This window comes from Schistocerca piceifrons, chromosome 3 (genome assembly GCF_021461385.2).
Source record: "Schistocerca piceifrons isolate TAMUIC-IGC-003096 chromosome 3, iqSchPice1.1, whole genome shotgun sequence".
Classification (NCBI taxonomy): Eukaryota; Metazoa; Arthropoda; class Insecta; order Orthoptera; family Acrididae; genus Schistocerca; species Schistocerca piceifrons.
Window position 1 is genome coordinate 163,406,589 of NC_060140.1, and position 144,179 is coordinate 163,550,767.

Genomic DNA, 144,179 nt, shown 5'->3' on the forward strand with positions numbered 1-144,179 from the left:
TGATCTCCGACATAGCGTCCAGATTGTCTGCTCCGTCATTGGCCGAACTTGGGTTCTTATCCTCCTATTCTACATTTTCATGATTTTTATAGCATTTTACACTGAGGCGACAAAATTCATGGTACACCTCCTTAAATCGCGTCGGGCCTCCTTTTGCCTAATAGCGCAGCAGTTCGACGTAGCATGCATTTAATAAGTTAATGTAACTATCCTGCAGAAATATTGGGCCGTGCTGCCTCTATAGCCGTCCATAATTGAGAAAGTTTTGTCGATGTAGCATTTAGTGCATGAACTGACCTCTCGATTATACCTCCAAAATATTCGATGGGATCGATTTCGAGCAAAGTCGGTGACGAGCTCATTCGAACTATCCAGAATGTTCTTCAAACCACTGGCGAAGAGTTGTGAACCAGTGACATTGCACATTGTCACCTATATAAAATCTAACCATTTTTGCAGCAAATAGTCTCGAAGTAGCAGACAATAACGATTTACACTCAATGGTCGGTCCAGTGGGATGAGAAAACCCAGTTCGTCCCATGTAATCATAGCCCGCACCAGTGTGGTGCAGCCACCAGCTTGCACAATGCCTTGTTGACAACTTGGCTCCATGGCTTTGTGCTGTCTTCACCCCACTCGAAACCTGCCATCAGCTCTTGTCAACTGAACTCGTGACTCATCTGACCAGGCGACAGGTTTACACTGGTCTAGGGTCCAACTAGTACGGTCAGGAGCCGAGGAGAGGCGCTGCAGGCGATGTCGTGCTGTTGGCAAAGACACTCACGTCAGTCAACTTCTGTCATAGTCCATTAACGCCAAATATTACCGCACTGTCCTAACGGATACATTCATCGTAGGTCCTGCATTGGTTTCTGCAATTATTTCACGCAGTGTTGCTTTGTCTTTTAGCACAGACAACTCAACACAGACACCGCTGCTGTCTGTCGTCGGCCACTGCCTTGACCATAGTGAGAGGTAAAAAATTTGATATTCTCGGCACGCTCTTGACTCTGTGTGTCGGAATATTGAATTCCCTAACGATTTCCGAAATGGAGTGCCCCATGCATCCACCTCTATCGACCATTTCGTGCTCAAAACCCGTTAATTCCTATCGTGTTGCCATAGTTTAATTCTTAATTTCTTTGCGTGTTTTTGGTACTTGCATTGTTTAAATCATAAATGTCGGGCGTATTATAGTATTTGAGAGTTGTAGCATCGCGTTTTAGTACCTGAATAGTGTAAATTCGCGTCGTCGTTTGTCTTCTGTTTTTGTTTTGAACGGCCAGCGTCGGTTGGTCACAGTCAGTGTGCTCCCTGCCGCCGTTGGATAAGCAGCTGCAGCAGAAAGTCGTATACTCCTAGCTCACTCATTTGTTACATAGTTTAATTCTTAATTTCTTTGCGTGTTTTTGGTACTTGCATTGTTTAAATCATAAACTTTGGGCGTATTATAGTATTTGAGAGTCGAAGCAACGCGTTTTAGTACCTGAATAGTGTAAATTCGCGTAGTCTCCTTCCGCCGCCGAGCAGTGTCAGCAGTGCGCAAGTAGCAGCATTACTGCATTTACTAGGCAATCTTGTATTTTAATAACCGTTTAAATTTTGTCGATTTGTTTGCGCTCTCTGTAGATAAGTTCAGACGTTCTTTGCAAAACAGTTTTTATCGTGGATAGGGACTGCAACTGCTGTGTTCGGATGCAGGCTGAGTTGGCATCCCTTCGCTCCCAGCTTCAGGCAGTGTTGGCTTCGGTCACACAGCTTGAGGCTGTTGCCAATGGGCATCACTGTGGGGGTCCGGATGGGGGTTTGTCGAGGACGGCCAGCTCGTCCCACGCATCCCCTGATCGGACTACGACTGTGGTTGCCCGGGATTCTGCCCGCATTGAGGCTGATCCCTCACCTGTGGTAGAGTGGGAGGTCGTCTCAAGGTGTGGCAGGGGGCGAAAGACATTCCGGAGGGCTGAACGGAAGGTCTCTCCAGTTTGTCTGACGAACCGGTTTCAGGCTCTGTCTCAGGCTGATACTGATCTTCGGCCTGACATGGCTGCTTGTCCTGTTCCAGAGGTTGCCCCTCAGTCTGCAAGATCCGGGCGGTCGCAGAGGGTGGGCTTACTGGTAGTTGGGAGCTCCAACGTCAGGCGCGTAATGGGGCCCCTTAGGGAAATGGCTGCAAGAGAGGGGAAGAAAACCAATGTGCACTCCGTGTGCATACCGGGGTGAGTTATTCCAGATGTGGAAAGGGTCCTTCCGGATGCCATGAAGGGTACAGGGTGCACCCATCTGCAGATGGTCGCTCATGTCGACACCAATGATGTTTGTCGCTATGGATCGGAGGAAATCCTCTCTGGCTTCCGGCGGCTATCTGATTTGGTGAAGACTGCCAGTCTCGCTAGTGGGATGAAAGCAGAGCTCACCATCTGCAGCATCGTCGACAAGACTGACTGCGGACCTTTGGTACACAGCTGAGTGGAGGGTCTGAATCAGAGGCTGAGACGGTTCTGCGACCGTGTGGGCTGCAGATTCCTCGACTTGCGCCATAGGGTGGTGGGGTTTCGGGTTCCGCTGGATAGGTCAGGAGTCCACTACACGCAACAAGCGGCTACACGGGTAGCAGGGGTTGTGTGGCGTGGGCTGGGCGGTTTTTTAGGTTAGATGGCCTTGGGCAAGTACAGAAAGGGCAACAGCCTCAACGGGTGCGGGGCAAAGTCAGGACATGCGGGGACCAAGCAGCAATCGGTATTGTAATTGTCAACTGTCGAAGCTGCGTTGGTAAAGTACCAGAACTTCAAGCGCTAATAGAAAGCACCGAAGCTGAAATCGTTATAGGTACAGAAAGCTGGCTTCAGCCAGAGATAAATTCTGCTGAAATTTTTACAAAGGTACAGACGGTGTTTAGAAAGGATAGATTGCATGCAACCGGTGGTGGAGTGTCCGTCGCTGTTAGTAGTAGTTTATCCTGTAGTGAAGTAGAAGTGGATAGTTCCTGTGAATTATTATGGGTGGAGGTTACACTCAACAACCGAGCTAGGTTAATAATTGGCTCCTTTTACCGACCTCCCGACTCAGCAGCATTAGTGGCAGAACAACTGAGAGAAAATTTGGAATACATTTCACATAAATTTTCTCAGCATGTTATAGTCTTAGGTGGAGATTTCAATTTTTCAGATATAGTCTGGGACACTCAGATGTTTAGGACGGGTGGTAGGGACAGAGCATCGAGTGACATTATACTGACTGCACTATCCGAAAATTACCTCGAGCAATTAAACAGAGAACCGACTCGTGGAGATAACATCTTGGACCTACTGGTAACAAACAGCCCCGAACTTTTCGACTCTGTATGTACAGAACAGGGACTCAGTGATCATAAGGCCGTTGCAGCATCCCTGAATATGGAAGTTAATAGGAATATAAAAAAAGGGAGGAAGGTTTATCTGTTTAGCAAGAGTAATAGAAGGCAGATTTCAGACTACCTAACAGATCAAAATGAAAATTTCTGTTCCGACACTGAAAATGTTGAGTGTTTATGGAAAAAGCTCAAGGCAATCGTAAAATGCGTTTTAGACAGGTACGTGCCGAGTAAAACTGTGAGGGACGGGAAAAACCCACCGTGGTACAACAACGAAGTTAGGAAACTACTGCGAAAGTAAAGAGAGCTTCACTCCAAGTTTAAACGCAGCCCAAACCTCTCAGACAAACAGAAGCCAAACGATGTCAAAGTTAGCGTAAGGAGGGCTATGCGTGAAGCGTTCAGTGAATTCGAAAGTAAAATTTTATGTACCGACTTGACAGAAAATCCTAGGAAGTTCTGGCCTTACGTTAAATCAGTAAGTGGCTCGAAACAGCATATCCAGACACTCCGGGATGATGATGGCATTGAAACAGAGGATGACACGCGTAAAGCTGAAATACTAAACACCTTTTTCCAAAGCTGTTTCACAGAGGAAGACCGCACTGCAGTTCCTTCTCTAAATCCTCGCACAAACGAAAAAATGGCTGACTTCGAAATAAGTGTCCAAGGAATAGAAAAGCAACTGGAATCACTCAATAGAGGTAAGTCCACTAGACCTGACGGGATACCAATTCGATTCTACACAGAGTACGCGAAAGAACTTGCCCCCCTTCTAACAGCCGTGTACCGCAAGTCTCTAGAGGAACGGAGGGTTCCAAATGATTGGAAAAGAGCACAGGTATTCCCGGTCTTCAAGAAGGGTCGTCTAGCATATGCGCAAAACTATAGACCTATATCTCTGACGTCGATCTGTTGTACAATTTTAGAATATGTTTTTAGCTCGAGTATCATGTCGTTTTTGGAAACCCAGAATCTACTATGTAGGAATCAACATGGATTCCGGAAACTGCGATCGTGTGAGACCCAACTCGCTTTATTTGTTCATGAGACCCAGAAAATATTAAATACAGGCTCCCAGGTAGATGCTATTTTTCTTGACTTCCGGAAGGCGTTCGATACAGTTCCGCACTGTCGCCTGATAGACAAAGTAAGAGCCTACGGAATATCAGACCAGCTGTGTGGCTGGATTGAAGAGTTTTTAGCAAACAGAACACAGCATGTTGTTATAAATGGAGAGACGTCTACAGACGTTAAAGTAACCTCTGGCGTGCCACAGGGGAGTGTTATGGGACCATTGCTTTTCACAATATATATAAGTGACCTAGTAGATAGTGTCGGAAGTTACATGCGGCTTTTCGCGGATGATGTTGTAGTATACAGAGAAGATGCAGCATTAGAAAATTGTAGCGAAATGCAGGAAGATCTGCAGCGGATAGGCACTTGGTGCAGGGAGTGGCAACTGTCCCTTAACATAGACAAATGTAATGTATTGCGAATACATAGAAAGAAGGATCCTTTATTGTATGATTATATGATAGCGGAACAAACACTGGTAGCAGTTACTTCTGTAAAATATCTGGGAGTATGAGTGCGGAACGATTTGAAGTGGAATGATCATATAAAATTAATTGTTGGTAAGGCGGGTACCAGGTTGAGATTCATTGGGAGAGTGCTTAGAATATGTAGTCCATCAACAAAGGAGGTGGCTTACAAAACACTCGTTCGACCTATACTTCAGTATTGCTCATCAGTGTGGGATCTGTACCAGATCGGTTTGACGGAGGAGATAGAGAAGATCCAAAGAAGAGCGGCGAGTTTCGTCACAGGGTTATTTGGTAACCGTGATAGCGTTACGGAGATGTTTAATAAACTCAAGTGGCAGACTCTGCAAGAGAGGCTCTCTGCATCGCGGTGTAGCTTGCTCGCTAGGTTTCGAGAGGGTGCGTTTCTGGATGAGGTATCGAATATATTGCTTCCCCCTACATATACCTCCCGAGGAGATCACGAATGTGAAATTAGAGAGATTAGAGCGCGCACGGAGGCTTTCAGACTGTCGTTCTTCCCGCGAACCATACGCGACTGGAACAGGAAAGGGAGGTAATGACAGTGGCACGTAAAGTGCCCTCCGCCACACACCGTTGGGTGGCTTGCGGAATATAAATGTAGATGTAGATGTAGATTACGATGAAAACATTTCCACTTGAGTACAAATAGCACTTCCGTCCATGAACTGGCCTTTTATACCCTCTGTATCTGATCCTACCGCCACATGCATTTGGAGATCAATGGGGAAGATATTTGTCAAATATCAGTTTGTCATGGAGCTGTGCTGAGAGAACTTAATGTACCAGATGAGCAGAATTTTGGCATTCTTGCCGTAACTTTTATTTATCATGTCATATTCACTTGATTTCTGCTTTGTTAGTGCTGCATAACACCTTGCAAATTTATGATTTTCTTTAATTATTTTTCTGCTGTCTCTTTTTTGTTTATGGTTCAAATGGCTCTGAGCACTGTGGGACGTAACATCTATGGTCATCAGTCCCCTAGAACTTAGAACTACTTAAACCAAAATAACCTAAGGACATCACACAACACCCAGTCACCACGAGGCAGAGAAAATCCCTGACCCCGCCGGGAATCGAACCTGGGAACCCGGGCGCGAGAAGCGAGAACGCTACCACACGACCACGAGCTGCGGACTCTTTTTTGTTTATCTCTCTGTCATATATACACTGGCAGAAAATAAATCATAACACCAAAATATAACTACTGTGGAGAATTAAAATTTCGAGAATACATTTGGCAAGGTAACATAAGTCAGTGATTGACACTGAAAGATCGCAAGTTTATGTACATGCCAGATAATCAATTGAAAATGTGAAATTACGTTGGTACATTAATACCAGTTTGAACGCCAAAATATTGAATGGAAGCATGCATCACTAAGTGGGTCAGTGAGTGCACTCGGTTTTTGTGAACCAGTCAGGAGAACAGGACACCAAAATATAATAAAAAATTAATGGCTATAATTTTCCATGCAAGATTTAGTGCTTTGTGTTTATGAATTAAAAAATTAAACTAAAATTACTAGATCATGAAAGTCATTATTATTATTTTTAACTTCATTTATTCTGTAGTATCTCAGCTTAATGTGTAAAATTACAAATAATAGAAAAGCATCTAGGAAAGGCTCCAACTTTTAATAAATTTTCTTATTAAATGTAGACCTCAATCTTATGGTTGATATCTATTTTATTGCAGATATCATATCCCTCAACAAATACTTAGAACAAAAATTCGTACAGAAATACAAATAAACAACAAATAAAATTTAAATCCGTTTTGATGATTCCAACTTTGGAGTCTTTTACAGTTTCTTCTCCTACAAAATAATCTTTATAATACTGATCAATACCGACTTTGCTTTCTTTGTGAGAATTTGAATCAATTTTTAGCTAGTAGCATTTCTTAGTTGCCACAAGAATTGTACTTGTAATTTCCCCTGTGCCTTATTTACTTAAATCTTTCAATTCTACTAATATATCTTCTTTCTTTATCATAAACAGTGGATTTTGGACAAATATTTTTAAGTAAAATTACGTCCAACTGATCTACTTCATGATCTTCATCTAGTAAACTACTTAATTATTCTCTCGAATCTAAGTAGTTCATGTTATTCTTGTGAAATATATCTGTAACTTTAGCGTTTGGGTCTTCTGCCATTTATAGGTACAAATTTTACAACCGATAAAATAATTTTAATTAAAATAAATGCAGGCACTAATTATTGCTAAAGATATTGCATCTTGGGTGAATGATGTATGGGTTTATATAACCAAGGAAGCTTTATAAAAGTAATGATTTCTATTATAATTACTTAAATTTTAGTATAAAGTGTTTACCATTTTTGTTTTGCACAGTATGACACTTTAATTTGTCCATGGTATATGTTTGGAGACTACTACATCCAGTTTGGTTTCATCTACTCTGATATTGATCTTGTAATTTAATTCAATTTCTTTATTAGTACCTCTTCCTTGTACCAGTAATCGAGAAAGAAAAAAATTCTGTTTGTTTCCGAATTTTAAATTATATTTAACCCTTCCCTCTATAATTTTCATTGACAATATGGAGAGTAGTTGTATCTAATCCTTCTTGTAAAGTTTCCATTAGTTTGCTGGTTTCTACTTTTATATTTCTTAGTACTTTTCCCATTTTTATATATTTGATAATTATTTTACCTTTTTATTTATACAATAAATCATTTATGTTTCAGTAAATAGATAGAGTTTTTAAATAAATTATTCTGAGAAATTAGTGTCCATTAAAATGAAACAAGCATCTGATTGTATTTCTGAAAATGGCTCTTCCATGATGTAGTGAAGAATTTCTATATAGAACAGAAATAAATCTTTTATTTTTAAGAACAATTTTATTTCTCTTCATTTTTATAAATATATTTTTACTGGGACCTTGAATAACATACACAGATTTCTTTCCATTTTGGTAAACCAAACACTAACAATAATAAATTAATTTCAGTTTTTTCCAACAAAAGCACAAATTTTATAAACTCCACATGTGCCCTGATCTATCCCTTGTTGCATTAGATAATTTTTTATTTCTTTTTGCATTTCTCTAATTTTTTATTTCTTCACCTAAATAGTTTTGTGCTCTTCCCTTAACAGTGGTATATTATCCAGTTAGTTTAGTCTTCTTTGTTGTAGACTTGGATTTTATAGATCTTGTTCTCACTCCTTAGTAGAACGCAAATATGTCAGTCAGTTTCATTTCTTAAATAGTCTGTGGATAAGGAATATGTGAAATATTAGTTTTTTATGTTGGAGTGAATAGAATTACATTATTGGTTTTTATTAATCCAAATAGTACAATGTTTATATCTTTTGATAATGTAGAAAACATGTTTCTGGATTCAAAAAAAAAATATTTGTATAAAATTATTCTATTAACCATGTTTGTTTTACAGAATTTACATCCTCTGCTTCTTTGATGATTTCTATGCAACTAATAGGCAAAAAAATGAAACTAAATGGAGATAAAATATATTCAATGTCTCTCTTTGTTCTTTAATTTGTATTGCTGAATTTTTTTGTGTTTTTACTGTCGCAAGAGATATACTTCAAAAAATTGTTATAATGAAGGGAACCAATCTGTAGCGAATCTGTTAATTTTTGCCACACATTACCTAATGGAATAGAGTAAAAACGAGCTTTGTCAAAACATCTGCTTCTGTTTTTTATTACTTCTAAACAATATGTTAATGAATATTGCTGTTCTTTTTGGGAATCTGTCTTAATATAATTATAAATTGTTGCTTCCAGTCTCTTTCTTAATGTTATTTACAAGCAAATGTTTCCTTTAATGTTTTGCCTTGACAATTAAAAAAAAAACTTTAATGTGGGCACCGAAAATATGAATTTTAGAAATAAATCTACAGTTAATTTTTACTCTAGAATTGTTGTTGTGGTCTTCATTCCTGAGACTGGTTTGATGCAGCTATTCATGCTACACTATCCTGTGCAAGCTTCTTCAACTGCCAGTACCTACTGCAGCCTACATCCTTCTGAATCTGCTTAGTGTATTCATCTCTTGGTGTCCCTCGACGATTTGTACCCTCCACGATGCCCTCAAATACTAAACTGTTGATCCTTTGATGCCCCAGAACATGTCCTACCAACCGATCCCTTCTTCTTGTCAAGTTGTGCCACAAACTTCTCCCCAATTATATTCAATACCTCCTCATTACTTATGTCATCTACCCATCTAATCCTCAGCATTCTTCTGTAGCACCACATTTCGAAAGCTTCAATTCTCTTCTTGTCCAAACTATATATTGCCCATGTTTCACTTCCATACATGGCGACACTCCATACAAATACTTTCAGAAACGACTTCCTGACACTTAAATCTCTACTCGATGTTAGAAATTTCTCTTCTTCAGAAACGCTTTCCTTGCCATTGCCAGTCTACATTTTATATCCTCTCTACTTCGATAATCATCAGTTATTTTGATCCCCAAGTAGCAAAACTCCTTTACTACTTTCAGTGTCTCATTTCCTAATCTAATTCCCACAGCATCACCCGACGTATTTCGACTACATTCCATTATCCTCTAGAATTAGAATTTAGGAATGTCAATCAGTCTTATTCTACAGTATTATCGTTTTTTACTACTATATTACAATCGTTGTTCATATTCCCTTGCATACAAAAATAAAAATTATTTGTTAAATATTCAGGAACTTTTCTTTGTTAAAAGTATCTGCAAAATCTCATGTTATATGTAAATTTTTAATTTCTTCTAACATTTCTCGTAACTCTCTTAACACTCTATCTAAATTAATGGCAGCTGTTTCTACTATATAAGGAATAGCAACAGGACTCTTATATTTTACTTTAAAATGTTTATATCTTTGTTAATAACAACCTTTGTACCATTAATTGTTTGTATATTGGAATCTAATAAATATGGGATTTTTGTTTTAACTCCATGTCAAGTCAAATTAGATTTAAAAAATCTATTTCTTAAAAAAGGCTGAAAAGTTCGAAACTTTTCTTTTTATGTAAGGAATAGCCTATTTTTCATTTCTCCTTCACAATCTATCGAATGTGTTATTTTTATAATGATAATGTTATCACAAATGATTATGTGATTGGCTTAAATACTTCTAATTGGTTTTCTCCTCTGAGGCACAAGATCATTATTATTTAAATTTTCTGGGTGATACCATAAAACAAATCTTTCATTGGCTTTGATTTATTTCCAAGAGTTTCTGTTACAGACAATTTTTAATTTCTAGCAGACATTTTATTTTTAATTTCTATTTGTGTTAAAATTTTTGTATTAGCTTTGTGCCATAATCGTAGGAATTATAAATACTCAATTGTTATGGTGAGACATAAATATCTTTTTTTTTCAAAAATAGGTTGAAACGGGGTGGTATATAGAAATGTAGTTAAAATAACAGATGCAAAATTATATATGAAATAAAGATTCACAAAATTAATTTTTTTTTCATAGTACTCGAAACTGGGTAATTGAAAGCACTGTTCTGTCAGTTTCTTATCTATGTGAAGTAAAGAAAAATATGCAAAAGTATATAAAATTTTATATATCTATAAAGTGTGGGATTTTAGAAATAAAAGTAACATGTTATTTAATAATTAAGTAAAACGATTTATGGAAATAAAACCACTAAACCAATTACTATGATTTTGAATCCAGGGGTCATATGTCAAAACAGTAAGAGATGGAAAAATGTAAAATAAAAAAATGGAAAAATCAAGGAAAATGAGCTGTTGTTGAGATATGTCTGAATTCATTATTGGAAAAATTTGGACAGTGAAAAAATGTAAGTAAAACAGAATATTCAACAGATTTAAACAATTTTATCAAATAGTATTGGATGATCAACCAGATACTGTAGATGTAAATTTTATTAACGGAAATGTTGTTCAGATGAAGTACCATTTCAAACATCAGTATGTAAAAAATAATTCTGTTACAAATATTTCTATACCAGCATTCACTACATCAAGAGAAAGGCTTAGTTTGTATGATATGTTAGATAAGCAGGGAGAATATGTTATACATTTTGATACAGACAGTATAGCATACATCATTCATGGTAAAACGATTGTGGAAGCAAGTTGTATGCTGGGTTAATGGACGTTTGAGTTAGCAAATATCTACTGAACCTAAAAGCTACAACTTTTAGTAAAATGATAAATATACTGTGATGAAGTTCACAATTTTCTCTTCAAACTATAAGAATATTCAAAAGCTGAATGGCGAATCTACAATAAGATAAACTTAGAATGAAGTGAACCAAAAAAACAGAGATGTTAATACAAAAGCTTTAGTCAGAAAGGAAGCTATGAGACAATTTTCATTTCAGTATGATAAAAGAGAAGTTCCTGAAAACTATTATACAATTTTGTATAGAGATTAAAATTAAAGTAAGTTTAGTGTGTATTCTAAAGTGAAAATAAAATTTTTATTGGAAACATCTTTCAAACAGTTACATAAATACGATATCTGTCTTTTATTGAAATTTCTGTTATGTAAATCTAGAGATTGCGATTCTTTAGTTACTGAGTGAGATATTTTTTAAAATAATATAATATATAGATGGACATATTTTTGAATATTTTTGGAAACTCTGCACTGGTAAATATAATGACATGCTCGTAATTCACTATCTTTTTACAGTTGTAGAAAAGAGAGATTTAGACATATGTATTTCTTCCCATCAGTCTATTTCATTTTCCTCGTAACTATCATCTGTCTTTTCTTCTCCATATGTTCTCTTTAATTTATGAAATCCAAAATTTTCTTTTTTACTTCTCAAATAATCTGTGATTAAAGGTGGTTTAATATTATGGTTGTGAATACTACATAAATGGGGGCTTTACTCAAGAAGCTCAGTTATGCAAACAGCTCTAAATCCTTTAAAAAGGTTAGTGAGAGAGAAGTAATTGAATTATATGTGTGAGATAGAAACAACGTAATTGTATTACTTAATAGGATGTGGATATTTAAATACTAGATGTAAAGAGAAAGTTTGTTTGGATCCTCAATAATAAGTTTAAAACTGTTTGACCAAACAGATACTTAAAACAATAACTGATCGCAATTTTCAATTTTTTGGAGGTGGAAATATTAAGCTGTGATACCAGGAAATGAAGAAGCTTACAAATAATAATAATGAAATTCATTATCTAGAAATTTTAATTTAATTTTTTAATTCACAGATACACAGTGCTAAGTTTTGGATTATGTTACATATATTTTATTTGTTTAAGTGGGTGCTCTGTGGTACAACCAGCTTCACAAAAATTAGGGATGCTATTTTGCAACCTGACAGTTGCTTTAGTCATAATTATATGTCTGAGTGAAGCTAAATGTGATTATCTTTAAACACAGAATGCTATTACCTTCTCAGTAACCTTAAAATCATGTGATACTCACATGGGTTTTCTATATGAATTAGGAAGTTACTTATGACACTTCTGTGCCCTATATATGTAATAATAATCAAATTGACTAATTTGATACTATTGAACCTGAACTTGCCATTGTACTCATGTACCACTACAATAATACAAAAACAGTGTATAGTAGAGGCAGTATGAATGAAAACAGTGGCTTACTTAAATTAAAAAAATAATGACTGGTTCTATTCAGTCTTTAGTAACTACAACTTTCTGAAGAACTAGCGATAAATGTTACAGAAAATAATGGCAAACACAAATCAGTTAAGGGACGGTGTTTGATAGTGAATGCATATGTTAGGGTGGAGGGTGCAAAAATTCTCCCCTGAATCAATCCCTTTCACAAAGCAGTCTGATTTTGTTTACATGAATCTACTGTGAGGCACATTTCAATTAAAATTGAGTGAACTATGATCAAATTTACCACGAACTACGGTCCACCTGAGAACAGGGACCTCTGGTTATCATTTAATGGATTACACCAGTGTAGCAATTGCTTGATTCAGGCGGCAGCAGAAAACGACGCACTGTGAGCAAGGAGCGCTCGTTGCGACACCTGTGATTTTATGATGCTTCCACGAAATTGTGCAAACTATGTGGTTTTGCGTTTTGATTATCGGAACGCCGGAACCTTCCCCAAACAGAGCTCCGAAATCCCACAAGATTTCAATGTAAAAAGCCTCTGTTCATTGGTTTGGCCACACCAATTTGACTCGCAGGCACGACGATATTTGTTGTAACTGTCAATTATCAGACGGCTGCCCCAGGACGAATAGGTTCACACTCATGACTCACAATATGTCCGATATGATATGCAGTTACACTTTCTATTCAGATGGAAAACTGCTACAGCCTCTTAGTGCATCGTAAGACGCACAGCATACCAGAGGAGGGCCAGTAGATGAAGACCTCGAAGAATCACCACCATTTTCCACAAAGCTTCAGTGCAGGAGCCGAATTGGCCAAACGAAGCACCCCCCACAGCTCACAAACCAGTCCAACTACCCTCCACTCATTGAATCTCACCTCTTGACTGATCTTTCAGCTATCTGACAGTACTCTGTGATGGAATGGCGCCTGGCCCAGGTAAAATGTTTTGCAGACATGTATCCTTCTACCTGATACTTGTGCGCTTCAGCCAGAAGATCTTCTGCAGGTAAGGAGTAATGAACACTGTTTCCCCGAATTACTCAAACACTCAGGTTGCTGCCCTCGGTAATTATTGTTTATAGTTCATCTCTTTCCCTGTTCTCAGTCGCCTCAGCTACATGCCCCCAAGTACAAGCTCTAGACAGGTTACACACGCAGTTACAAGAATATTCCGCCCAAGATTTCCTCATGTAGAAAAAATCATGAACCATACTTAATAAATGTAGTAACAGGGAACACGTCCTAAAATATAAATGTTAATCTGACTGACAACCTTGGTAAAATGAGGGAGTGACATGACAACTCTCAGTTTTACCCTCTGTGTATGCTCAAGAGACCCACCTACTAGTGACTCTATTGTACAGTTGTCACATGTCAATTTGTGGAAGTTCCCTGCCTGTTGCACTTTGTCAGTCAGCACACTTATAGCTGGTTGTTGATGATGCTGGAGACATTGTTCGACGATGTCCCACATGTACTCGATTGGAAACAGATTTGGTGATCGAGTAGGCCAAGGCAATATGTGGGCACCCTGCAGAGCATGTTCTTTTACAACAATGATACCTGACCTAGTGTTATCCTTCTGGAAAACGATCCCCTGGGATGTTGGTCATGAATGCCAGCGTATCAGGTTGAATTACCAGATTCATGTACAGATTTGCGATCAGGGTGTTTGGGATAACCATGGGAGTGCTCCCAGTGTCACATGAAATAGCACCCCAGACAGTAAGTGAATGTGTAGGTTCAGTGCACCTAACATGCCGAGAGACTGTTTGCAGGCCCTCAATTAGCCTACTTCTAACCAACTCACAGCTATCACTGGACCAAGGCAGAACCAGCCTTCATCAGAAAGCACAACAGATCTCCATCCCACTTCAATGACCTCTCACTTGACTCCATTGGAGTCGCAAATGGCAGTGGTTTGGGCTGAGTGGAATGCACTGCACTGTGGTGCCACCTGCTACTTAGATTGCTGCTGCAGATGTTGCAAAGTTCCACAAAACCATACACCCAACTCAATGGTCGTCATTCTTGGTGGTGCCACGTGGTTGGCAGGTGCCCGGTATTTTTCCGACCATTACTGCCTGCTATCATGTGCAGTGACTACATACCTGCCAACTCTTTCTGCACTATCACAGAAGGAACATCCAACTACTCATAACCCTACTACACAACTTCGTTCAAACTCAGTGAGGTGTTAATAATAGCGTCTTTGTAGTCCTATAACGGCATTCTTGACTAACATCAACTCACCACGTCCAATATCAAATATAACTAGAGCCTACGATCGTTACAGCGTGTATTTAAAAGAAACTGAATTACATCCTTATAGTTGCGCTAATAGCACTACTCAAATGCGACTGCGCACCAAATTTGAATAGACTCCATCTTTCAGGTGTAGGAACGCGCCTACGAACTTTCGTTTATGTAGCACAACTCCTTCTTGTGGTGGGGTGGTTTTCCCATCACTGAACATACATATAGATATACGTATAATGTATAACTTAAGAGTGGTCAGACAATTTTCTCTATTGTTCCTGCAGTTATAAGCTATTTAGTGTTTTTTAGTGTCTAGCTGGAATCAGCCCAATCAAACGCCAGTTATCACATTGGTCATGCGACTCCTTTTGTCGACAGAAAGCGTCGGCTTGTTTCCCGGAAAAAAAAAAGATATTTAAAGTGGAATTTTACGTGTCCAATTGACAGAGCGGTCCAACATTAGTCTAGTGTGATAGACGTTTCATCGATATATATTAACAGCGACAGTGAAACAATATGAATAACCGGTAATCCAGCAGCTACTGTGTAGTGACACTGCATGGCGATACCAGACAGCGTAACAAAGAGTGGTGCTATTCCTGCTGAATGAACGAAGCTTGTTTGGGATGATTCCAACAACAAACTTCAGAAGGGAAATTGAAGATATTTTCCAAAACAACAATGAATGTGCGTCATACATATCCCCATAGTGACTCTACGGACATGTCCTCCCCATAGTATATCCACCTCCTCCTCCCCTCCACTCAGTCCTTCACTTTCCATCTCCACCTTCAACCATCTCTACCTACCTATCCCTCTCTCTCTGTTGATCTCCATCTCCACCTTCAACCTTCTCCGCCCACCTCTCTCTCTGTCGATCTCCATCTAGCCCCTCTCCGTCCAGGATCTAATCTTCCCTCTTTCCATTTCCTCCCACTCCTTATCCCAACTGATCCCGTCCACTGCCAATCCACTCGTTCCCCTTTCTCAGACCACCTCCTCCTCGTCCCACTCTCTGCCCATCTCTTCCTCACCACCACTCTGCCCATATCTTACCATCTCACTCTCTGCATATCTGTACCTGCTCCTACAATCCTCTGCACCTTTCCCCCCTCTTACCTTCCTGCCTGCCTCCTCTTACCCCTCTCTCTTTCCATCTGTTCCTATGCCCTCTCTCACTGACCACCTTCTCCTCCCCTCTCTTTCCAATTACTCTTCCTCTCTGTCTCTCTATCCAACTCCTCTACCTGTCATCCTCTGCAATTGGCTTTACCCTGACTGACCATGATCATATACTTGTACCCTCCACCCTCTCTTCTTATCACTCTTTCACTCTGGACGCCATAAAGAATATAGGGTGCTACCAACTGCAGGTGGTGGCCCACGTCGGTACCAATGACGTGTGTCGCTTTGGATCAGAGGAGATTCTCTCTGGTTTTGGACCGCTATCGGAAATAGTAAAGACTGCTAATCTTGCTGGCGAGATTAAGGCGGAGTACACCATCTGCAGCATAGTAGACAGGACCGACTGCGGACCTCTTGTACAGAGCCGAGTGGAGGGTCTGAATCAGAGTTTCAGACGGTTCTGCTGCCGTGTAAGCTGCAGATTCCTCGACTTGCACCAAAGGGTTGGTTGGGTTTCTGGCTACGCTGAATATATCCACTATTTGCAGGAAGCGGCTACACGAGTAGCAAGGGCTGTGTGGCGTGGATTGGGCGGTTTTTTAGATTAGATGGTCTCGAGAAAACACAAGAAGGGCTTCAGTCATATAGGATGCAGAACGAACACAGGAAGAACGTACATACGGGAACCATCGGTGTAACAGTGGTAAATTGTTGCAGCTGTGATGAGAAAGCACCAGAGCTCCAAGCTCTAAAAGAAAGCTCTGGCGCTCAAATCGTTATAGCCAATGAAAGCTGGCTACTGCCCGATATAGGGGCACCAGTAATTTTTGCATTGAACCTAACGGTGTTTCGCAAGGATAGGCTAAATACGGTTGGCGGTGGCGTGTTTGTTGCTGTTAGAAGAAGTTTATCGTCGCGAAATTTAAGTAAATAGTTCCTGTGAGTTAGTATGGACAGAGGTCATTGTTGGCAACTGCAATAAATTAATAATTGGATCCTTTTACAGGCCTCCCAATTCAGATGTACAGTTGCTGAAAGGTTCAAAGAAAACTTATCTTTGATTTCAAACACGTACCCGACTCATACGATAATAGTTGGTGGTGACTAATTTACCCTCGCTATGTGGCGAAAATACGTGTTTAGTTTCGGAGGTACGCATAAAATATCATCCGAAATTGTGCTAAAGGCATTCTCTGAAAATCGTTACGAGTACTTAGTTCATGAGCCCACGCGAATATTAATCGCTTGTGAAAACACACTTGACCTCTTAGCAAGAAATAATCCTGAGTTAATAACGAGCATCAAAATCAATACAGGAATTAGTGAACACAGGGATGCAGTAGCGAGACTGAATATTCTAACCCCCAAATACTCCAAAAATAAACGTGAAAAATACCTATTCAAAGAAAGCAGGATAAAATTCACTTCACGCCTTCCTAAGAGACAATAGTGAGTCTACGCACATTAATGATATAAGTGTAGACCAGATGTGGCTTAAATTCAGAGAAATAATATCGGCAGCAATTGAGAGATTTCTACCAAGTAAATTAACAGACCACGGAGTTGATTCTCATTGGTACACAAAACGGGTCAGAACACTGTGCAGAAACTACGAAACAAACATGCCAAATTTAAACACACGCAAAATCCCCAAGATTGGTGATCTTTTACAGAAGCTCGAAATTTAGCGCGGACTTCAAAGCGAGATGCTTATAACAGTTTCCACAACGAAACATTATCTCGAAACCTGGTAGAAATTCCGACGAGATTCTGATCGTACGTGAAGTATGTTAGCGGCAAGAAACAAAGAATGCATTCTCTGCGAGATAGCAGTGGAGACACTGTCGAATAAAGTGCTACCAAAGCAGAGTTACTAAACACAGTCTTCCGAATTGCCTTCACAAAAGAAGACGAAGTAAATATTCCAGAAATTGGATCGAGAACAGCTGCCTACATGAATAACGTAGAGGTAAATATCCTCAGATTAGTGAAACAACTTAAACCACTTAATAAAAGCAAGTCTTCTCGTCCAGACTGTATGCCAATTAGGTTCCTTTCAGGGAATGTTGATGTATTAGCTCCATACTTGACAATCATATGCAACCGTTCGCTCGACAAAAAGATCCGCACCCAAAGAGTGGGAAGCCACAGGTCACACCAATATTCAGAAAGGTAATAGGAGTATTCCACTAAGTTACAGGCCTATATCGTTAACGCCGATACGTAGCAGGATTTTAGAACATATATTGTGTTGGAACATTATGAGTTACCTGGAAGAAGATGGTGTATTGACACACAGTCAACATGGGTTTAGAAATCATCGTTCCTGTGACAAACAACTAGATCTTTATTCGCATAAAGTGTTGAGTGCTACTGACAAAGGATTTCAGATCGATTCCTTATTTATGAATTTCCAGAAGGCTTTTGACACTGTACCACACAAGCGGCTTGTACTGAAATTGCGTGCGTATGGAATATCGTCTCAGTTATGTGACTGGATTAGTGACTTCCTGTCAAAGAAGTCACAGTTCGTAGTATCTGACGGAAAGTCATCGAGTAAAACAGAAGTGATTTCTGGCTATCCCCAAGGTAGTGTTACAGGCCCTTTGCTGTTCCTTATCTGTATAAACGATTTGGGAGACCTTCAGAGCAGCCGTCTTAGGTTGTTTGCAGATGACGCTGTCGTTTATCGACTAGTAAAGTCATCAGAAGATCAAAACAAATTGCAAATCCATTTAGAAATGATATCTCAATGGTGCGGAAGTTGGGAGTTGACCACAAATAACGAAAGGTGTGAGATCATCCACATGAGGACTACAAGTAATCCGTTAAACTTCGGTTACACGAAGAATCAGTTAAATATAAAGGTCGTAAATTCCATTAAATACCCAGGAATTACAAGAACAACAAAAAATTGTTCAAATGGCTCTGAGCACTATGCGACTTAACTTCTGAGGTCATCAGTGGCCTATAACTTAGAACTAATTAAACCTAACTAACCTAAGGACATCACACACATCCATGCCCGAGGCAGGATTCGAACCTGCGACCGCAGCAGTCGCTCGGCTCCAGCATGTAGCGCCTAGAACCGCACGGCCACTCCGGCCGTCTAGGAATTACTATTAGGAGCAACTTAAGTTGGAAGGACCACATAGAAAATGTTGTGAAGGCTAAGCAAAGACTGCGTTTTATTGGGAAGACACTTAGAAAATGTAACAGATCTACTAAGGAGACTCCCTACACTTCGCTTGTCCGTCCTCTTTTAGAATACTGCTGCGCGTTGTGGGATCCTTACCAGATAGGACTGACACAGTGCATCGAAAAAGTTCAAAGGAGGTCATCACCTTTTGTATTATCGCGAAATATGGGAGAGAGTGTGACTGAAATGATACAGGATTGGGGCTAGACAACAGTAAAGGAAAGGCGTTTTTCGTTGCGACGGTATCTTCTCACGAAATTCCAATCACCAACTGTCTCCTCCAAATGCGAAAATATTTTGTTGACACCGACTTACATAGGGAGAAACGATCACTACGATAATGTAAGGGAAATCAGAGCTCGTTCGGAAAGATGCAGGTGTTAGTTTCCTCCGCGCGCTATACGAGACTGGAATAATAGAGAATTGTGAAGGTGGTTCGATGAACCCTCTGCCGGGCACTTAAATGTGATTTGCAGAGTATCCATGTAGATGGAGATGTAGATGTTTGTGGACGATGTGATCCACCAACCACTCTGAAAGATCTATACCAAATCGCTGTTGAGGAGTGGGACAGTCTGGACCAACAGTGCTTTGATGAACTTGTGGATAGTATGCCATGACGAATACAGGCATACAGCAGTGCAAGAGGACATGCTACTTGGTATTATAGGTACCGGTGTGTACAGATATCTGGACTACCACCTCTGAAAGTCTCGCTGTGTGGTGGTACATCATGCAATGTGTGGTTTTCGTTAACAATAAGAAGGGTGAAAATGATGTTTATATTGATCTCCATTCCAATTTTCAGCACAACTTCTGGGACTCTCGGAAGCGAGGTGATGCAAAACTTGTTTCGTGTGTGTATTAAATTCTCCACTGGCAACTGAAAGCCAAATATATCTCACAAATGTACTGTTGAGCGTAAAGTCCATATTTGGCACCAGTGTTTTTCAGTGCAATTGGATAGAGCTAAATTTTTTCGCTTAGTTCTAGCCTAGAGCAAGTGTGCAAGCATACCTGTTAATCATATATACAATCAAAGAAATACATAGAGATAATTGTTGTAAGATAGGCTGTTACATTACAGAATCAGTCAACAGTGCGTAGTTGGAGTTTTACAAATCCTAATGCTAAACAAAAGACATAATCCCATATGCAGTACACAGCAGAATATGTAAGTAATAGCGGAGTCAGTCGTCAATCTGCCAAACTAACATACGCGAAAATATTCGCTACAGTGGCATTTAATCTAAGTATGTACTCCCTGAGAAATATTATCTAAGACGTATCTGATAAATGTACCCCAAATACGTCAGATAGAGGGTAAACACTGAAGAGCTGGTGCACAAGGGTTACTGCTAAACATCATGGAATACACAGAAGTCATGCAAAACAAAATGTTGTTGACGTGCTGCAAAAAATAACTGTAAAATTAGGAACATGAACACAGGTAGAATTTGTCACAGCCAGAGTGAACAAATGGTTATCTATAGGCAAAAAATCTTTTGGAACATCATGATTAATCATACGTAGCATCCTCTCCACAACCCTATCAACAAACTTCTTTGTCAATACACACGGAATACCTTTCTCAGGCAAAAAATAAATGAATAAATAAATAAATAAAGTTGAAAAATTTCAATGTACACAGTGAGCAACTCACAATTCCCCTAAGTGTATTCGCATCTTCAAATACATCATCAATACATCGCTTTACAATATTTCACTGTATCAAAATGAAATCTCCTTAACATCATTTCATAGCTACTTCTCAACTTTCTCCAATACGTTATCATTCTTCTTCAAATCAGTATAAATATATTTAAAATAGTTAGCGACTTTTCCCAGAAATTCTGCCTTTGTTACAAATCGACTCAGTAGCCTTTGTTGAAACAGCGAGTTCTCCCAACACTTTAACAACTCCTTCAAAAAAATTTTACATCATTTGCCCAAGTGTCGAACCTCATTTACCTTTACTTGTAAATTCCTCTTTATAACGCTGGCTCCCTCTAGGAAAAATTATTACCTTGTTCTCGTAGTGTGATATCATTTATAATATGTTCAGCATCTGTTTCAACTCCATTCCATGTCATTTTGTTCTCCTCGTTATGTAATCTAAAAATAAATTGCATGAAGCTTAATTTGTGATATATAATCTGTAGCAGTGAAGTAAACTGTGTCAAGATATGCATGCGAGGCTGAAATACAAGAAATCATTCATTTTGCAACATAAAAAAATCAATAACTACTCTCTACGTTCTTTATAATTGAATGAAATATCTTCCTACAAAAGTATTGTGCGGTTTCACTTTAAATTCGTAAATATTTCCGGAATGTTGCTGTAATTGTTCACTGCTGTGGTCGTATGTGGCTTTGCCAGCATCTACTTTAGTCTGTTTTAACTCTTAAAAGTTTGTTGACGATTCTCCTTCTTCACTCGCATAGGATAAGTCTGTTTTTTAACTGTCTCATGTAACTGTGTCGTGAAGTTAAGAAATGTAGTCTGTTGATGTGCTGCTCTTCTCTCTATAGGTCTTGCTCAGTGTGTGATGAATTCTGAGCATCTTTGATGTACAGCGATATGCAAGAATTGTCGAAATCTTACACTGCTTCGTGTTTGTTCAGAAAGTCGATACCCGGTATTTTTTATGTTCGAAGTAGACGCAAGTTCACGAAGTCTGCGAAAAAGGTGTGACTCTGTACCATGAATTCCAGATGTATTCGTGATTTGAATTCAGTTCTTTTTCCTGCAGCTGTACCTTTTATTTCTATTTTGTGTAAGAGTACAGTTGGACAAGATTCGTCTGAATTACGCTTGTTGAATGCTGAATCGCAGGTAACCGTGACGGGAAAGCCTGTGTCTAACACTACATTTGACGTGTGTTATCCTATTTGTATACGGATGACTGGGTGGAAAAAGTGTTTCTGTGGTTCTTATTTCTCTGGTATTGGTAAATCTTTAATGCCTTCCAAACAGATTGTGTTTTCAATAATGTTGTCTGAATGAGCAGTATCCTGTGTTGTCTCGCCAAAAGCATCTTCTGGAGCCAGCACTTCTAGCTATTGTTGACCTCCGCTGTCGCGCCTCTATGAGTTGGGTGATGAAACTTCTATTATCTTTACTTTTCTTGGTTCTTCCGGATTATTTGGGCTATGTTGGTATGGATGGAAATGACTATGTGGTTCATTTAAGGAAAGATTTTGATGGTTATTAAAGTTTCCTCTTTTGCAGATTTAGTTTCTCCTACTCTCAAAACTGTTATTTTGATTCAGATAGTGTCGTCTGTTGTCGTGCGAGCTCAGATGGTATGGTTGTTGTCTGAGACTGTGTTGACTGCTGTTCCTCAGCACGTAAATATTTCCAGAATTATTATTGTGTGTGTGTGTGTGTGTGTGTGTGATTGTGGCCATAACTGTTGATGTGAGGAAGGGTTCATGTTGCCTCCTGTGTTGAATGTCTGCTGGTTGTCGCGATGAAAATTATGGTTGTGCTGGTAATTGTTCTGATATGATCCATTTAAGTTCCGATTGTTATGATTTTCATCAGATATCGTCTGTCGTTGCCAAAATGGTTTCGTCTGTTGTCATAAAATGACCCTGATTGACCACTCTTGTTCCTGTCCTGATAGTTTCGGTTTTTGTGTGAATTATTCCTGTACTGAGTATATGACTCCTCAAACTCCAGTAATTGTAAAACATCTTGGAATGCGCAAATACTGTCGCTTCGGCACTGTCATAGCGGAATGAGTAATGATCTTCGAAGTTCCTTAATACAAAGTTGGATGAACGCTGCTAGGCTCTAAGGTTATAAGAAATGTTACTTTTGTTCAACCGTGTGTTCAAAAAATTGTGTGAGCTCTTCAAAATGCTAGTTTTCAAAGATCCGTAAGTTTAGAAGTTTGTCCTTGACACCACGCTGTGTTGTCTCAGAGCTGTATGCTGCTAGGAATGCGTTCTGAAATTCTTCAGGTGAAAGACGTAGTTGTGCAATAGGCCTCATTCTCATTTCTGGTTCTCCTTCCAAACAACTGCAAATAAAATTTAATTTGATTGTCCAAGTAAGTGCTAATGAAAAACTTAACTACTCGTCCTATTCTAACGGATGTAACTCGTTAACTTCACTTCTAAAACATTTAAATTTGTTTAGTGATAAGAAGTGTTTGTAGTCAAAGCTGTCGTGTCTCTGTGTATGGTAAAAATTTTGTCTGTTGAGGTAGGTGCGAGAACGTTTGTGTGTTTGTAAAATGACTCTTTCCCTCGATGGTTTGCTTAAATGTTGCTGTTGAATATTTTCAATTTCGCGTACGTTAGAGTATTCTGTGCAGTTTTGAGTACATTCCTGGGAAGTTAAGCTCTTTTCAGATTCTTCAAGATGAGCGCGAATTTTGTTCAATTCTTGCTTCTGCCACCTGCCATCTGCTTAAGTGCCATCAGTGCTTGTTTCAAATATTCTAACGATTAGTATTCCTCTGTTTCTGTAAAGTGTAATGGCTGGGTTCCATCTGAATGAATATCTGCATTTTTGAAGCTAAATCTATTTGCATTTGGCTCCTCTGTTGGAAACAAAATACGCACAAGTCACTGTTCATGAAAATTAAGCCCTTAAGAGGGTAAAATAAATGGTGGAAAGTCTTACGAAAGTATTTAATTGCGGAAGCGTTTTCAAAGGTTTTTCTCGGTAGGTGACGAAAAAAATTGATTTTTCACTGTTTTTGGCTATTCGACCACTAAGGGGGTTAAATAATCCCTGACTGGTACACTGACTCATCGTCTCCCAGTCCAATCCGCTAAGGATAGAAACTTAAGGTTTGGAGAGGGTGTGGACCTTACGCTGTAGGCATCATGTAAGAAGCGATTGTGCAAAATTTCACTCGTAGGGTGGTGAAATAACGGATGAAAGGCTTTTATGAAATATGTCGCTACTAAGGTAATTCTTTAGCTAGAACTGGAATTTGGTTTCTCAGTCAGAAAATAAAAAATACAACCACTTAGGAGGTAAAATAATGGGTACAGTTTGTCGAAAATTAGTAACTGATAAAGAATTACTAAGGGATTTTTAAGACTAAACCTTTGATACTTGATATGACATCTGGGTTAGAAATTAAAAATACGTGTTTCTGTATTTCTGGAACTTCATTAACTATTGCAGTAAAATAGGTGATACTATTTTTAATAAAACACTTCGTTACATTAAAAAAAATTGTAAACTGTGTTCTTGAAAACTAGTATATCACTTCTGGGTTATATATACAGAAATATTTGTTGGGAGGCCAAAGATTCTACGAAAATATCCCCACACGAACGCAAAAGACGTGATTAACAAAAATTTGGACTCCAGCTACTAGAACCCCTTTTTGGTCGGAAGTGTATTCGGGAAAGATTTAGGCTATGTGGCCTTAATTTGCGCGATAAGCTTAGAAGTTATTGCAACTTGTGAACAACCTACAAATTCAATTAAATAAAAAAAAATCTCTGCAGGGCATTCAGTCTATACGAGCGAAGCAGAGGGCGCAGAGCTAGTTTTCTTATATAACCCACATGCATGCTTTGGCCACTTGTTGACAATGCTGCAGCTTAGCGAGCTGTAGCTGTTAAATTTCATATGTTTTTCTGTGTTATATAAATACTTTAATTGAAGTACTTTCTGTTAAGTTGCGTCAGTAGTCCTACAAGATATCAGGAACACTAACATTTTCATGTTTGACCATCCGCTGCTTTTATTTTAAACCTAAATATCAACCGGGTTCAGTCATGGATCATCTTAACAGATAAGAGTTGAAATGGTTTCAGCCACCATATAACATTTATCATTACTTAAATAATGTGTAGAGCGTGTCATGAATATCAGTATACGACACAGGAGTTTTAGAGGGAAACATACTAAGCGTACACAGTGCAGTACAGTCATAGTCCTGATCTCTCCGGTACTGCTCAATGTAGACTTAGTATGTTGGCTTCTAAAAGTCCTGTGTTGTATATTGATATTCATGACTAGCTCTACACATTATTTAAGTAATGACAAATATAATGTGGTAGCTTAAACCATTATAACCCTCATCCGTGAAGATGATCCATGACTGAAACCGGTTCATATTTTGGTTTAAAATAGAAGGAGCTGATTGTTAAATTTGCATTTTATGTGGTACTTGACGGCTGTTGACAGTCACTTTCCAAAAATGTTTACTAACATTTTCCACACGAATTGCTACTAATGACAGTGTGTGGAAGTGTCGCCATATCTAAGGAAAAAAATTAATGAAAATTCTGTTGACCTACCGTGGAACCTTCCCCAATTTCAACCAAGTATCCGATGAGAAATTCTGAGGAAATTTTCCCTTACTCGGAATGCGTAGATATGTATTTGTTTTGAAGAAAATTATTTAACACTCATAATATGGACTACAAACATAATTAAACAAAGATATAAAATGAAATGATGAGTTATAAATATGTTACACACAGATAAATTATAATGTAAAAATGACTAAGATCAACAAGATCTGACCTCGATGTCGATGGGACGTTACGAACTAATCTTCCTACCTCATCTACAAATCAACGAGGAACAGCTTTCAGCAAGAAGACGATAGTCTTTCCTCTTTCGTTTAGATTCAAAATTAAATACGTATCCATTTGATGAAAACAAGGTACGGTTTTGCTGTATGCTAAGGGATGAAACACAGTTTACATAACCTAATGAAGCTTTCCAGTCGCTTACTGAAGAGCACCATAATTGGTGCCATTTGGTAAGAATATGAGCGGTGTCGGCGTCAGTGATTAGGAGCAAGACCGGCAAAGGGTAAATTGGGAGGCAAGAGATAAAGGGGCAAGATCAGCAAACTAGTAGCGTTGAAGCAAAGACGTAAGTGGGGACCTTAATGCTTCTGTTCGGTTTCGGCCGCCTCATATCCCGTAATTTTCCAGTGACTTTACGGCAATGTTTGTTGACTTTAAAGCCTCTATAAAGTCCTGAGGGAGGATTATTACAGTCGTTAGAACGCAAAAGAGAATAAAATGGTCATATGGAATCACCAGCAGCGTAAATCCTCAACTTTTACGGGGGATTACGCACACGGGCAGGTCTGAAAAGCCGCTCTTGGCCAGGTGAGAGAGGTACAATTCAGTTCCACCCTTAGTGCTTTCGACACACACTGTGCTACCTCATAATAAACAGGTTAATTCTGTGAGATCTTGATCCGTTCACTTAAGCTACCTCGAGTGTAAACTCGTTCTCTCTAATAAAGGTAGAGGGTTTTTCGTTTACGCTGTTGGCTACTTACCTAGTTTTCCAAATAAGAAACGATTTACGTGCATTGCTACACCTGTTGCTCTGACATGCTGATGCAATCCATGAGCTTAAATGGAAGGACACCCCATGTATCAAATATAATGAATGCTAATTTTGTGTGACGGGTCTGTAATTTGCAAAAAATGGTTCAAATGACTGAAACACTATGGGATTTAACAAATGGTTCAAATGGCTCTGAGCACTATGCAACTTAACGTCTGAGGTCATCAGTCGCCTACAACTTAGAACTAATTAAACCTAACTAACCTAAGGACATCACACACATCCATGCCCGAGGCAGGATTCGAACCTGCGACCGTAGCGGTCACGCGGTTCCAGACTGAAGCGCCTAGAACCGCACGGCCACACCGGCCGGCCTGGGATTTAACATCTGAGGTCATCAGTCTCCTAGACTTATAACTATTTAAGCCTAACCTAAGGACATCACACACATCCATGCCCGAGGAAGTATTCGAACCTGCGACCGCGCAGCAGCGCGGTTCCAGACTGAAGCGCCTAGAACCGCTCGGCCGCAACAGCCGGCTCTAATTTGCCGCGCGCTCGCATTAAGCGTGCTTAGTTGATGGGGAAGTAACGTCATAATTCATGTAATATCATTCGCCTACGAGTTTCGGTGCGGATCATAATATCTGTACAGCCTACTGCTTCTATCGAAGCTTAAAATGGCTACTTATTATGCAATTGCGGATGCGGTAAACTGGATTTGTAAAAGATATCCATGATCCAGCGGGCGTCCGGGAAAGGAGGCCTAAAGAAGCAGATATTTTTGAGGTGGAACAAATGCTTCAGTTGTAGTCGAGTCAGAGGGTGCGCCTGTCCACAAAGGAGATTGCTGGAAGTGTTTGTGCCTCCTTTATATCGCACCGGCATTTAAGTCGTCTAACAATCACAGACAATGTAGGAATTCAGAAAATAACTGCAGAAAGGGTCAGTCAAATGAGTGCAGCCACTGGTGCTAGTCGCAAGTTGCATTACAACAGTGCACCGAGCCACATCATCTTCGTGGTCAACGACTGCATGGCATCACGACGCTTTATAGCCATTTCGCCCCACCGCCTTGGAGTCCACTACGTAGATCCGACGGAGTACAGCTCTCCATGGATAAGGCCGTCTAATCTTAGCCGTGATCAAAGTGGTGCTACTTGCATAATGTCCTAGAAAGGACTTCCTGAGCCCCTTCCAAGCATGAAAAACTCGGAGTCAGAGACGTGTTGACGCCCTAGTGGCATATTTTAAAGGATTTTGCTTGTAGCGATCTATTCAGTGCACTTCTGTTGTCGACATTTGCACTTATTATTTTTCTACGAATTCTGTTTATTGACTGAGGACTTGAATTCCATATACCGGGTGATTCAAAAACAAACAACGAATTTCACTTCTTCATTACAAACTGTAAAAGGAGAAACACATTGCGTATGTCAGTGTGTAGAAGACAATTCATAGTTTTGACACAGCGGCCCTGTTTTTCGTTTGAAGCGACATGGCGACTACGCCACAAGAGAAATTTTTGTGTGTGCTGGAATTTGCGCGAAGCCGCATGTTCAAGTGGAATGCGCATTCCGCTGTCGATTCAGCAAGAAGTAGCCTCTGCACAAGAAGACTTGCGACTGGCGCACAAAATTCTTGGAAGCTGGTCGCATATGGAAAGAGAAGAGTGTTGGACGGCCATGCACGTCTGATGGAAATGTTGAGTACTTTGAGGTGCGTTCTCCCGGTGCCCTCGGATGTACACAAGACAGGCAGACCATGAACGTCAAATTCCTCAGATACCTGTGTGGCGTATTCTGAAACAGCGGCTGCATATGAAGTCTTACAAGTGCCACTTACTGCTACAATTGCGTCCCGGTGACCATAACAGAAGGTAGGAACTTCGGCATTTCTGTAGTCCAGAACACGGCAGAGGACACTTTTCGCGAACGACTAATCTTTTCAGAAGAATCGACGCTTCATCTATCAGGTAAAGTACACCGTCATAATGTAAGAATTTGGGAGTCACAAATCCTGGAGTGGATGCAGAACGTGAAAGAGACTCGACAAAACAATGTGTTGTAAGCCGTTTCTGTTCACAAAGTGTTTGGGCCTTCCTTTTTTGGGCACGAAACTGTGACAGGAATGTCATATCTCGCCGTGCTGCAAAATTCAATGTTTCCTCAGCTTCAGGAAGATTCCAATGATATCATTGCTATGCAGCTCGGCGCCACGCCTCAATTTCCCCGTGATGTTCGGCGTTATCTTGAGAAGACCATCCCACAACGTTGGACTGAAAGTGGTGGACAACAAGAGTTGTTGATTGCTTTTGGCCTCAAGGATCACCATACTCACAATGTGCTATTTTCTTCTGTAGACGTACCTAAAGGACAGAGTCTTTGTCTCATCTGTAGCAACTGCTTTCAAGAGCTGAGAAATCGAATTGTTGAACCTGTCGATACAAAAAACGGGGACATGTTGATTCCTGTGTGGAATGAAATGCACTGTCGTTTCTGTGTTTCTCGAGCAATGCATGGTGCTCAGATTGAGTTTATGGTATAGTATCTCCACCAACATAAGACCTTGAAACTTCCTCTGTCCATGGGCATGTACAATGTGTTTCTGTCTTTCGTACTTTGTCCGTAATAAAAAATAAATTTGAACGTTTGTGTGTATCCAGAATGAAATTTTCACTCTGCAGAAGAGTGTGCGCTGATTTGAAAATTACTGGCAGATTAAAAATGTTTGCTGGACCGAGACTCGATCTCGGGACCTTTGCCATTCTCGGACAAGTTCGAGTCTCGGTCCGGCACACAGTTTTAATCTGCCACGATGTTTCGTATGTTCGTTGCTTGATACTTTAAGCAGCTTTCCACACCAGGCGTTTGTTGTTTCCTTTAGTAACAAATTACCCTAAAAGCAGTAGGATTTAGCAACATTGGGTGTTCCGTGTTTTGAGTATTCTGTTTAAAGTGGGTGAGTAGACTACATGCAAGTCTCCAGTTTTACGAACGCAACTAACATATTTTTCTTACACGTTTTCCACTTGACTCAGTGGAACTGTCTCTGTATCCAAATCCAGTTGTTATGATCCACTGGGCGAAGCGCTTGTCACGGTGCGTCTGACATATAATAGCCACTCGTCTTCACTTCACTGAATGTGGTTGATGTAGCCTTGCCTTACAAAATTTTTTTCCTCTTATTTGGAACATCTTACAAGGGGACCAAGTCCACTCTTCACCGATTTTGTCCAAACTTATGATATATGCAGGGACTGGTCAGAAATGAAAGTGAGAGGAATTGGAGCACCAGATGCTTAAGCATTTAGAAATATAGCATATTTGCCCCGTGTTGAGCGAGTCATGAGCTATCTACGTCGGGGTGATTTTCGACCAGCAGTGATCATATGGTCGTGGAGTCGACTCCATATGTGTAAACTACTTTATTTCTTTTATTTTCATTACATAGACTGCAAATAAACCGAAGTAGTGCTCAATATATTGTATTTATTATTATTTTCACAAATAGTATGAAAAAGAAAGCCATAAAATGGCATTTAAAATAAATTTCTATGAAGGTATTAAAAGCATACATGAGGTCGTCGTTTAAAAAATAAGATACTACTATTTTTTTACAGTTGATGAATTACACGAGGTGGGTGACCTCATAGTAAAAGCAGGTGAAGCTGATATTTTCTCGGAATCTTTCACATGTTACAAATGTCGCATTTTTTTATAATTGCATGGTTGTTTTAAGATTTCTGCAGGAAAATGAACTTGATTTACCTTCCGTAAAAGTTCTCCCTCATCAAAAACTTTGCGGCAAACCGCGCACGACGTAAGATATCCCTAAAAATTCGAGAGGGTAGCTGGTGATGTGCAATGAAATACATTTAACGCAGTATTCTCGAAAGGCAAAATGTGACCAACTGAATACAAAGTTTTATGCGCTTTAATTACAATCCCTTAAAAATATTATTTACAGAGTCCTCGTCGACGCTGGAAGTAGATTCCGGTCCTGGAAACTTGTTTGCAATCCCAAAATTTTCCCGTTGCCTTCTGTTCTCAATGTCACTTATGAAAACGTTAATAAATGCAATATGGTGAGTATTATTTCGATTTGTTTGGAATGCAAATAACATAAACAATGAAAATTAAAAATTAAGAAATGTTTTTCATAATAACTCGACCCTTCGACAGTATGATTACCGTTCTGCAATCTTCGCACAGCGGCATCGGCTGCATATGCATCGCCCCACCCCCGCCAGAAAACAGTATATTTCTTTAAAGGCTTGGCCATCTAGAGCTCCAATTACGGTCATTTTCATTTCCAGCCAAGCACTGCATATACCACAAGTCTGGGGGAAACTGTGATAACCTGCAGGCGCGTTTCTCTTATTAGTAATCAAAGACTCAATACTTGCAAGACTCCTGTTCGCTTAGAGCTGAGCAAGGTGTTGCAGTATTGCAAGGAGCGAGTCTTTCATTACACCAGGACTATGATAGGACAGTACTTAGTACTGCTCTGTGTACACTTAGTATTAGTATGTATCCCTCTAAAAGTCCTGTGTCGTATATTGATATTCATAACATGCTGTACACATTATTTAAGTAATGACAAATGTAATGTGGTGGCTTAAGCCACTTTAAACGTTATCCGTGAAGCTGGTCCATGACTGAAACCGGTTGATATTTGGGTTTAAAATAAAAACAGCTGATAGTCAAACACGGAAATGTTAGTGTTTCTGACATTCTGTAGGACTACGGACGCAATTGGATAAAAAATACTTCAATTAAAGTGTTTATATAACACAGGAAAGTAGACGAAATTAAACAGCTATAGCTCCTTAAGCTGCAGCATTGTCAACATTTAACAAATATATATCTATGGGTTTTACAAGAAAACTAGCTTATCGCCCTCCGCTTCGTTCGTATAGACTGATGCCCTGCAGAGAATGTTTTTATTTAATTGAATTTGTAGGTTGTTCACAAATAGCAATAGCTTCTAAGCTTTTATCGCAAATTAAGGCCACATATCCATGACCTTTCCCGAATACACTTCTGTGCAAAAGAGGGATTCTAGTAGCTGGAGTCCAAACTTTCGTTAATCACGCATTTCTCGTTCTTGTGGAGATATTTCCATAAGATCTTTCGTCACCTAACAAATATTTCTTTATAGCTAACCGAGAAGTGATATACCAGTTTTCATAAATATAGATTTAAAATTTTTTTAATGTCAGCAAATATTTTCTGAAAGATTTTCATCCCCTAATTTACTCCCTTAGTTGTTGAGTTTTCAGAAATACTGAAAGACGTATTCTTTAATTTCTAACCGAGAAATCAAACAGCAAATGCCACAGATTTAGTCTTAAAAAGCACTTATTAATTCGTTTTAATCATTTATTTTCAAAAAACTTTAACCCATTATATTGCCCCCTTAGTGGTTGAAGTTCCAAAAATGCGAAGACAAGTATTTTTTATTATCTGACTGAGAAACCAAATTCCAGTTTTTATAGTTCTAGTTTCGAAATTACCTTAATTGAGACAAACGTTCATAGAGGATTTGAACTCATGTTTCACTCCCTTACGAGTCAACTTTGGGACCATCCCTTCTTAAACGATTCGTGTAGCGTATGATCCACACCCTCTCCAAACTTTAAGTTTCTATCTTTAGCGGTTTGAGATGGGCGATGATGAGTGAGTGAACCAGTATGGCTATATTTCACCCCCTAAGGGGTTGATTTTCCAAAAACAGTGAAAAGGTATTTTGTCATATCCAACAGAGAAGGCTACCACAAACAGTCGAAGATTTACCTTAAAAATGCTTTTACAATGAAAGCTTTTCATAAAACTGTTCACCCTTGATTTTACCCCCTTAAGAGCTGAATTTCCAAGAACAGTGACGTTGGAATATTTTGTTTCCGATAGAGAAGCTAAATGCAAATTCTCATAGATTTAGCTTCAAACATGCTTGCACAACGACATATTCCCAAAAAAGGTGTTATAGCCCAGGATAATAATTTCATTTTTTGATTAAAATTAGTTGCAAATTCCTTGAATTAATTTCCATTCAGCATCGGAATGTGCTATTCGCTATACATTGATCACTGAATATAGAAATAATACAGGCAGTAGAGAATGAACTGACATTAAAATAAATCAGAACGACAGTAATTTCATTTGTTTGTTAATAATTATTGCAAATTTCCTGGATTAATTTTCTCTCTGCGTCGGAATGAACTGTGATCTGAAAATTTCTGGCAGGTTAGAACTACGTGTAGAACCGAAGTCAGACACGGAACTTTCATCTTTAGTGGGAAAATGCTCTGTAAACTACATGAATGAGACAGGATATACGAGTTGCTCTCGCGGTTTTATTTCCATAGGTACCTCGTCTTTTATCTTCCTAACTTCACAGTTCTCCAGCATAGTATGCTAGAATTATGGATACTGAGGTGAAATGGCATAGCCACAGCCTAGGGGATTGTTCCCAGAACGAATATTCGCTCTGCAGCAGACTATGCGCTAATTTTTAAACTTCCCTGTAGGTTATAACTTCGTTCGGTGCCGGGACTCAAACGCTGGACCGTTGCCTTTCGAGAGAATATTGTTTACCGAACAAGCAATCATACCGCAACACCGTCGCATGCTCACAACTGTATTTCCACCATTACTAGCAGGTAACTGGGTCACATTCATGAATGAGAAATTACACACAGTTCAAACCACAAAACTATCAGGCTATTGCGACAGTGCTATGAAATTAGTGTACAATGAGACATACATGCATTTTGCCAATTCAGATTCGTTAAACTGGCCATTGAAGAACTAAACGAAGAAAATTTAAGGACAACAGATGTCCTACACAGAACAGATATCAAACTTTCAGCAAAGGACTCAAAGCATGAAACTAACGAAGAGCATTAAATAACAGTGTAATGAAAGGGTGGAAGAGGAAATCCAGATCCATGTGACATTCTGGTGAACTTCTATGTCGTTCCACAATTCACAAGAACTCCTATCCATGTAACGATATTGCTACTGTGGCGAAGAGTTGAACATCATACGGTAAGTCTGTCTCGTCACTACCTAGCAGCGGATTTACTTCATTCAGCGGAATAAACCTGAAAGCACAGATGGAAGTGGAATATACGGAAAAGCCACTCACACCGATCTACATATGGTACCTACGTACCTCTCTTATCCACAATAGATCATGGGCTAGATGTGACAAGGGAACCCTATCAATGCAATTGGATCGTCTGGAAAACCTTGCTTCCAAAAGCTATTGGAAACAAGAGATTGAGAGGGCACTGGGCGCATCGATACTTAGGGTTAAGCGCGAAGAAAGGAAACCGACCTTTACCTTTCTGCCATAAGCTGGCACAGCCTCCTTAATAATCACAGAACTGTAGACAAGAAACGATTGAAGCCCTTTATCCTGCCCCCTGTAAAAATAAGAAATCTTTAGACTACAGAGAAAGATAAACTTCACATACGATAGACATTTCAAAAATAATGCACTGGGTCGTAATACTGTGGACTGTTTGATGCAGCACCAATGAAAATTACGTCAGAGATTGTTGGGAACTTGAGGAAGAAGCACATGTTTTTGTTTTTTCGCTGTGTACTCTAACATAAAATTGACGAGAGATAGAAGCGGACACTGACTGTAGAAGAGAAGAGGTCATACATCAACACCGAAACTTTACACAAAAAAAACCCTACAGAAATCCACAGTGCCTTAAGTGAAGTTCTGGTGAGTGTACAGTGGACCGTAGTACATACAGTTTCATGTTGGTTTAATCGTTTTCTTGCTGGTCGAATGAGCATAGAAGATAATTCAAGACCCAGAGGGCCAAAAACGTCGATAGATGAACGAAGCGTGAAACTTGCGGCAGATACTTTTGAAGAAGATCGCAGTGTGACTTGTGGAGGAACTCTCTGAAGACAGAGAAATTCTCCAGCATCTGTATTTCATATTCTGACGAATGATTTGAAGAGGAGAAAAATTTCTGCGCAGTAGGTCGCACACTGACTGTTGAAGAGAAGCGATAAGAAAATGACTCATTAAATTTATAAAAATCACGTACAGGCTAGCAATAATTTACAAAGGTTAAAACATCATTAAACGAATTTGGTGCACTCGCAGAGAATGCAAGAAATTACTGCCACTCGCACACTGAATACAGTTGCGTTGCCAACGGCAAGTAAATTAACCGAGGCACTTTAACAGTAAACTTTAAAAATAATAACATTCACACACTTGTTATATGCATAACTTAGTCCACAATCGAAGCCCAGGGTGCCCGCCCGTTCCCCTTTGTCACAGCGATAATACAAATATGGTTACTGGATTGGACAGTTCCCTTACTCAAGTAACTGATCAGCCCAGACCATTTGGACGGTTATAAAGAGCTTGAACTGCTTGCCCAACAACATGGAGGGAAAGGTGACCAACTACAGGACCCGAGGAGTAGTGCACTAAAACGGACTAAGTTCACAACATTACTGAGGAGCAATAGTTCGTCACGCTGATAACTTATATTGCTTAAAGCGCCGCTTGGCATATGGGCATTGACACACCTTGAACTCCGTTTACTGACAAGAATGAAACCTGAATGTAGAAAGCTACTGCCACTGTGCACTAATAAGTTTCAGTGTATGTAATTACAGGAAGCGCTTCACGGTAAGGGAGCGTTTACAGTCGTGAATCTTAACAGACTAGACCGTCTAATTCAGCTGACCATGATGAAGTTACATCCAAACTGTACTTTAGGTTACTACACTTTTAACACCTTTTGCCCGCATCTCGTGGTAGTGCGGTAGCGTTCTCGCTTCCCACGCCCGGGTTCCCGGGTTCGATTCCCGGCGGGGTCAGGGATTTTCTCTGCCTCGTGATGGCTGGGTGTTGTGTGCTATCCTTAGGTTAGTTAGGTTTAAGTAGTTCTAAGTTCTAGGGGACTGATGACCATAGATGTTAAGTCCCATAGAGCTCAGAGCCATTTGAACCATTTTTAAACACCTTTAAACAGCGCACGAAGTTCTAAGCATTATGCTCGATTCACGAGAAACATTCACAACCAGCTTGTGATCCAACTCGCCACTTTTGAACATTCGTTGCACAGATTTGTCTGAAGCTTAGGAAGGCTCACCGTTTTCGATCGCCGGAATAGGTCCCATCAGATAGCGTACACGATGGTTTCAGGCGGTTTTAGGCGCTTCCGTTCGGAACCACGTGACTGCTACGGTCGCAGGTTCGAATCCTGCCTCGGGTATGGATGTGTGTGATGTCCTTACGTTAGTTAGGTTTATGTAGTTCTAAGTCTAGGAGACTCATGACCTCAGATGTTAAGTCCCATAGTGTTTAGAGCCATTTGAACCACGATGGCACCATTTCACAGCTCCACTGACCATCTCAGCAAAAGACAATCGCAGTCGACCAAGGCAGCAGTAGCCAACTTAACTACGGGGCGGTCGCCACACCCCATCTGGGCCCACAGCCGTCCTTCAAACGCCTCTCGTGACCATCGTCCGCTAGCGTCTCCATCTTCGCGCCGCAACCCAGACGTCTAGTGGCTTGTTTCTCCAGTCCACATGGAAAAATTGGTGTACATATTTTCTTCCCGAATGAAAGCGTCCCGTAGTATTGATCCTCGCGGCTTACCAACGTTGGAAGCAATAACACAGGGCGAGGTATGGTTGCATTTCATTCGCTGTCGATGGTCGACTGCAACGGCACTTCTTGAGAAAGTGAAACGAGATTGTAAGTCTCCCAAACCGTTGCCGACGCGCTATTCACTGTAGCGCTACTAAAGCTGAGATCAGTTAACTCGGGGATGGGAGAGTGGAAGCATTGTCCAGGTCTTAGAGAAATTACTGTCTACGCTGGCGGAAAAAAATCGCAGCATCAACAAGGAGTTGTGCGACATTAACAAAAGTAGCTAGGCGTATTTCCAGCTAAAAGACTATGTTAATTTCTCGTCAGTCGCATTATACTGGGGCTAGGCGATCATGAGCGTTACTTACCTTCGAGATTGGGCGTTCTGAGTTGACGTTAGTCAGAAAAGCCTTTTAGTTGACATTAACGCCATTATTAACACCACAATGAGGTTAAATGAGGTCGAGTTATAGGGTCACAAGGAAATGGAACTACCTTCTGCGATATTGCAGGAAAAACTGGCAGTAATGTAGCCACTGTACGTTGCTGGCGATGGTGGTGTCGAGAATGTGCCGTCGCTAGAAGACTGGGTTCCGGACGGTCAGGTGGCACTACCGAGAGTGAAGACAATCGTGTTCGACGTGTGGCTCTATCGTACTCCACCTGCAGCAGCTATCTGAGCAGCAGTTGGTACCACAATGACATGTTACAAATTAGTTACTTCACGGACAGCTTAGACTACACGCCCTGTAGTGTGGATTCTGCATTCCACTGACCCCAAAACACCACCTTTGGCGATGGAAAGGGGTCGTTTGTGTTTTTTGGATGAAAGTGGATTCTCCCTAGGTGCTATTGATCGCCGTGTGTTGGTCTCTGAAACGTTTTGCTTTGCCGCATTTAAGAAAACCGCGTGATTCAACGCTGGACGTTAATTGTGAGGGTGAAATGTGAGTTAAATCGTGTGTGACGAACTCCAATCAAGTCACACGCACACGGCGGGTTTGGGCACCTTTATGGTGAAATCTGTTGCCAATACGGTCTCACTGATCAGCCTTCCACCTTACTTGAACCTCTGAGCTCTGGACTTCTTTTCTCACGTGTTGACATGTTGCTGTTTTAACTACCGCCGAACCCGATGATGCCACCACAGAGCACCACGCTTCTGCAACTCCACAGAGGAAGACTGTAAGGAACCATTGCGCCAAGTTGAAAATGTTCAAATCTGTGTGAATTCCTTAGGGACCGAACTGCTGAGGTCATCGGTCCCTATACTTACACACTACTTAAACTAAATTATGCTAATAACAACATACACGCCCATGCCCGAGGGAGAACTCGAACCTCCGGCGGGAGGGGGCGCGCAATCCGTGAAATGGCACACTAGAACTCGCACCCACGTAGCGTCGCTAAATTTCAAAGCCAGCCGGGGTGACCGTGCGGTTCTAGGCGCTACAGTCTGGAACCACGTGACCGCTACGGTCGTAGGTTCGAATCCTGCCTCTGGCATGGATGTGTGTGATGTCCTTAGGTTAGTTAGGTTTAAATAGTCCCATAGTGCTCAGAGCCTAAATTTCAAACTTCGACGACGCACTGACACCTACGGGATTTCGAAAACATGATCTTTTAACTACGTTAAGCAATGTATACCATTGTCAAGTAAGCCTCAAGTTACCTGAGTCTCTTCTCTCCTCATGCGGATTTTTACCCAACGCTTCGCATTGCGAAGTATGCTTGCTGACTCATCGACTACTGTGGCCGAAACTCTGGTGCGGCTACTAGTCTTTCCCTCACCGCTTGCTCTAGTATCACATGCAAACATAACTCCGTCTGTCCCCACTGTCCATGGATGCCCCTGAACTAAGTATACGGTATCAATCAGAGCCAAGTTGCAAACGTTTGACTGTAATCATGACAAGCTACAGGTTAACAGAAACGCTGTAAGTTCAATCAAATAAGCAGCTTGTCTTTCAAAGTCACTTGCACGCTGTATTCGTCGTCTCCGAAGTCCTATTATCGAATAGCCAAAGTCAGAAAGACTGTCACTTTCGTCGTTTGGCATCAGAATCAGCAAGTGGAGCGAAAACTGCTGAAATTGGAGTCTGCCAGCTGAATGATTAGGTTTTGCTCTCCGTAACTCGCCGTCAAAACTTGGAGCAGTGCCTCTCTGTCCGTCCCACGGCCAATCGCTAGACCAAATTGAGACGCAGCACCCAGTCAAAATATGTTGCTGTTGTTGTGGTCTTCAGTCCTGAGACTGGTTTGATGCAACTCTTCATGCTACTCTATCCTGTGCAAGCTTTTTCATCTCCCAGTACTTACTGCAGCCTACATCTTTCTGAATCTGCTTAGTGTATTCATCTCTTGGTCTCCCTGTACGATTTTTACTCTCCACGCTGCCCTCCGGTACTAAATTGGTGATCCCTCGATGTCTCAGAACATGTCCTACCAACCGATCCCTTCTTCTAGTCAAGTTGTGCCAAATGGCTCTGAGCACTATGGGACTCAACTGCTGAGGTCATTAGTCCCCTAGAACTAGTTAAACCTAACTAACCTAAGGACATCACACACATCCATGCCCGAGGCAGGATTCGAACCTGCGACCGTAGCGGTCTCGCGGTTCCAGACTGCAGCTCCAGAACCGCGCGGCCACTTCGGCCGGCAAGTTGTGCCACAAGCTCCTCTTCTCCCCAATTCTATTCAATACCTCCTCATTATGTGATCTACCCATCTAATCTTCAGCATTATTCTGTAGCACCACATTTCGAAAGCTTCAATTCTCTTCTTCTCTAAACTATTTATCGTCCACGTTTCACTTTCATACATGGCTACACTCCATACAAATACTTTCAGAAACGACTTCCTGACATTTAAATCTATACTCGATGTTAACAAATTTTTCTTCTCCAGAAACGCTTTCCTTGCCATTGGCAGTCTACATTTTATATCCTCTCTACTTCGACCATCATCAGTTATTTTGCTCCCCAAGTAGGAAAACTCCTTTACTACTTTAAGTGTCTCATTTCCTAATCTAATTCCCTCAGCAGCACCCAAGTTAATTCGACTATATTCCATTGTCCTCGTTTTGCTTTTGTTGATGTTCGTCTTATACCCTCCTTTCAAGACACTGTCCATATTTTCAGCTGCTCTTCCTTTGCTGTCTCTGATAGAATTACAATATCATCGGCGAACCTCAATGTTTTTATTTATTCTCCATGGATTTTAATACCTACTCCGAACTTTTCTTTTGTTTCTTGTTTGCTCATAATACAGACTGAATAACATCGGGGATAGGCTACAACCCTGTCTTACTCCGCCAGCCGGAGTGGCCGTGCGGTCCTAGGCGCTACAGTCTGGAACCGAGCGACCGCTGCGGTCGCAGGTTCGAATCCTGCCTCGGGCATGGATATGTGTGATGTCCTTAGGTTTGTTAGGGTTAAGTAGTTCTAAGTTCTAGGGTACTGATAACCTCAGATGCTAAGTCACATAGTTCTCAGAGCCATTTGAACCATTTTTAAGAATGTGGATCATAAAATTATTATTTAATAGATATGTAGACAGAAAGTGTTCACATTAGCTTATGTTTAAATTATTTTATTTTATAAAACCAACACCACAGCTCCTCTAGAAACCACAAATCAAATAAAATAAGCAAATACGTACAGAGTAAAGTATGGAAACATCATTCAGTAGCCACGTGGCATTTCATGTCAGTAAAAATTCTCTCGACTCTCGTAGAAAGGTCGTAATCAAGTGTGTAGATGTAAGAATATTTCTCATCATTTCATAAGCGTTTTAGTAAGTAGTGTAAAGTACATGTTCCAAAGCGTAATAACACCTTTGCAAGTAATTGTGTGTCGCGTTTGTAGTGTGCTTTACAAAGAAATATCAATAGTAAGGTCAACGGACTCTCTTTTCTAAAGCTGTGCTAGTGCTTCTGGAATTGCGGCAACCTTCAAAGTGGCTGAAGCGCTATGAGGAAAGTTTAAAGTCCGCACAACAACAGGTATATTGGAAAGCGGCTAGCGTGCAGCTTTGCACAGGGTTACATCAAGTCACATGTACTCTTTACCAAATACTACCAACGGTTTTCGCTACAGTGACTGTTTCATACAAATAAAAAATTGAAGAGGTTGAAAATTTAAGTCGGAAGTGCACAGAAACGAAATCTCATGAATAATAGTGTCCAAAAATTCCCATCGGCGTTGTGGTCTTTGTATTCACATATATACCCACCTTTCATAGCTCTTAAAGTAGAATTCGTTGTTTCCAACATTTTTTCACAAACCAGAGTCCCTAAGCACTACTCATTATTCATTGCCTCATTACACATATACGCATTAGTCAATACTTTCCCAATACACCATCCTAATAAACAGACTAGCATAATCATATTCCTCATATAGCATCATCGTTCTGATCATACACATACCTCATAATACACACAGTTGTCGTAATAACATCATAGTAACACCGCAATCAAATCTCAAAATCGTAGTAGCTTCCTTCAATAATCTCAAAGTCTTTAAAAAAATTTCTCTACTCGTTTCAATAGTCCTCTTCCTCAAACGTACTTCAAAAACCATGATCCCACGCAATATACATCATTCAAAGCTCTCATAGTATCACAATGGTTCCAAAAATATATGAACACTTCACAAAGTCCCGGTACATACAAAATACAATTTCGTAAATGTGAAGTAATCGAAGTGTGTAATCATGTAGGCATGTGTCACCGACATAGTAAAAAAATATTTGTCTCTCTCAGTTAAATGATCAGATTGCTGTGTAGTTCTGTGTTAGAGAAATATGGTACCGATGTGTAAAATTGTGTAAGCAAATAATATATTATGTAAGGCACCTTGCGCTTGCCACGCACTTAATACACAAAGTAGGCGTACCCTCATGAGGGTTAATGTAATTATACCCTCAGATGTTATAGATTAAACTACAGAATGAAATGTACTACCGAAAACCTTCTCTGTATCATAGTAGTTCTAAGATATTTCTTAAAAATGTTCCAAGTACAAAAGGTAATCACTCAAATGCGTGTCCTGCAGCGCTAAACTAAGCGTCTTGCTGTAAGATAATTTCTGTCATCGTTTAGTGGTAAAAATGTGCCAAGTGTCGTAGTTACCGTCGTCCATAAGCAGAGTTCTCCAAACGTCAATGTAATTCCCTTTGTCATATACGAAAGTGAAGCGCCATGCATATAGATGTCATAGTAATTAGGTTCATTACTGTGACCTTGAAGGTACTATAATGTAACTAATGTACGGTATTGTTGTGTTATGAAAAATATCTATCTCATTGTAGCTAAGCCACTAACGTGATTACCAAAACACGTTTCACTTTCCAGAGGAACATAGAAAAACTGTGCAGACATAAAACAGATACAGCGTAAAAGCAAAATGAAAGCTCTGGCACTTATTAGTAGCGACGTAGTATAATCGTGTAGCTGTCAAATAAATCAAACACTGTATCATCTGTGACCTCTCAGAGAGTATTTTAATTAAAAAATGTCTTTTCAAATAAACCAAAACGTTGCAGTAAATTCTCATTACTGGTATACCGGGTGGTCCTTGATCGTGACCGGGCCACGTGTCTCACGAAATTAGTGTCAAACAAAAAAACTACAAAGAATGAAACTTGTCTAGCTTGAGGGGGAAACCAAATGGCGCTATGGTTGGCTCGCTAGATGGCGCCGCCATAGGTCAAACGGATATGAACTGCGTTTTTTTTTTTTTAATAGGGACCCCCATTTTTGTTACATATTCGTGTAGTACGTAAAGAAAAATGAATGTTTTAGTTGAACCACTTTTTTCGCTTTGTGATAGATGGCGCTATAATAGTCACAAACATAAGGCTCACAATTTTAGACGCACAGTTGGTAGCAGGTAGGTTTTTTAAATCAAAATACAGAACATAGGTACGTTTGAATATTTTAACTCGGATGTTCCAGTGTGATGCATGTACCTTTGTGAACGTATCATTTCTGAGAACGCATGCTGTTACAGCGTGATTATCTGTAAAATCCACGTGAATGCAATAAATGCTCAAAATGATGTCCGTCAACCTCAATGCGTTTGGCAATACGTGTAACGATATTCCTCTCAACAGCGAGTAGCTCGTCTTCCGTAATGTTCGCACATGCGTTGACAGTGCGCTACCCATGTTGTCAGGCATTGTCGGTGGATCACGATTGCAAATATCCAGCAACTTTCCCCAGGGAAAGAAATCCGGGGACATCAGATCCGGTGAACGTGCGGGCCGTCGTATGGTGCTTCGACGACCAATCCTCCGGTCATGCAATATGCTATTCAATACCGCTTCAACCGCACGTGAGCTATGTGCCGGACATCATCATGTTGAAAGTACATTGCCATTCCGTCATGCAGTGAAACATCTCGTAATATCATCGGTAGAACGTTACGTAGGAAATCAGCATACATTGCACCATTTTGATTGCCATCGATAAAATGGGGGCCAATTATCCTTCCTACCATAATACTGCACCATACATTAACCCGCCAAGGTGGCTGATGTTCCACTTGTAGCAGCCATCGTATATGCCGGTTTACGTAACCGCTGTTGGTGAATGACCCTTCGTCGCTACTCTTAGAACACTTGCAAAAAATCTGTCAGCGTTCTGCAATTTCTCTTGTGCCCAGTGGTAGAACTGTACACGACGTGCCAAGTCGTCGCCATGCATTTCTTGGTGCATAGAAATACGGTACGGTGGTGGCCCAGAGGGCCACGGCCCACGCCCCGCTCTCACTGTCATCGTCTTCGCCATCGCCATCACCTTCACCGTCACCTTCCCCATCTTCGGCGCCAGCTCCAGCATCCATGCCGGGACCTGCCACCTCCCGCCATCTCCCAGTTGCTCCTGTCCCACGCGCCTCCTGTCACCATTCAGTCGCTGTTAAGTACCACAGCGGCACCCCTGCCTCGTCTGCTCCCAAAACGTCCCACTCTCGTCCTCCCCCCCCCCCCCCCCGCAGGATGCTATGGATGTCTCCCCACCTACGCTACCTCCACTTCCTCCTCCTCCTCCCCCTCCTCCTACAAATACCTCCTCTCCCATTCTGATCCCTCCCTCCTTCCTCAAGGCCCGGAACCTCATTCAACTCCTCCGCCAAGACTATCCCAGAGCTCCGATCTCCCTACTCTCTCCCCGTCGAGACTCTGTTCTCATCACCTCCCTAGCCACACCCTTCACTCAGACATCAAATCTCCATCACCCGTTTTGGCCCCAATGCCTCCCTGTCCCCTGCTCCTCCCACTTCCCCCTCCCACCAACCCCAAGCCCCACAGTGCCTGCCGACCCTCACTCCCGTGATCCCTCAGCTTAGTCCGACGATCACGGAGAACGAGATGCTGGCTGAGCTTAAGGTGCATCCCTACCTAGACGTCTGTGCGGGGTGCCGGATCTTCAATACTGCCGGACCCACCCACCTTATGCAGGTGTTTTCTGAGCACGCCCCCTCCATCACCTTCTCCTGAAGGAGGGTGCCCTTCTGTTCCATCACTGGAACAAGGTCGACCCCATCCTTCCCCTCCTCAGTCCATCTGCTGCCAAGGGTGCCCGCACTACAACACACACCCGATATCAGAGTGCCGTGAGACCCCCATCTGCCCACACTGCAAACAGGTGCACTTCCTCAGGCAGTGTCCCAACCTCCAGTCCCCTCCCTCCTGCAACACTTTCAACCTCCCGCACCCAACCTACTCCCAGAAATGCAAGGCCCAACCTCCCTCCCCCCCCCACCCCCACCCCGCCTACTGGGTTAATGTTCACTCAACTCAAACATTCTGGGTACAGTGGGCAACAACAGCTCCTCGATCCAGCAATGCCTCCTTGCCGCCAACAGTCCTGGCATGTACTTGCGCTGCTGGACCTCCCTCCAGCTCCATCCCAACCGAGCTACAGACACACCCGACCCGGAAAACACTTGACATCTTGCCGAAGATAGTACTATGTACCAGATATAGATAAACCCTGCTGCTGCCACTCATGGGCAGACAACACAAGCAAACATAGTGGGGCCATTAAACACAAGAAGAAAACTAGACCCCAATACCACCATTACACGATGACAACCTACCAACTGCTCGAACACGAGCCGCACACAGCACATGGCTATCTCCACTAACCTATCTCCAACCCCTCCCCTTCCCCTCTCCCTCTCTCCCCACTACTCCTTTCCAATCTGGAAATTGGTGGGAGAAGGACTCAGGCTAGACTGGACAGCCAGACAGGATGGACATTTTGTATACAGTTCAATATCTTATTAATTTAAACAACTGAGTTGTCAGAGTTCACGTTGAGGTCCGGAGTCTAACTAATATAGTTAACAATGTCACCACCAGAGATCGATGAGGGCTCTCCCCCTCGCCTTCCCCCTTCCATGATGTAATCCCAGATAACGGATCATGGAGAAATGGTGTCTAAATTTGCTCAGTCTGTATCTAGCTGGACTGGGAGGATGAATGTAATTGTTTACCGCGTACTATGTGTTCAACAGATAATATATCTGTACTAGAGAAGCAGGGCGTAATAGCTGTAACCATGCTGCTGACGACTGTCTCCATAGCCACTATAAGTAGGCTGTTTATGTGTTTGTATGTTGGTAGCGTGATGTGCGCTGTGTATTAAATTTCTGACTGCGTGGTGGAGGTCTGTAAGAGACCCTCTGTGGCTGGTTGGACTTGCTGTTGGAGGTGAACAACCAGGAGTGATGGAAGTTGGGAGTGAGTAGTCACCATTGATGAAGTTATGAGGTTAGTAATTAACAGTGTTGGAGGTTTGCGGTGTTAGCGTGAGCGCACGGTCTGAATGTGTCCGACCTGGAGATTGAATATTATCTGAATATTATCTGTATAGTCAAAGTCACTCATCAATTTAAGAATATTGAGTAAGCACTCAGCAGTTTAAGTAAGATCTCAATAAAGAAGTTTCACCTCTCGACACTTATCCGAGGATACCTCACTGGAATCTTCTGATTTTTCTTGTAGTTTGAATAACTAGCGCATGATTCGAAATTATTTATTGTTTACTGCTAGCGCATAATTGTATAGAGAATTTCCTTTGTAGTTGTAGTTTCTCATTGTTGTACTGTATTGTAATTAGCTATGCTGTTTTGGCATGCACGAGGATTTGCACCAAGTTTCTCGCAGTCACCTTTGCAATTAATTAGGTATTGATTATTTTCGGTGCTATTCTAGTGTGTCTTCTTACTTTTTTGCCTTTCAAATTGTTTATTTTTGTGTGTTATCGTGTGAAATACTGTGATGATAATGGCATGTGAAAAGCGCAACACTAGGCTCCAAAGTAAATTGAGAAATGACAGTGGAGACAAGCGCAGATTGTTAGCATTATCTTGAAATGAATTAAGAAATGTTCAACATAATAATTTGGTAATTGTGCATAGGGAAATGGACCAGGCAGTAGACAATGGTGTAGATAGTGAAGCAATTAGTGGAAAGGAGCTATTGTCGATCGTTCGGTCAGTAACAGTTCGCCTCAGGAATGCGAAGTAACAGAACCAAATCTTGCAAAATCCGTTGATTCAGGTTTTGCGTCAACACTCTTTTCTCAATTAAGTCAAGACACATTCTCTATTTTTCAAAATACTAATATTCCCGGTGCAAATCACTGCCTAAAAGCACAAAGAAACATGTTCCAGACTCTAATACATTGTTATGCCAAGTAATGCAACAAATAAAACAAACACAGCAACAGCTTCAAAAGTTAGACATAATTGAGTAAATACCTGAAAAATTACGTGAAGATTTAAGTGTTGAGTTACTTAAAATCGAATCGAAATGTCAAAAAATTTTGTAAAGATGTAAAAATACAAATTTTTGAGTATTTTCAGCCTATTTTTTCGCGACATGGAAACGCATTACAGAATCATGAATCAGCCATAAAAGAACATCAGATTATTCTGCACGAAAATCATGACACATTGCACGCTAAAATTATCTCAGTTGCATCTCCCGATTCGGTTAGGCAACTTGCAAAAAATCAGAAAAACTTAAAGGACACTGCAGATACGATTTCGGCACAAATGGACACTCTAAAATTTGATTCAGAAAAACACACGGAGGAAATCAGCACATTATCGGAACAAGTTGCCGAACTTTCGGATCAGGTAGCAGATTTATCTACGAAGGTAAATCATGATGTGAATCATACAAGACCGGTAGCCTTTACTGACACAGAGGAGTAAGATGAAATTAGAAAATTCAAATGAAGTCAGATAGATATCAAAATGCAACACAAAAGAGAAATGCGGAAAGTACAAGATCAGTTGGCACAGGTGGTACAAGAGTTACATATTTCAGAGGAGACTCATGCTCCGACACGGGAAGAGGGGTTTAGAAACACAGAAAAGCCACAAAGTAATAACACAAGGTATTTCGGAGACTTTGAAACGAATTGGTAAGGTGCACCAAATCTTGTGTTGCAACCACCGACACGACGTAACAATGACCGACGTGCGACTCGCCGACACGATGATTTTGACTATAAGCTTTTCATCACAATGGGTAAATTTAAAACATTCAATAATTCCGGTAATTACATTCATCCACAAACTTGGCTTCATCAGTTTGCTCATTGTTTTCTTCAGAATTGGTCATCACAGCACAGATTAGAAATCATGTGTGGGCATTTAGAGTATGAACCAGCAGTAAGAATGCGATTGCTTATTAGCGACTGTCCCAATGAAGGAGATCTCTATCATACGTTGCTTTGTGCATACTGGTCTCGTGCTAATCAAGATCGAGTATAACACAGTATCATAATGATGAAACATTTCGAACAGTCTGCATTTTCCAGTCCGGTATATTATTTTGAAACTATGTTGCACAAAAATCAGTATTTGTCAAACCCATACAACACCTCTGAACTCATCCGCATTTGCTTAATTAAGTTACCTGAACATTTAAGGCATATTATTTTGGCAGGACGTTGCAAAGACGACATCGAAGTTTTTCAGGGACTGTTGTACGAACTGGAAATTGACACAGACAATCGCATGATGAGAAAACGGGAAAACAATAATTACATGTCACATCCGTCACAATTCCGTGACAACAGATCTAATAACCAGACACGACAAGGCTATTATTATAAAGTAAATGGTGACCAAAACAGACATCACCCATATGACAAATGTTGGCAGAATAACATTAGTTACAGGGAAAGATCACCTCTCCGTGGTAATGAATATGACAGAAATAACCGTAGAAATAGACAATATAGTAACCAGAACAATTATTATCAAGGAAGACAAAATAACTTCAGACGCAACAGCCCACGTCGTAATTACGATTCCAGGAGAAATTCTCCACCAATTAACCGACAAGAAAGAAATTACAGAAATTACCGACAAGACGACAGACGCTGTAGTCATGACGACAGACCTGAATTTAATCAGAACAGACCTGATCCAAATAGGGCAGGGGCCTCTCGACAAGCTGACATTGTAGAAATTAGACCTCCAAATTCCAGTGCGACAACAAAGAGATAACAGACAATGACTCAAACTGCAGGCAGCCACAAAACGTACCTATGAAACTGACATCGTACCAGACATGTATATTAATTTATACAGTAATTTTTTTTTCTTTATTGGTAACTTGAAACCTGATACAGGTAGGCCAGCAGCGGCATAATAAGCCGCTCTTCGGCCACAGGTAAAACTAATGATACAAAAGAAGACAATCATAGAACAGATAGGGTGGACATACAAACGTAGACATACAAAATTAAAACACACGCAGCCATTCACAGTCCCAGAGTCCAAAATAAAATTGTTCTGACATGTGGACACGCACAGAGATGACAGATGGCAGACGCGAACGTTGGGGCACAAACGAGTAACACTGGAACACTTGAACACGATCACGACGACACACACAAACACTAGGCGATGATCTCCGGAGCGCGAAAGTTCACTATACGTGTGCGAGTCCAGGGACTTGCCAAAAGGGGAAGAAGGGGGGAGGAGGTAGAGTGGAGTGTGGAGATGCCAGTGGCAGAGGAGATGGGAGGGGGAGGAAAGAAGGTAGGGGGTAGGGAAAGCCTGGAAGGAGGAGGGAGGGAGGAAGGAAGGAGGGGGAGGAGAGGGTGCCCTCGGGAGAAAACACAGGGTGCGGTAGAGGAGGATCAAAGTTGGTAGGAGGGGTATATGGAGGGGATGAGGGTATCATCAGGGTGGGGGAGTTGGTGGAAGCCACCTTGTGCGAGGATATGGAGAGTGGAGAGATGGAGAGCAGGTGGGATGTGGGAATGCAGGTGTGACAGTGGACGGGGGTGGGAGAGGATGGGAGAGACAAGTGGGTGAGAGGGATCGAGTTTGCGGGAGGTACAGAGGACCGTATCAGTTCAAGGAAAAGAAGGAGGTGTGGGAACGGAATTAGGTCATAGAGGATCCGGGTGGGGTAGGGGAGACAGATGCGATAGGCGAGGCCGAGTGCATGGCGTTCTAGGATTTGAAGGGATTTGTAAGTGGTAGGAGGGGTGGAGATCCAGGTGGGATGAGCGTAGCAGAGGATAGGGCGGATAAGGGATTTATAGGTGTGGAGGATGGTGGAGGGGTCCAGACCCCATGTGCAGCCAGAAAGGAGCTTGAGGAGGTGGAGTCGGGTAGGTGCCTTGGATTGGATTGTCTGGAGATGAGGGGTCCCGGAGAGGCGACGGTCATAGGTGACGCCAAGGTACTTAAGGGTGGAGGTAAGGCTGATAGGACAGCCATAAATGGTGAGATAGAAGTCGAGGAGACGGAAGGAAAGGGGTGGTTTTGCCTACAACGATCGCCTGGGTCTTGGAAGGATTGACCTTGAGCAGCCACTGGTTACACCAAGTGGTGAACTGGTCAAGATGGGATTGGAGAAGGTGTTGGGAGCATTGCAGTGTGGGGGCGACGGCAGGGAAGGCGGTGTTATCAGCATGCTGGATAAGGTGGATGGCGGCTGAAGGTGGTGGCATGTCCGCTGTATACAAAAGGTATAGAAGAGGAGAGGATGGAACCTTGGGGCACACTGGTGTAGGAATCTGTGCTATGGATGGTGACATAGGAAGGACGTTGGGAAAGAAGGGACCCAATCAGACAGACGTAGCAGAGAGGAAGGGCAAAGGTTTGGAGCTTGAAGAGGAGACCAGAATGGTCGTAGGCGCGTTCAAGGTCGAGGAGGGGAAGATGGTGGAGCGATGGGAGTTGGGCTGCTCGGAGTGGAGATGAGTGAGATGAAGGAGAAGGTCTTCAGTAGAGAAGGATGTTCGAAAGGCACACTGGGCAACGGGAAGAAGGCGGTGATGGCAGAGATGCTGGTGGATGCGTTGCGTAAGGATGGATTCCAGGACCTTGCTGAAGGCCGAGGTAAGGCTGATGGGATGGTAGGAGGAGACAACAGACGGCGGTTTGTCGGGTTTGAGGAACATCAGGTTACGGGAGGTTTTCCACAGGCCGGGGTAGCAGCCGGTGGACAAGTCCACATTATGTGGTCTGGCCAGGGTGGAGAGGAAGGAGGCAGGAGCTTCACAGAGGTGGCGATAGGTAACACGATCGTGACTGGGAGTGGTGTTGCGTTTCGTACAGAGTGTAGTGATGATATCCTGTGATGGGGGAATTGAGTTCGTTGGGTGTAATGTCGTCCAAGTTCTGAAAGCAAGGGGCGAGGGGAGGGACAGAGGTGTTAGTTTGGTTACGGACATCTGGGAAAAGGGAGTAATCGAACTGGGGATCGTCAGGGAGGTTAAAGATATTGGTGAGTTAGGAGGCAAAGTGATTGGCCTTACTAATGTTGTCAAGGAAGGGTTGGTCATCATGAAGGAGAGGGTAGTAGGGGGGGGGGGGTGGTTTAGATCCGGTAAGGCGGTGGAAGGCAGACCAGTACTTGGATGAGTTGATTGGAAGTGTAGCATTAAGACGGGTGCATGTCTGTCGTCAGTCCCGGCGTTTCTTAGCCTCAAGCAAGTTTCGGACGTGTCTTTGTAGTTGCTGGTGGCAACTCAGGGATTCACAGAGGAGGAGAACAGCCTGTAGGGGTAAAGTGAGACGGTGTGGGTGGATGACGATGCTAGGGACGTGGGCCTCTATGGCCTCAGACAAGGTCTGCTGGCGAAAGGAGGTGGCATGGATAACATCATTAGGGTGGTGGTAGGTGAGAGGGTGGCTATCGACCTGGGTAGAGAGAGTATCCCAGGAGGCACCCCTGTCGACATGGGAATAAACGTGAACGTATCTCGGGGGAGGGTCGATGCGAGGATCGGGACAGGGAGGACGACCGTCAGAAACGATGAAGAGGACAGGGAGATGGTCACTACCAATAGGGTCAAGGACATCCACCACTATGCGGCCAATGAGTTTCGGTGAGGAGAGGGAAGTTCAGCGACTTTCCCCAGGCAGATCCTTGGAGCACTGCCTGAGGCCAACTTCTCTCTTGATTTGGTCAGATTGTGATGATTGTAAATAAGGCCTAAAGCCGTGACTGCAGTTTGTCTTAGGAATATTAATTAGGTATTCCCTCTTCCCTTTTTTTAGTAATAGTTTAGTAAGAATTTGTTATCTAGACCTTCAGCTGTCAAATTCTTTTCTAGATTACTATTGGAGCCTTCAGCCGACAAACAATTGGAATTTCTTGTCAGCTAGGCCTTCAGCCGTGTATGCAATTTGTGTAAAGTATTTTTAATTAGATATTGTCTTAACAGCCAAATTAGATAATTGTTCCTGATCGTCAATCTTATATGCAATTGGTTCCAAATAGAGTGTATGTGATAAAAAAAAAAACAACTGAGCAACCAATAGTAACTGTATAAGGCCCCGCCTACACCAAATCGTGCCTTTCCTAAGTACCACGTTTCAGTGGTAGCAGAACGTGGTTACGATTGTAATATTGCCATTACAGTTACCGTTATTTCAGATTGTAACTCTGTGTTACACGATATTTGTCTTTGCTCGTTGGTTGTTTCAGGTGACCTATTCTAATGGCGGTCAGGCAGTGCCCTGGGATCGGCCTGTTGAGGAAGGACCATCTCATTTATGACCTGTCGATAAGGTGCCAGCCTATTGATGGTAGTGTCCCGCACTTAGATGTCTGTTTGCCTGCTACCGTTCTTCAGCCGGTTGACGTCACGTTGGATGTTGTGGGTGAGACAGCAGCAGACATTGAGTTTTTGTTTAAGGCTGTTAGGGGTTTTGAGAGCACCATCGGCTTTTTGGAGGGCACTCAACCTAGTAGCAGTCAGTTAGACATGGTTTGGGCACAGCTGATACATTTATAAAACCGACTTAAGGGTATTAAATCTAGAGGGTTGTGATAAAGAATCGATCGCTGAATTGACGTCCTTGGTTAAGGAATTGCAGTTTAAGGTCACATGTTTAGATCTTCATGGGAAGAGGATGGGGGAGCAGGATCTGTTATCTTCCGGGTGGTGTACTAGCAAGCCTGGGGATAGCCCCCTTATGTCCTCCGAGAGGTTAGCCGGGACGTTTGCTAAATTGCCTAACACTCTGGTCCATCTGTTTCAGGACGTCACAGAACTATCTATGGACCAACTCGAGCGAATTGAAGGGGAGTTATGGTTGCTGGTTCGCTTTGAGCAACACGCTGTTGCATTTGGTGTTTTGCATCATGTAATTTTGTCTCTATTATATCCGTTAACTCGAGGCGATTTGAGGACTCTGGTATCCAGGGCCACGGCAGAAGGGTGGTCCTTGCAGCAGTTGAGGGAACTTGTGATTACCGAGAGATTGACCACAGGAAATCTTAAACTGCTCGAGTGTCGCTATGTTTGGCACATGCCGCAAGAAAGGGAGGACTTGCTTCAATATGTGGAAAGAGATAAGACGACCTGTTCGGCCTTGTTAGTCGACTTGCCAGAACGCGAGTTAATTCCAGTTGTCCTGAGAGGAATGCGAGAGGCGGGTAAGTCACGTTTTGTTTTTCTTTGTCGTCCCTCCACTTGGGAAGAACTAACTTCGTGCCGCTGATGTGGCGATATCCCCATTGCCGCTCTCGGACAATAGACATCGTTAAGTTAAGGTTCAGCCCGTGGGCGTCACCGAGCGGAACTCCGGATTACCAACACCAGCTGAGTCTGCTAAAGAGTAATCGCGGCGTTGTTTTAGGTGCGGTAAAACTGGCTATTTAGTTCGTACTTTCGTTCAGCCGCGGACAACTAGAGTTAATAAATCACACCCGGCTGGGCAGCGATCCCGGGTTAGAGCCTTTAAACCCTGGTGATCCCGTTTCATAGCTCCATCGTCACCGCCACTACCCTATATTTGTTCGCGAGTAGGTGGCGAACCAATTTGTGCCCTTCTGGATTCTGGTAGCTCCTTTTCGTTGTAGAGCTAGGAATGGTTTCTTGACTTTGGTCATCTTAAGAGACTTAGGTCGATCCCGTCTTCGGTGCAGATATGTCGGGTTGCCAATGGGCAGGTGTTGCCTCTGCATTGTTGGGTCCGAGGGAGTATCTCGGTTGGGGTATCTCATGGCCCCTGTCTTTAGCCTTGGTGCCGACCGATTTAATTTTGGGATGTGATTTTATCGGTAAAACTGGTCTTGTCTCCGATTATTCCGGGTACACCTTCTTCTTTAAGTTCAGTTCTGCTCATAAGTCTGGGTGCTGTGAATCTGCTAAGCGTAAGATGCGTTGAAATGCCGGCATGCTGGCTGTTGATACTAAGGTTAATGAGTTTGGTCTCACCCATCTGTCTTCACAGCAGGCTTCTGAACTAGGGGTTTGTTGCAGAGGTTCCCCGTGCTTCTCTGTGATAGACTGGTGTTACTAATGTTCTTGACTACCATATTCGTCTACCTGACCATATTCCCATCAGGCAGTCCGGATATCGTCTCTCACCGCCTAAGATGAAGAAACTAAGAGGACAGATCTCTAAAATGCTGAGCAAGGAATTATTAGGCCTTCTACATCTGCTTATGCTTCCCCTATATTCCTTGTCCCTAAGGATCAGGGATGGGATTTTCGGCCTGTTGTTAACTACCGACGCCTGAACACCATGGTTGTCCACGAATTTTTGCCACTGCTAATTGGTTCACCGTATATGATCTGAATCAAGCCTATTATCAGATACTCTTAGCCGAAGACTGTAAGCCGGCCTCAGTGGCCGAGCGGTTCTAGGCACTTCAGTCCGTAACTACACGACTGCCACGGTCGCAGGTTCGAATCCTGCCACGGGCATGGATGTGTGTGACGTACTTAGGTTAGTTAGGTTTAAGTAGTCCTAAGCTCTAGGAGACTGATAACCTCAGATGTTAAGTCCAATAGTGCTCAGAGCCATTTTTTAAAGAATGTAAACGTGTTACAGCATTTTGTACTGATTGGAATCTGTTTGAGTTCCTTTTCATTTAGCTACTGGCACAGCCGTTCTTACTCGTTTGCTTGATAATATTCTTGGAGACTTGAAATTAGTCTGCGTTTATAATTACTTGGACGACCTGGTGATTTATAGCCGATCGTTTCAGGAGCATCTGGAACATATCCAGCAAGTTTATGTTAGATTACAGGGGGCCGGTTTGACTGTTAAACCCGGTAAGGTGACATTAGCCAGGTAGCAGGTGTCTTTCTTAGTTCACCTAGTACCAGGCGAAAGCATTCGCATTAACCAGGAGCGGACTAACGCATTGAGAGCTCTCGCGCTGCCTGCTGATAAACGTGGGATTGTCAGGTTTACAGGCATGGCGAATCATTTTAGGTGTTTTGTCCCTAATTTTGATCATTTGGCAGCTCCTTTAAATGAACTGCGTCGAAAATGTGTGCCTTTTGAGGGGGTACCTGCTCAAGAGGCCACGTTTGAGCACATTAAAGCAGCTATAGCTAACACTCTGGTTCTCAGAATGCCTGATTTTAATAAAAATTTGTTGTACGAACTGAAGCATCTAATAGGGAATTTCGACCGTACTCCTACAGGAGTTCGAGGGTCAAAGGTAGCCATTAGCGTTCGCAGCTCGTTGTTTTTTTTGTTTTTTTTTCCTTTTTCAAGAGGTCCTCCACGCCCACACCGGCATGATGGTCAACTCAAAAGGTCTACTGCCATTTCTGCATAAGCGTTAGTTTTCACAAGAGCGAGACGTCGCAGGATGTGGGTATTGCGACGTTTGCGTACGTCTGGTTACGGTTAACCATTAATACGCGCTTATCTGGAGATAGATTGGGTCGAAGTCGAACGAAGGGTAGCGGAGTGAAGGGCAGATGAAAAAATTGCCATGTAAGAGCCAAGGGGAAAAAAACCTCTGTGATAGTTAGGTCGGATGGTAAGAGTAGTAGCGATAGGTCATGTAGGGGTAGGATTTGTTAGTAGTGGTTATCATGTCGATACCTTTGACGTTGTGCGATGCTGTTGCTCGGCGGCTATCGCCGGGTGCCGGAGTTGAACTCTCGATCAGCGTCAGCAATCTGCAGCAGTTAGGATTATTATCGTATTTGTGTCCGATAGGTCATATGTCGGATGCACAGTGTAGGGTGATGTTAGCGATTTGTTTGTGCGTCAGTGGGCGAGCTCGTCGGTTTCCCGGCTGTGGCCTGTTGTCCGGCTCTAATAGCAGCTGGTAATTTACAGGCAATGTAGTTGATATACTGGGCCTTACCGACGTCTGTCGCTTGTTGGTATATGTTAGCTTGCCATAGGTGGCTATGCCCTAGCTAGTAGTGTCTTTGGCCGCTTATGCTTCCACCTACGGTAGTGATCGTAGTTTCCCAAAGTAAGGATGAAAGGATTGTTCGAGTGTCTCGAATTCCTGTATAGTCATGTGGCGTGTTTTTTGAATACTTCGTTGAGGGTTTGAAGGCGGTATTTTTTGTGAAGATCCACGGTGCGTGCGTAGCGTGGAGCGTTCCTAATGATTCGTAGCACTTTGTTCTGTATAATCTGCAGAGGGTGCAGTCGTGTAGGAGCTGCATATCCCCAAACGGTAGCTGCGTACGTCGGTTAAGCAGTGCCGAACTTAAATATTCCTTTTACGAATGTGAGGCATTGGCAGTATTGTTTGCGCTGGAGAAGTATCGCTTTTATATAGAGCATTGAGTATTTCAGCTAGAAACCGATAACCAAGCATTAAGCTGGGAGCTAGCCAGGCCGCGTAAAATTGACCCTATCGCCAGGTGGACAGTACGCACTTTAGCGTTCCAATACGAGGTTAAACATCCTCAGCCGTATGTTCACTGAACATCCATCTAGTGAGGCGCGCCCAAGAAATGGAGGAAGGTAATATTAGTCGTGTCGTGTTATGTGTTATTCCTCATTTGTTTAGTGACGTTGCCGACCATTAGGATCAGGACCACACTTGGGGAACGGCTGTCGGCTGGGGAACCTTCGGATAGATACGTCATCAGAAAGGCATTTTGTGTAAAAGGGCGGGACGTGCCAAGGACCTGAAGATCTGTCTACCAGCACCCCTGGTACGCCCGTTTCCCATTACCTTCAAAACTCGTTGATTGGCGGGCATTTAGGAACCCATAAGGCCTTGCAGAAAATTAAGGAGCATTTGACTTAACCGTTTATGGACCGAGACAGTAGAGAGATGGTTTCTCGGTGTCGGTTGTGTCGTGTGGCCAAGCCCTATGGATTATGTGGGGCCCTTACCTCGCACCAAAGAGGCGATCGGTACGTATTGGTTATTATTGACGCGTTTTCGAGGACTACGTGGCTTCTTCCGAGTAGTAACGTTATTGCTGCTACTACTATTGCGCATTTAACTAAGGTATTTTGTGTTTTTGGACCATTAAGCAAATCGTTAGTGTTAATGCGACGGCCTTTCTTTCGGCTCCCTCTAAAGCTTACTGTTTTCAAAGCGCTGTGAAGCATCTGACTACCACTCTGTATTACCTGGACAGCTCATTCGTGGGGAGGGTCAACCGTAATCTCAAATCCGCACTGATTATTTTCCATCAGAAGACGCCCAGTAAGTGGGATACTACCCTCCCGTGGCGTAATTTTGCCTTCAATACCGCCAGCCATGAGGCTCTGAAGGCTACTACAGTTTTCTTGCTTTTTGCTTATCGTGTTAATTCCCCCCTTTCGAACCTATGGGGAATTCAAGATCTAATCCCTGCGGATATTACCCCTCAGATCGTCGAAGAAAACTGGAATCGTAGAAGGCGCAGTATTCTCATGGTCCATAACACACAAGTCGACCGTTACAACCGTAACCGACGAGTCTTTAGCGGTAAACAAGGAAACCAGGTGTACGTCTGTAATTCTTCTGATAGGGATGTGCGTGTTGGAAAACTTGGTAAGTTTACTCCCCGTTTCCTGGGACCCTGTACTATTATGAGTATTTTAGGCCCAGTTAATCTTCTGGTTAAGGGCAACCGCACCAGTAGGCAATACCGGGTCCATCTAAATCAAATTAAGTTTGGTTAGGCTCTTGTTGGGTTACCCCTGCGTTGGTGTTTGAGGGGGGGGGGGGTAGGTTGAGCCTCGTGCGGCTCTCGTTGGAGGCGTTGCTAAGTTGGTATCGTATAATAGGGATAGTGGCGCCTCGTCTTCTTCTTGTGTTTTACTGGCGCCACTACGTTTGCTGGCGTTGTCTGTCTGTGAGTGGCAGCAGCAGCGTTTATCGATATCTGGTACCGTGGTACTATCTTTGGAAGGACGTCAGGTGTCCGGCGGGTCGGGTGTGTCGGTAGTTCGGTTGGGACGAAGGTAGGTCCGGCAGCGCAAGGACATGCCGGACCGCTGGCGGCGAGCAGCCATTGCCGGATCGAGGGGCTGTAGTTGCGAGGGCCACAACATCGTTGTCCACCGGACCAAGGACGTTTGAGCTGAGTGGACATTAACCCAGTAGTGAAACCTCCACTACTTTGAGATCACGCCGTTTGTTCGTGCACTGTTGCTCCCACGGTTGCTGGGACGAAAAGCAATGAGTGGAGTGTTTGGAGTTGGCGAAATCAATTAGCCATGCTTCACTTATTATTATTAATCATTGAATTCAAATGGTTCAAATGGCTCTGAGCACTATGCGAATTAACTTCTGAGGTCATCAGTCGCCTAGAACTTAGAACTAATTAAACCTAACTAACCTAAGGACATCACACACATCCATGCCCGAGGTAGGATTCGAACCTGTGACCGTAACGGTCGCTCGGCTCCAGACTGCAGCTCCTAGAACCGCATGGCCACTCCGGCCGGCCAATCATTGAATTCCTTGTGTCTATTCATGAGGTTTAACAAGAGGTATTTTTCTGCCTAGTGGTCGCTAACGCCCTAGTTACCTACCCTGGAGGTTAGCGTGTTTTCGCGGCAGTGTACTTTTCCTCGCCTTGCTGCTGCTGTCCGATAAGGCATGTAGTTCGACAGCGTCCTTGATTGTGGTTCAGATATTTTGTTTTTTTGGACTACCTTGGCCGCAGTGGTTCCTTCTGCTTCTGGATGTTCTAAACGCCGGATTCTGAAGACGCAGTGCTGTTCGCCGGTTCCGCCTTGTCTGGGTTATTCCATCGTTGTGTTGGTTACCAGACGTTAGGTAGATTTTGCAAGAGTGTTGGTCTGCGTTTAAACTGTCACTAGTTTGAGTTGCCATCTGCTTAAGTGAATACAGCTCTTGCGCTGCCTGTCTCGTCGGTATCGAAGTTGAGCGATTTTTCCCAGGCCGATCCTTGGAGCACTGTCTGAGGCGCACTTCTCTCTTGATTTAGTGAGAATGTGATGATTGTCAATAAGGCCTTCAGCCGTGATGCAATTTGTCTTAAGATTAGATATTAGATATTAAATGGCTCTGAGCACTATGCGACTTAACGTCTGAGGTCATCAGTCGCCTAGAACGTAGAACTACTTAAACCTAACTATCCTAAGGCCATCACACACATCCGCGCCCGAGGCAGGATTCGAACCTGCGACCGTAGCGGTCACGCGGTTCCAGACTGAAGCGCCTTTAACCGCACGGCCACACCGGCCGGCATTAGATATTCATTAAATATTGTTTCTTAATATGATTCCCCCTAATTTATAATATTTTAGTAAGAATTTGCTGGCTAGGCCTTCAGCTGTCACATTGTTTTGAGTAATTACTATTGGGGCCTTCAGCCGACAAATAATTTGAATTTCTTTCAGTAAGGCCTTCAGCCGTGAATGCAATTAATATAAATAATTTTAGTTACATATTGTCTTAACAGATTTGATAAGTGTTCCTTATTGTCGACCTTATACGCAATTGGTTCCAAATAAAATGTACGTGATTTTTAAAAAAAAGCTGAGCAACCAACGGTAACTAAGGCCCCGCCCACACCAAATCCAGCCTTCCCTAAGTACCGTGTTTCAAGCCCAGTGGCCTGATTTTCCCGCCTAAACTTTGAGCTTCCAGCCATGACGTTAGTGCGACCTCGACACATGCGTGGCCACCATTTTATATTCGCTTTCTTGAATAATTTTGGGAACAATTCAACGTGAGGTGACACGAACCTTTTCCCACTACTCCTGGACGATGTGAGCCGTGCCGTTAGGGGCGCTGTCGTGTCAGAATACAGTATCCCCCTTTGGGGGAAACAAATATTGTGCTAAGGGATGGACCTTGTCAATCAAAATGGATCTTACACAGTAACCATGGCGATCACGGAGTACAGCTACACGGCCACCCAAATCGGTTACTAATTTCCGAAATCTACGTTTATGCTCTTGCATGCATTTCTCGCTGTTTTTACAGGCGTCGACTTTTGTCCACGTTTTGCCTGAAATTGGTTTTCCTTTCAACATTTTCGACTTTAAATACGTAAATCCATGCAAGTCCATGCAAAAGTGCCATCACTGATTTTAGAACGCGTTCAGGACGATTCAAGTATTAATTATAATTAAACACATCTGCATGTACAATTGAACTCCATGTTGAAGCTGCTCTTCTGCAGCAACCGCTTGCAAATGGAGGTACTGAATTATTTCACAATTTCGTTTTTAAGCTCTGTAGCCGCAAGGGAAAGAATCTTCTCTTAAGCCGCTTCAGTACCAAAAATATGAGAACTGAGTTTCTTGGTAGTTGCGTCCTTTACAGTCGGATAGTGTTACCTGCGTGCGCGCAGAAGCTCTCACGGTGACACACGAACTAATAACTGCTATCTGAGGCAGCAGAGCATCAGTGACTTGCTAGCGGTGGCTGCCTTGCTTTTAATATCCGTCTTCCTGCTTATTCAGCAATGTGTTAGACAAGACGATACTTGTTAACGTCTGCACATATGCGTTTAAGGAATTGTTGATTAAAGGGCCAAGAATATCACATTTGGCCGAATCGATATAAATGAATGTCCAAGAACTGTTTGCATTTCCACCCACTGGCTGTGTAACTTCATGAAACAGTTTTGTTTCCTATATTAGTAACAAAATTCCCATTCTTTTGATACCTTCCAGTCCCTTCTGATACTTTGAATAATTCCGAAATTTTCGGTATTTCTCTCCTTTTATTTTTCTTTTATGAGGGTTGGTACTTACAGTGGCAACTATTTATTCACAACCGATACAAAAGAGTTACACGTTTGCACGTATCACTGTCCTTCAAAGTAGTCACTAGCGTTGTGCAGAACACGTTGCCAGCGATGTGGAAAGCGTAGTATACCGTTAGAAGAGCATGTCCTATTTATTGTGCGAATGGAGCGGTCTGAAGTTATGGTGATTCTCGTGTGCGACTGTGATGGTGTTCTCCTAACGCATTACGTTCCTCCACGATAGACCGTCAATGAACAGTATTACTGTTCGTTTTTGAAGCATCACCTACGATCACCGTTTGACGACAAAGCGCGGGCACATTCATGGCAAGCTGTGGTTGATCTGTTCAAATGGTTCAACTGTCTCTGAGCACTATGGGACTTACCTTCTGAGGTCATCAGTCCCCTAGAACGTAGAACTACTTAAACCTAACTATCCTAAGGCCATCACACACACCCATGCCCGAGGCAGGATTCGAACCTGCGACCGTAGCGTTGGTCTGTTCGGTCGATGGGGCTGGGAAGTACTGTACCATCCGCCACACTCTTCGGGCTTAAGTCCTTGAGACTTTGACCTTTGGTTTGATTCCGAAGATGAAGGAACCACTTCGTGGCATTCGCTTCGGAACTATTCGAGAGATTCAACTTTTATTTTGATACTTGACTTGCACTTTCCATACTTACGATAATTTGGTAAATGTTCGATATTTTTAATGCTTTTTCATATTTTTCAGTACTTTTTAGAATGACTTATATCACTTACCGGTGAATTTATATTCTCACCAACTGCCTTTATAAGAATTAATATTGGCTTTGTAGCAATATAATAGGTGGTACGCGTGAGAAATTTTTTGGTGTGTGTATCAATGCGTGAAAGTTTTCTGAGATGCTTGTGTCGGCAAATTTAATCCCTTAAAGCTTGTTGCACTTGGAGCGAAGTCTAAAGAACAGACAGGAAGATCTTCACACAGACGTAATCGAGCGCGGGGTAGCGCCTCATCGATGCTAACGCTAGGGGAACGATGTTGTTATTAATTTTCTGCACAAGGGAGAAGTTAGAAAATGATCATTTCTTCCAAATTATTATACATCCAAACGGTACTCTTCCGGACGTGGTTTTTTGTATCCATACTTTATCTAGAGAGTACCCTCAGCCATCCTTAGACGCCTGTAATAGGAATCGTGAAACACACTGAATTTAAATACTGCAGAAGAATGTGTCCACGGATAAGAAATCAATGGACTTCAAAGATACTAAAATCTGTGTCACCTTATTATCATTTTATTTTACTTTCAAGAAATCCTAGCAGTACACGGTGATATATTTCTATTTCACAGCGTCTTCGTTGTCTCGTTCCCGTCTATTTATTCCTTTCGTTTCGGTGGACGTAATAGCTATAGCGATAAAGATGTAGACTTACAGTGCATGTCGCTTACGTCATTAAACTAGAATGGTTTTCCCAAACTAATGAAAATAATAACGCCTTATGTTTAACATTACTAACGTTGTACTTACGAAAAATGTTTTAGAGTCAGATACTGGTAATGGAGGGCTCCTTTTAACGGCAGCGTATGGAATGATATTAGACTTGTTTAATCATTGGGCACTTTTATGCTCAATAAAAATGACTTACTTTACGATTATTAATGTCAAAGGCAGTACAATCTTAAGGTTTCTGAAATGACAGTAAGCTGTTTGGTGTCCTCCCGCCTTTATCAAGAAAGAAATTTCCTTGGGTAATGTCTACATCGTCTGCTAGGATCACATAATGCTGCTGCCGTAATCCATCAGTACTCATATCAGCTCCAGCGGCGCATTAGCTACTGCTGGGGCTTTTACGCTCGAGGTCTTTTCGAACGACCACGAACGAGAGATCCCAAATGTTTGGAGCGAGTCAGGCTAAGTGTTTCTATGGAAGCGTGTACACACTTTACCATGCTTTGTGCAGGGACGCTGTTATTGTTGTCCAACTATCTGCGTGTTACCGTTTGCTTTTCAGCGCCGCGCATCCTGTCCGGAGTGGAAACATCCATCATGGACCATCCTTACATGGCGGGCTTGGAGGTGTCGGGAAGGTTTATTTGTGCAGCCACCATCATCAAAAAGTCTTGGGCTATGACTGCTGCGCACTGTGTCAGGGGAAATGAAACCAATGGTGAAATATGGCTTCGGGTTGGCACATCTGACCGCGAATATGCAGGATGGTTGGTTCCTGTGGATAAAGTTGCAAGACATGCTGAAAGGAGGCGGAACGACGTAGCTCTCCTACACACGCAGATAGAATTTCCCATCGGGAATTTAGTCAAGGTACGGCACAGAAGCAGTAACCTAACATTACTCTGGTATTTAATTTTTCTTTCATTACTTTCTCTTCTTTTGTATATTTTTGCTTCTCGGTCAACATTTTCGGCTCAGATTGAAACTTACGCCAAACGCCCTCTTTTATTTCTTGGATGTATTTCTAGGTCTTCCTTCCCACATATTTTAGCATTCTACCGCTACCATGGTAGTTACCTCTTGATGCCTTAACACATCTCATCATCATAAAAATCTAGTAAAAGCGGAGAAACTTGGCGGAACGAGGTACTTATTGTTTGATAATTTTTGTGAAATAAATGAACACAAGAAAACACTTAAGTGTATAAAACACCACATTGTGGTACGGGATGTTCAAAAAGTTTTTCCGCAGTGCCGTATGGTTGTCACCCGTGCGCGCCGTATGCCGCAGTGAATATACCGAAATGAAACCCAGTGAAATACAAGTTATTAATTTATTGAATATTCATTTTTACTTTAAAATTTTCACATTAAATGTTGAAAGTGCCCCCCCTGTTTTTGAATACACAATCCAATTCTTCTAATCATGTCTCCAAACACAAGCGGTAACATTTCTTCTGTAACTGAAGCAGTGAAAGTCGATATTGCAGTTTTCAGTTCATCGATGGCTTTTGGACGGTTTTTATAGACAGCTGCTTTCGCTGCACCCCAGGAGAAAAAGTCAGGTGGTGTTACATAAGGCGATCGTGGAGGCGAAAGTCCCTGTGAAATTACGTGATCAACAAAAATATCAGCTAGCAGTGATATTGAAACGAGAGATGTATGTGCCGTTGCACTATCTTTTTGAAAATAACCGTTCAGTACTTCATTTAACACAAGTTCTCCTATTAATGTGTACAGAATATCACTGCAGTATCGTTGAGCATTTATTGTTTCGTTGAAAAATATGTGACCCACAATCCGCCGTCTAGAAATAGCAATCCAAACTCCGATTTCTCAGAATGAAGTGGTTCCTCATAAATGCACAATGGATCTGCAGTACACATACGAGAATTTTGCCAGTTCATGTACCCGGAAAAACGAAACCACGGCTCATCAGTGAAAAACGTTTCATTAAGAATACCCCTTCCATTTTGTTCTACGAAATTTTTTAACCATTGACAATAATGCAGTCTCTTGTCTTGATCAGTATTTTTCAGTTATTGCACGACTGTCACTTCGTATGGGAAAAGTTCTAATTTTTTCCTTATAGCTGTGTGGGCCGTTCCGGCACTAACATCGATTTTCTGGGGGAGTTTTCTTACTGACGTCTTCGGACTCATGGGCACTTTAGCGGAAATATCGAATAGTTTATCCTCAGACAAAACGCTAGGACGACGATTTCTCGGTGCATCTGTCACTGAAATCGTACTTCGAAATTTGTTAATAAAATCTCGCACAGTATTACGATGTGGGATTGTTGTCCACGGGGAAACTGAATTAAGTGATTGACGAACTGAAACTGTGTATTAACCGCCAGCTTTGAACACTTTCTCGACGAAATACACACGTTCTTCAATGGTTAGCATTTTACCAGAGACATAAACGAAACAAACGAACAAAGGAACTAAACTTAAACGTTCACGTCAACATGTTACGACACACACCAATGATAGTACTGACGCTGGCTGAGATAAAGGAAACAGAAGAATGTTGGGAGAGTCCACTTGAAGGGAAGTAACCCAGGCAGGCGAACAATCATACGGCACTGAGGAGAGACTATTTGACCACCCCGTACAACCTAACGCAACTTACTTGGAAATCACGTAAAACTATATACTATTTATTTTTTACATTGGTTTCAAAGATAAGCTTGCGTGCTTCGCGCTCTGCTCCATCCTCGGGACAGAATCAGATAACACAACTTTTGTGAAACTATTGCATTAACGTTGAAATTGCCGGAACTATCATCTGCAAACAAAGACGAGAAGTTGTTTAGCGAACAATTTAGACTAAGGAGTATGGAATCGCCAAAAACAACAATCGTGAATGGTAAGCATGTATTGTAATGTCATTTTTAATATATCCAACTATTTTTAATGCCTAATATCGAGTTACTGTTACTCTATTTTATTGAATCACGTAGCTAGTGCACCAGATGTGTTTTCCTCCTTGCGAACAGTAACGTAGGATGTTTAGTAACAAATCCTATAGCCCAGTCCTGTCCAACTACATACATTTCTTTGTTAAAGACGTGTGAAATACAGTGTATTCCTGCTGTATGATAGGCTTATGATCCGACAGTTAAATTAAATTTTCTTTCTGATTTGTCAACACTCTAGTTGCATTATGCTTAGTTTTCCGAATGTATATTGTCAACTTTGATTTGGCTGCATTGAATTTCTGGAACGCTTATAAAACTCCAGCTCCAGAAGATGGACCGGCTGACAGTGTCATTACCAGCGGTGTCTATCACTCTTTATAATGCAAGTTCCCACCATCTGGAAACGCAAGGAGAAAAAAAGAGATATCTAATGTGAAATATACTTTCATCAAAAAATGACTGAGCTGAACGTGACCTATCCCATTCTTCCCCACCCTATTCCACCGCAGCAGCACATGTCAGTTAGTAAATTCTATCGGGCACAATGTCTGACTCACTGAAATATATTATATAGTTAATATACAGGACGAATGCTAATAAAACCAGATGGATTCCTGACTGGAAATGGATGAAAAGAGGTGCTATGAATATGTGTCTGGAAACGCATCGCTGCCACGGTAGATGGCGGTGACGAATGAAACTCTCTTTGACCACGTGCCCTGTGTGTTTTTTTTTTTTTTTGTGTGTGTGTGCAGGCTCTGTGATCAACGCAGCATACTGTAAGCAGCAGAATGGTCCGGCATTCTTGTAGGGAACAAGCAAAGATGGTGTTTGTGTGTGTGGCCACATGGATGGGAACGGTCGAGAGACAGCATGTCCGTATCAAAAACAGTACCCTCAAGGACACCTACGACATGACACAAAATTTCAATCCATTTTTTGGAGTGTTGTGTCATCAAGTGTGCTTTCAGACAGATGTACGTGGAGGGAAGTGGTGGACTGAGCGTACACCAGATTTCTATGCCCGGATTCTATAGGATACTGAGACGAACCCTTGTACAAGATCCAGGTAAGTGGCACTCCCAAATAGTGTAAGCAAAAATATGATTACGAGATGCGGCTAGAAAAAAACCGGACTGATGCTGGAAAAAACATTTATTTACAATTATTTACAATTTCATGTTATCTCCTTCAATAGACTCTCCTCCTCGCACCGCTCCATACGAATCATAGCACTGCTGCAGATCATTTTCGGTAAGTTCATACATTACTTCCGTCGCTTTTTCTTTCACTGCTTCAACAGTCTCAAATCTAGTTCCTTTCAAAGCTGACTTGACTTTAGGGAAAAGAAAAAAGTCACAGGGGGCCAAATCAGGTGAGTAGGGTGGATGATCTAAGATGGGAATGTTGTGTTTTGCCAAAAGCGTCTTCACTGACAACGCACTGTGAGCTGGGGCATTGTCTTGGTGAAGGATCCATGACTTTTTTCTCCACAAATCGTTCCGTTTTCTCCGTACTCGCTCACGTAGGGTAGCCAGGACGGTAATGTAGTAATGCTGATTCACTGTTTGTCCCTCTGGTACCCAATCAATGTGCACAATCCCTTTGATGTCAAAAAAAAAACAATCATCATTGCCTTGAATTTCGATTTAGACACTCGTGCTTTTTTTTGTCGTGGAGAATCAGGAGTTTTCCAATGTATCGATTGGCGTTTAGTTTCGGGATCGTAAGTAAAAAAGCACGATTCATCGCAAGTAATAACATTTTGTAAGAAGGTGGGATCACTTTCAATGTTTTCCAGGATGTCAGGACAAATCATTCTTCGGCGTTCCTTCTGTTCGATTGTGAGACACTTTGGAACCATTTTTGAACACACTTTGTTCATGTTGAAACTTTCATGAAGAATCTGCCTAACACTTTCCTTGTCAACTCCTGTTAACTCAGACACTGCTCTGATTGTTAAACGGCGATATTGTCGAACAAGTTTACCGAATTTTTCAATGTTTGCATCAGTTTTGGCTGACAATGGTCTGCCAGTGCGAGTGTCATCACTGGTGTTTTCGCGGCCATCTTTAAATCGTTTAATTCACTCAAACACTTGTGTTCGCGATAAACAATCATCGCCGTACACTTGTTGTAACATTTCAAACGTTTCACTTGCAGATTTTCCTAGTTTGAAACAAAATTTGATGTTAACACGCTGTTCTTTCTGTACACTCAACATTTTCCGACGCACAGACAAAACGTCAACTACTTAAAACAGACGCCACGGGCAGACTGAGTGCAGGAGGCAGATGAAACTCGAGCAGTAGGCGGAGCGAGAGTCACGTGACAGGCCACGCGACTTTCAGCCTTATTGCATTCGTTTTATTGTTTCACCAGTACTAGTCCGGTTTTCTTCTAGCCACACCTCGTATGTGTTTCCTGAGTGACAACCGCTACTCTCCTTATCTCCTGAAGCGGCTGCAAAGATTATCAGATGCGGATTTCCCTCCACGATAAGTAATTTGTCGATGCTTTTTGCACCAGATCATAACAATTACTAGATTTCTGTCGTCAGTTTTCTTTACTGACGAAGAAGCCTTCGCCGGAGCTAGCTTCATCAATCTGCATTATCCTCATCTATGGGATACAGACATGGCACGTGGTCAGAGGACCCTCCATTCGTCAGCGATATCCGCCGAAGTAACGATGCATTACCGGATAAATGCTCGTAGGACCTTTTTTCCTCCATTTCTAGTCAGAAATCCGTTTGTAGTTTGTCGATTCTATTAATGTTCACTCTGTATAGCGAATGGAATGCATTTTGGGACCAAATGTCGGTTAAAGCTGCACAATCAACAATTAGGTGCTTATCTCGCCTTGAAATTCAACAAAAGTTGTAAAATCCCAGATGGAAACATGAAAGACAAAAGATTACTTAGATGTCGCACTCAAATCCCGCTTCCGTCTCATTCAGAGACGTAGCGAGATGTCACTACAATAGATTGCAGTACTCTCCAGTTTATAAAACTGCACAATCTCATTGTGTCTCATCCTCTTCTAGCCAAGATAGACACCTACCATAGTAGTACAAGTTTATATACCAACGACCTTCTCAGATGATGTAGAGATCGAAGAAATATATAGGATGGAATAAAAGAACCTATTCAGATAGTTAAGAGAGAAAAACATTTAATAGTAATGGGGGACTGGAATTCGATAGTAGGAAAAGGAAAAGTAGTAGGTGTGTATGGACTGGGGATAAGGAATGAAAGAGGAAACCATCCGGTAGAATTTTCCACAGAACATAACTTAATCATAGTATCACATCGTCTAACAGTAATGAAAGAAGGGTATATCCTCAGCAGAGGCCTGGAAACAGCGGAAGGTGTCACACAGATTAAATAATGTTAAGACAGAGATTCAGGAACCAGGTTTTAAATTGTAAGGCATATACAGGGGCGGATGTGGGCTACGACCACACTTATTGGCTATGAACTATAGATTAAAAATCAAGAAACTGCAAACGAGAGAAACGTAAGGAGTTGGGACCAGGATAAACTGAAAGAACCAGAGGCTGCAGAGAGTTTCAGTGGGAGAATCAGAGAACGAATGGCAAGTACAGGGGAATACAGTAGGAGAAAAATGGCTGGCTTTGAGACATGAAATAGAGAAGGCAGCATAGGATCAAGTAGGTAAAAAGACGACGGCTAGTAGATACCCTTGAGTAACTGAAGAAATATTGAATTTAATTGATGAAATGAGAAAATACAAAAATGTAGTAAATGAAGCAGACGAAAAGCGATACAAACGTCTTAGAAATGAGATCGACAGGAAGTGCTGAATGGCTAAGCAGCGATGGCTAGAGGACAAATGTAGAATCATGTATCACTAGGGTTAAGATAGATACCACCTACAGCAAAATTAAACAGACCTTTGGAGAAAAGAGAAAATCCCGTATGAACATCAAGAGCTCAGTTCAGTCCTAAACAAGGAAGGGAAAGCAGTTGGCCGGCGTAATAAGGGGAATGCAGTAGAAGAAAAATTTGGAGTAGGAATTGAAATCAATGGACAAGAAATAAAAACTTCGAGGTCTGCCGATGGCATTGTAATTCTGTCAGAGACAGCAAAGTACCTGGAGGAGAAGTTGCACGGAATGGACAGTGTCTTGAAAGGAAGATACATATTGAAAATCAACCAAACAAAACGATGGAATGGAATGTAGTGGAATTAAATCAGCTGATGCTGAGAGAATTAGGAAATGAGACACATAAAGTAGTAGACGAGTTTTTCTATTTGGGAAGCAAAATAACAGATGAAAGTCGAAGTAGAGAGGATATGAAATGTAGACTGGCTATGACAAGAAAAGCGTTTCTGAAGAAGAGAAATTTGTTAACATTGAGTATAGATTTATGTGTCAGGAAGCCTTTTCTGAAAGTATTTGTGTAGCCATGTACGGAAGCGAAACATGGACAATAAATAGTTTAGGCAAGAAGAGAATAGAAGCTATTGGAATGTGGTGCTACAGAAGAATACTAAAGATTAGACAGACAGATCTCGTAACGAATGAGGAGGTATTGGATTGAACTGGGGAGAAGATGTATTTGTGGCACAACTTCACTAGAAGAACTAATCGGTTGTGTAACACTTGTGTCACTAAATGTAACTGGGTTTTCTGTTTTGATGCTAATCAATTGTCAGGATGAGCATTCGAAAGCATTATGTCAGGGTGAAAATACTAAATTAATTAATTTTTCTCTCTTAACAACATGTGGGCAGGGTGGGTTCTTTCTTGGCTCGGGTATGAGGTGGAATGAAACATCATTTTGACATAAGATAACTTTTATTGAAGATTTGTACAACTGTTTCTTACTCGATGTTCTGGCTCGGAGAGCGGCAGCTGTGTCGTTTGCGAAGCCTTCTGCTGCGGCAGCGGCGGCGTCTGATTACGCGCGGCAGTGTGTATCTCGTGTCGCCGTCTCGCCCAGCTGACTGGAGACGCGCAGCGTGAGGTGGCCCGTTTAATTATTGCGAGCGAAGTCGTGCATCGGATGGTGATACCTTGGATGTGGCGTCCCAGTGTTTCTCTTCTCTAAGCGCCCGCGTGTGTTGTGCGTCGGCCAGCGGAGCGGCGCGGCGGGGGAAGGCCCGTGTCCCGGACTCGAACAACGGACTCCCACTGGCCAGTCTTTGGCTGTCAGATCTTCATCCCAGCTCACAGGTGACTGCTGATGTGAGGCCGTCACCTTCCCGTCCTCACGAGTCACCCGTGTACGTAAAAATCAGACTTCAAATACCTTTTAACTTCTGTCTTCTGGTGCCGAGGCTGCTGCTTGCTATTCCTTTACAGCGGCGGACTTGGTGCGTCTGTGCATGATGTAGTCTCTTCTTGTATGACGGTCTTCAGCACCGAAACTGACAGAAAACTACTGCTACTCTTCTCTTCTTCCTTCGTCTTTCTCGTCTCTCGTCTGTCGGGCCCACTGCGTCTCGCGTATTTATTCACTTCAGTTTACTGGAGGTGAACGACTTCACGGTCATTGTCTCTTCTGCTCTGCTGTTCTGCCCGCTGTTTGCCAGTATGTAGCTCTCTAAACTAATCCCAGTTTTTCATTTATATTCTAATTTCTACTTCACTTTGATTTCACTAATTTATTTACTTTTCAACAGTTGGTAGGATACATTCTGAGCCATCAAGGATAACCAACTTAGTAGTGGAGGGAAGCGCGGGGGGTAAAAATCGTAGAGGGAGACCAAGAGAGGAACACACTAAGAACATTCAGGAGGATGTAGGTTGCAGTAGTTACTCGGAGATGAAGAGGCTTACGTTAGAAAGAATAGCATGGATAGCTTCATGAAGACTGAAGACCCGACAGCACTGCTAACTGCAGCTTACGCTCGCCTTTCTTTGCATTACTCTCTTTCCCCCCCTTTACTAATTACAATGTTAATTATAATCAACAGGTAATTTTATTCGCTCTCACTTTTACTGGTGATGGCAATGTCATCAGCTAATCTTACCACTATTATCATTTCAGCCGAAATTTTAACCACACTTCAGAATTTTACTTCCAACACCGCTTCTTCGACGCACATGTTGAATGGCAGCGGAACAGGCAATGCCCATTTCGCACAGACCCTATAACCAAAGCACTTCATCCTTGGCTTCCATTCGTATTGCTCTTCAACGATTTTCGTACATATGTGTGTTTCTCATCTTCCTTTCACTGATAAGTAAAAGCAGAACGTCATCTCGGCTCCGTACCCCACACAATGTCCGTCCTACCGGCCCCAGCTGATCTGGTTGTCAATTAAAAGGACTTGATATTTTATGCTAGTTGTACTGACAATAGTACCGGTTGGCTAATATAACAATTTGAAAAATATAATACACAGATAATTCTGTGTTTTAGTTTTACTTATTTCGCTAGGCCACAAATGTGTTTATTAACATAAGATGAACAGTGGCAGGAGAAAGTAGAAAATATATTACAACATGAGGGAAGGATAGGGGTATTAGATTTAGTACTACAACGAATGGAATAAAGTCGATGATTTTAGTTTTATAACCCACGGAAGAAAACGAAGCCAAAAGTAAACTAATTCAATCCGTTGTGGCGACCCATCCCTGAAAGAGTAACATATTGATCTACGTAAAAGACAAGGATTTGCTTGTATTTTCATACGATGGAGTGCATAACAGCTAAATAGAGCAGACCTTTGGCTCCTGCACTGTAATTCCTGAAACAGAAGGGAGCCGGTCGTGGTGGCCAAGCGGTTAAAGGCGCTACAGTCTGGAACCGCGCGACCGCTACGGTCGCAGGTTCGAATCCTGCCTCGGGCATGGATGTGTGTGTTGTCCTTAGGTTAGTTAGGTTTAGGTAGTTCTAAGTTCTAGGGGACTGATGACCTTAGCAGTTAAGTCCCATAGTGCTCAGAGCCATTTGAACCATTTTTTGAAACAGAAGGGATTGGACAGCTGACGTATTTACATTTATGTTGTAAATGGAATGTTGAGTCAAATACGTCGGTTCATAATTGCAACAGCTGTCACACTTACTTATTTGCCAAGAACACCGCCGCCGACGCCGATCACAAATTGGGAACAATAGCATGATTAAAGGTCTATTTTTCGGTAGAATCCGAAAATGCAATGATATGGTGGGTTCCCCTTTAAAATACAAACTTGACCGCATCCACGCAGGACGGGTGGTTGGGTGGTGGGCTGTTGTAGCGCAAAAAGACGTCCCCGTTTCAGATAGAGCATTTATTTCAGTCGATGCGTTGCTTTCGGGATATTTAGTTATCTCGAGCTAAACCACTCTGATTAACTCACACGCTTAGCAATCGGACACCAAAACCTGCATCTATTCCATGCAATTTATCGTATGGTGTGTGAGATTTGGTACTTAATGCATATCTTCTTTCTGTTCTCGTCGGAAAAAGACAGCGCGAGAATCGATTGTTTGGAAAACCTACGAATGAGCTCGTCTCCCTTTACCTTCATGGAATTTCTCGAGATGATCAACGGAAGGTATCTGTGGATGAAACAGACCATCCTCTAATTCCCGAAGAGGGGGAATAGATTTTTGAGTAGCTGCATGGGGAACTGTCTGGATAACTGAGTGATCTGTCTTAGTAACATCAACCAACATGAGCTTAATGTGCTGCTACGGCGGAAGACCGAAAGCATAGTCGATTTACTGAGGTAACTTTTCTCGGGGCTGCTCTGCTGAGTGGTTTAATGATGATGGCACCCTTTCGGATAAAATAATAGAGAGGTAAAAATAGCCCCGTTCTGACGTCCCGGTGAAGACTAATCAGGAGGATGTCATCCTCAGGAAAAACTTAACCGGCGTTCTACTGTTCGAAACGTGGAGTGTTATGTCCTCTAATCAGATAGGTGGGCTAGAGAATGTATGAAACAAAATTGGTATTTGAAGTTAGATGTACTGGTGATTAGTGAAGTGTGATGGCAGGAAGAATAGGACTACTGGTAAAGACACCACAGGTTTATCAATAAATCAAACAGAGGTAAGAAAAGTGTTTGTGTAATCAGTAATATGAAAATAGGAATGCTAGGAATCTACTGTGCACTACACGGCTAACGCCTCGTCGTATTCGCGATAGACACGAAGCAATCATCCATCAGAAGAGCGCATCGCCGTATGCTGACAATCGCCACAAATGATGAAGAGACTGAATGGACATGTGATGAGATGAAAGAAGTTAATCAGGTAGTTATGAGAGACAAAAATTTAATTTTGCTGCGTGGCTGGAAATCTGCGGACAGAAAACGAAGAGAAGGAAGCGTAATAAGAGAAAACGGAAGTGGAGAAAGAAATTAAAGAGGAAGCCGCCTGGTAGAATTTTACTGACAGCATAATTAGGGGCGAGAGATATTGCAGTGAAGCCGCCTAGAAGAAAGTTACAGAGAGCATAATTAAATCATGGGTAAGTCTTCGTTTTCGAATTATGAAGGAAGACTGTATACGTGGAAGAGACTCTGGATGGTTTCAATATATGATTGCAATAAAGAGATTTTAACCACAGATTCCAAACTGTAAGTCATTTACAGATGCAGATGTGGCCCTGACCGTAATTTATTGGTTACGATCTGGAGATATTTCTACTTGGTAGGAAATTACGGATATAAAATCTGGATAAACTAAAAGAACCTGAAGTCTTTCAGAGTTTCAGAAGGAACATTAGGAACAGCTGACTGAAGCTGAAAAAACGAAAACAATAAACGGCAAATGCGTAACTTAGAGCGAAGGTAGGAGAGCATCAGAAAGACGAATTCCAGTAGAAACCCTTTTACAATAAAGGAGACATTGAATTTCATTGACAAATTTGATAAAATATAAAACATACAGCAATTTGAGCAGGAGAAGGAGGAAAATGGGGGTGGATCACTTCCACGGAGGAACGCTTCTGTGAAGGGACACACTCAAGGGGCCCGATGCTCGGCCGGCGCTACCAGCATTTTACAGGTACGTGCACGTTAACGAGGCAAGGCAGTCTGGCACAGCGTGCTGTAATCTGTGACACGTCACCAGCCGAAGAAAGAATGAACGGATGTCGTCATATGGCACTTTCCTGTAGTTCCGCTGCAACCATTTGGTATTCCGTTTCCACTGATACATATTTCAATTCTACGCACCTCTTGAGAGGAATGATGCGAACATTCCCTAGAAGAGAGGTGGCCATTGACATAGTCTTTCATTAGTAAATATTTTATAGACAGACAATTAGCCATCTTTGCTTTCCAGAGAAAAGCACGACTAGGTAGTCTCGTTTAGTCCCCCATCAAACTTATTTACAATATTTACAAGACTTCCAATGAATCTGACGTGCGTTAAATTACTTTTCAATATTGACATAATTTAGAATGTTGCAACGTTTTATTCTATATGGACGCAACAAAATTCAGAAATAATTTTGAGTGGCGGCCAATAGGAAACTTTTTAATTCCTTTACAATGGTCTCGTCAGTCTTCTCTCCAGTTTCATTTCTTATTTTTCTCATACAAATTTAAAAGTAATTGATCACATTGGCGGCTATGGTGCTGCCTGCCTTGTCAAACATTTTCGCTAATAAATAAACGTTTTGCTGAATTTGATATTAATGCAGTTATCCTTCCGTTCCATACTTTAGAGACGCCATTAGTACCTGAGATTTCTTTAGTTAGTTTCATGTTTCATGGATTATTAGCGCGGTCTAAGGCGCTGCAGTCGTGGACTGTGCGGCTGGTCCCGGAGGAGGTTCAAGTCCTCCATCGGGCATGGGTGCGTATGTTTGTCCTTAGGATAATTTAGGTTAAGTAGTGTGTAAGCTTAGGGACTGATGACCTTAGCAGTTAAGTCCCATAAGATTTCACACACATTTGAACATTTGATTATTAGCGCGATAAATCGTAATGATGTGGGTCTAGTCATTTTACATCCAAATCGCAAATTAATTTGCAAATAGGGCAACATGCTGATAACTAATATGTTTGTTTTTACGATTCGAACATCCTCTGCAATTCAAAAAATGGTTCAAATGGCTATGAGCACTATGGGAGCTAGCTTCTGAGGTCATCAGTCCCCTGGAACTTAGAACTACTTAAACCTAACTAACACACATATCCATGTCCGAGGCAGGATTAGAACCTGCGACCGTAGCGGTCGCGTGATTCCAGGCTGAAGTGCCTAGAACCACTCGGCCACGCCGGTCGGCTAAGAGTCCTGAAGTTTTTGGTTCTAAGATGTGCTCACGTCAATAGAGAACCCACCATCATCCAACTTTTCGAGGGGAAGATATGTGAGAACTTAACACATTGTTATGTAACAGTGCATTTATTTGATTTCCTTATGGACAGCAACAAAACATTATTTTGTACGAACGTTAATCAAAGTGAAAATTACAACCCTTAATCTCTGTTTCAGGAAGCAAACTGCTACCTTCTTTAATGTTAGAAATTTCGAAGTCCTTCATGAGAGACACAGGAATTTATTCAAACATGTTTGTTTTAATAGTTTAAAAAATGGTATGTTTCTCTCCCTTTGTTCGGTATTAGAACGTAGACAGCTGGAACACTGTTTGTTTCTCGATAGAAACTTGTAATATGGGCCTGAAGTATATGAAATTGACCAAACTGTTGTTCAAACTCTTGAACCTTTCTTTCGCACAGATTGACTCAGAGCTTGGTAAATGTGAGTGACCCTTTTTACTGGCAGACACCGCTATTCTCTCATTCGTTTCCCTGTCGTTACCTGCAAGTAAAAATTTGCCTCCATCGTTCACCAGCAACGCTTTTTAAAAAAATACTGCTCCGTAATGGGTCGCTTCTTTCATAGGTCCCATGTATTTTCTCATAATGCGAAATAGTTCTCGCCGCAAAGAAAACCGCCTTTGTTTCAGTGACTGCCACCCCAACTCGCGTATCATATCAGTGTCACTCTGACCCCTATTGTGCGGTAACACGAAACTTCCAGACCTTCTTCGCGCTTTTTCGATGTCCTCCGTCAATCCCACCTGGTAGGGATCGCTCAACGCTCAGCAATATTCCAGCAGTGGACGGACAAGTGTAATGTAGGCAGTCTCTTTAGTGGGTTTGTCCCATCTTCTAAGTGTTCTGCCAACAAAGCGCAGTCTTTGTTTCGCCCTTCCCACAATATTATGTATGTGGTCTTTCCAACTTAAGTTTCTCGTAATTGTAATTCCTAGGTAATTAGTCGAATTGACAGCCCTTAGATTTGTTCGATTTACCGTATACCCAAAATTTACGGGATTTCTTTTAGTACTCATGTGGATGACCTTTGTTTAGTGCCAATTGCCACTTTTCGCACCATACAGAAATTCTCTCTGCATCATTTTTTAATTGGAATTGATCGTCGGATGATTTTACTAGGCCTCAAATCACAGCGTCATCTGCAAACAATCTAAAGGGGCTGCTCATATTATCGCCTAGACCATTCATCATCTAAATCAGGAACAGCAGAGGGCCTATGACACTACCTTGCGGAACGCCAGATATCATTTTCACTTCTGTTCGGTGCTTTACAATCTATCACTACGAACTGTGGCCTCTCTGAGAGGAAATCACGAATCCAGTCACACAACTGAGACGATACTCCATATGCACGCAATTTGCTTAATAGTCGCTTTGAGGAACGGTATCAAAAGCCTTTTGGAACTCTAGGAATATGGAATCTATCTGAAAGTCCTTGTCGACAGCACTCATTACTTCATGAGAATAAAGAGCGAGCTGTGTTGCACAAGAACGATATTTTCTGAATCTGTGTTGGTTATGTATGAATAACTCAGTTTCTTCAAGGTGATTCATAGTGTCCGAGTACAGTATGTGCTCGAAAATCCTACTGCAAATTGAGGTTAGTGATATGGGTCTGTAATTCAATGGCTTACTCCTATTTCCTTTCTTCAATATTGGTGTGACCTGTGCTACTTTCCAATCTTTAGGAAGTGACATTCCGTCAAGTGAGCGGTAGTATATGATTGCTAAGAAAGGCGCTATTGTGTCTGTATACTTTTAAAGGAACCTGATTGGTATGCCATCTGGGCCGGAAGACTTGCCTTTCTTACGTGATTTGAGTTGTTTCGCAACACTTAAGATATCTACTTTTATGTCGCTCATGATAGCAGCTTTTCGGGCTTCGAATTCTGTAATATTTACTTTGTCTTCTTTCGTGAAGGAATTACGGAAAACTGTATTTAGAAACTCCGCTTTAGTGGCACCATCATCGGTAACATTTCCATCGCTATCGCGCAATGACGGTATTGACTGCTTTTTCCACTAGTGTACTTTACATACGACCAGAATGTCTTTGGGATTTTTACCATATTTTGAGACAATGTTTCATTGTGGAACCTATTAAAAGCACCTCGCGTTGACGCCCCCAATAAATTTCGAGCATCCGTAAAACTTAGCCAGTCTTGGGGATTACGAGCTCTTCTGAAATTGGCATGCACTTTTAGTTGCTTCTGCAACAGTGTTTTGACTTGTTTTGTGTATCATGGAGGGTCAGTTCCGTCCCTTATTAAATTATGTGGTATGTGTCTATCTATTACTGTCGATACTGTATCTTTGAAATTGAGCCATATCTGGTCTACACTTACATAATTAGCCTGGATGGAATGGAGGCTCTCTCTTAGGAAGGCATCAAGCGAATTTTTACCTGTTGTTTTAAATAGATATATTTTGCGTTTATTTTTAGTGGTTTTGTTTGACATGGTTTTGATCCTCGCTACAACGACCTTGTGTTCACAAATCCAAGTATCCGTCATGATGCTCTCTATTAGATCAGGATTATTTGTGGCTAAGAGGTCAAGTGTGTTTTCGCAACCATTTACAATTCGTGTGGGCTCATGAACTAATTGTTCAAAGTAATTCTCAGAGAAAGCATTTAGTACAATTTCGAAAGATGTCTTCTGTCTACCATCGGCTTTGGACATGTATTTTCGTCAACAAATCGAGGGTAGAGGAAAGAGGGTACAAGAAAGAAGGAAGATTCACAGTTCCTTGGATGTGATGTGTAGCACAATGAACATCAATCTGAACGTAGCACTCGTACCATTCCTTTCTTGTTCATGGATAGCTTGGAATGGTGGAATACACGGAAATGGTGCCATGGACGTGGCTGGAAAACACACAAATAGCGGAAACGTTGAGGCTAGTATGCAAGGAGGAGCATAACAAGTAGTAACGTTCCTCTGAAAGAAAAGAAAAAAAATTAGTGACGCGCTGTGACGGAGCACTTGTGTCGGCTACTGTGGGAGTCAGCACCGAGACAAACATGGAAGGACAGAAGTTGCTATGGCTGGTGGCAGTAATCCAAAAAGATCTGTACATAACGGTTTCAAATTGATACGACACTTTATTTCTAAAAAGAAAATAAACATTTCTTTTCATTCTGAGGTACTTGATGTGCTTCCTGTTCCGTCTAGATGCAGTTACTTTACCCACTACTACTATTCGAAGAACGGAAGCTAAGAACTGTGTATCACTCCACTGACTAGAGGTCAGGATGCTTTGTAATTCTTAATTGCTCACTGATAAGAAGAAAATGCACACAACACCCTCTTTCTGCACTATGTGGATGAAGGGGGATAGTGGTGGCTTTATTTTGCACTGGATATCCTCAGAAAGTGTACCCCATGTGATATTTCCAGCAGTATTTCTAACTTGCATACTACTGGCACAGATCACGTAGTAAGTTTTCGACGATACTTCAGCAGACAGATTTGTTGTTGTCTTAAAATGGTTGGTGGTTCTTGACGACTGCTGCTGTGCTCGGGTCGACGTCGTATATACGTTAGCCCTTATCCCCTCTAACATTCGGGATCTGCCGGCGTCCGTGGATCCGCTGCGTCGGATTGTGGTAGTGGTAGGGTGGAGACGTCCGGCCGTTAACTAAGGTTTCTTTACTGTTGCTGATCGTCTCTTGCTCTCACCTCTCAATTTATCTCACAAACTGGTTCAGAATGCTGTACTTCAGGAATATCTTCATTCCTCAGAAGGATATATTTTTGCTTTTGCTAATCTCTTCACTTTATCATCTCCTGCGTAACTCTACCCTGACTGCACCTCCTTTCTATTTCCTGATATCTTTTCTGCCTCAAAACTATTCGTACTCTTCCGCATCCTTCACTGTCTGATTTACTTACATTCACATCATATTCCACTACCCTTGCATCTACTGGAGACTCTTCACCTTACAGACTGATTTCCGCACTCATGACAACCAACAGGAACATAAGCATTACTGTCTACTCCCCTTCCACTGACAGCAGCAATATTTTCCTCATATTCCTTAAAAGACGCTAATTTAATTCTCCTCTCCTTCTTCGTCTTTCCGATCCTGCCCATCGGTTCTGCTTCTGTTAATATACGATATCTTCCACCTTTGTTTTCTGTTTTCACTCTTTCTCCTGTTGTATTCCCCATTTATGATACATCCTCTTCCTCTTCTTCTCTTTCTCCTTTCTGGTAAACCATCTTCTCTCTCTCTTCTCTTTCTTGATTAGTAAAATATATCCCTACTTAAAATCTTCTTTTTCCTAGGATCGGTTTGCTTCATTGCTGGTTTCTACGGTATTGGTGTTTTCTAAAGTACTAATATTTAATGAGTCATCGTCCCAATGAAGAGTAATTGGGTTGCCGTGTTTGTCGAACTCACTACAATTCGTCATTCGTGTCAAGTTGCTGTGTGTGATGTCATGTCAGTCAGCATATCCGCCAAGTTGCCCACAGCTCGCGTGACTCGCTCCATCGCTGCGCATGACGTCACTTTCGCCTTTGTCACTACTGCTGTCCTCGCTGTCTGACCCGAGCACCACCTCATTGCTTGTGGTAGCACTCGTGTATGTACTCAGATTCACTGCACATTCCGCTTCGTGTACAGCCCACAGATGATCTCTTACAATTTTACAAAAAATAATAGCTGCAATTTTCATTTCATTTGTTGCCTTCTTGCTGTCTCATAATTACTTTCTTCATGGTATGTTTAGTGTTCCTTGTCTTGGTTGCTGTCTCGTGTCTGTGTGGACTTACGCACACTTTTGAAATTCGTTTGATCTGCTCACGATGCGGGAATCTCAGTTTCTAGTTTGCTCTGTCCTACATTCAATACATGTTTGAGCTCACCTTATTGTTACCTGACCTGTTTCATTTCATGTTTCAACTCTTTTTCTAGTTTGCACTTACATGCCTTCATTTCAATTTTAAGCCCGACTTGAAACGCTTATATTTTATTTGTTTGTTTGTTATTGTTATAATTTCTTTGTATTTTAACTAGCTTTGTTAATTCGCTTTCATTTATTTACATCATACCAAGTAATAAATTGAACATAACATTAGTACTCATCTCTCCTGTTGATCCTGCATCTACAGTAAAGTTTGATACTGATGTTCTGATCCTGCATCTACAATAAAGTTAGATACTGATGTTCATGTTTATGACTGAGTTGTCTCACCTGTCCCTTTTTCCTCCTGTATAGTGTTATTTCTAACTACATGTTGAAATAATTCCTTCGTTCGCCAGACAAAATGAGACTTAAGCCGCTTCCAGTTACTACAGCTATGCTATAATCTAGCTGATTCCTCTGCCTGTGCTTTTACGTGTTACCGTTTAATCAAATTAACAGAAATTCAACTACCCTCTCTGTATTACCTCTTCGCAATATCACACTGATTCGACGACAAGCGTTCTTTACCATCGACCTGACCCACAAACGTAAAACTACATCCTGTCTTCCTTACTGTTATTCACTCAATAACCACATCCACTGATAAGTGGAACATTCCTGATACTGCACTTCTTCACGTCTTCCCTTACTTATACGACCAGTACCTGCACTACTTAAAGTATTTTATTTGATAGGTTTGAGACTGGGGCACACGTCGCAGTGGTGTGGATATTGTGTCAGAGTCGCTACCTCATTGGTAGTGGCCGGCTAACTTGAAGCAGTGAAGCCGCCAATTACTGGCCTTAACACAGCGACTTGCTGAAGGCGTTGTCCAGAACACCCAGTGACCTACTTTCCACCGGACGCACCACACCCATCATTTTTAAATAGGAGGAAATTTCACATCCATAAATTATAAACGAGGAAACAGCTGAGGATCACTGAAATACTCTGTACAGCTGGAGAAGACATGTTCAAATAACTTCAAATGAACGATAAATAATGCAGTTTTAATTAGTTACTGATGTCAGGAACCGCCATTTCAAGTCACCAAGGTGTTGCAACCTGGTACGATTAAAATCAAGTGTCTCTAGAAACTTCAGTGTTTCCTCAAATGTCAGGTGATATCCTTATCATCTCTGAACGGAATAAAATGTGGACTCTAGGTATAAAATTTCATGTGCCTGAATGGAATATATTGTTAACAACTCATAAGCTGTCCATGGACTGACACAGCGACGGCTTGTACGCAGTTTGTGAGGGAGAGAGGTTAAATCGGCAGGATTGGCTGCACTGTTAACAAAAATAACCACGCCTCCTTCTGCTCTCTTCCGACCACTAAGGTCCTACTCTTGAGATGTAGCCACGTTGTGCAGATGCATAAGATTCTAGTGTATCTTTTGGAGAAATATATTTGTTGCTTGAGCAGAACATCGTAATTTCTCCACATTGTACACTGAACCCACAGTCGTTGTCTTGTTTTTATTTTTGGACATGAGTCTTGTGACTGGTTTGACGCGGCCCGCTACTGTTGCCTGCACAGTGATCTGTGATGGTGGGGGCATGTGATCAGCAAGTCGTCAGTCCCTCAGTGAAATTTTGCCGCTAGATATCACTCATGATGATGCCGATTCTTGTTTACTCAGTACTTGAAACCTAAACCGCTCCCTTCTTCCATTGGATGCCACCTGAAGAACAAATCCATCAGCGACATTTTCACTTTTGTAAAATTGTTCAAGTCGACAGCTGGTGCTTGTGAAGTGGAAAGGTGAAGAGGCAATCACAGTTAAACCAAGCTCGGTCAGACTTTATGACTTGATGGAGAGGGACCGTCAAGCATTGCAGAAGGTGGCTGTTAGAAATCGCGTGAAATCAGCGGAAGGAGTCAATTGTGAGTTCCGAAGTTCTACCAGCACTCCAGTTAGCACAATGACTGTGCGTAAGGAGTTAACAAGAATGGGGTATAGTGGTCGAGGACGTCCTCAGAATGTACATATGCCTGTGTCACTTGGAGCAAGAGGATGGAAATGTTGTGTGCACAATCCATGTCCCATGTTTACACAGAGTACGCGAAGGAACTTGCCCCCCTTCTTGCAGCGGTGTACCGCAGGTCTCTAGATGAGCGTAGCGTTCCAAAGGATTGGAAAAGGGCACAGGTCATCCCCGTTTTCAAGAAGGGACGTCGAACAGATGTGCAGAACTATAGACCTATATCTCTAACGACGATCAGTTGTAGAATTTTGGAACACGTATTATGTCCGAGTATAATGACTTTTCTGGAGACTAGAAAACTTTACTATAGGAATCAGCATCGGTTTCCAAAAAGACGATCGTGTGAAACCCAGCTCGCGCTATTCGTCCACGAGACTCAGAGGGCCATAGACACGGGTTCCCATGTAGATGCCGTGTTTCTTGACTTCCGCAAGGCATTCGATAGAGTTCCCCACAGACGTCTAATGAACAAAGTAAGAGCATGTGGACTATCAGACCAATTGTGTGATTGGATTGAAGAGTTCCTAGATAACAGAACGCAGCATGTCATTCTCAATGGAGAGAATTCTTCCAAAGTAAGAGTGATTACAGGTGTGCCGCGGGGGAGTGTCGTAGGACTGTTGCTATTCACAATGTGCAGCCGTGCTCAAAAGTATCCGAACGACCTGGATTGCATTTCGCCTGATTCGCATACAACCCTCATAACGCGGCTGTCTAGCAGGTCCTCTAACCGCTCCTCGGTACAGTCGTTTGGCTATTGAAAATGGTTCCAACAAATCACCACTAGAAAACACTGCTCTGTATCGCAATAACTCAAGACGTAAAGTAATACCACGATACTACAAATATCAGGGAACACCTTATCACAGATACGATTGTCCTTAAAGCTTATAAGCTCACATATATTACAATAAATGACATACCTGAAATGTTACCACTCTCATTATTACGTCAGATAGGTAGTGCACGTAGTAAGTTCGTCGTATTCATGATTTCCTCTTCAAAGTAACACACCGTACTTTTATTTAACACAAAATGACATTAAAAGCTTAAGTTTTGCAAGAGCTGCTAGTTGAGAATACGTATGAACTTCAAAGAACACGACGAACCGTCTCGTTCTTCACAGGGATTCAAACCCAAGTCATGCAGACGAAGCAGATTTCATGACTGACGGAAACTAGCAGTCGTTCCTGACTAGGCATTCAGAGAGTGATATACCTCGATTTTAGACCGTATCAGCTAGGAAACATCAACTTTAAATTACATAATGTAAATATTTTTAGCGGACGCGAATTCCTACCCAGCATCTATTATCCCTGTTTACGAACTACGAGAGTTGTTAAATATTGCTTCTTCACAAGTAACTTACTTGAAATGTCATGAGGTTCGTGAGGTAAAGCTTTGTGCTGGACAGGGATTCGAACCCAGAACCTAATCGGTTTGTTATCGAAGCGCAATCAACTGAGACATATCGGATTTTCTCGGCAGTAGCAAGATGTTTTAACTGAAATGACGAGACGTAACATTAATTTTTTCCTTTCCAGGTCTCCAACCCGGCACCTATCGCTGTTACCTTCTAGTGAAAACGAACGTTAAATATGGGTTTGTTACACCAGGAGCGACATGTGAGCATGTTTGAACCAGAAATAATATGACGAAGTGTTCAGTGCTGACTGGTAATCGAACCCCACACGTATCGTTGCTGACTACACACAAAGAGACGTCAGCTACCGAATTTTTCCCCACCAGCAGCTCGGAATACCAACCTTGAACTTACAGTGATCTCGCAAATAGTTCTGTGTCTCACTGGGAGTAAAAAACGTCAGATATCGTTAGTGTTGACAACGAATGAAGACACATTAAAAATCAAAATTATTATCTACCAGCAGATAGATGTTCTCATGCTAGAGCTTGATAATACATAACGAAAACTTTAGTGCCGGGCCAGGATTTGAACCCATTCACGCGCAATATGTGGAGATGTTGAGGAATTTGCAGTTTTGAACAAACAACAAATTGTAGTCGAGTGGTATTGTCACGAAGGGCTCAAATTCCGCGTTAAGGCCGGTCTGAGTTGCATTCCCAGTTCAGAACCAATTTGATCGACACACAGAAGCTCAAATATAAGATGGAATAAGTGTCCCGTGACCCTACATAGCGTTTGTTTCGTCATTAGAAATAAATAACTAGTATAAGAAAGGTTACTGGTGACTGACTTTATTGTGGTTCAACCTTATATCTACTTGGTAGAGAAGGAATATCATGTTTGTGAATTTCAGACCACAATGCCATTATACCTTCTTCATTTGGCGTAGTCAGAAGAGACAAGAATCTGTCTCTCCGTATCAAAAATCATCGGCAGAGGTTGGATTTGAACCCAGACCACGAGCATATGAATTTATCAGCAACCCGACAGACCACCAAATCCTCTTAACACTGGCTCATTATTCTATTGTAACGCCGTTGCGCCACACTGGATGACAATTTGGACACACAGGCTCCCTGTAGTGGTTTTCAGCATGTTCAGTACATTCATTTACTTGGTTGACCGAATCGTCTTGAACTAGCTGCCTCGGCTACCCAGTGCATACATTCAACTCTAATTTGTAATCACCGAAATAAAATCACGTAACTTCCACCTACACAGAACTGACAACAGTGTAGGATGCAGAAATTTAAATAGGAAGTGTTCCTTTGCACTTGAGCTACTCTATTGCGCTATCTGTTTGTTGAAAACGGTATGCAGTGCAAAAGAAAAGCTGTAACTGTCTGTATCTCAGAAGTCTACATCCGGCCATATGCATTATCTCACAACACTGTGGAATGCGTAAGTTCTAGAAGAATTTATCACTCTGGCTTCTGCTTGGCATTAAAATTAAGGATCTCTTGTTTGTGCCTGCGGTAACACATGCGCTCCCTGCACAAAAGAAAAGAGAACTGAATTGAATGTAGTGCCTCCAAGTTGGCATAAGCAGAAAAGGAGAAAAATTAAACAACATAAATGGTCTCTCTTTCTGTGCGGCTGGTCCCGGCGGGGGTTCGAGTCCTCCCTCGGCATGGGTGTGTGTGTTTGTCCTGAGGATAATTTAGGTTAAGTAGTGTGTAAGCTTAGGGACTGATGACCATAGCAGTTAAGTCCCATAAGATTTCACACACATTTGAACATTTTTCTTGGTCTCTCTTTGATGCCTCAATCTTCATTGCCATTATGCGTCTAATGAGAAAAAACGTACACTTGAAGATCATGTTGCTTTATTTAAATGATCACAAAATCAGGAAAAACGAACAGTGAGGTTGTCAGTAAAAGCACATTACTGTTGTCAGTATAATGTTGCACTGCCCAGAGACTGTAATGATAAAGGGCCCGTTTAGATCAGACATATTGTAAACAAAGTGGAAGGGAGAGCACCTCTAAATTCTACGATCCGTATGCATTGCATACACACAGAAATTACTGTTATAGTGTACTTATGGAGCCCAATGGGTTAACTGCGTATTTTCGGTAAGAAAGAGCACTGGCATACAGTCTTCGCTACATGAGGTCACTTAAACTGGTGTCACTCTCAGCTAGAATTTATGGTCGGATGCGGGTTTGGCAACTGTGAAATACTTTCCCACATTACAGTACCGAATATTAAATTTGAATTAATATTGCGAACACGTCACGTCGACCAAACCATATGCAAGAACTGTCAGCGACATATATCGGAATGCAGTAAGTTCCCTTGGCTTTTGGTTTGGCAGTATCCGACAGCCATTTCTAGGCGCAAGTAAATGAAGAAGGACAGCGCGTTCAAGTGACGTCTTCATCAATTACTTCAGTTTTAATGTAATCTACGAGTAATTGTTGATGTTTGATATTAACATGAAAAGAATTCTGTAGACGGGGAAAGAATCTGTTCTTGGGTAACTACTTCTATAATGACCAAAAGGTATTGAATGATGGTCAAGCACACGTGTTCCAGCAGCGGTATGAAGGAAATGATAGTAATAATGACGGTTATAACCGAATTATCCGGTAACTTCACACTTCACAGTGGGAAACTACTTCTATAATGACCAAAAGGCATGATGATCAAGCGCATGTGTTCCAGCAGCGGTATGAAGAAAATGATAATAATAATGACGGTAATAATTGAATTATCCGGTAACCTCACACTTCACAGTGGATTTTCTCGAACTAAGAAATTTTCTGAATTAGTGAAAATTTCAAAATGGCTTCACATCGAGGCTATGATGCCTAGGAAGAGGTTTTACATCGTGCTGACATGAGTTTAGCATGTTATCCGCGTCAGAAGCCTGCTTCTACTTAATCATTTAATAGACTCGCATTTTTTCCAGCGTGATTAATTTTGTAAGCTAACCATATCATCCGTTACAGCACACTCTGGGGCTGGAAAATGTGGCCACAATGGTCTGGTGGAACGAACTATCACAGGTGCAATGCGTGGGTTCAAGCATTTACTTTTAAGAGGCACAAACAGATTTACTTTACCTCTGGTAACCTCAAGAGAAAGACATTGTAATTCAGAATCCGCATTAAACATCACGTTCCTTCGTTACCAACTGGGCAGAGCCGGTTTACGTTGGAAAATGACATAGGTGGAAGACATGGTAAAAGAAATACTGTCGCCAGTAAACTTACTTACATTAGAAAATTTTATTTTATTTGATGAACCGATAGCCATTTAGAGGAACAGGGCTCTTATTTCACTTGTACTTGATTGAACTACAGACATTGAAAAATTTGGTGCTGGACTGTGATTTGAATTCGTATCTTCTCTCTTGAGGATCTGAATCTCTTGGAACTGTATAGTTCAGACATTTCGTTCCTTTTCCCAAGACTGAAATCTTCTCTAGGTCTCCTCCAAAGGCAGGTATGTGGGTCCGAATATTGATCCTGCACAAAAATATTCGTAATTTCATTTCAAGCCCTATCACGTGTACACCGGCCATTTAGTGAAAATTAACTTGCATTTTTAATGTCTGTTCATGTGTTGCGAACATTCGCAATAGGTGTCGTTATTTCGGGTCAACCACGCACACATCTTACTGTTGGTGAGTAGGCAATTCATACTTAAGCTATATTCGTGGAGTATAAAGAAGGACGGTAGGTGTGCGGTTCGATTGTCGCTCAGGCACAAAAATTTCTGTCCTTATTTTAGATTCAAACACCTAATAGCTGGTAGGAAAAACCGATACATAACATTTGATTTTACTTAGTTAACAATCCGATTACGTGTTGGGTTCGTATCTCCGTCACAAAACTTCACATCATGCGCTTCATCTTTAAATGCATGCACACTTTGTTACTTCTGAATGGAGGTATATCAGACATCCTTCGTGGTTAGTTAATAGAGACTAAAGGGTCTTGATAGGAGTCCCGGTTTATTACAAAAATTCTGGTCTTTTATTTTCAGGCTTATATTTGGTTACTGATATTGGCGAAAATTTCGGTAACTCATGACTCTTCATGGCTAGTCAGCGATATGATTAGATTAGATTAGTATTTGTTCCATAGATCATGAATACGACATTTCGTAATGATGTGGAATGTGTTATTTTAATGAAATATTTGTTTATGTACCATGATGCAATTTCTTTACAACAATTATTTAATCTCTCTCTCAATTTTTTTATATTTATTTATCTCTCTCTCTCTCTCTCTCTCTCTCTCTGCTTCTCTCTCATGCACACACACACACACACACACATATATATATATATACACCATTGATTTTTATTGTTATATGCTTGGTGTGCTCGACTATCGGCCAGGCACGAAAACGTCCATGAACGAGTTTCTTAGTTTTGAGTACACTTACGAAAGAAATATAAAAACAACTATGAGAGTTACTGATCTGTGATGCTTAATTTACAGTCAGTTCTGATTATTATTAGTAACTACGCTCCAGTTCCTAAACCTAGCTACAGAAATGCGAATCAGACGCGTTACGTATTCCAAGCCGTGCCAGCCGCGCCTTTGAGATGCTATGGTCACTTCCTAACAGTCTGTAGTAACACATCGGTTCGTCTTCTTCCTGCTGGTACGGTAACTGAAATTTGGCAACAAGGCAAGGTATGTTTGGCAACTCTGTGATCGACGAGTTACTTCCTGGTGTGCACGGAATTAAGCCTGAAAGTTCACTTGGTTTTTCCTGTCATTCCCATTGAATAATCTTAGTTATTATCGATTGAGGTGTAACAAAAGATTGTAAATTTACGGTTTTCAAACATGCTCACATATTGCTTCTGGTGTAACAAACCCATATTTAACGTTTGTTTCCTCTAGAATGTAACAGCCATAGGAGCTGGGTTGGAGTCCTGGGAAGGAAAAAATTAATGTTTCGTTTCGCCATTTCGGTTAAAACATCTTGCTACTGCCGAGAAAATCCGATATGTCACAGTTGATTGTGCTTCGATACCAAACCGATTAGGTTCTGGGTCGGAATCCCTGTCCGGCACAAAACTTCACCTCACGACATTTCAAGTAAGTTACTTGTGTTGAAGCAATATTTAACAACTCTCGTAGTACGTAAACAGGGACAACAGATGTTGGGCAGGAAATCGCCATCGTTAAAAATGTTTACGTTATGTAATTTAAAGTTGATGTTTCCTAGTTGATACTGTCTAAAATCGAGGTATATCACTCTCTGTGTGCCTAGTCAGGAATGACTGTTAGTTTTGGTCAGTCACGAATTCTTTGCTTGGTCTGCATGACCTGGGTTTGAATCCCTGTGAAGAACGAGACGGTTCGTCGTGTTCTTAGAAGTTCATACGTATACTCATCTAGCAGCTCTTGAAAAACTTAAATTTTTAATTCCATTTTGAGTTAAATAAAAGTACGGTGTGTTACTTCGAAGAGGAAATCATGAATACGATGAACTTACTACGTGCATTACCTATCTGACGTAATAATGAGAGTGGTAACATTTCAGGTATGTCATTTATTGTAATATATGTGAGCTTATAAGCTTTAAGGACAGTCTTATTTGTGATAAGGTGTTCCCTGATATCTGTAGTATCGTGGTATTACTTTACGTCTTGAGTTATTGCGATACAGAGCAGTGTTTTCTAGTGGTGATTTGTTGGAACCATTTTCAATAACCAAACGACTTTACCGAGGAGCGATTAGAGGACCTGCTAAACACAGGGTTGTATGCTAATCAGGCGAAATGCAATCAGATCGTTCGGATACTATTAAGCACGACTGTACATAAAAAACCTTGTGGATAACATCGGAAGTTCACTGGGGCTTTTTGCGGATGATGCTGTAGTATATCGAGAGGTTGTAACAATGGAAAATTGCACTGAAATGCAGGAGGATCAGCAACGAATTAACGCATGGTGCAGCGAATGTTAATTGAATCTCAATGTAGACAAGTGTAATGTGCTGTGAATACATAGAAAGAAAGATCCTTCATCAGTTAGCTACAATATAGCAGGTCAGCAACTGTAAGCAGTTAATTCCATAAATTATCTGGGAGTAGGCATTAGGAATGAATTAAAATGGAATGATCATATAAAGTTGATCGTCGGTAAAGCAGATGCGAGACTGAGATTCATTGGAAGAATCCTAAGGAAATGCAATCCGAAAAGAAAGGAAGTTGGTTACACTACACTTGTTCGCCCACTGCTTGAATATTGCTCACCAGTGTGGGATCCGTGCCAGATAGGGTTGATAGAGGAGATAGAGAAGATCCAACGGAGTGCAGCGCGTTTCGTTACAGGATCATTTAGTAATCGCGAAAGCGTTACGGAGATGATTGATGAACTCCAGTGGAAGACTCTGCAGGAGAGACGCTCAGTAGTTCGGTACGAGCTTTTGTTGAAGTTTCGAGAAGATACCTTCACCGAGTAGTCAACCAGTATATTGCTTCCTCCTACGTATATCTCGCGAAGAGACTATGAGGATAAAATCAGGGAGACTAGAGCCGACACAGAGGCATACCGACAATCCTTCTTTCCACGAACAATATGAGACTGGAATGGAGAACCGATAGAGGTACTCGAAGTACCCTCCGCCACACCCCGTCAGGTGGCTTGCGGAGTATGGATGTAGATGTAGATGTAATGTTGACAATACCACGTGTCGGATCGGTATATTTTATGCTCATTCATTCTAGGAGGTTCGGAAAGAGTTTGTGTACTCTGTGTCCTTCTTCTGCGGCGTCCCGTTCAGTCTGCCAAGTATCATTTCGTCTTTCATTAAAATGTTCCCTGTCAGTTATTTGTTTTCCGCTAACTCCCTGTACTTTGTCCTGTCGTCCATTTTTCATCCAGCACGCTGCAACTCTGAAACGTACTGTAATGTCTACTGGGTGCACACCCAGGACAAGGCAAAGTGCCTCTGTAGATGTTGTCCCAAACGCTCCTGACATTATGGAAACGACGCTTCTCTGTCCGAGTACAATGGTTTTGTATGATGTGAGGCAGAGATAATGGTACCATGTGCTGGCTGAAATGCTCAGAATTGACTCAAACAAGGCGATATGATAGGTTCGTATCATCTGTAGTGGTAGTCTAAACTGTGCAGTGACGAGCCGCCTAGTTTATCCATGGGTGTCGTCGCGTTGTCAGTCCCGTGTTTTGCGAGGTCTCTGAATGTAAGTTTTCCGTCAACATAAAATCCGACGTATCTTGTCATACGTTTCCGTTGTATGGTGATATTTTCAAGTCTGATTCTTGGGTTTCTTTGTAATGCTCCCTTTAGCAGTAGGCAGAGAGTTTTGTTGGCTGACATTTGAAGTTTGTTGTTGTTGCACCAGTTATTTACTTTTTGCAGCATCTCTGTTGCCTCTAGTTCTATATTTTCTCTTGAGTTGCCTTATGTAATTCTCATTATGTCATCTCATACGCATTTACTCCTGTTACCCTGTTGTCCTCATAAAGAGCGTTTAAAACAGGTTCTATAGCGATGTCCTAGAATATGGGACCGCATATACACCCACGTGGGCAGCTTTCTGTATTTCTTTTGCCGACCTTTTGATAGCCTGAACGCCATTCTGCAACTCTGCTGTAGCAGTAGCCTATGAGACTGTAATATAACGGTGTGGGTATCTGCATTTCCCTAAAGCTTGCAAATAGGGCAGGCAACCATAGGTTGTCAAGGATGCCGGCTGTATCGATTAGGATCACAGCTACATACACTGCTGGCCACCGTAAATGCAACACCCTGAAGGAAGCATCCGAATCAAGTCAAATTTACACCATGGGTTTGCGGCGATGAGATATGCAACTGATTAGAATTTCAGTGCAGACGCAAATCACTCGCGCCTGTGGCGCCACCTCATAGCGCCATTTAAGGCTAGGCGATTTCGACGAGTGTACGTTCGGCACGTGTGTTTACCTTGTGGTTGTTTCACAAGACGATCATTTATGCCTCGTAGACAACAGCGAACATCTTTTGATCAAGTATCCGAGTTCGACAGAGGAAGGATAGTGGCTTACCGAGATTGTGGATTATCATACAGAGAAATCGCTAGTCGTGTTGGACGAAACCAAACAACTGTAAAGCGGATATGTGACCGTTGGATGCAGGAGGATACGACGGACCGACGTGGTCGATCGCATTCACCTCGGTACACCACTGCACATGCTGATAGGCAAATTGTGCGCATGGCAGTGACGGATGGCTCAGTGACATCCCGAACCATATCACAGCACATTGCGTCTGTAACGCATCATCCAGTGTCTGCGCGTACCATTCGACGCCGTTTACAGCAGAGTGGTCTGTCCGCAAGACGTCCATTGCTTCGTCTACCATTGACGCAGAACCACAGACGTCTCCGTCGCCAATGGTGTGATGACAGACGGATGTGGACGGCAGAATGGAATGACGTTGTCTTTACTGACGAGGTATGCTTCTGTCTGCAGCACCACGATGGTCGGATTCGAGTGTGGAGACACCGTGGAGAGAGGATGCTGGACAGCTGCATTATGCACCGCCACACTGGTCTTGCACCGGGTATTATAGTATGGGGCGGTATTGGACATTACTCTCGCATGCCTCTAGTACGCATTGCCGATACTTTAAATAGCCGGCGCTACATATCCGAGGTGCTGGAGCCAGTTGCCCTTCCTTACCTTCAGGGCTCGGCCACAGCCATATTTCAACAGGATAATGCGCAACCACACGTGGCACGCATTGTCCAAAGGTTCTTCGTCAATAACCAGATTGAATTGCTTCCCTGGCCGGCTCGCTCTCCGGATCTTTAGCCGATAGAAAACATGTGGTCCATGGTTGCTCAACGAGTGACCCAGATTACATCCCCAGCTGCCACACCAGATGATCTTTGGCAACGTGTGGAAGCTGCTTGGGCTGCTGTACCCCGGGAACACATCCAACGTCTCTTTGGCTCAATGCTGAGATGTGTGGCAGCGGTGATCTCCAACAATGGCGGCTACTTTGGCTACTGATTCTGGCAAGAACCACATGTCACAGACGTCTGTAAACGTAATCATTTGATACTTGGTCAACATGTTATCTACAAAATAAATCTTGTTGTGCTACCTCTTGTCTTTCTTGGTGTTGCATTTACGGTGGCCGGCAGTGTATTTGTCTTGTGACGTATGTGTAGTTTGCGATGCATTGTTAATGGCTTCATCTATAGACGTTTGTGGTGTAAACTCGAACTGGTGGGGACTAAGGCCAAAGAGCTGTCTGTGCGACTAGAGTCTGTCGCAGAGCAGTCTCTCCTGAATCTCAGCCAACGTGTCTGTATCAAGCAAATTGGTCTGCATGTCTTCGGTTCCATCATGTCTCTGTCCTCAGTCTTCTTGATGATTACCACATCTACAGATTTCCATGTTGTGGGTATCTTGTGTTATTGTAAGGCGTCAGTCAGAACTGGTATGATGTGCGGCGCTGCATTCCTGACAGTTTCTGGGTGAATTCCGTCGGGCCCTGGGGCTTCGTTGTGTTTGAGGTTGTTAATTGCCTGGGCTACTTCCTCCTGAGCGAAACGGATGACTACTTGGTCAGTAGCGAAGTTAATATTAATTAGTCGGTAGAGACTGATGGGTTGTTGTTGCTCCTCTGTTCCATCCTCTTCCGGAAGGAGCTTCTGAAGAAGGTATTCTGCAAAGCTTCTCGAACCTCTCACATTGGAGCCGTCTTGACGTCTCAGCGCCACAGCAGGACAGTACTCCAATGAAGGCTAAGCGGAATTCGTCACACAAGACCTGTGTTGAACAGAAGCTACCCTACACATAGAGGTCGTGAGTCTTGTTACACATAATCATATACCGTTGCAGCGCACTTCCTTTAATGTGTTAGTTTTTTTGTTGTATTACAAGTATACTAGCGGTTGACACTAGCCTGCCATTTGTAGAAGTCATTCCTTCATTAATGTTATTATGTGAACACTCCTTTTTCAATGTGGTAGGAAGTGATGGAAGTTCCTTTCCTTTGGTTTGGGTAATGGCACGACATTCCCATAAGGTAATCAGTCTTGACGTCACAGTTCGTCATCAAAGGAAAATAGTAGGAGATGCAGGCCTGACGCAGCTATTGAACACTGTAGACTTTTTTTTATATTTTCAAGAAACCAGTCGTTCTGTTAGCGAAAATTGGGACTAACATTCGAGGTATGGAAAGTAAAGAACGAGATCCGCATGCCGTAAGACAGATTCGAGAGTAACATGAGGAGACACTGAAACAGGCCATTTCATGAAAAAGTTTTTGATGAGTGTCTTGAATCATGAATATCTTATGAGGAGCTAAGAGCTCAGTTGTTCCAAACAACAGATGTAATGCGGCAATGAATGGTATGGAGGGAAAAGAGATGGATCAAAGGAGGAAGGGGATCGATAAAAAACTAAGTCAGATGCAGGACATAGTTTGGAGCATTGAGATTCCAGTAAACTGGCATACCACACAATTCACGAATCTGGAGCAGAATGTGTGGAGCAATATAAGAGTAGTACGGAGACAGCTCGAAAACTTACTTATTATAGTAGCAACATAAAATGTCAACCTGCCCAAGATTCAGAAACGATGAAGTGCACTGGATGAAAAGATGACTGTTGCTAGACTATTATGTATGCTGGTGCATAGCATTAACGTAGACTTCGAGGGGCAGTAGTGTTAGAAGCAGTACATCATGCAGTACACGGCAGATGGTAGGCACAATCTCTAATGATGTATAGTCGCGAGGCTGTAGAGTAGAGAACGTTACCGTTTGTCTCACTCGAATAATTAGCACAGACAGACAGTTATTCGAAGTTTAGCTGCAAAGAGGTGAATTTGTTTGATGCAACACAGCATCGATGTGCTGGAACCTCAGCCACACTTTCAGGAAGTCGGTACCCATTGGCTTTACTCAATCTGTACACTACAGACCATAATCATTAACTCTTACGAAGATGGGACTCCCATATGCATGGGAAGATTGGAACATCAGAACATTAATATCTTGATGAATGGCACGACTTGTCATATAGGTGGGATATTTATTCTGCTACCTGTAAAAATTACCGACACGAATATGATTAACTTATCGCGACCAGTGCTGTACTACTCAGAAAAATGATTGAATATTCTACCTACCTAAAACCTAACCTTTCGTAACGAAACTTGAATCCGAAACTAGTACACTCGACTGCGTGGGTTAAGGGGCTTACTACCTCGGAAAAGATGTTGAAACATATCCGACATTTACATTACAAACAACGTCTGGCGACCATCACCATAAATGTTTCCATTCGTGGTATATCCGTGTTACGTACAGTAATTTGTATACCTATGTTTGAGGCATAAAGCTGCTAGTCATCCGGACCTAACATCGTGCCAGATTCCCATAGTACAGCTTGACGCTGTAGCTCAGAAACAGTAACTAAAATTTACCAGTACCTGAAATAGAATTACACAAGTAGAACGCGTTGAATATTAACTGTATTGCATAAAAAAACTAGAAATAATTGGGAACACATAACATGACTCACTCACGTTGGATATCAACCAGGATTGCACTACATAAGGTAGTTTCAGTGTAATTTAAGTAACCTATAGTTGTTCTGGATACATCAAAGTAAAATTCTGGACGCATTTCGTGACGGGGGTAACACTGTTGAACATCAGATTTTATCCCCAGGTGCATATATCATTTTTAAAGCTATCACTTGGTGCAGGCGACAGGGAATCTGGTATGGATCACACTGTGTGTCACAACGGGTATCTACGGCAGGAGTGCTGTGTTCCAGAAGCCAGAGCGTCGCTCGTAATGCTTTGCCCCATCAATCCAAGACGTAATCAAGAAGCACAGACCACGCAGTACTACAGCACCGAATGCGTCATTTTGCGAGCTGTACGCTATGGAGCCATAGCAAGTAACATCATCCTCAGGAAATCCACAGCGTGTATGAACAGAAAATTCGGCAGCATGAGAATCTTGCAGTACAAATGAAAGGACTCATTTTCAGAGGCTTTGATTGTCTCATAAAAACATGATTTAATGCATATAGGGAGAAGTAGCCAGAGGAAATTCGTACCAAAGCTGAGAATCGAACCCGTGTCTTCCGCTTACTAGGCAGATGCGCTGCTACTAAGTGACCTTGGCACAGCCGTTCACACAGTGCACAGATTAACCTGGTAGGTCTGTCTCTCTCTCTCTCTCTCTCTCTCTCTCTCTACCTCTTTTTCTTGAGTTATCAGTCTTCCTTCTGACTATGTCCGCAATTACTTCCTGAATGTATTTCAATCTCTGTCTTCCTCTACAATTTTTGCCCTCTTCAGCTCCCTCTAGTATCATGGAATTCATTCCCTAATGCCTTAACAGATGTTTATTCCTTAACTTAACAGTCCACCAAATTTTCAACATTCGTCTGTAGCACCACAACTGAAATACTTCGATTCTCTTCTGTTCCTGTTTTCCCACTGATGTGCTCCAAACGTACATTGTAAGAAATTTCTTCCTGAAATTAAGGCCTATGTTCGATATTAGTAGACATCTCTTGGCCAGAAATGCCCTTTTTGCCAGTGCTACTCCGCTTTTGATAATTCCTTCGTCCGTCTGTCTTTGGTTATTTTTGTGGTGTCACCGCCAGACACCACACTTGCTAGGTGGTAGCCCTTAAATCGGCCGCGGTCCATTAGTATATGTCGGACCCGCGTGTCGCCACTGTCAGTGATGGCAGACCGAGCGCCACCACACGGCAGGTCTAGAGAGACGTCCTAGCACTCGCCCCAGTTGTACAGCCGACGTTCATAGCAATGGTTCACTGACAAATACGCTCTCATTTGCCGAGACGATAGTTAGCATAGCCTTCAGCTACGTCATTTGCTACGACCTAGCAAGGCGCCATTACCAGTGTATATTGAGATGGAGATTATATCTGTACAAAGAGCGATGTACACCGATTATGGATTAAAGTTAAGTATTCCAAGATCTTCGTACTTTATTTGCTACTATTAATTCCCTTAACTGTTCCAGACCTCACGCCAATCAGCCTGTTATTAAACGCGTGCATTTCGGCCTCCTCTAGCAACACAGTGTTGGCTCTTCTGGCAACACATCAATTTTGCTGCCTATGCAGCAGAATTCTTTAACTTCATCTACTATGTGACCATGAAGTTGGATGTTAAGTTTCTAGCTCATCTTATTTCTACTACTCCTCATTACTTTCTTCTTCTTTGGATTTACTCACAATCCATTATCTGTGCTCGTTACACAGTTCTTCCTTTCAGCGTATCCTGAAATTCTTCTTCACTTCCATTTAGGATGGCAATGTCATCATCGAATCGTATCATTGATATCCTTTCATCTTGAATTGTCATTCCACTCCATAAATTTTATTTTATTTCCATCATCCCTTTTTCGATGTTCACATTGAACAGTAAACTACATCCCTGTCTCACACCCTTTATAAAAAATGGCTCTGAGCACTATGGGACTCAACTGCTGTGGTCATAAGTCCCCTAGAACTTAGAACTACTTAAACCTAACTAACCTAAGGACATCACACACATCCATGCCCGAGGCAGGATTCGAACCTGCGACCGTAGCGGTCGTGCGGTTCCAGACTATAGCGCCGTTAACCGCTCGGCCACTCCGGCCGGCACACCCTTTATAATCGAGCACTTACTTCTTGGTCGTCCATTCTCATTATCCCTTCTTGTCTCTTGTACATACTTTATATTACCCGTCTCTTCCTATACCTTACCCCAATTTTTCTCAGATATGATAAAATCTTCCACTATTTTATATTGTCTATCGTTGTTCCCAGGTCAACAAATCCTGTGAACGTGTCTCAGTCGCAACATCAGAAACGCCTCTCTGCTGCCCTTACCTTGTGGCCGAGTGGTTCTAGGCGATTAAGTCCGGAACCGTTAAATCCCATAGTGTTTAGAGCCACTTGAACCTTACCTTCACCTTTCCTAAAGCGAAACCAATTGTCGTCTAACGCATCCTCAACCTTCTTTTCCATTCTTCTGTATGTTTCCTTGTCAACAAATTGGATGCATGAGCTATTAAGCTGAATGTGGGCTAAACCTCGCACCTGTCTACTATTACACCCTTCGGAATTGTTAAGATGATATTTCCGAAGTCAGATGGTATGTCGACAGACTCATACATTCTACACACCAACGTGAAAAATCTTTTTTTTTCCTTTTTTGCGTCTTCTCCCAGTGACTTTAGACATTCAGATGAAATGTTATCTCTCGCTTCTGCCATATCAGTTCTTAAGTACTTCATAGCTCTCTTAAATTCTGATTCCAATACTTGATCCCCTATCTCCTCTAAATCGATTCCCGTATCTTCGTCTATCAAATGTTACCACCTTTGCTTTTAATTTCACCGAAGGTTGTTGTGACTTTCCTATATGCTGAGTCAGTCCTTTCGTCATCCATTTGTTTTTCGGTTTCTTCACATTTTTTATGCAGCTATTTCGTCTTACCATGCCTGCACTTCCTATTTATTTCGTTCCTCAGCACCTTGTACGAGGGTTGGAACTTAAATAGTGGCAACTATTTATTCACAACCAATACAAAAGAGTTACATGTTTGCACCTGTTACTGTCCTTCAAGGTAGCCACCAGAACTGTGTAGAACCCCTTGCCAGCGATGTGGAAGCCGTACTATACCGTTAGCAGAGCCTGTTCTGTTAATGGTGCGAATGGAGCGATCTAGAGTTATGGTGATTCTCGCGTACGACTGTGATGCTGTTATCCTAATGCATTACATTCCTCCAAGGCAGACCGCCAATGCTCAGTATTACTGTTCGTTTTTGTAACATCACCTGCGACCAGCTTTGCGGAAGGAGCGGCGACACTTTCTGCGCAACCCACCCATCATTTTGCACGACAATGCGCTGGCGCATCCAGAGCAAGCTGTGGCTGCTCTGTTCGGTCTATAGGACTGGGAAGTACTGTACCATCCACCATACTCCCCGGACTTAAGCCATTGTGACTTTGATTTGATTCCGAAGATGAAGGAGAACTGTTCCAGAGATTCGACAGGCAGTAGCCCGCTCCATTAGCACCATCAACAGAACAGGCTCTGCTAAATGTATACTACGCCTTCCACATCGCTGGCAACGGGTTCTACGCAAAGCTGGTGACTACTCTGAGGGACAGTAACAGGTGCAAACATGTAACCCTTTTGTATTGGCTGTGAACAAATAGTTGCCACTATTTAGGTTCCAACCCTCGTATTTCTGTTTTCCTGTATTTACCCGACTATTATTGTACTTCTTTCTTTCAGCGATCAACTCAAGTATATCTTCTGTTACCTATAGTTTCTTCGCATGTTTCCTTCTTCGTACCAATGTTTTTCTTTGCAACTTCTATGACTTCCCTTTTTAGAGATGTCCATTCTTCATCGACTCTACTGCCTACTGATCTATTCCTTACTGCTCTATCTATAGTCTTAGAGAACTTAAAGAGTACCTCGCTCTTCCGTATTCTTTCCATATCCCACTTCTTTGCATATTGGTTCTTCCTGACTAATGTCTTAAACTTCAGCCTAATCTTCATCGCTGCTATATTGTGATCTGAGTGTATATCTGCCACTGAGTACGCTTTAAATCCAGTATTTAATTTCGGAATCTTTGTCTTACATTGATGTAAGTACCTGAAATCTTCACTTATCAGCCGGCCTTTTCCAAGTATACGTCCTCCTCTCTGACTCTTGAATAGAGTATTCTCTTTCCCTAGCTCAGATTTACTATAGAACTGAATTAGTCTTTCTCCTCTCTCATTCCTTGTCCAAAGTGCATATTTTCCCGTACCCTTTTCTTCGTCCCCTTCCCTTAGAACTACAATCCTGTACCCCATGAATAATTGATTTTCACCTCCCTTTACGTACTGTATCCCCCCTTCATTATCCTCATATACGTTCTCTGTCTCTTTATTTCCAGGTTGCGACGTCCGCATGCATACCTGGAGTATCGTTGTCGGTGTTGGTTTGCTGACGATTCTGGTAAGGACTACCCCATCACTGAACTGTTCACAGGATCACACTGTCTGCCTTACCTTCCTAATCATATCGAATGCCACTCCTGTTATACCATTTTCTGCTCCTGTTGATATTACCCTATACTCATCTGACCAGAAATTCTTGTCTTTTTTCCATTTCTCTTCACTGACCACTACTGTGTCTAGATTGAGCCTTTGCATTACCCTTTTCAGATTCTCTAGCTTCACTATCACGTTCAAGCTTCTGATATTATACACCAGACTCGTAGACCGTTATCCTTTCATTAGATATTGTCTTTTTCTCATGGTTATCTCCCACTTGGCAGTTCGCTTTCCGAAGATCCGAATGGGGGACTTTTCCGGAATCTTTTGCAATGGAAAGATCGTCAAGACACTTTTTAAATTACAGGTCACGTGTCCTTTGGATAAACGTCGTGTGTCTAAGCAGTGGCTTCCATTGCCTTCTGCATCCTCATTCCGTTGATCATTGCTGATACTTCCGCCTTCAGGGTCACTTTGCCACACCAAGGACGAGAGAGTGCCCAGAACCTCTGTACGCTCCTCCGCCCTCTTTGACAAGGCCGTTGGCACGATGAAGATGACCTCTTACGGCGGAAGACTTCACCGCCAATGCTGATTATGAATCAAAATTTAACCGATGGCGGATTGCAAGAAGTTTTAGATTACTAACCAAAGACGCTACGCCTAGAACATCGGTGGTTTCCATGAAAGCCGGCCTCGGTGGCCGAACGGTTCTACGCGCTTCCGTCCGGAACCGCGCGACTGCTACGGACGGAGGTTTGAATCCTGCCTCGGGCATTGATGTGTGTGATGTCCTTAGGTTAGTTAGGTTTAAGTAGTTCTAAGTGTAGGGGACTGATGACCTCCGATGTTAAGTTCCATAGTGCTCAGAGCCATTTTGAACTTTCCATAAAATCGTGCGCTAATTGAGACACCAAGGTGGGACAATTCTGTTGACGCATCCAGATAATGAGGCAAAATGGCCACTTTGCCGGCCATGATAGCATTACGTCTAGCCTTAAATATGACCGTTTTTGAATGTTGACACTGAATGTCTGGGCATCCATTTGTATCTCTGATTCCGACAGAATGACAGTTTCGCTAGTTACAAAATAACCAAACTGGCTTATAGCGATGTGCTGCCTTCTTCACCTCTGACACCACATGGCACCACCTACACGGAGACTTCGCCCCATCAAGACGCCGCTACTGCGTGACTGCCGCCATGGTTGAATAAGATGTTGGCGAGCTAGTGCCTTCCCTTGGCGAACGGCCAGACCGCGTTACAGAAAACATCCGCTTACTTCCTGTTGGGCGTGACAACGGAGCACTGAGTTCTAGGCTGGATGTAGTACTACCTCCCTAGCTGCATGCTGTGACGACTATACTTGTGGGTTTCCGCCTGCCTTTATGGCACCCACCGCCGGCGATAATCGATCAACACTCTCCTAAGAACTTGTCCCTCTTCGAGAGTGCCGAGGTGTAAACCACACTGGGTCATCTTGAAACATTTGGTGTGACAGCAACCGCTGCTACCAATACGACGCACTCTGGCAGCGACCCATGACAATGACATCACGACCCTCCGACCTGCCATCAGCCGTTCTGTACAGTGTGTCTGCTTCTGTGCCTGGCTGCCATCTGCAATTCTGAAGACACATATTACTCTTTGCGTTATATGTTAACTGAAAGGGAATCACTGCTGTCAGCTGCAGCGGGACATTAAGTGGAACTAGCGGCGACGTGTGAAAATTAGTACCGGACCGGGATTCGAACCCGGGATCTTCTGCTTATTAAGCAGGTGAGGTAACTACTGAGCAAACCGGGACACAGCGTTATCGCAACTGCATGGAGTATCTCGGCACTCCTCACGGCCGATCCACACTCAAACCGAGAGCCACCCATCCGCAGTTCCTGCCCATTATACTGCCGTCCTCTATTCAGAGGTTCCCACAGGAGATGAGCGTGTGGATCCGTGGTACTGTGCCTTTGTGGCTTGACAAAGGTTTTTAATGGTATGGCGGTACATATGTGTTCCACATTCCATTAAGAAACTCATTTTGTGTGGCAGCATGCAATTAAATACAAATGGGGCTTAAAATGAGGACTTCCCGGTTTTGTTGCTCCTCTTTAATATGGTGGCGGTAAGAATACGAACTCAAGCAAATTGCTATTCTCCTTATACTACTCTTACTCACGATCGTCTTTGCCTTTCTTCTACTTAAATTCTATTCTGGCCTAAGCACGCTGGCCAAGCTCCACTGAACAACAGAGTGAAGTGTGTCATTACTACCAAGACAGACTCAAGGCCACAACCCATTAGAACAAAGTACACATGCCTACTAGCTCTTCAGATGTTGAAACGAATGAAAAAGATGTATTAACAGGCGAAATTATTCAGTACATATGTAGAGGACTAAGCTTTGACGATATTAGAGGCAGTATTGACTGTCTTTTTTGAGGTTCATGAACATTTATCTGTATCTGTTATTACTTTTATGCTGTAATTTCATGTACTGACATGCTCCATGACCTAGGAGATTTGATTCTCTATTTGGTCCTATGGAACATGACGTTAAAACACACACACACACACACACACACACACACACACATATATATATATATATATATATATATATATATATATATATATATATATATATATATATATTAACGTCATGTTCCGTAGGACCAAATTGAGAAGCAAATCTCCAAGGTCATGGAACGTGTCAGTACATGAAATTACAGCCTAAAAGCAATAACAGATAAAGATAAATGTTCATGAACCTGAAAGAAGTCAGTCCATATGTTTAAGTAAACGCTATCAGCAATACAATAAGAATCAGCTTAATTTTTCAAGGAAGTACTGGACAGAATAGGTGACCCATGAGGAAACTCTTTAGTTTCGATTTGAAAGCGCGTGGATTACTGCTAAAATTTTTGAATTCGAGTGGCAGCTTATTGAAAATGGATGCAGCATTATACTGCACACCTTTTTGCATAAGAGTTAAGGAAGTCCGATCCAAATTCAGGTTTGATTTCTGCTAAGTATTAAAAGAGTGGAAGGTGCTTGTTTTCTCGGGAAACAGACCATTCTTAAAGGATAAATTACAAATATGGCTAAATACAGAGCTAACATGTGTAGCACAGTACTTTAATATTCTGCTAGACACTCCATCATAACCATGAGAGTCATCAGTCTTCGGTGATTTACTGATTGACTCAATCTCCGTCTTGTCTATATCACAGAAGAGTATTTCAGACACCAATCTCAGAAAGGCAATTACAAAGAAAGATGTATGATTTCCTGTAGAAACTAAATTTTTATTTAATTCACCAGTAATACTTAGAAAATGATTGTTAAATACTGTACATATATCTGATTTATCAGTAACAGAAATATTATTACTGCGAACTGACTTCATATCGTCGACCTTGTGCTGCTAACCTGACACTTTGTTCACAACTGACCATGTAGTTTTAATTTTATCTTGTGAATTAGCTATTCTATTTGCATACCATACACTCTTTGCCTTACTAATAATATTTTTAAGCACCTTACAATACTGTTTGTAATGGCTACTGTAACTTGATTGTGACTACTTCTAACATTTTGATATAATTCCCGCTTTGTTCTACATGATATCCTTATCCCACTAGTCAGCCACGCGGACTGTCCATTAATGCTAGTACTCGGTTTAGAATGTTCTAATGGAAAGCAATTCTCAAAGAGCATGAGAAATGTGTAAAGGAAAGCATTGTATTTATCATCTATGTTATTGGCGCTGTAAACATTCTGCCACTCTTGTTCCTGACAAGGTTTAAAGAACTCTATATTGCTGTTGGATTAACTTTACTACATAGTTTGTAATTAAATATGACATTGGTTTGACTACAAAAGGCTTTAGTGTTAAAATTTTTTGCATCATGGTCTGAAGGGCCATTCACGCTTTTACTAAAAGAATGCCCGTCTAGTAATGAAGAATGAATAAAAATATTGTCTATGGCTGTGCTACTGTTCCCCTGCACCCTAGTTGGGAAAATCACAGTCAGCATCAGATCATATGAATTTAGGAGATTACCAAAATCCTTTATCTTACACCATCTAGTAATTCCTACAAAGTGAATCAAGAACCCTCTCTAGCTTTAGCAGAAATACTCTGAAGTCGAAGTTAGGGGACCTATAAACAACAACAATTAGAAGTTTGGATTCACTAAATTCAACTATCGCGGCACAACATTCAAATATCTGTTCAGTGCAGTGTCGTAATACGTCTATGGACTCAAATGGAATACTGTTTTTTACGTACATAGCCAATCCCCCACCCCACAAGGAACTCCTTGAGAAACAGCCAACTAATCTGTAGCCTGGTAATGGAAGCCGCTGATAGCAAATACTGATAACTTATATAGTCATAATACTTTATGACCATTCATTTACGTCGCCTAAGTGGTCGTTTACACTTCTCCTCTCTAGAATTTTCATAGAATCACTATAATGGAAGATTTACAAATTATCATTACAACTGTTGCCAATTTTGGTGGCTCATGTTCAACACATGAAAGACATCACAATACAACAATACTATGTCAAGAAAAAACCTCTTGTAGTTACATGATTCATATAACTGTGTTTACAGGAAGTCAACAGTTTCACGTACTAAGACGTATATCTTCTTACTGGGTTTGCCAGGAATTCACCTTGACGGTGCAGTTCATAACGCCTCATTTATATTTATTATAAAATATGGAGCAGCGTTAATATGTCAATAATCTAAATAATGCACACGATTTAAAATTTACGAATAGTCACCTTCGTCTCACAGACGCTGTGTTAATGTAACTGTGCCAAATAAAAAATGAATTTTAATAGCCTCCTCTTTCAGGGTCTTCGGCGACGTGGTATCCCATCTCAACTCTTCGCTGTCTCTCATATTAACATCGTAGACACCCCTTTACTCACTAGTACGCTACAATATGTTCTGAATAATGAATTCCATATTGAAAATAGTTCACTGCACTTTTCTAAATTGCATCTACTTCTTTGTTGTTATTTACTCAGTGAAAACCTTGATAACCTACCATTTTTAAATCTTTAGAAGAGGGACTTCAATTGGAATTCAAAACTAATACAATACGTACAGAAACTCTTGGTGTTACGTTATCATTGTATTTGTAATGGCGTACTGAAAGTAAGTTACGATCCTAATTTTTAGAATGGAGATCGACATTGTGGTGAAGATGGAATTACACTTCCTTAAGCAGTAAGTTCTAATTGGCAGTTTTATCTGCAGATTCCTTTAAAAATCGTTCTATTCACACGTTTTAAATCTGAGTGTTGCTGCGATAGCTGGTTTACGCAATCAATAATTATGTCACTGGTTATGCTCTGTTGTTGTTTTGGGTGTTTTATTGCAGGAATACAGACAGTATATTATTACTGTCGACTGTTAAAGATAAAATTACTTTCAAAGAAATTTAAGGGAATTCTACAACATTTATAGATTATTAAATAACTTTGTGTGTTCAGCGTTCAAATGTATACCGAAGTAAATGAGTTTACTTCATATACATTTGTCAGTGGTTGTTGATGCAGTAAAAGTTTAAAATCATTTGGCAACTAAAGTTGCTACTGAGCACTAGGGCAACTAATCTCGTATGTCTTTATTTTTTATGCCTGACGACAAATTGTTTATTGTTGACGGGCTTATCAGTCCCAATGAGGAATAAGAGGTCCCTGGAAAAAGATCATGTCAATGGGAGTCATTCCTCCAAATTAGATCGCTGCTGTTAGTACAGAGGAAGGTTCCTATCTGTCGGATGGTGCTGTGATAGGAAATGCTGCCCATCTTTATGACCAGGTTGTGAGACCGCAGGCAATCGTTGAATAAGAATGAATTTCTCCAGTGTGAATCATGATAAAAGGCATTTCAGAGTTGAACTGCTGTCTCGACTTCTGTTCCATTGCTGCAAGAATTGTGCAGACGAAACATATGGGGGCACGACACTCTATGAGAGACGAAAGTCAGTAAAGCTATGAAATTAGCGACGTAACAGTAGTTGTATAATCCAAAAGAGGACAGCGGTTTTGGTGTGTAACGATCAGTTTACACTTATCAGATGGAACGACAAAGCGATTATCAAAGTGCCTTCTATTTTTCATGGAAAACGTAGAAAAGAACAGTTATAAAGGTTCCGTAAAGCCTAAAGGAACAACATAAGTGTTTAAATGCGACTACACAGTGCATCTCTTCTACGAGAACGCTCGACCTGAACGATCAGTTTGCAGCCCTGTTCCGGACAAAACTTAGAATCGAAGTGGGTTGGTGGATTATTGTTGCTTAAGTTATTGTAGCATGCTACGTCTAAAGTTGGATAGTATACAGAGCTGGAACATGTAATTCCCAGTCTTCGTTTCAGAAGGGAACTGTTGCTGGGGATTCTGTGGGTCCATGACGTCTGATAACTGAGATTTAGTCCAGTGTCCTCAGCTTTATAGACACAACTGAGTGAATAGGATAAGATGAAACAAATCAACAAGTATGAAAAGGAGAAACCAAGTCCGGCAACAACAAGATCTACAGTAACCACTCAGGTTACACACTTGCAGACTCTAAAGTTTCGGTTGATGCGTACTGCTTTCTCACTGTTTACAAATTCTGAACCACTGGGTGAGACGTTTACATTTCCGTAGTTTCTCATGTATCAGATGAAATAAACTAACAAGGTACTGCAATAAAAAGCCTTGAAATCATTTTTATTATCATTGCATACACTAGTATCCCCAGTACTAAATGATAATTAAAGTTGTCATCAAATTCGAAGGAACAGTCCTGTGGCCAGAACTTTTGGAATAATTGTCCACAGAATTTTCACTTAAAATAAAATGTAAACAGTTGGAGCAGTAATAATAATGGGTAGTATGGTGGATTACTCGACCAGGAATATAAGCATTTGATGGTATACCGGATACAACGAGAATGATTTTTGCTGCTGGAGAACAAAATTAAATAATTTCAAGAAGAGCTCGAAAACTCAGACATTCTTCCTCAAAGAAAACGAAAAGTGTGTTTTTTGTACGTATTAATAGTCACAGAAAGGTATACATATAAACATGTGAACGAAGATATGAAAGATCACGAAATAAAAGTTGCCCATACTCAGTACCATCTGTCATATTGATTCAAATCTTCACATCGCAGTGTGGACCATTCTGGCCTACATCCAGTTTACTCGAATTTGGTGGAAGAGAACGGAGCTTTATTGCAAACTGGATCTCAAACTGTCTTCAGTGCCTACTGAGGAAAGAAAAGACGATATATTTATATATATAAACGTCCCAATCAGTTCAATATAATTATCTAAACTAGTCATTAGTACATGGGTCAATGAGTTTTTGCTGCAATAGAAAGATAGCCTCAGTGTATACATCGTCAGTAAAGCTCAACACAGCTCAGTATGGAATTCCAAGTATATATATTCGACTTTTGGAATTTTTATATTGTTATGAACATATGTTTGGCTGTTTCTTGCTAACTAAGCTTAAAAATCTTTACTTGGAACAGCAACACATGTAATTATGTACTTGTGCCACCAAGATATGGGGCGATTGTTTATCAGGACATTTTTATTTACTTGCTTACTTCATCATCATCATCACCATTATCATCATCACAAGTCCTTGCACTCTTTGCTGAGCGTACTGACGCCACGAACCAAGCTTCTTCATCCTAGGTGATCACCAGCTTTTCTTAGATACGAGCGAGCCTCTTGATTTGATCAGTCCATCTGTTCGCTGTTGTTCCAATTAGTTTCCTGCCCTCGATCTTCCTTTCCATGATTATTTTCTCCAAATAACTAAATAACTTGCTTCCGCACGAGAAGAAAGGCACTTGGAGATATCGAGTTGATCTGTAACAGAGACATTTCATTTGGTTTTAGTCCATTTCATATGAAGCATCTTGTGTCAGCATCAAAGCTTTAATGCATTGATGCTCTACCTCTAGCTTTAAGGGCCCATGTCTCGACACCATAAAATAAGACGGAAAGCAAGAGCGTTTCAACAAGCCGGTCCTTTCTGGTATTCATTATCGCTCTGTTCTGCCAAACCTTGTTGACCTTCTTCATAGTCACTCGCCATAGCGTGAACCGTCTTCTCATCTCATCTTGACAGTTCCCTTTGTCGGGGTGGTTGACTGAAGATAGTCACACCGTCAGGTGGTTTGTGGAGTATAGATATAGATGTAGATGTTGATGAAAGAATGCACGGCTTCCAGTTTTCTTCATCAACCTCTGAGGTGAACCTTTACTCATTAGTCAATTGTCGTAAGTTTGAACTTGGTGAGATTTAGACTAGTGTCTTTTGCCTTTGTTAATAGCTCAGCTAACTCATATTCACTGCTCGCTATAAGTACAGTACCACGAGCATATAGGGAGTTGTTAACAGTTCTACCACCAACAGCAATGTCTTTAGTCCAACTATCAGGAGCATTCCTAATGATATGTTCTGCATAGCTGTTGTACAGATAGAATGCAACCCTGCCTGACACCTTTCGATACACTGAAGAAATCACACGTGCCAGCAGTTCTCTTATCAGCTTTGATGTGGTTATTGCACAGACTTCTGATCAGGGCTGTCAAGTGAGGTGGAACACCGAATTCAGCAAGCATCTGCCCCAACTTTTTCCAGATCACTCAGTCAAAGGGTTACCTATAGTTAACGAAGAAAACGAAGATGGGAATACAGAACTATCGCGATTTTTCGATTACTTGTCATTTGTTAGGAACCTGTGCATAAGTTCAGTAAGTTATTTACTTATTTATTTTTAATTCAATGGTGGAGCTTCGTGTGTCGACAGGTGGTGACGCTGCCGCTACCTGGTGATAAAGTGCAGAACGGCACTGTGGTGACCATTTTAGGATGGGGCTTGACCTGGCCAGATGAAGACAACCCGCAGACCTTAAGGATGATTGAAATGATTATAGAACCCGTTACGAGCTGCGAGCGAGCGGCAGACTATCCCATCACCGTGCCGGAAGCCATTATTTGTGCAAGCCCAGAGACTGAAGGCGCGGACTTGTGTCCGGGCGATAGTGGGGGACCGATGACATACGGTCAAACGCAGATAGGCGTCATCAACCGTGCACAGTGCACTGGTGATTTGGAGACTGTGGTTCTGTTCACTAATGTCGCCTATTTTCGTCACTGGATCGATAACGTGACAGAGCAGTGATTGAAGAGGAAGTTATTTTTCATCTTCTATTGCAAGGGATCTCTTCAGAAATGCATGAGTATTTGCAGAAAGAAATAACTTCTGAACTGATGTTCGTCGAAGACCTGTAGCATGTCAACAACAAATATTTTAAGCTGATTAAAGAAGTGTCGTTTAAAATTATTTCTTCGTCCTACAATTACAAAAGGAAATGTTCTTTTCTGTTCAGATGAAAGAGATGTAATATGGATTTTGAAGGAAAGTATTTGATGTGCAAACAGTTCAAAATTCTTGTTACTTTGCCTTGACTACGAGTGTCTACTATACATACAAACTGTGATAAATATTTATGATGACCTGAACCGAAACATTACATTTTATTCCAGGGATATTAGAAGTACTACGATAGTAAGCCTAGTACTTTCAAAACACCTTCCGAACCTAGGGTGGAAAGTATCCATGGGTGACTGATATATAAAGTTTTAATACTGTTATAAATTTTTTAGTCTATGCAATACTCACCCACACTATCAGCTCATTCTTTTATCATTCTATTATAATTTTAAGTAAACAGATGTTGGGGAAAATTAGATTAAAGAAAAGTAAAGTAACTTTAAACTTTTATATTTATTTTAAAATTCATCAGTTTTCACTAAAACGGATAACACAAGGTAAGTCTGTCTCAAAGCTGTTGCCTTATTTACTGTTATAAATTAATTAAGAAAAGTGTTAATCAGAGAGGTTTCAGTTAGCATCAAACGTGGTTTTCAAAGAAGAGAAACAGAAAGAATAGGAAACAGGATTGGACACCGCATTCAAACAACCACACAACGATATTTCAAGGCTACACAAAAAAAGGAACTGAACCAAAACCAGTTCATTCTTTTTAGGCAAAAAAATTCCGCTCCTGGCGTAGTCGTGTTCTCAATGGATAACCACAGACTGGTATTGGAAGTTCAGACTAAGAACACTTGGTTTCGATATAACCACAATCGAAATTGCGAAATAGGAAAACAACTCGCGATAGCGATTAATTAAATTTGAATGCGCGAAATAGTATGGAAAAGAGTATCTGAGGCCTAGTTTTGTTACTACAGCACCTGCTCCACGAGTACAAGTACATTTACGGAAAATATGTAATTCCACAACGATTTTTATGAAGAAATGAAGTCCAAACACATTACTTACAGAAAACTTCCGAGCTGCGTTGCTAACGCCATAGTATTGACCTGATTGCTCGTTAAACAATTTTACGAACACGTGGTACTGTTACCACAAAGCACACAGCACGTGGGTTCAACACAACGAGAAATTTTTACATTTGAAGTATTTCAACGAGAAAAAACCTTACGATCATAAGGAGACACACTTATACGCACATTCACATTAAAGAGCGATGATTTTAATTAGAATTACACCTCATGACTTAACGTACCTTCCACTTTCCTTTATTGGAGTGGAAAAAAGGAACTACTGCAGTAAACTCCGAAACCAATACTGTAAGCGCACTGCATTCCGATTTAAAATATTATAAAAAATATTTTCAGTATAAATCTGTAATAAAACTAATTAATATATAATAATTGAGTTAAGCTAAGGGCCCGGGTTCGATTCCCGGCTGGGTCGGAGAGTTTCTCCGCTCAAGGACTGGGTGTTGTGTTGTCCTAATCATCATCATTTCATCCCCATCGACGCGCAAGTCGCCGAAGCGGCGTCAAATCGAAAGACTTGCACCAGGCGAGCGGTCTACCCGACGGAAGGCCCTCGTCACACGCCATTATATTATTAGTATGTCACTGCTGAAATGTAAATTGTATCACACGTAAATGATAAATGTCTTCCTGCTTTCGCAACGAATAAATGCTGCGCAGCTGTTATCTCTAAACTACTGTGGCTACTGCTGCTACACTAGTTAAAAAATAAAAGTTCAAACTGCTAGCAACGCGATGTGCGATGCGTGCTTTAGACTATAGAGACCTCCATGACACTTGGTGTGCTAATAAATCTCATTACTGCAGTGGTAATTGTCAATTAAGGTCTGTTACTGAGAAACTCGGGAAAGCAAAATTATGTACGTGAAACCTGAAATAAAAAGATGGATGCTGATACATGGAAAAAGAATAAATAACTCTATTAACAAAACATTACATCACTAAGGCAAAATATTATAACACTTGAAACACTAAGACTTCAGTTCAGAAACCTGAACAAATTTTCTTCACCCTCATGCACACACGTACGCTAGCCATCTTTCAAAAAAAAAGTCAGTAAATCACACATTGTTAAGTTATCATAAAAACCTCCAATTCTAAATCCCTGACCGAATTAAAGACTACGCTTTGATGTCTCGGGAAATAAGCAATTACAGCACCTTTTAAAGTCTTCTCAATAAATTCACAAAAATTCCGTAAAAGAAAAATATTATAAGAAAATTATTGCCGGCGCACAGCACGGCACAAACGAACTCCATCACAAGATCCAGCTCGATTCCACCTCTCTCTCTCTCTCTCTATGAGTTCACACCTCTCATAAGCAAAGGTTCTACTAACAATCTCTCGCACCGCAACCTTTTTGGCAGAGACGTTGCTCGCTATTATTTAGACACTATCGAAGCTTTTCTTTTCAGCGAGACATCGAAAATATTACCAAAGTTGCAATTTTCCACATTCAACAAAACCCTCAGGATCTGTCAGCGCGTTAGATACACTGGACCTAAACCTGGAGTTATGGTCTGGGCTGGGATTTCGTACGACAGCAGGAACACACCCGTGGTTATCCGACGCACTCTCAACACCAAAAGTATACGTCACTCTGGTGATTCGACCTGCTGGGTGCTACCATTCCATTCAACTAGGTGCTTTCCCAAGAGGATGCTGTAACCCAACGTGCTCTACAGGGTATCGACATGTTGCCTCGGCCTGCTGGATGTGGAACATCATCTGTCGACAACTCCTGTGTCATCCACAGACGTCATTAGCCTATTGATCGATCTAGGGCAGCTGGTACGGAACTCCATCCCACAAACTGACATCCAGCACCTATACATCACAATACATGCACATTTTCACCCTTGCATTCAACATTCTGGCGGTTGCAGCGGTTGTTGATGTAGCTGCATTTGAAATTTCAGTCTCGCTCTTACATTAACCTGTAATCTTCCAATGTTAGCCGCTTAAATACGTTGCCTGCACAAATGTATCCCTGAAATTCCTTTACTTTATATTAATTGTCAGAGTGTGGGTTACAGAAGGTGCTGATTGGTGTAGACGAATCAAATGAGGCACCGTTTTGTTCTGTACGGCCCGCCGGTGCAGCAAGTATCGGACATATCAGGGGTCTCCATTTTTACACCGTGTAAACATCACCCAAACGGAAAGACTTCCACTGCCGGTGGTAATGGTGTTACTTAAACATAGGCTCACGAGACTAAATTTGAATCAACCACGGAAAAGATCACGACGGTCGCTTTTCTTAGCTATAGCTTGTGTACAAGTAGTGCCAGGTGTTCATTTCTCACTTTATTACTGATGTAAGTCACTGCAGTGAGGTGGTGTGTGGGTGCTGATAGGCAGAAAGAAGTTAATCCGCGAAGTATGATGTGTTGACGTGTAGACGTGACAGAAAGACAGAAGAGAGCTGTCTTAATAGAACGTGCCCCTGACAAAACCGACAATGAGCATGCCAAATATGTCGATGTTTCAACATGTTCTGTCCAACGTACCTAAAAATACTGGTGTACAGCATTCCACCATATTTCCAACGAGAGTCCGGAAGAGCAGGACTTCATCTTCCTATATTTAGGCTGTTAACCATACAGCTATCTTCCAGGCGAGTCGTTGACTGAATTCTGAGTGTACGAGAATGTCTAGTAGTACGTCAGAATTATAGAAAACAAGACTGTTGGTGAACAAAAGAATCCTGCACCTTCTAGGTAAATATGTACAAGCGTCAAGTCAGAAAACCCACAGTGCTTAGCAAGTGTATGCTTAAATATTAAAGTGGATGGTAACTGCTGGAATGCCAAGGACTAAAGACTCAGAACAAAATCCCTCTTAGGACGTACACGTGAAATGAGTAACCACTCATTTCACATCTACGTTCTAAGAGGAACTGTCGAAATGGAAGCTCTCGTCTCAGTTCAGCTGACTGTCTACCAGATGTATCTCCACAGCTTCCTTAACCACTGAAAATCTATAGTAAGAAACTGTGGCAATTTTTCTCCGGCGAAATCCATGGAATGTCCAGTGGAAATATAATGTTTAGACGCCGCAGATATGGTAGGCTACGAAACCCGGCGAGCCATTGGTGTTGCAACCTCCGTTCTTGTACGGTACATGTTCTAACCCATGTAAGCTTTCCCTATACTCATAAGTATATTCATAGATATCCGCATTTCGTAGTGGTAGATCATGTTTCACAGATCCCAGAAGAGCTGACATCTTTACCATTCTTCACTCTGATACCGTTAACTTTTAAAGAAACATTTCCCGTTTGCTCAAGAGGGGCTGCAAAGTTACGTCTGTTTCTTCTTCCTCTCCCTATCGTTGGTTTGGCCCATGCAGAAATCTCTTAAACTGTTGATTCGTATATCTGTTTTACGTGAATATCTCCTCCAGGTGTACAAGAGCCATTCACAACATGGACCCTATGAGCTACAGTAATAACTTAATCCATATTCGTCCAAAGGACGATGACAGGTGGACCTCTGTTAGTATACTTGTAAATCACTAAGGGTGCGCTTACGGTACACCCATTTCCCTGAGAACACATCTTTTTACGCTTAAGTAGTTCATCCAAAAACGGAAGGCAGCAATTCGTCTCCTGCTCCGTGGTAAGCGTGACATTTTGAAGAGTAAAATTCTAAAGAAAATTCCGCCAATTTCTACTTGCCGTCGAGCCAAATTATGAATGTGACATCGACTTACCTACAGAACACTGTCGGTCTTCAAACTTCTCAGCTGAACCATTTGTCTTTAAAATCTTCCATGAGTAGCGAGATGGGGTTACCAAAGGCAAAACCGTACGCATGTTCCAATTGTTGGTTATCAAATACGCAGTAAAATGAAGTTCGCGCATGTATTAACAATGCTATTACCTCTCTCTCAGATGTGCTGCGAAACAGTGATAAAGAGCAAACAATACGTAAATATAAGGGAAGATCAAACATTTTCAGTTTGAGAGCTTTCCTGCAACGTGTACGCAGCTTAGCGCTAGTCCGATATGAATATGTAAGCATTGGCAAGTACCCAAAGGATTCTTGTGGCGTTCGGTTCTTTCCGACGTGCATGTGGTAATTGAGGAAACGTGAATTATGACGATGTTATTACCAAATACGTCCAAACTGTACTAACGTGCTGTTATTCATTTCTTGACTCCTGAAGGACAAGCATCGGAAGACATCCATCTTAGAAAGCAGAATTTGTATAGGCAACAAGTGCGTAAAAAACCACCGTTGTGGCATGGTGCACCATATCGCACGTCCCAATATAGCAAATGCTGTAACGCAGAAGTTAAGCCAAACGCAAGCGCGAGGCAGTCGAGGGCCGGCCCTATAGTCCAGATATCTCACCATATTGTTATCACGCACTTAGTCCCTAAGAGAAGGCCTTGAAGAGTCGACGATTCCTGTCAGATGAGGATGTGCACCAGGCAGTTACTGACTTCTTCACGAAGCAGAACTCGGTGTTTTACCAGATGGGTATCTTCAACCAGGTGGGTCTGTGAGATGATAGTCTCATTGCCCACGGTGATTTTGAGTAATTGGCGTACCGATTCTAGAGTGTGCCTTCGAACGGAAATATATTCCTCGCACCTTATCCTTTAGTAAATAAGCAGACGGTATCAGAGTTAATTAATAAATCAAAAATGTAAAATTTCAAAGTTTTTGACCACCTAATAGAATTAGGTGCATTACGAACGATGTTCACATTCCCCCTTAAAGGTCAAAAAATGAGGATAGAATTTGACGATACTACATATACTTAAGTAATAGAATCCAGTACGTTGTCATCGATGGTGAGTGTTCATCGGAGGTGACGGTATCATCTGGAGTGGGAGTGCCCCAGGGAAGTGTGGTAGGTCCGCTGTTGTTTTCTATCTACATAAATGATCTTTTGGATAGGTTGGATAGCAATGTGCAGCTGTTTACTGATGATGCTGTGGCGTACGGGAAGGTGTCGTCGTTGAATAACTGTAGGGGGATACAAGATGACTTGGACACGATTTGTGATTGGTGTAAAGAATGGCAGCTAACTCTAAATACAGATAAATGTAATTTAATGCAGATGAATAGGAAAAAGAACCCTGTAATGTTTGAATACTTCATTAGTAGTCGATTAAATATTTGGACGTAACATTGCAGAGCGATATGTAGTGGGTCAAGCATGAAATGGCGGTTGTGGGGAAGGCGTATAGTCGTCTTCGGTTCATTGGTAAAATTTTGGGAAGATGTGGATCATCTGTAAAGGAGACCGCTTTTAAAACACTAATACGACCTATTCTTGAGTTCTACTTGAGCGTTTGGGATCCCTATCAGGTCGGATTGAGGGAGGACATAGAAGCAATTCAGTGGCGGGCTGCTAGATTTGTTACTGGTAGGTTTGATCATCACGCGAGTGTTACGGAAATGCTTCAGGAACTCGGGTGGGAGTCTCTAGAGGAAAGGAGGCGTTCTTTTCGTCAATCGCTACTGAGGAAATTTAGAGAACCAGCATTTGAGGCTCACTGCAGTACAATTTTACTGCCGCCAACTTACATTTCGCGGAAATACCACAAAGATAAGATAAGAGAGATTAGGGCTCGTACAGAGGCATATAGGCAGTCATTTTTCCCTCGTTCTGTTTGGGAGTGGATCCGGGAGAGAAGATGCTAGTTGTGTTACGAGGTACCCTCCGTCACGCACCGTATGGTGGATTGCGGAGTATGTATATAGATGTAGATGTAGACATACAAATATACAATACATTCATCTCTTCAATCCTTGGGTAGAGAGATGGTGTTCAAAAATGCAACCGCTGTTATTTGAACACAGAAAGTTGGGTCCTCGTCGATATTACGATATTTTAATAACACATCTTCACTAGATAGCCGTCTCTCGTCTCTCCGCAGCTAGACAGTGGCATTGCAGTTCTCAGCAGGAAGGTCCACCATCTAGCATCATTCCACAGATTAAGAAATGTAGCTCTCTTAAACGAAGATACATTAGCTTTTCATGGAGGAGATATCGATAGTGTTAAAAAATTTTCACATGTTATGTCTGTAGCAGCATCACTAAAGAAAGTTCTGAAGATTTCTTCAATGCATCCGTTGAAAATTGTGAATGGATAACCGTTCGTATAGGGGCTAAATTCAGATCTTTTCCAACAAAAGACGTTTTCGAGTTGCCTAAATCTTCATCTGTAAAATTAATAACGGAAAATTTAACCAACGTTTTTTGGCGGTACAGAGTAGCTAGACGGTCGAGCTATGCAGCATGCATTGTGATGGGGTCTTAATATGCTGAGTCCGATTTCGCCCATGTCAATCAGCTCACTCCAAAGTGGGAGCAAGAAGATTAACTTGAGACTTAAATCATACAGCTCTTCCGAGATAAAAATCCATGCTGCGAAGTGTACAACTCCATTTATAACCAGTTTCAAGTATGTTTTGCGATTAATCCTACCAGCAGAAGTCTTAGTTACACGTACCACTTTCGCAAATTTAGGTATAATTTCGCAGTTCCGACATCATTGTGAGAAAATAATAAGAACTTAATAAACTAGCTATCAAATTCCGTATCTTATTTAACTACTGGCCTTGTAGAACTGTAGAAAAGGCATGTGATGTGATTCTTGAACTTCACAGCGAATAGAAAATTTCACTGTCTTTTGGGTTTACACGCGGTACATCTACATGTGACTTTGCGACTATTAACAGGGCAGATGTCTTGAAGATGACTCGAGACAGGATTTTCTATTTGCAAGATGTAGTGCTAATATCAGGTGGCACAAATATATACCGTGAAGCAAAATGAGACAGTCGGTACAACTTCGATAAACGTGGGTGGAACATACCTCTCTATGGTAAAAATGTAACAAGTGCCTAGACAGTAAATCCACAAACACAGGACGTCGGGTCCTTGTAGATATTACAATACGTCAATCGCTCGTCTTCTCTATATGATCATCACTCAACAGCAAAACAGTGGCATTGCCTTTTTCTGCAGGTAGATCCACCAACTGATTTCGTACCACTGATTACTAAAAATAATTATTAAAGTGGATTGCAGGTGTTGAAGTGCTAGGCGTTCCTCTGAAAGCGCTGACGTGAAACGTAGGAATTGAACAGCAGGATGACTTTTTTCCTGTTTCATACACTCTTTAGTCAGGGCACTTTGTTCATGATGTTCCTTCTTACTTTTCCTCGTTTGCTCTTGTACTCGTTGCATATTATCCATCATTCAGTATAGCATGTAGCTATTTTCTTGACAAGTACGAACATTTACGACCATTCGCGGTTTCCAGGTGGACGAATCCCAAAATTGTGTTTGATTTTTTTAAAAGGTTGCATCTATTAAAGAAGGCAGAGATGAGAAGAAAATATTTTGAAAATACATTCTTTGCACCAAAATTAAATTATTTATAAAAATAACAAAAGACTTCAAGTACCTCCTCTCTCTCTATCTCTCTCTCTCTCTCTCTCTCTCTCTCTCACACACACACACACACACACACACACACACACACACAAAGAGAGAGAGAGAGAGAGAGACTCATACAAAAACACACACATAGCCTGCTTAGTGTAGTATCGAAGTACACTTACGGATCTCTAACTGTGAATAAAAAATTTAAATGATTACAAAATTAACTATATCATTCCTAAAAATCTGTAAGATTTGGAGCACAAAACACACAGTGCGCTACGATCGTAACGCAATTGCTCTGAAAGATTAAAATTGATACAATTGGGGTGCATATTGACAGTACACAGAAATAACTTGCAGGTTAAGCAGCGCTTGTGGAACGAAGTCAAATATCTACTCCACATTCTACAAGCCCACTGAATCGTGAAATAAAATACTTCACACATAAATTACCCGCATCATTTCTCAGAATATCTTACTGATAGAATCGAAATGTATTATATGTTTGTGGGCAAGAATAATTCTTCGATCTCTGTTGAACACAGTAAAAAACAAAAACACGTGGGGTGTTCAATACGTAATGTAATACCTTTTTTTCTGCAAGCAGTATAGTTTAACTCAAGATTACAATACACCATATAATTCCCCACTCTTTTGGCTACAAAAAAAAATGTTTTTTAATATGATCTACGTTCGAAGCAACGGCTTTAAGGCTCCTTCTTGGAGGACCTGTGTGGCCGCACCGTACAATTCCACTAATGACATCGGCGCCAAAGTCTTGCTGAATCAATAATCTTCCCATCATCCACGTACTGCTTCCCCTGGATGCCTCTTTGATTGGTCCAAACAGATGGAAATAGGAAAGTGCGAGATCCGGGCTTTAGGGAGGGTGACGAAGTACTGTCAAACAAAAATCAGTAAACTCTCTCGAGTAGTCAGATGCCTGTAGCCACTGTGATGTCGTGGAGAAGGAGTCGTTGGCTTGCCTATTTATGGCGATAAACACGCTGAAATCGTTTCTTCAGTTTCATGAAGGTAGTGCAATTCTATTCAGATTTGGCCGTTGCACATCAAACTGAAAAATCCCTTCAAAGTCCCAGAAAACAGACGCCATGACCTTACCAGCTGGGGGTGCGTCTTTGAACTTATTCTCTGGAGTGGTGTGACGCCACATGGATTGATGTATTGCTTTCGGTTTGAAACCACGTTTCATTGCCTATGACATTGTTCGTTAATACACTCTCGCAATCAAATTCGTAACATGCAAGCATACATAGTTATTTATTCTAGGACAGTATAAAACCACATGGACACTACTGCTGGTCTACGTCCCAGCTGAAAGTGCACTTATCGATGAAAATTACCATATTAAAAATATGTTAACCACTGCCGAAATATGTATTTTCTCAAAACCAATGTCGACGTCAACCATAGAAAATAGTTATTTCATATTTCAGTTCAAAATTTCATGTTTTGTTGGCAAAGCTAAAACATGATGTCACAAAGTGAAAACTGTGACATATGAATTACGTAGCATATGGAACAGTAGTAATGTACTTTTGTGTAAGTTAGAAATGAGTATTGCTATGTTGTCATCTACCCACATCAAATTCAGTCAAATATTACAGTAACACCATGGAAGGGCATTAGTTTTATCTTGCAGTATGATATGTTTCTCACCTCCTGATATTGCACAGTGAAGGCTACATGACGCTACACGATATACGTCACTATTTAGACCAAAGTTCTAACAAACTGCGCCATGTTTCAGCACAAATGTAACTATTATACAAATTATTTCGTACGTCATATGTTACGGCGAAAGTGTAACAAATGCTCCAAACACCATTAAGTTTACAAAATGTATGTGGGATCTGTATACTATATTTAAAGTAAGTTGTAAGCCTGGATTTTGATTTTTACCATTGGGGAAAGTGGATGCACACTAAAAAAACGCTTTGTTGTAAATATTGTTCATTGACTTATGCAGATTTATGCATGCACACAAAGAAAATATCAACATTATTGGTTTTTACTGTTTTTCATACATTCTGCATGTCCTCTACCAAACACACTATCAGTAACTGTGGAACTAGTAGTAGAGTTGTGGTAGTAGTCGAAGTATGTTTTCCTTCATGATATCCTTTATAATCTCGTGATATTATAACATGTGGTTCATGCATCTTCCTTGGACTTTGACAAGCAACACAGCATGTCAAGGGTGTTATTGTATGTGAGATTCTTTGTGTGATAACTGAGTGTTTCTCCAGAAGAAATGTATCGATTTTTTGCACGGCTTTCAATTTTTGAATAGAGTATCCAGCTTCAATCCTGAAACTAATTTGTGGACGTGTTCTACTGCTTGACTTCTACTAATAAAGAACCTACTCTCTTGTCATAATAACATCAGTTTAAACAACAAAGCTTCCTGTTCCTAACCCAGTAAGCTGGAAAGACCCATCTACCTTTGAAACGTACATGCTCCTCAAATGGGAACTTTGGTATTTTACCCATATCTACCAACTGCAGATGCACATACTGAAATGATCAGCAATCAGTTGCAAGAAAGTAATTTAATTTCTTAACCAGTGTCAAGCACTTAGTGTACTTCTTCATAAGATTATAGCTATAACAATATTTGTGACTGTCAACAATAAGAGGCAAGCAGCACATTACTGTGGTCATGTTGTTCATATTGCCAAATTACTAACACATTCTTCAGGCATCCCATTTGTTTTAGCTTCCATATGTTGAACAACCTGATGTTCTTTGTGTATGGGAATATTCCTTTGGTTTTATTTTCCACCTCAAATTCTAGTCCTAAAACTGAAATAAAATGTTTTGCCAAGCAGACAAGGATGAGACAGTAGATATACATAAACAAACATTGAGAACTGGGACAGTGTATGTGCAGTGTATGTCAGTTGTTGGATATCATATGTGCACTGTAAAAGCTGTAACTGTCAGTGTATAGTAAGGAGAGCGACTGGGGATAACTTGGGATTTCAGGTACTTGGGGGTGGGGTGGGGGGCATCAGTTACTGAATGTATCAGCTACTGGGGAATAATCTGCTGGGAGTGCTAACTACTGTGGTCAGGTCATCTACATGGAATTTCAATGTATTTTAATACCAACAGCTGCCAATCTGAATGTGCTGTGGGTGACTATCACTGTCCCGAATGCATAGTTCATACTATTGTGGATCATAGATGGTCAATTTAGACGGTGACTACCATTCCTCCAGATAAACATTCGTACTTCTCTGAACATGGCCTCCCTTAAGTCACTCTGATGATTCCAATAAATTTGGAGTTCTGACTAAACCTATACTACCGATACATTTTCGACAACTTGCATTAACGAGGGGGGTATTTTATGCCCATTATAAAAACGTTAAAATACGAAATTAATTAATTGTTTCTGATTTATATCAGCAACATACTTTTTGAAGATGTAGTGACGTGTAAGTAGGGTCCAGAACCCGAAAATATCTTTTAGGACACTCTTAGCACAATCCACACACTTCGAATAATACGTAAGATCAACAGGGAATACATTATACCCATCCTAAAAAAATTAAGAAATCAAGGTTTGTTAATCGTTGTTGACTTTTACTCACAACATGCTCTTGAAAGAGACGGATGTGTAAGAAAGGTCCAGAACATGAAAATATTAACATAACAGGCATTGTGGAAAGTGATGTCTTCTACTACTTAATTACTTGGATTAAGTTTAATCGAAAACATTTATTGAAGCTTGTTCAAGAATTCATTAAAAGCAATAATTTTTTCAAAAATATAAACTAACTGACTAGATTACTAAATTTTAAAAAGGTTCATGTGAATCCCCCCTGGCAGTACTGCAAGTGTTGATGCCGATTTGTTCTGTTGAGTCACATTATGATGTTACTGAAAATTTGTAACAAATCGCTCTGTCATAGCAAAATTGCCCACTCCACATACACACGGTCGTCTACTGGTGTATCGTCACTATTTAAGATCCAGTAGCTGAAATCCACTATTTCCTCTGTCAGCTTCTTGTGTTACGATGCTGTTTTGAAATACAGTAGCTGATACTCACCGTTACTTTATGGTGTTAGAATACAGATTCAGTTCTATAAGCCAATTTCATTGTGTCAACTATCACTACCTTGTCTCCTTCGTATATTATTTTGTTTCATTTCAATTGTAACTTGAGATGGCGAATGAAAAGAAAATAACTCAATTAGTATAAAAAACGTAAAATGCTTCAAGTTTTGTAAGGTGTAAAATACGGGATGGCCATTACATGTGCTTGTAAATTGAATGAAGTTCCAAGAACAACTGTGATTGATAAGGTTTTTCGGAAATCAATTCAATGGCAGATGGGCCCCTCCAGAATGTTGAGTGAAGGATCTGAAGCTTGGTTAGTTAAACATATCTGGATAAGTCAAACAATGGTTCCTGTATTAGTAAAATTCAGCCAATAAATCGTGCCCACAAACTAGCTGTAGTGATTAGCTGCATACTCCATTCAAAGATTGGAAACATGGCAACAAGTAGATATAATTCTTTTTGAAGAAATCCAGATATTACACAAAGAATTCCAGTGACAAATCTCTTAAAGTGCAGTGTAGAGAGAAAGGGCGAAGAAAGGCAAAGAAATCCGATCTGTACTAATTGAAAAACCCAGCTGATACAAATTTACGTAAGTCTTTACTTACAATCGCAGAGTAGAGCAAGTTAAACACATTCATTACTTACCAACTCCGATTGAACAGAATGAAAAGCTTTTTACTCTAGCGCGCCTAAACCCCAGGTGGCTGGTGGGAGAAGGAAATCACACTTGTGGTCAATACCCGAATTTTTCTCCAGAGAGGAGCGTTTTCTTCCTGCCACTGGGCTATGTCTCTGGTCCTGCTGCCATTAAGCAGTTGAAGCAGCTGAAAGAAAAAGTTGGCGTAACAGCACAACGACATAATCCTGCTCTCTGTCTACAGGGTTCAAAAATGGTTCAAATGGCTCTGAGCACTATAGGACTTAACATCTGAGGTCATCATTCCCCTAGAATTTACAACTACTTAAACCTAACTAACCTAAGGACATCACACACATCCATGCCCGAGGCAGGATTTGAAGCTGCAACCGTAGCAGTCGCGCGGTTCCGGACTGAAGCGCCTAGAACCGCTCGCCACCCAGGCCGGCTGTCTACAGGGAAGTGTCCTAGAAAGTGTATGTGTCCTTCCATTCTGACAAGTACACAGTCCCATAAGGAAGAAAGGAAGAGGAAAACGGACTGTATCAGAGAGAAATAACTAAATATACACACTCGTATTTTTTCTACACGTGGCTAGGCTACTGAAGTTTTGAGATGAAAGGAAAAAAATACGATGGCTGTTTAATATGTTACTCAACACACTTTTTTCTCTCCCAGTTTCGGTTGAAAAAGTGCTCAGTTTTCTATGGGACGTCGTGGGATATTTCCGCTTCAGTTTCTATAGTTTCAAGAATTCCCGATAGGTGGAGGTCCCATACATTGCCTGCAACGTGACGTCTATAAGCGAGGTGCATTGCAAGCAGATTGCTGACACTGTCTTTCCTTTGGATCGCAGGTATTCATGAGCGCTTGCAGAATTCCTGATGAGATTTTGCAGTCAAACAAGGGATGGTGAGTCATGAAGCAAGGCATGTGTCACCATCTCAACAAGGTCCAGAACCTAGCCGACCTCTCGCACACCGGCCGGTCGCACACAGCTGACTCCTGCAGTGTTTGACCGTGAGGACAGTCTTATGCAGTATGACCGACGGATCTCAATCAGTGCTGACGCACTTATCAACCAATTGGGGAACTCAAAGGTATGCGCCGGCTGGGTTACTAGCCGCATGGCAGAAGACCATGTAGAGCGGGGCAGTTGTCCGTGCTGAACCCTCAGCTATGTAGGCAGACGGTTCTGAGCTGCACACGCCCGACATTTTTACACAAAAGAAATGTTACATAAAGGTTATTTCCCCTTGTGCCGACAATTTCTTTTTCCTCCTTTAGCGAAAGATGGAATATGCACTTACAGAAATTTACGGTACTTTCAGGTATAAGATTCTAAAGTTCTTACTTTCTCCCTAATTTTTCTCTGTGTGCTATGTGAAATACACACTGTCACGAAGTTCTGTCGATAAACTAAAATACTGTTTCTTCGGTACTTTTGATAGCACAACTGTGGAGGGTAGTTAGTATGAGCAAAAAATAACTGTAAGTACAATTTCATTTATCTATAAAATTACGACGTGTAATATTTCCAGTCATCGGTAACACACTGCCGGAGAATATAATACATCTGGAAAGACGATGTCTGTGTGACCCAATGAAGGCATGTGCCACCTTGTGGATAGTTGATGTACCGAAAACGGTTTCGTCATCGTCCGCCAGTAGATACCACATTGGCGTAACTGCAAGAGCGCCATCTGTGTCTACGTTTAATACGGAATGTTTATGGCAGAAAGGTCAGGGTGGTGCAGACGTGTGAAGCAAGTAGGCAACCACGCCAGGCGGTTGTACTCCTGCTTAAAAATCCACACCAACGAGTTCGAGAGTGGTCAAGCTACTGACTTCTCCAGGATGCTCCTTTTGGAGAATTGCCACACAAGTTGAACGTGCTTCATTAAATTAGTAATTTTATATTTGTGTTGAGCCACAGTCATATAAAAATTTTTGGAAGACATAACCGCCCTTTGACTGTACAACAGGTTTTATTCTACAATCTAGATTTCGGCCTTAGGTCATTTTCAAGTGTTACAACTACAACAGATATAAGCACAGGTACAGTATCAGAAAAATAGCAGGGTAAACAGTGAAATTAAAGTACAGATTGCCTGATTTGTTCTCTTACTCACACATCGAAAATCAGAAGCCTACAGTTGTCATCGTCAAATTCTATATATCCGGTTATATAAACCAACTTCGTCAAAGGAAATCAAAGAAGAATTGTTAATAAGTCAATTTACTATTAATTTCTATGACTTAATAACTTGAAATGCTTGTGGAATAAAATACATAACCAAATCACAGGTTTAAACTTTGCTGCAATGTATCTAAGCAGCCAATTATGTTTACTTCAGTGGCTGCTTAGACACAGTGTATATAAAGTTTAAACCTTTGAATTGGTCATCTATTTTATCACACAACCAAACCAAGTGAACTGCCGGTAATTTGGCCTATTATACAAATGTTCTCACATTTACTTTTGATAAAATTGGTGTACATTATATAGATTGTAGAAATTTAGTTCCATAAAATTTTGGGCGTGAAGCTGCTTATATTCAACTTCTTCCTCTAATATTCAAATTCTTGAATTTTTGAAGCTGCACGCCGGAAATTTTATGGAACAAACTTGATGCTGCGAAAATATGATGATGCACATATAGAAATCTACATTGTGAAATAAAATCTGTTGTACAGTCAAACGGCTGTTATATCTTCCAAAAAATATGCAAATTGTAATAAAATTATAAGAATTGGGAAGAAACTAGCTATATATGTGTTCCCAATCAAGTAGTTTTCCAAAGAGTACTAACATCTAATTTAAACTGACTAAATAAAGTTTCAAAGAAAAGTTCTTACATAAATAGCTGTCAGACGTCAGTGGCACCATAACTTTATTATCAAATGACAGAAATTACAACTTAAACGCTCGCGAGCGGGTGCGCGCGCGCGTGTGTGTGTGTGTGTGTGTGTGTGTGTGTGTGTGTGTGTGTGTGAGTGTTCAATGGAGTTACGATCTGAGTTTCTAGTATACTTTACTGGGATGAACTTTATTTTTAGTGTTACCAATGAAACATGTGATACTTTGTCATTTTAGAAACTCTGCTCATATTTACACTTTATGCGTCTTGTGAACTGTTAAATTGTTGTGATTATGTCATGAGGGTAACAGACAGCATTATCAAGTATATGAGTTCAAATCAGTTCGTGATGACAGAACCGTCATCAGAAGACGAATACGTCATAGTTTTTAAAGTATTGAAAATATTGCAGTTTTTTAAACCTAATTTTTCCGAGCATTCATGTCATTACTGACATACACCATAGGCTGTCCAAGGTCACTATTTCAGCAAATTTACTTCCGTACATGGAAGCTTCTTAGACATTCTTGAAACATTTTTCTTCTCGTTTGGGAACCGTCTCTGTCGTCCATTCCAAATTTCATCTTTCTAAGTCTATACGAGATTACGGTGTGTCACCACTGAAACAGCATCTGCATGTGATTACGTTTATATCAGTAGTCATGTAGTCTGCTCCATCAAAATCGAACACCTGCTTTTATTAAGTATAGTTAGCCCGTTCACAAGATTATCTCATATCCATACACGGAGTTAAACAAGTAAGAAATAGATTCTCTCCATACCGTTGTAATAGCTATAACAAGGTGTAATTTTTCCATCAACATAAAGTATGTTTACAATTTTAAGACATTTATAGCGCACGGATGTCGAGAATGTCCGGTGCTTCGTTGTATCCAACTTGAATTTTAGCTCTTATAAAAGAATAACTGGCCTTTGCGCCAGTTCTCAGCTCACTCCAACAGAGAACATGTAAACTACTTGAATGTAGTAATTACGTAAATAATCTCTGTTTACGTACTGCAACAAATGGAAGTATGTTCTATGTTTGCTAAAAATATTTATGTTTACTCACTTTCAGAACGATAATCAAAACCATTGAATGGCAGGGGTAGGATCTTCCTCCTGCCGGAAGCAAGCGACGAGTGTAGTGTGTTAACAGAACGATTGCTCCACAGTTTAGTTTTTATCCCACTACGCAACGTTTAAAAAATAAAGATTACGCTTTTCGGTACCGAGACAGGTGAAGCTACCCCGGACGGCAAACAATTCTGTCCGCAAAGCAGCGAGAGCGGAAACGGCGAACAGTGGCCTGGAGCAAGAGCAAGGGCCGATTTCAATAGCGTTGCGCTCTGCAGAGTGGATAAAAGAACATTTGTGCGTGCTCTCTCGACGTTTTCCAGGCTAAACTGGAAATTCGAGCTATTTCCCTGGGAGAACATAAACTTTCGCTTTACGTCCCTAGTTCAGTGGCCCTGCAGAGCTGCGTTGCTATACAAAACGTTATGCTACCCCTGTTCAGTCGTTTGGAAACTAAGGCGAACGTCTTTCCCGCTCCTTTCATACCATACGCTTTGTACAGTTATGCTTCGCAACAGAAGCTAAGGATGGAGTTGTGCACACCATCGAATGTTTATGTGATTTGTCTAACGAACCGATATTGGCTCGTGAATTGTGAACATACACTGGAGTGCTAAGGAAAGCCGCGAGCACGCAGAAGTGCCGCAACGCGCCGTGGCATGGTCTCGACTAATGTCTGAAGTAGAGCTAGAGGGAACTGACACCATGAATCCTGCAGGGCTGTCCATAAATACATAAGAGTACGAGGGCACGGATATGTCTTCTGAACATCACGTCGCTAGACATCCCATATGGGCACAATAATGTTCACGTCTGGTGGAGTTTGATGGCCATCAGAAGTGTTTAAACTCATAAGAGTATTCCTGGAGTCACTCTGCGGCAATTCTGGACGCTTGGGGTGTCGCAATGTCCTGCTGGAATTATCCTAGTCCATCGGAATGCACCTGGACATGAGTGGATGCAGGTGATCAGACAGGATGCTTACGTACATGTCACGTATCAGAGTCGTATCTAGACGTATCAGGGGTCCCATATCACTCCAACTGCACATGTCACACCATTTCACAGCCTCCATTAGCAAAAACAGTCCCCTGCTGACATGCAGGATCCATGCGTTATTGAGATCGTCTCGATACCCGTATGTGTCCATCCGCTCGATAGAATTTTAAACGAGACTCTTTCGACCAGGCAACATGTTTCCAGTCATCAAAAGTCCAATGTCGGTGTTGATGGGCCGAGGCGAGGCGTAAAGCTTTGTGTCGTGCAGTCATCAAGGCTTCGAAAGCCCACGTATAATTGAATGGCTCGCCCGGCATTGAAATCTACAGCAATTTGCGAAAGAGGTGCAGTTTTGTCACGCTGAATGGTTCTCTTCAGTTGTTGTTGGTCCCGTTTTCATAGGATCTCTTTCCGGCCACAGGGATGTTGGAGATTTGATGTTTCACTGGTTTCCTGATATTCACGGTACACCTGTGAAATGGTCGTCCAGGAAAATCCTCACTTCATTGCTACCTGGGAGATGCTGTGTCCCATCGCTGGTGCGTTGACTAAAACACCACGTTCAAACTCACTTAAATCTTGAAAACCTGCCATTGTAGCGACAGTAACCCATCTGGCAACTGCGCTGGGCAGCTGTTGTCTTATATAGGCTGTTTACATATCTCTGTGTTTGAATATGGATGCCTGTACCAGTTTCTTTGGCGCTTCAGTGTATGGAGTGCAAGTACAGATGTGAAGTGTAAGTACACAAAATTCTAGAATTTCAGAATGACGTTAGATAACACTACATAATGCTAACAACTTCGAAAATGAGCCAGATATGCAAAAGGTAATAGTAAACAAGTAATATCACGGAAGCAGAGGAATGAGCAGCAATCACGGGAAACATAACAAAGCAGCTGCTCTGGATGAAAGCTGAAATACAGAGGCCTGGATTTGATTCTTCACCTTACTAACTTGATCAATACCTGTTGACAAACACGCCAAGTTCAAGGATTAAGGGCCGGTTTAAGGCACAAGTGACACAAGTCGCCATCTGGGTCGCCAAGCTAAGAGTGGTGTCAGAGTCGCCCTAATTATAAGATTCCTATGCAGTATGTACCAGAATCATTAGCGGCTGCTTGGGACACCAAAGTGCTAAGTTTTCGTACGATGCATTTCATAGCTAGTAACTGAAACAGATATGGATGAAGATGTCCAAGAGGAAGGAAAGGGGGGGGGGGAGGACGAGAAATGGTAATTCAGCTGCGTGGAAAACTGTCCTAGAACCAGCATTACCGGAATTAACACTGCTGATAAACTAACTAAGAAATTAAATCTATCCGAACGAGCAAATTAGAGAGGTATCACCGTTCACTCGTACCAGGTAAAGACTTTCGCCTTGCTCTTCTAAAAAGGACACAAGGTTAAACTGATTGTCGGCTACGAGTAGAGCAGGCTGACTTGCGAAATGGGAGATCTTACTCTGAAGCGATATTGGCCAAGAATTCAACTGCCCACTCCATCTAAAGTTCGTTGATGTTGACAGTGCTTTTGACAATATAAAATTAGAGTCATTGTCTAATACTGCGAACATATATGGAATTTCTGATCATTTCACTGAGGTTTTCAGAAGACTGCATCTAGAGTCAGGTTATTGTACAGCACAAGAAGAACATTCTAACACATGTCAGACAATGATGCAGTTTGTGAACATTACTGTTCATTGTGATAATATATTTCAAACACTATGGACAACCATTACAAGGGTAGACGTTAAAATGATTACCGATTTTGCTGATAACACCGTTCTTCTGGCAGAAACTCAAAAATATTTACAACTGAGGTCTATCATGCTAGATGGAATGTTCAGTTTTGTAGTGTTCGCGGAGTTTTACCGCATAATTTTAGGTAAGAGGCTTGTACGTGGAGGATAGAATGCCTAGGAAAACGTGTATTTTCCTGGTCGGTGTATTAATGTAGTGACTGGTATTAGAATCACATGACAGAGTTCGCAATGGAAATCGCGATCACTAATTTCCGGCATTTTCTACTCTTTTTCTTGTAACGGGACAGAAGGTTGTGTAGCGTCTGTAGGTACTGCGAGTTCTACAAACTGAATTGTTATATAATATATTACAGCAGTTTGGAGGATACTGTTAATTCATCAGTTGCTGGATATAATGGTGAGCAAACATCTGTTAATTTTTGAAACTAGTATCTTCTACCATTGAACATGTGACATCTGCCAACGAACTGTGTTCCTTTGCTGCCTTAACCATTTCCTCTGTCTTGAAACTGAAAGTTCGTGATAGTTACCACTTGCATGAAATTAGGTTTGATAATATTTCATCTTAATCTGATTTCATTAACTGGTTATTGGTGTATATTAGAGTAATAATGTATCGCATATACTACTAAAGACAGTAGTGACAAGTTTTTCTTCCTCCATACATTGGGAAAAACCTTACTTTTACTAAGTAATTTTTGCAATATCATAAAAGCGCTGGAGCACACATAAAGGGAATGTTATCGTTTCCAAACGGAATAAGAAAAATATGTTAAACTTATATCAAAGGACTGGCTATAGGTGAAAAGGATTCCAACGTACACCCCTGTAATGTATCAAATGATTCAATTTCCATTACATTCGGAACTGATGACCAACGTTAACAACAGCAGAGGTTGGTCTACGGACTCGAATACAGTCAAGTAGTCATTGTGGTGTGAAAAACCAAAAGTCTCCATTGGTCATTCTGAGATATTTCTTGCCGCGCCAGACACACATATTGTGAAGGTTCATGAAGACTGCTGCCTGAAGGCGGCTGGTATGATATGTTCTGCTTCGCATAGAATCCCAGACATTCTCTAGGGACGGAAAGCCAACTGACCATGCGGGAATACCAAGGATTCTACTTTCGTCATGGAGTGTGTGCTGTGAACCGCATTGTGACATCTTCCATTGACTTGCTGGAAAATGGCACTTGACACTCTAGTCATGATGGTTATGCAGATTATGAGTTTTCAGTGTTCTTTCAACACTACCAAAATCAGACCTGTATGCATGCGACAGAATGCGTATCTAATATGTTTCAACACGCCTTGCATAAAAACGGAGTTTTCTGATGCTCATTCCGCGTGTTCTATTGGTGATAAAAAGAATCGTCGGTCACTATCCTACACTACAGGACCAAAATATGAATATTACACACTTCCTCTCGCTTAGGCACACGGAAAAAATCGGTTATTTGCTTTTGCATTTGCTGTGATCTACGGTGAGCTTGACGGAACTTACGGGGACACCATTAGTTCATGGGCAGTTTCTCGGGAAACTCGACAAAAGTGGTTTTTTTACTATACTTTCGCAGTCACAAGCGGACCAAAACGCAGCTGAGATTTACAAGACGGCACCGCACAGATAACAGCGGAAATTTTTGTGATGTTCTTGTAAAATCCCTATCTCGAACTCCCTTGAAAATTTTCCTGATATCATTAACCGTTTCCAGAGGTTCAAAACTATCGCAATTCTACACGTAAATCCGCTATTAGGAGAAATCTAATTAATAAATAACTGCATCAGATTGCTCAAATTTGAAATATATATTCTATAGGCATTTGTCTAAAAGAGCCATGTCTCCGTTTTCAAAATTCTTTATCCGTTATCGAGAAACACACAAAGATCTATCCGATGTGAGGTGAAAACGTAGTTTATAAAATGACTGAAACAGAGAAGTATGATGCAAAGTATCTTCATTATCATATGAGAATACCTTGCTGTTCTACTGAGGCACATACAAAACTTTTTTGTGCGTAAAATCCTATCTCAGGTGTGAAATTTGTTGGCGTTATTACAGTTTCACATGAGTAAACTACGTAAATTTAACTGACCTACACGTTCCTTTTCGTATGAGTTACATGCACTGTTGCAGCAGGACAAAGGGGAAACCAGTGGAAAAATGCTCCCATCGTAACACAGAAATAAGTGTGTGTATTTCTGTTTATATAAAAGACTCACTGAAAAGTGTGGTACCAGCTGCCTGGTTCCACTTTTAGAAACATCTCACAATATTTTGAGCATGCGCAGGTATTCGTGCTATTTTATGTTGAGAGAGAATAAGACAGAAGCAGTTTCCCATGTCTTAGACGGAAAAGTAATGAATACTGGGATATAGTAGGCAGTGGTTGAGTATTAGAAAGAGCGAAGGAGACAATGGCAGTGGGGTAGAATGAGAGGGACACAGATGCAACGACAGCGGGAGAGCAGTGAGGAGAAGGAGGAAGTGGAAGAAGGTCAGAGCCAGTGATAGTGAGAGATACTCTGTGGACAATGACGACGGGGAAGAGAGAGATAGTGACAATGAGAGGAAACAGCAGCAGAGGGATTGAATAAATGAGACAGTGGCAGTAAGAGAGATCAGGAGGAGAGTTACAGTGAGAGGAGACAGAAGTAGTTCGACAGAACGAAGGAGACTGAGGCTGAGAAACACAAAAGTTGGACTGAAAGAGTGAGTGAGAATGGGCATGTGGGTATGAATGGGTGTGGGCGACTTACAGCGATGAATTAGTGGGTGTGAGTGGACTACAGTTGGGGGAGCTTGTGGGAGTGTAAAGTGAGTTGCATTTTGAAAAGATTGCAAGTATATTTCCTTGACAAAATTTTTACAGTTGCTGATGAAGGTTGAATGAGGTAATTGCTAACGCACTTTTCAATCATTGTATTGTAAACAAACAGGAACATATTCGCTCTTTTATGTGCTCCAATAGGAACATGATCACTCCTCCTCCCAAGTTTGAAACATATCTTCAATGCACGTCCTGTGGGTGCGCCGTGTATGGATCTCCATTCAAAAGCTCCAATAAACGTTACACATACCCGACACCGGTCAAATACACTCCTGGAAATGGAAAAAAGAACACATTGACACCGGTGTGTCAGACACACCATACTTGCTCCGGACACTGCGAGAGGGCTGTACAAGCAATGATCACACGCACGGCACAGCGGACACACCAGGAACCGCGGTGTTGGCCGTCGAATGGCGCTAGCTGCGCAGCATTTGTGCACCGCCGCCGTCAGTGTCAGCCAGTTTGCCGTGGCTTACGGAGCTCCATCGCAGTCTTTAACACTGGTAGCATGCCGCGACAGTGTGGACGTGAACCGTATGTGCAGTTGACGGACTTTGAGCGAGGGCGTATAGTGGGCATGCGGGAGGCCGGGTGGACGTACCGCCGAATTGCTCAACACGTGGGGCGTGAGGTCTCCACAGTACATCGATGTTGTCGCCAGTGGTCGGCGGAAGGTGCACGTGCCCGTCGACCTGGGACCGGACCGCAGCGACGCACGGATGCACGCCAAGACCGTAGGATCCTACGCAGTGCCGTAGGGGACCGCACCGCCACTTCCCAGCAAATTAGGGACACTGTTGCTCCTGGGGTATCGGCGAGGACCATTCGCAACCGTCTCCATGAAGCTGGGCTACGGTCCCGCACACCGTTAGGCCGTCTTCCGCTCACGCCCCAACATCGTGCAGCCCGCCTCCAGTGGTGTCGCGACAGGCGTCAATGGAGGGACGAATGGAGACGTGTCGTCTTCAGCGATGAGAGTCGCTTCTGCCTTGGTGCCAATGATGGTCGTATGCGTGTTTGGCGCCGTGCAGGTGAGCGCCACAATCAGGACTGCATACGACCGAGGCACACAGGGCCAACACCCGGCATCATGGTGTGGGGAGCGATCTCCTACACTGGCCGTACACCACTGGTGATCGTCGAGGGGACACTGAATAGTGCACGGTACATCCAAACCGTCATCGAACCCATCGTTCTACCATTCCTAGACCGGCAAGGGAACTTGCTGTTCCAACAGGACAATGCACGTCCGCATGTATCCCGTGCCACCCAACGTGCTCTAGAAGGTGTAAGTCAACTACCCTGGCCAGCAAGATCTCCGGATCTGTCCCCCATTGAGCATGTTCGGGACTGGATGAAGCGTCGTCTCACGTGGTCTGCACGTCCAGCACGAACGCTGGTCCAACTGAGGCGCCAGGTGGAAATGGCATGGCAAGCCGTTCCACAGGACTACATCCAGCATCTCTACGATCGTCTCCATGGGAGAATAGCAGCCTGCATTGCTGCGAAAGGTGGATATACACTGAACTAGTGCCGACATTGTGCATGCTCTGTTGCCTGTTTCTATGTGCCTGTGGTTCTGTCAGTGTGATCATGTGATGTATCTGACCCCAGGAATGTGTCAATAAAGTTTCCCCTTCCTGGGACAATGAATTCACGGTGTTCTTATTTCAATTTCCAGGAGTGTAGTAACAATATTTTTCTTCTGTGGGAATGGCTTGTTTTCTCTGCCAAAAATACTCAAAAATCCTGTATAAATATGTAATTTTAATTAGCATATACCATAGCTGTCGTAATGCTACAGTATCAGTTTTGGTGGCACTCGATCAACGTTTCATGGCGTTACACTTTCTATTTCCTACATTGTCGACTCCACCTCTGCGCAGTGGATCATGTAACGGAATTCTTATAACGCGTTTCATACCAAATGTAAACGCTTTACGGGTATAGTTTAGAAAAATGTATCCATGATAAATGAAGCTATTATTTCTGAAGAAAAAATGGATTTAGATCAGGTCGTACAGGCACAGACAGTGCATTTGTAATTAAAAACATTATAGAAAAATGCAGAGAATTGAATATATATAATTTATTATCCTTATCACCTAACAGAGATAGCAAAAATATTTACAAAAATATGTGTTAATGATGGAAGCTGAAGAAATGAATTAAAATTAGTTCTCTGTCTGGGACTTGAACATGGAGCTCACTTAACAGGCAGGAATATTAGCCTTTACACCAGCGCAGCACTAGAGCTAAGATTCCTGCACAGATTACCCTTCTCCACTGCTCTCCGTAACGCCAACTTCAATTCGCATCTTCGCATTATTTTCCCCTTCTTAGATCCTCACTACTGCTGAGAGTCAGTTAATGGTAATAGTACGCCAGTGTTGGACGTAATGATGAAAGCCTGTCTACCTCAGGCATAGGTGATCTATAGATCTGATAAAATTAAATAGTAGTGACGAGCTAAGAAAGCGAAAATAATCTGAAGGTCTCAAATGAAGTGTGTGTTAGGGAGAACATTGTACTAGGGTAGTCTGTGGAGGTATGTTAGCTATAGTACTGTGATGGTGTAACGGCTGGTATTCCATCTTAAACAACAGGGAGTCGTGGGTTGAGGTCTCGCTCATGATACAAATTTTAAGTCATTTCTTCAGTTTCCATCACCATGGTAGATAAAGATGAGATTCACATGTCTCACGGAAATTAATTATATCAAAAATACACATATTGTAATAAACACATGTAGGAATCAATTACAGCCAACGACCTTGCCTCAGTGGTAACACCGATTCCCGTCAGATCACCGAAGTTAAGCACTGTCGAGCAGGGCTAGTACTTGAATGGGTGACCGTCCGGTCTGCTGAGCACTGTTGGTAAGTGGGTTGAACTCAGCCCTTGTGAGGCAAACTGAGGAGCTACTTGACTGAGAAGTAACGGCTCCGGTCTCCGAAACTGACATACGGCCGGGAGAGCGGTGTGCTGACCACGTGCCCCTCCATATCCGCATCCGGGGAGGCCTGTTGGCTCAGGATGACATGGCGGCCGGTCGGTACGTTCGGCCTTCATGGCCTATTCGGACGGAACTAATTACTTATTTTAGGAATCACTTAGAAGAAATAATTATTATTTAAGATTTTAGTCAATGGTGTGGACTATGACGTATCATTTTTAATATTTATAGTGCTTCATCTTTCATGAATGGAATTGTGAAGTAAACCAAGGCATTAAGATAGAGAATACAGAGAATGATGAATTCCTGAAGGTACTGTTGCTTGCAGATGATATCGTTATTATTTAAAAGCAGAAGATAATCTCCGAAAATCAGTATGTTGAAAAGGAAATATGCAAGAAATACAACATTTGAAATTTTCATCAATAAGACAAAAATAATTGCATTCCGAGGAAAATATCCAGTAAGAACAAAAATTGTTTTGCGTTATTCAGCTTCAGAACAAGTCTCTCAGATCCGTGATCTAAGTTTTGGTTTCGACTCTTGATACTGAAAATAAAATACAAAAATTCCGAGCTCTCTGTGGTAACATTATCGGAACATTGGGGTGTAAAGTATAAGACGCGAGCACACGAAAATCTATAACGTGATAGCTGTTCCTGTGTCATCCTAAGGATTTCAAAGCTGGGTTACCACAAAATAAAATAAAATAAAGTAAAATGAAATTCAATCACCAGAGTTGTGGTTTCTAAGACGAAGACGAAGAGCTGCACAATAAGAGACATGAGTAGAAAAGAATATATTAGAACACAATTAAATATTTTCAACATGAATGAAAAAATTCAGAGCTATCGTGAAGACAGGAGACAACACGTTTTGTGAATGTCAGGTCACAGAATACCCCCAGAGATCCCGATCTACAAGTAAAATACGAAAACAGATGCTGTTAGGCTTCGAAAATGACATGAACGATTTTGTTTGTGAGTTCGGAATAGGCAACAGCCTAATCCTTGAAAGGATGAAGTTGATGATGATATTTTTCGAATGGGTGCCTGCGTTATATAACGAGCGCAAAAATTTAATCCAATATTATCCCCTTTGAAAAATATTTTCATAGTAGACTCCTACGTTACACGACGGAGGTTCTCCAATAATTTAATCTTTATAGGGACAACAGTTCTGACTGAAACTAAACTTCAACCCTCCTTACAACGCGTTTGGGATTGAATTTTAAGAGAGATGGGGACTGAGAGTCTTTTACACAAATTATTCACTTCGATTTTCAAGAACTGGGGACTTCTTTAAGCAAGAGAGACGAATAAAAACAGGGTAACTTTAATTAAATTTTTATATGTAGCTAAAAGTTTAATTTTACGTCTGAATTTCATTTTTCGTTACACATTTGAGCGTATAAAATATCCCATTCCCCATGATGCCGGTAGCCATACATCGTAACATCCATAGACTCTACGAGGCACAGGGGAAACTACACATAAGAGACAAAAGTCATGGGATACTGGTATGAACATAAGGCGGTGTCTGTAGAACCGCGTACACACAATACAAAAGAGCACGGCATTGACGGGGCTCTCTTTTGTACTGTCGTGATTCATGTGAAACTGTTTCCGACGTCATTACGGCCGCACGACGGAATTGACATTTTTATCGCGGAAATGTTGTTGGGGCTACACGCTTGGGACATATTCAGTTTCGGAAATTGTTAGGGAGTTCAATATTCCGAGATCCACCGTGTCAAGAGCGTGCCTAGGATATCAAGTTTCAGGCATTATCTCTCACCACAGACGACGCAGTGGGTGACGACCCACACTTCACCAGTGAGAGCTGCGGCGTTCGGCGTTTGGGCGTAGTTGTCAATGCTAAGAGACAAACAACACTGCCTGAAATAACCGCAGAAATCAATATGGGACATACGACGAACGCATTCGTTAGGACAGTGCGGCGAATTGGACGTTAAGGGGCTATGGCAGCAGACAGATGCGAGTGCCTTTGTTAACAACACGACATCGCCTGCAGAGCCTCTTCTGGGCTCGTCACCATAGTGATTGGACCCTGGTAAAACGTCGCCGGGTCAGCTGAGACCCGATTTCAGTTGGTAAGAGCTGATGGTCGGATGCGAGTGTGGTGCTGGCCACACGAAGCCATGGAACCAAATTGTCAACAGGGCACTGTGCAAGCTTGTGATGGCTCCATAATGGTGTAGATTGTTTTTACATGCAATGGACTGGGTCCTAAGGTTCACATGGACCGATGATTGACAGGATATAGTTGTGTTCGGCTACTTGGAGACGATTTGCCGTCATTCATGGACTTCCTGTTCCCAGACATGTCATCTGGGGACAATTGTTAGCGATTGGTTTGAAGAACAGTCTGGACAGTTCCGGCGAATAATTCGGCCAGACAGATCACCCGACATGAATCCTATCGAACATTTATCAGAGATGATATAGAGGTCAATTCGTGGACAAAATCCTGCATCGGCGACACTTTCGCAATCATGGGCGGCTATAGAGGTAGCATGGCTCCATATTTCTAGAGATGACTTCCAAAGACTTCTGGAGTCCATGTCGCGTCGAGTTCCTGCATTATGCCTGGAGGTCCGACACGGTATTAGGCAGTGTCTTATGACTTCTGTCATCTCAGTGTAACATGAAACGCGACCGTTCATCCGCCACACAACCTACAGAGACTAATAAGAGTTGCTTCCGAGAACTCACGTAGAGGTGTTGTATTCTGGGCAGGCAATGAAAGAAACTGGTGGTTTGTGGACTCATCCCCAACTTCTTCCGTAACAGTTAGGAAGCAATGAAATATTGCACTTTCTGACCGAATGTTCTCGGTGGGTTCCATGTCATAGCTCCATAACGGGCACGTTCAGACAATAGGTTCTTATATCGTTCAACGATCAGAGACCACCAGTGCACCCTCACCCCTTGCCACCCAATCCCTCCGATTATGATGTATAAAACAGAGTGACGTCGTAAGTAAGAAAACTACAATACAATCAGTTTAAAAGTTCATGCATCCGAGCTACTGACATCAATAGTATACACAAGAAAGGAAAAAAAAAATTTAAAAATCTGTTGAACGACGATCACTTTGGCTGTAGGGGAAATAAAGGCACCAGAGAAGAGATTCTGACACGTTTGATTATGGAAACAAAACTGAAGATGAATCAAGACACAGCGATACGATTTGTCGACACAGAAAAGTGATGCACAAAGTAAAATATTGAAATTCTGAGAAAGCTGCATGGAAAGACAGGTATTATACGGTATGTACAAGAACCAAAAAGGAACAATGAGAGTGGTTGAACACAACAAGTGCTCGGATTAAAAAGACTGTTTTACATGGATGCGGCATTTCGCTGTTATTGTTCAAGCAATACATCGATAAAGCAGTGACGTAAACAAACGAAACGTTCAGTGCTCGTACTAAAATTCGGGGTGGAAAAATGTCACTGATCAGATTCGCTGATGAAACTTCTGAAGTGAAAACGAATTGCAAAATCTGTCGAACAGGATGAGTAGTCTAAGGAATACAGAGTATGGACAGAGTATAACCGGAAAAAGACAACAGCAGTAAATGTAAAGGATGATTTACACCATACTGTGAATGGTAATTATATGAATGGTAATTATCTCTATTGCTTCGTACACTCTGCTGTTGTAGGCCTTTGTTCGGATCTGCAGCAACTGATCTCTTCACCGCTTGGGGTAACGCAGTCACATGTCTATATTTTCAGTGACTTCTGACGGTTACTTCCGCTGTTGTGATGATTGTGTGCTGTTTTTGTTCACGAGGTCCTCAACTGTCATTCCTTATTCTGAAACAATAGACAAGTACAACTCTGAAATAATATACCCGACACACTATTGCAAGTGAATCAGTCGCTAAATGATTCATCGGTGCGCACACTACTAATGAATGAATCGTAATTATTAAGAGGGTTTGCGTACTAGTGACTGCGTGGGGGCGATATAAGACACAACTCGAAATTTTTCTACGTAGTATATTGGCTTGGTTGACTTTAATACAGAGAGCCAGGTTAGCGTTATTATTGACGACTTATTGTATAAATAAATCGAAAGCAAGAACGTACCAACAGTTGTATTACCAGATCATGAGTGTAGTACGTCACAGTTAAAAAATATTATCACAAATTGTCTGCAAAAAATTAAGCGCCCGTTTGAACTCAACCAGGGATGAAGATCAGTTTGGATTCTGGAGAAATGTAGAAATTCACGAAGCAGTACTAACCCTACGGGATATCATGGAAAAATGACTAAAGGGAAGGAAAATATCATGGAAAAATGACTAAAGGGAAGGAAACCCACATATATAACATTTGTGGATATAGAGAAAACTTCCGCTGATGTTATCTGGAATATTCTCTTCTAAAATCTGAAGTAATCAGGAACAAAATAGTGGGAACGAAGGGTGCTTTTCAATTTCGATTGAATTCAGACCACAGTTATAAAAATGGTTCAAATGGCTCTGAGCACTGTGGGACTCAACTGCTGTGTTCATAAGTCCCCTAGAACTACTTAAACCTAACTAACCTAAGGAAATCACTCACATCCATGCCCGAGGCAGGATTCGAACCTGCGACCGTAGCGGTTGTGCGGTTCCAGACTGTAGCACCTTTAACCGCTCGGCCACTCCGGCCGGTACCACAGTTATAAGAATTGAATGACTACTAGGGGGACTCTGATTGAGAATGAAGTGATTCAGGGTTGTAGCACGTAGAGCTAACCGTAAAAGAATTCGTGATAACATTAGGAAATGGGTGCGAGAGAATACATAAATATTTGAGCATTTGGTGATGATATCGTAATTCCATCAGACATGGCTAAGGATGTATAATATTTATTGTATTGGATGGAGTTTTCAAAAACGGTTATAAAATGAACGCTTAAAAAAGTAAATCAATGAATTGGGGTATTACCGAATTAGATCATATGATGCTGAGAAAATTAGATGAAAAGAAACAGTAAATCGGGGTAAAGGAATGTTGCCATTAACGCAAAAAAGTAACAGACGATGGTGGGGAAAAAGAGGAAGTAAAATAAAGATGGCAGTTTCAAGAAAAGCTTTACTGAAAAGGAGAACAACATCTAACGTAATTTAAGATTTGGGTAGTTGTATCTGAAAGTATTTCTCTGGAATGAAGCTCTACGTGAAACTAAAACATTGGCGCAGAACAGGGTAAAATACATAGAATGATGTACAAGAGAAAAATGATGAAAAAATAAATTGGTGGATCGAGTAACTACCGAGAAGATACTGAATTTTTGGGAAAGCAGCTATACGGTTGAAGCCGAAACAGCTATACCTTTGCACCGTGTGTACCCTCCAACCACGTACAAAATTATTCATGTATTCATCCCGCTATATTCTATACGTGCAATAAGTGAACTTTCAATACATGCGATCATTCAAGGAAACGTAATTTTTATGGAGAGGAGTGAATCTTGCAGTCTGTCGGTACTCACGTGACAGTATGTGCTACCGAGCGAGGTGGAGCGATGGTTAGCTCACTCGACTCGCATTCTGGAGGAATACCGTTAAATCCCGCGTCCTGAAAGCCTGATTAAGGTTTTCCATGATTTCCCTAAACTGCTCCAAGCAAATGCCGGGATGGTTCCTTTGAGAGGGCACGGCCGATTTCCTTTCCCCTCCTTCCCTAATCCGATGCGACTGATGACATCGCTGTTTGGTCTCTTTCCCCAAATAACCAAACCCAACAGCATGTGCTACCAAATGTGTTCCAAAACACTACACATAAAACCTGATTCCTCCGGGCCTCATACCTAGAGTACCCTACAGTACACGGTCAAAGTATGAATATTACATACTTACTCCTGCTTAAGCAAATAGAGCAAATCTGTTGGTTCTTATAGCATTTGATGTTGTCTACGGTGGGCCTCATACGGCTTATAAAGGCACCATATGTTCGTGGGCGCTTCCTTAGACAGACCCAGATAAAGTTATTTCAGCTTTTTTCATACTAAAACCGAGCAGCGTATTCCAAAACGGCTACCCACAGCTAAAGCTTCAAATTTTTACGATATATTTCGGACATCAGTACCTCGTACTGCCTTAAAAAATTTTATCGACATCTTTATCCATTTCCAAGATACTGAATTTCGAAGTTACCCTTCTTGTACATATAAAACTCGATGTGAGGCAAAAACTTTTTTTATAAAGGGGCGTACCACACAAAAGTGTACTGTAACATGTCTCCGTTATCATCGGAATTATTTTAGGAACTCCATGGTGTAGTACTGCGCCGCGTTCAAAAATTTTCGATACTTAAGATCGGTTCTGAGGTGTGAAATAGTTTAGTTATTTCAATTTTGGATAAGTAAACTATTAAACATTTGCTGAATCATTAAGTACTTTTCATATACGTGACATTCCCTGTTCTGGAAGAGACAAGAAGGGAACCTAACCCCCCCCCCCCCCCCCCCCCCCCCGTTGGAGGTTTGAGTCCTCCCTTGGGCATGGGTATGTGTGTGTTGTCCTTAGCATAAATTAGTTTAAGTTAGATTAAGTAGTGTGTAAGCCTAGGGACCGATGACCTCAGCTGTTTGGTCCCATAGGAACTTACCACAAATTTTCAAAGGAAACCTGTGGAAAAAAGGTCGTATAGAAGCACAACGAAGGTGAATACGCTCCTGTTCGAAAGTCTCTAACTGAGAAATAGGTTACAGCTGCCTCAGTCTACCTTCCTCAGCACAGTTACAAATTCAATCATTTGGCATGGGACGATGTTTGCGCTTTTTTATGCTGAGAAAGAAGGAGCTAGTGGCAGTGAGAAAGAAATGGACAAGTAGTAAATACTGGATGTAGTAGACAGTGTTCTCGTATAGAAGGAGCGCAGAAGACAACAGAGTTACACAGTGGCAGTGCAACGTAGTTGACAGTGAGAGAAAAGCTCTAGTAAAAGAGTGAGTTAGACAGTGGCCGTAACAGAGGAATAGAGAGAAAGAGAAAGTAGAAGTTGGTGAGAGCAAGTGATATTGAGAGGTAGAGTCTGTGGATGACATCGAGGAAGAGAGACAATTTGAGTGTGAGAAGATACACCTGCAGAGGAAAGGAGTGTGTGAGATACAAGCAGTAAGAGAAAGAAGCAGTGGAGGCAGTGACAGTAAGAGAAGATTGTAGTAGTAGGACAGCACGAAGGAGACTGAGGCTGTGAGGAAGGGGACAGTGACGGAGAGACACAAAGAGTTAAATGCAATGACTGAAAAAGTGGAGGGGAGTGGATGGATAAGAGCGACTTACAACGATGGAGTAGTGGGTATATCGTTAACATTTTTGTGTTCTCCAATAGGAGCATTATTTCCTCTCGTCCTAGTAATATACGGTAATTCCCATGCTTGGCATGACCAGATAAGGCAATGGCTAGCCTTGCGATTATATCTACTTCTATCTAGCAGGGCGAGCAAGGAGGTCTGCAGAAGGAGAAAATATGGTTGGGGTAAGTGCCACCTGGCGTTAGCAGTCAGCGCCTGTCATATTACAGTGGCTAGGTCGGCTCTAGGCAGGTGCTTTCATCCAGAGAACACGACCCGGGGAAGAAAGGACAGGATGATCAGATAAATAACGAGCAGCTCACCTAACTGTGCCGCGATTGGCTGTAAAGGCAAATCTCCAGCGAGGGCTCAGCATGCATCACGACGGCGACGTGGCGGGGATTTTCGCAGGCGCGCGTTTTACGACGGATAGTACGCCAACAGCCCCTGTGCGAGCTCGCGCGCTTGTAAATTCAGGCCGCAGTGGCAGCTCTTATCCCACCATGGCGGAGCCGTAGTCACAGCGCAGGGATCTCCATGACAAGGCTGACCTCTCACTCCCCACACCAGTCCTCCGTTATAGTTAATATTAGGACCTATTTTTCCTCAATATGTAAAGAAATTCCATCTTTCGGAACAAAATGATTATTTTGTTTATAGCCAAACACGTTTCACCTATTCATACTTGGCATTATCATTTCTCTATAACACACTTAAAGAAAAAATAAGAAACGGCGCACCACGAAGGAATTGTTAGAATAGGGCGGAAATTGGTGGAAGAGATGTACATGTAAACACACACAAATAATCATATTTCAAAAGAACTATGTGATATATTCAAGAGGAAAAGCTTCAGAAATTGAAAAAGTGAGTAATGCGTTTTCTCATCTGGCGTTTATGCAAGTAGGTATTCGGCATGGCACTGATTGACAGAATTGAAGAATGGCCTTCTGAGGATATCGTGCCAAATTCGGTCCAACTGGCACGCTTCGCGATTTTTTTTCTTCGCGATTTTTTTTTGTGGGGGGGGGGGGTTTCCTAAGTTTTTTGACTAAGTGATTTGATGCGGCCCTCCAGGAATTCTTCTCTTGAGCCAACCTCCTCATCTCAGAGCAGCATTCACAACCTATACCCTCAATTATTTGCTTATGTATACCTCTACAGTTTTTTTCCATCCACAGCTCCCTGTAGTACCATGAAAGTCATTCCCCAGGTCTTAACAGATGTCCTAAAGTCATGTCCCTTCTCCTTATCAGTATTTTCCTTAAATTCCTCACCTCTTCGTTTCTGTGCAGAACCTCCTCATTTCTCCTTACCTTATCAGTCCACTTAATTTTCAACATTCGCCGGTAGCTGCCCTTCTCAAATGCTCTGATTCTCTTTTTTTCCGATTTTCCCACTGTCCATGTTTCACTACCATACAATGTTGTGCAGCAGACGTACATTCTCAGAATGGGCTTCCTCAAATTAAGGCCTATGTTTGATACTGATAGACTTCTCTTTGCCAACAATGACCTCTTTGTCGGTGGGAGTCTGCTTTTGATGTCGTCCTTCCTTTGTCCGTCATTGGTTATTTTTCTACCCAGGTGGCAGACTTCCTTAACTTCATCTACTTCGTGACCATCAACCCTGATGCTTAGTTTCTCGCTGTTCTCGTTCCTGCTACTTCACATTACCTTCGTCTTTCTTCGATTTATTCTGTATTCATTAGATTGTTCATTCCATTCAGCATATCACGTAATTCCTCTTCGCTCTCACTCGGGATAGCAATGTCATCAGCGAAGCGTGTCATTGATATCCTTTCACCCTGAATTTTAATTCCACTGAAACTTTCTTTTACTTTCACCAATGTTTTTTCGATATACACATAGAACAGTAGGGGGGAAAGACTATATTCCTGTCTTACACCCTTTTTAATCCGAGTACTTCTTTCTTGGTCTTCTACTCTTATTATTCCTTCTTGGTTCTTGTACATACTGTGTTTACACCTATTTTTCTCAGATTTTCGAACATCTTCCTCCATTTTACACTGTCGATTGCTTTTTCCTGTTCAACAAATCCTATGAAAATGTCTTGATTTTCCTTTAGAACTGCTTCCATTATCAATCTCAACGTGACAATGGTCTCTCGGGTGTCTTCTTCTGTATATTATTCTTTTCCGCACTTGGATGCATGAGCTGTTAAGGTGATTATGCGATAATTCTCGCACTTGTCAGCTCTTGCAGTCTTCGAAATTGTGAGGATGATATTTATTCCAAAAGTCGGATGGTATGTCTCCAGACTCATACATTCTACAGACCAATGTGAACAGTCGTTTTGTTGCCACCTCTTCCAATGATTTTAGAAATATTGATGGAATCTTATCTATCCCTTCTGCCATATTTGTTCTTAAGTCTTCTAAAGCTCTCTTAAATTGTGATTCGAATAGATGATCCCCTGTCTCTTCTAAATACGCTCCTGCTTTTCTTCTATCACATCTGACAAATCTTACCCCTCATAGCGGCCTTCAATGTATTCTTTCCAGTTATCCGATGTATCCTCTGATTTTAACAGCGAAATTCCCGTAGCGCTCTTAATGTTATCACCTTTGCCTTTTGTGTCACCGAAGATTGTTTTGACAGTTCTATCTACAGAGTCAGTCCTTCCGACAGTCTTTACTTTTCCGATTTCTTCACATTTCTAATGCAGCTATTTCGACTTAGCTTCCCTGTATTTCCTATTTATTTCATTCCTCAGCGACTTGTATTTCTGTATTCCGGAATTTCCCTGAACATTTTTGTACCTTGTTCATTCATCGATCAACTGAAGTATTTCATCTGTTGCCCATGGTTTCTTTGCAATTAACTTCTTTGGTCCTAAGTTTGCCTTTCCAACATCTGCGACTGCCCTTTTTAGAGATGTCCATTCCTCTTCAACAGTACTGCATACTGAGCTATTTCTTACTGTTGTATCTGTAGCCTTACAGAACTTCAAGCGCGTGTCATCATCCACTAGTATTACTGTATCTCACTTCCTTCGGTGTTGATTTTTACTGACTACTCTCTTAAACTTCAGCCTCCTCTTCATGACCGAGTCTATATCTCCGCCTGAGCCGCCTTACAGTCTAGTATCTGATTTCGGTTCTCAGTCTGACCATGATATAATGTAACTGAAATCTTCCTATATCACCTGATCTTTTCCAAATATACCTCCTCTTGTGATTCGTGAACAGAGTATTCGCTATTACTAGCTGAAATTTATTATAGAACTCAATTAGCCTTTCTCCTCTTTCATTCCTTGTTCCAAGCCCGTATTCGCGCGTTAGATCGTCAAAAGCCCGAGGTCGTTGGAGGGCCCTGCCCACTATGCTC